Source organism: Eptatretus burgeri, chromosome 2, assembly GCF_056783735.1.
Source record: "Eptatretus burgeri isolate ZD-2024b chromosome 2, Ebu_testis_v1, whole genome shotgun sequence".
Lineage (NCBI taxonomy): Eukaryota > Metazoa > Chordata > Myxini > Myxiniformes > Myxinidae > Eptatretus > Eptatretus burgeri.
The window spans coordinates 122,284,581-122,406,514 of record NC_140962.1 but is presented as its reverse complement, the minus strand read 5'-3'; the positions used below and the strand labels follow the sequence as shown (position 1 = coordinate 122,406,514).

Genomic DNA, 121,934 nt, shown 5'->3' with positions numbered 1-121,934 from the left:
TATATATATATATATATATATATATATATATATATATATATATATATATATATATATATATATATATATATATATATATATATATATATATATATATATATATATATATATATATATATATATATATATATATATATATATATATATATATATATATATATATATATATATATATATATATATATATATATATATATATATATATATATATATATATATATATATATATATATATATATATATATATATATATATATATATATATATATATATATATATATATATATATATATATATATATATATATATATATATATATATATATATATATATATATATATATATATATATATATATATATATATATATATATATATATATATATATATATATATATATATGTATATATATATATATATATATATATATATATATATATATATATATATATATATATATATATATATATATATATATATATATATATATATATATATATATATATATATATATATATATATATATATATATATATATATATATATATATATATATATATATATATATATATATATATATATATATATATATATATATATATATATATATATATATATATATATATATATATATATATATATATATATATATATATATATATATATATATATATATATATATATATATATATATATATATATATATATATATATATATATATATATATATATATATATGTTTGTATATATATATATATATATATATATATATATATATATATATATATATATATATATATATATATATATATATATATATATATATATATATATATATATATATATATATATATATATATATATATATGTTTGTATATATATATATATATATATATATATATATATATATATATATATGTTTGTATATATATATATATATATATATATATATATATATATATATATATATATATATATATATATGTTTGTATATATATATATATATATATGTTTGTATATATATATATATATATATATATATGTTTGTATATATATATATATATATATATATATATTGTTGCGGATCCAGGATGGCGGGATTCTCGCCTGACTCTTGGCGCCACCCTCACCACCGCCGTCTCCGCGGTTTATAACGCCGGCCGGCTCGTCATAGGCCTCGGGTCACGCGTCTTCAATCGCGATACCAACGTAATCCTTGTACCTTACCAGTTGGGGAAATAGAACCCCGGTTACAGACTGGTTGTGTCAGATGCCGAGCGTTTTCTGCCAGCCTGTAACCATTTTGGTTTTATATGCCAATCGAATGGATCGTTCCTCGAAGCGACACGAATTAATCCATAGCGGCAACTTCATACAAACCAACCAGATTTATTGGGGAACATCGGGGAACACGACACAAGCAAAACATTCATGACAATGCTTTTATTAACAATCTTTAACCCGTTCTTAACTAGGGAACTACGGACTACAGGTTTTGAGGGGGTCCCGACCGAGATATGCCTTAGACAACACATGCAGACAAAGACAGACAGACAGACAGCATGCATGCAAGACAAGACAGTACTTGGTGATGTTTCATGGACGAGAGGACAGTGTCAAAACCACGAATGTCGCTCGCAACAGGCGGATGTCCACGGGTTCGAGGCCGAGCTCGAACGCGCCGCGTGGAAAAATGGAGGCGTCGTACTCTTGCCCCCTTCGCACCGCACGCGGTCTCCGCGCGCTCTGACCCCGCGTAAGCTCGACGATGGGCCTCAGCTGATTTCTCTCAAGGTCCAGCATACAAATCCAGGCCTTGCCTGTGCACCAGACAAGGCCCAAATCGAGGTGCCGGGCTCCGGCAAGCGGATCGGCAAATGTGTCGAGCCGTTGGTGTGAGCAGGGACCGTCAGAGACTCCGTAATTTCCTCTCTTGCCTTCCCGCCTCGAAGCTCGACTTTTCAACTCCGTCCTCTCAGTTTCTTTCTCTGTAGAATCACGTTTTCTTTCCTTTTCCACGCTCGCCTCTCAAAGCCGGCTGCCGTCTCTCTCATGGCAGAATCACCTCCTCATAAGAGTTGATCGCCGCTTTGAAGTGCAGGCCGCCTCTCTTTCGTTAGCTCGCTTCAAAACACGAGCACGCCTCGAGAGCGACTGTTTCCACACATTGAACCTTTTTACGAAGCCTTCGTTCGCTCGCTTTGAAGCCACCCTGAGCACACCTCGAAAAACCCGACTGTTTTCCACAAACTCAACCTTTTTATGAAGCCTTTGTTTCACTCTCGTTCGCTCCTTCGACACACGAGCACCCTCTCTCAGCGAAGCCGACAAACTCCTCCCCTTAGCTTCACTTCCTCTTTTTGGCCACACCCTCTCAGCCGACTTGGCGGGGCCTATCGTCCAGAGAGGGGAGGAAGAATAGGGAGCCCTTGGCACACCACCACTGTACAAACAATAAAACAGCCTCTTACACCTCCCGACACAGATGTAACATCCATTTTACCATACAACCTCGCTAAACATGCATTTAATGGGGGATCTGAGCTAATCCTATATTTAGTAGTCCAATAAGGGTCATTTTTGTAACACTACCCCACCTTTCTCCTGAGGCTCTCCCGAGCCTCCATCTGGGGCAGCCCACGGCAATGGCCCTGTCTAACCCACAACATGGGAAGCACTTAACTCGAAAAACCAGTGTCACAGTAAGATCGGCATGTCCCTATCCTAGTGTGTCGGGTCACCAATCTAACAAACAAATTGACACTCTATGCACACTACTTAACATTCTAATTATGGATTTGAATGGGAGGGCATTCAATTTTACTTTTAACACCACATTTGCATAGGAGCAGAACATTCAAAGGTTCAAAGTTCTTTCACGTGTTCGCTCCTTCATGCCCCCTCCTGGCAGTATTGTCCATTCACCCCTGAGGGTTTCCTCACTTCGCAGCCTTATTAGCCTCTCACCAGGTGAGTTCAATCGGCCCAGTGGCCTAATCTCACAAAGAGTTCTTCGGCCCACTGAGCCCATGAAATGGCATGAATCTTCGGCCGCAACGGCCCACAAAAGCACTTTGCTCTCAATGGCCCACAAAAATGCTTCAGCCCATATGACCTAGTCACAAGCAGCAGCAGGCAACAAGCCCTGCGTTGGACAGCAGGTGACACAGCAATGGTGGCAAGGTGATATCGATGGTAAGCAAATGCAGTTTGGAGGTGTTCTTGAGGACGCAAATGGGTGTGATGACCTCAGACCTGGTGAGATGGACTGTACCCTTAACCTTCCTTGCCTGACTGGTTTTGGTTAAGTTCTGTCTTTTTTTTTTTTCTTCCTTCCTCTTTTTTTTCTTTTACAGACAGGATGGTGTGTTTCTTACTCAACTGTTATCTTCGTCGATTTGTGCTCATGACATACTGGTGGCCTCTCTGGCACTCGGAGAGGGTGACCTAGCCTGGCCCTTGCTAACAAATTCTCCCATCAACACTACTCGTACCAGGTGTCACACATGAATGGTGCGGAGGAGAGTCCATCGAACCGAACAATTTAGTTTTAGTTCAAGACAATGCAACAAACGCTGCTATGGCTAGAATGATTCTCATGACCCATTTTTCCCGACCTGGCACACTGTTCCATTCTATTAAACCTGGGCAAGGCCCTTATTTGTCTTTTTCCATTTGGTGGTGCCAGGCATAACTCGCTGGCTGGGGAGTATGACGACTACTAGGTCTCTTTGCCTGCTTCCAATCGGGGGTGGAGGACACTCAGCGACCTCGGGGTTCACCTGAGCGTGCTTCTGGCGCTCCAAACGAAGGGGTGGCTCTCTCTAGCCCCCATACTGTGCCCTCATAGCACCTATACTCTGCTCTCCTGGCACTGAACCTACCGTGCTCTCCTGGCACTGAACCCTACGGTGCTCTCCTGGCACCTCTGACAGCCTTCACCTGCCAGGAACCCCTAAGCCCTGCTGCCCTGTTTCCCCACTCACCAACCTCCAATACCATGTCACACTCCCAGCCAGTATCCCCATACCTTGGCCTGCACCTACCCCTCACAGTCCACCTGCACAATGGAACAGCAGCCAGAATCCATGTCAAATCCTCTAAGTCCCCCTAACCTACACTAACTTGGTTAAGAGACTCCTACCGACAGGGTATGTTGTTTGCACTCACTCTCCTCATTCGCACAGCCGCACCATTCACCCAAACACTTTAGTCATTCATTCCACAGTGCCACACACCCAGCCCACAACACCATCCAACACCTTTCAACAACTTTCACTTTTATGTGAAAACAAAAACACACCAATCCCTCGGATCCCACTTGGTCATCAAATTTAACTGGTACACTTTTTCATCAAACCCCAATCAATTTGTCTCTCCGTCCGTCATCGGTTGGCCTCCTCCATACTGCCCTAATCGTTTATTTCCAACAATTTAAACCGGACATCAAAATCTCTTCACCAGCCCCATGGAACCTCTGCATGGTTCTATCCAGGCATTTCAGTCTTTCCTCAAGCAAGCCACTCTTTGTCATCCACTTGCTTCAGATGCGTTTAACGCTCTGCCTGTGATGTCTCCACCACTCTTTTTTTTCCCAATAATCACCCAAATCCACTCGTGCCACTCTTATGCCTTCTGTCATCTGTCAATTTGCAATCACTCTCGATATAATTTTCAATCAAAATTTCTTACATCCCAATATGGGCTGCTTCTTTGGCTCATTGGAAGGGGAGTGAGGGAACGAATCCCTCATTACCCATTACATGACCCCGCCGCCTTCCCGCCACGGCTGAAAGGGGTCACGTCTCAGTTGGGGTCGTGGTCCACCCCCTACTCTTCTCCAGGGTTCGTGGAAGTCAGGTAAACCCCAATCGGGGGAGCGGCCTCCCCCTCTTCTCCAGGGTTCACGGAAATCAGGTAAACCCCAATCGGGGGAGCTATTTCCTACATCACCACTCATTCCACGCTCAGGACTCCCACACAAAACAGGCTGCACACATTCCAAGGTTATGTGTTCACATTCCACACATTCAACCTTGCCTGCGTACTGACAAACTGCCTCACATTCCAGGGTTACATTCTCGACCGCCACGTGAGTACCCACACACGTTTCGGCCTTGGCAGCACACACCAGTGCTGTAGTCTGGAGTGTGGGCTCACAGCATTCATTCACAGGCACTCCACACACACATTCAGGGGTCACGCATACGTGCACCCCATCGGACAGAGTCTCTTCATTAACATAAAATTCAATTTCTACCTTAAGCTCATCGTCCGCACCAAGTATGCATGCGCCCACGTACCTGCTTCGTTCCAGAGTCACCTCGGTCCGGTCGCTTCTCTCCAGCAGGTTACTCATCATCGGTTCGCCACACTCCTCTGGGGTTGTCAGCTCCACATGCTGGACCTGCTCAAAATGTGTTTCATTCGTCAACAACCCCATATGCTCCCTCAATGTCTCCTTCACCAAGGTTTGCTCTAATTGTTGTTTCATCCGACGAGTGATGTCAATCAAGTCCCGCACCACTAACATTACTCCCTGTGATGTCACACATCCCATATTATTATGCTGTCCAACTTCCTGGCTCCGTTTTCTTTTCCATTTGAGTCGTTCTTCCTCTCCGAGCCTATTTAGTTGTTCGTTATCTTTCCGGAGTTTTACCATCTCCGCGTACTCCAACCTTGCTTTCTCCTTTAGTTGGTCAAGTTCAAATTCATGTTCTTTTTGATTCCTATCCCACCGTCTCTCTTGTTCTTCCTTCTCCAATCTCATCGTCTCTCTCAATTGGTTGATCTCCCTTTCCTGCTTAATTCCCTGTTCTTTCACCATCTTCGCGTACTCCAACCTTGCTCTCTCCTTTAGTTGGTCAATTTCAAATTCATGTTCTTTTTGTTTCCTATCCCACCGTCTCTCTAAGTCTTACTCACGTTGTTGTTCTTCATCTTCTTCTTGTGGACTTTTTTTGTTTCACAGCCTACAGTTTTCATCGAAATTTCCTGAAACTTGGCATATATATGTAAAAATTCCCTGTGCAGACAGTAACCATCTCCGATTTTTAAAATTCCTCCTAGAAAAAAAAAAGTTATGACGTCAAAATATCTCCGTTCATGGAAATCGCCTAAAAAATATCTCCGAAACTAGGCAAGCTTTTTGAATTCTGTTTGCGGGAATCGAACAGGGCATTAGCAGAGATGAATTACTGCACATATGATACATCACTATGACGTCACATCAATTTTTATGACGTCATTCCTATTTTTTGACGTTTTTTGTTTCACAACCCAGAGTTTTCATCGGATCTTCGTGAAACTTGCCATGTATATGCAGAAAGCCCACGCGCAGGCAGTAACCATCTCCGATTTTGGAAATTCTTCCCAGAAAAAAGTTGACGTCATAATATCGCCGCTAATGGAAATTGCCTATACCATTATCTCCGAAACTAGGCAAGCTGTTTGAATTTTGTTTGCGGGAATCAAGCCGGCCATTAGCACAGATAATTTATCGCAAACCTGATACATCACAATGACGTCATTTTCGTTTTTATGACGTCATCATTAAGAGGACGAGGATCTAGCTCATTTAAGTTTGTTATTTATACTTTTCATCCTCACTTTTCAAGATCTCCAAACATGCATACATACCTCCCCCCACCCACCCACTCCACAAACGCACAGTGGTAGGTGTATAGGTAAGCTTGGCAGGGGGCTCCTCCTTCTGACTCCTCATGTATTTATCTTTCTTTTCTTCGTACTCGGCAGCCACTGCGAACACAATAAATTAGTTTTGAGGAAGTCGTCACAAAAGGATCGAGTGAAACCATTATTTACACGGACACCGCCATGTTGTTAAGCGGTGCCGAGCGCTCCGTTCAGTTGAGGTGATCGCTTGAGCGCTTTTTCTCGGTTAAACATCGTCGCTCTGCACCAAGAGTTCACTCACCGAGGTTATGGTAGATCGCTCGCCAAGTAGAGAATTACATTCGACTTTCTTCAAGCTCGCAAGCAAGATGGGAACTGAAGCAAGTCGTGCAATGCAAAGTCAGGGCGTCTCTGGCACTGGTGTCCCAAGCGGCTTGGCATGACGTCACGACGATGCTCATGCCGCATTACTCTGTTGGATGAAAGTTGGTCCTGTCTTTAGAGCCCGCACGTCAGATACGGTGACGTTTAACAACGCACGGATCGTACAAATTACGCATTTACTATGTACGATCATATCACTGAATGTATTCACGGAATGCAGCGCTTCGCTCGTTTCACGGCTTAATAAACGGCGATACCGGTCAAATATGCCGGCTGAATAGCGGAATTGAGTGAATGCGTCAACGAGCGCAATGATCCGATATGCTCCGAATTCATGGTGTTTAATAATTATATTATTATTATTATTATTATTATTATTATTATTATTATTATTATTACAACGGAGTTCGGGATTCATGATGGTGAAGGTATTCCATTGGTCGCATCGAACGCCCCGGTTGTTGGCTCGAGCGAGCAGCCAATGGGAGGGCGACGCTCGGCCGGCAGCGCTATATGAGGCGCGCGCGGCGGAGAGAGGGCGCGTGCCGGCGCGTGCGAGAGAGAGGGGGCGTGGCTCCGCGCATCGACCTCGCGGGCCCCACGTGGCCGCTGATCACCAAGCTGGCTGCGGCTGTTGGCGTTAACGGCAGCGACGGTCGATCGCTCCCCCGTTCGGAGATTTATTTTCTCGGCTGTTTGATCCATCAAAGCCTGTCCACGATGATCGCCAAGAACGGGGAGGACGTGCTCGACGGGGCGAGGGCCGATGAACGCAAGAAAGGGCTGCACACGCTCGCCAACGTGTACGAGGATTACGTGAACAACGTGCTCCAGTTCCTAAAGACCAAGATTCGGAACCTGGAGAAAAAAAAGGTAACGGTGCAGTGGCCGCACAATTTTACCCTTGCACCACCGGGCACGGGAATCCTGGCCTGCTGCAGGGTAGCGGTCTCACTATAACGGCTTTAGTCTCGTGTGTGGCTCGATCCGCCCGACTACGTCAGACTGTTTAAGCAAATATGAAGCTCAGGACGAGTTGTCTGCAGCAGGGTGGGCGTGTCTCATCGTGAACCACGCCCACCCGTGTGTGTGTGTGTGTGTGTGTGTGTGTGTGTGTGTGTGTGTGTGTGTGTGTGTGTGTGTGTGTGTGTGTGTGTGTGTGTGTGTGTGTGTGTGTGTGTGTGTGTGTGTGTGTGTGTGTGTGTGTGTGTGTGTGTGTGTGTGTGTTTTATTAATCCGTTTGGTCCGTAAGTTCCGTTACGTCCTTGGTGGTTGTAGGAGGTGTGTGCATCGGGTTCACATGGTCATGGTGGTGCAATTGGTACATGACGGGTCAATTTGTCTCCATTTGTAAGGCTCCTTGTTAATGATTCATTTTGATTCCGGTTACGTTTGTGAATTGTTTAAGGCAAACATTTTAATTCCATCATTCACGTGAACGAGCCAAACCCGCGCTCCGCGCCGTTTCTCAAGTGAGAGTTCGTTAGGACGTCAATATAGCCATTATTCGCAATGTGATTTATCGAATTTCTTTATATACAATGTTTATTGTTACTTTTTTTTTTGTCAAATTCACCACCTGAGGTAGTCGGCATGTGCAGAAGAGGATTTTTACATTGCAGACGCTGTTTTATCAGAGTGGCATTACGTCTCTGAGCGGTGACGGTCTGTCGACAGACGTAATGACGTCATTACGCCCCAGCGGTAACGTCACGTCGCCGTGCAAACTATGTTAAAACGAGGACAAATGTGTCCACGAGCAGCGTCCTTAAGATTTTGTCGGCTAAATTTTTTTTTTTTTTTTTTAAACGACAACAACAACTTCCGATATTTCCTCACGTGCCTTGATTAAGCCAATAGCGAAACTCGTCATAATGTCTTTACGTATTTTCGATATATCGTGTATTTACGAAATTGCAATACGATAAATGGAATAATCTTTAAATAGTAACGTGAACTTTTTGAAACTTTAAAGAAAATGTCTGACTATATTTAAAAGTCCATGATAGACGCTCTCAAAAGGCACCGTCTATGTGAGGATGTGTACATGTGCTCAGTATTTTAAGGAAATCCGGATCTTGTATATACAAGAGCCGAGTCCTCGAGATTAAGGTTTTGTCTTCACAAGAAGAAGAAGAAGAACAACGCCGAGCTCTCTGAGCGGCGTTCACTACTCGAGACGCTGCTAAAAAATGGAAAATCGCCAAAAATTCCCAAATGTGTCCGTCTGGCGTGATCTCGAATAGTCGAGGTTGTACATTAGATCACACAGAACCCGCAGGTTAAAAATGGCGACAATCCGTCCGGCAGTTTTAGAGGCGATATGTCTTGGCGTATTAATATAATAACTAGCTGAAACCCTGTCAGACTGATTCCGTTCATTCAACCACCCTCACCAGCTCACCCACACTCGAGAGACATGGACTGGACAGGATGTGCTTGCCCCCACCTACTCATCCCCCCCCCCTGCCCCATTCATTTTGCTTGCCCCGCCTCTTCACTCCCGCCCCCGTGTCTTGATTCCCCGCCCCACTTTCCCCTGGGCCCCCACCCCTCGCACTCAACTCCACCTAATTCAACCCAGCCCCCGCCCCATTTCCCCCTGTCTCCCGCTTTCAATTTGCTTACCTTTCCCCCCCCCCGTCTCTTCATCCCCCGCCCCCGCCTCTTCACTCCTCGCCCCCATCTCAACGAAAAGTGTTTATTCTGCTTCAGATTTGAAGTTTGACTATTGCCACTCTGTGCGATGCACTCTTACAGGTACGAAGTTTCTTTCAGTCCAGGTCACAGTACCGAGAAAAACGTGACTCGACCGCTCGGATGAGCACAACATTGGTCCTTCAGTATTAATATATCAATAGATAGAAGACACAGTGGACGCCGCTTTATAAAATCCAGCCTCTGATTGTGACCAAAATGAGTTGGAACGGAATTTTACATGGAGAAATCCTCCGTTTAATAAATCCACCTGCTTGGCACGTGCGCGGTCTCAACCTAAGCTTGATGTAGTATGCGCTGCCGCAGAGTGAAAAAAAACAAAAACAACTGGTGACTGACTTCGAATCCCAATCGCCAAGAGAAGAAAGCGACGACGAACCCGAGCCGATGCCAACAGAGGCAGAGATGTGGACCGCACTTGCCAAATTGGACAGGGGACTGCAGCTCTCAGGTTTTGCCCTTCCCGATTTCTGCCACGTGACGGATTTAATAAAGGAACATTTACGCAAAACCTTCCCTCCCAAGCAAGCGACCTTGGAGAGATTCTTTTGAACAATCCCCTTGTCACCGTTTGATAAATCAATGTTTTGTAGCATAAAGCAGTGTTTAACGACATTTGCTTTTTATCTTATCTATCCAGTAGGTGGCTGAAAATAGGTTCTCCGCTTAATAAATCCAAACGGCGTGTTCCCATGGTGGATTTATAAAGCGGCGTCTACTGTACAATGTTTCTTGTAACATTTTTTTTTATTTATTTATTTTTTTTGTGTGTCAAATTCACATTCTGAGGTAGTCACAATGTGCAGAAAAGGATTTTACATTGCAGACACTATTTTCGAGGAGTGGAATTAGTAATTACACCTCTCTGCAGTAACGTTCTGACGACGGACGCAATGGCGTCAGCGAATAACCGATGTCATGACGTCCTGACGCCTCTCAGCGGTGACGTCACACGTCGCCGCGTAAACGAATGCAAAACGAAAGGTGTTTATTCTGCTTCAGAGTTGAAAGTTGACTATTGCCACTATGTACGATGCACTCTTGCAGGTACCATGTTTCTTTCAGTCCCGGTCACAGTACCGAGAAAAACGTGACGCGACCGCGAGGAGGAGCACTAAATTGGTCCTTCAGTATTAATATATAGATGGTTAGACTGTGCTGTACTTGTACTGTACATTGATTGTAGTAAATGACACTTGGCTGTGAAGCTCAAAATAATTGCACCAATTTATTTATTTATTTGTGACGTTCTGCAGATCAAGCTTTGTAACTGGTGATGTCATTGATGTGCTCTAACTTCAGTCAGGGTGTTTGTAGGGTTTTTTTTTTTTCGTCCTTTTGTGTTGTGTATAATGCATGTGCATCAATGTTTGGGAAGAGTTCAGGCATATGAGGGATGGCTGGAGGTCAAAATGAATGTTGTGTGTTTGTAATATTTGTAGAAGAGATTTATTGACTACTCTTTGCAGTATATAGGATTTAATACCCTTCATGATACTGTTTCATGAGCCTCGGACCTGTTGAAATGCAAAATAGACCAACCCAAACCATGTTTTTGGTTCTTTATTGAGCCCCAACCAATAAAGGTACAGTCTTGAGTCTTTTGTGGGCTTTTGTTGCTTCTATCGTAGAATGGCCTCTGTGTTGAGATTCTTTAAATAAAGAATGCTCCAGGCAGCTTGACCAACACAGGTTTTAATCACTTTTCACTTCTTCTTTTTTTTTTTTTTTTAATGCTCCAAGTGCGATGATAACTGTGCCACACTGCACCACACCAACCCCTGCCAGAGATGATGCAGTATATGGATGGAGTATAATTATGCATGAGGAAAGACGTGGGTGGAACGTACACATTTTACATTCAAACATGGTTTATAATCACACTCCTTGCCCTGTTAGCTCACCTGGAACGTAGTTCCGGCGAGCTTATGGGATGGTGCGTCGTCCATCCCCAAATATTTGCAACAACTACTCGTACAATTTCAATGAAACTTCACCACAACCTTCCTCACTCGTGATGTCCCAAAGTTTGTTCACACCGTTTAAAAATAAAAAATCGAGGTGCAAGGTTTTCAGGGGTTTGTCTCCTTCCCCCACCAAAAACAAGCAAACGTTTGTTTTCTTTTCTACCCACACCCCACACCCCACACCCCACACTTCTGATAAAACTTGACCACAACCTTCATCACCTGTCCATGATGTACCAAAGTTTGTTTACGCGATTTAAAAATCGGGTCTAAGGGGATTTCTGGGGGGGGGGTTGTCGGGAAGTTGCCCCCCCCCCAAAATAGGTATTTGCTATCACACCGCTTCATTGATACATTTTACTCATGCCATCGCATGTTGACTTCCTCCTCAGTATGAATTTACCAGGTAGGTGCCCAGTGGTATTGTCTCCATTTATTATTTTTAAACATAAACCACGACACGTGAATTGAGCAAAGGGTGAACATGAACTGCGGTAGCCACCTTGACTCGAAATGGTCATTTGTTGAACATTATCCAACATGACATGTACTGACTACATAGTACATCATATACAGTCACTAAATGAATGGACCAAGCTATGGCTAAAGTGTAGTGACGTGGTGGAAAATAACGTGAAAATATGAAATTCACAATCGATAGAACACAAATGATTCACTCTCCCCGTTGGTATAAGCAGTACCATCTCTTACCAGTCGCAGGTTCTTCTGAAGAGCTGACCTGATTGAAGGTACATGACTGTGGCAGGATTTCCTTGACGATAACACTATTGTTGTATGGTGAGCAGACTGATGGTCTTCCCTTTTCTAGAATGTGTACGATAGCCTCCGCTCGCTCTGGGCTATGGATGCCGTCCAGATGTACATCACCAATGATCACCCATCCAAGGTTCATGTGCATTCATCCAATGGTGGTCCATTCTGAGATTCTCTGACAAACAGTTGATGAGCATCTCCAATTAACAGCAAGATTGTCGCTTCTGTGTCAAGTTCGGGAAACATTTAAGCAATAGGACGTATATGTGAGTGGAGCCTTGCGACTTTTGGTATTGGAATCTCGGAGGAATTGCAAGGAATAGCATTACACTCGGTTTGCTCCGGGAGGGGCAAGTGGATAATTCCTGCAAAACATTTGACTACATTGCCAACACCTACCAATGGCTGCCGTTGTTCCACTGCACTGTTTGAGTTCATCGGGGACTAGATTGTTTGGCAAGTTTAAGTAGTCTGAGTTCGCTGTGGCCCAGACTGATTTGACTGGTCATCCAACTCTGCACAAGTTTTTAGGGTTACCAGTGATTAATACCTTTGCAAGACAGATTTTGGGACGAGACCTTCCTCTGGGTCTATGACAAATATCTGCACACCTGTTAATTACCGAGGGTCGCTCCTCACCATGCTTTTGAAGCCTATCCGATACTCTCTCAGGGTTGGAAGTTTCTGCTGGTCTCTCCAGGGTAGTCTAACTGGCATCAAGTGCTGATCAATGATTGGTGCTAGCACAATGAGAAAAACACAATTTTACTTGCCACTCCTTGGCTAAATGGTTAGTTGACAAAGAATATCTGATGCGTACTGTATTTTTCCATTGGTTAAGAAGGATGAGTCTGGATTGCAATGTTTTGGCTTTTCATGTTCTGCCATGTGCAGGAGGATGTTTGGTCCTGTGAATAGGGCAGAATTGTTGTGGATCTTTCATTTGACGATGAGTGTGCTGATGTTTCAGAAGGCAACTTGACTGCTGTGGTCGGTTTCTCGACGATCTGCGGCCGCAATTCACCTGTGACCTCGGTCTTGCTTGCTCTGACCCTTTGAGGAATGTCACGAGTGAAGGCAGACATTTTTGTTCTTTGAGTGGAGCTTTCACCTTGATAGCTGAAGAACATGATCCATCAGACTGAGGTCATTTTGAATCTTTGCATTGTGCTGAATGAAGGATGTGAGCATCAAAAATGTCGGCAAGGTGACATTGTGGGTTTCTTTTTACTTGAAGGTCTCCATCTTCCAACGGTCCACAAGGTGAGGTGGAAGCTTTGCTATGATTGGTTTGAATAACAAAAATGTATCCAAAAGTGCAAGTTCGGGAAGGCAACCATCGTTTTTGGCGGCCTCTGTGTCCTCAGTGTCGTTAAACTGCAAAATTATGCGGTCATGAGACTCGAGGCAAACGTTCCACCTTGTTCAGCAATAATTGTGTGACTGCTTCATCGCTGCTGAATCTTTCTTGAAGGCGATTTCAGACTTGCTCCAAACTGACCTCGGGGTTAGAAATGTAAACTCTGAGACTGTACGAGTGCTTTGGATTCTGAACCATAAACCATCTGTTGAACCATGAGGTCAAGCGGTGCTCCTTTCATTCTGTTCTGGAAGGCTGCACGCCATGTCTTTAACTTCTCAGGCTTGTAGTCAAATGCAGAAATCCTATTTGAAAACAAGTCTTGATGAGACAAATAGTTTAGTTGTGCATGGCAGGCATCATTGTTGGCATGCTTGATGGTTTGACGTCTCAACCCAATAGTGAATAAACACTGCTAATGTTTCTGGATGTGTTGTATGTCCTCGCAGCATGGGTGTACATTGGATTCGGTGAGAAACAACCCGATTGTCGGTTGTACTCCCACTGGGCCAGCGACATGAGGTCAGTCGGTATACACCGTGGGATACTGAGCAGACAGAACGAGCTTGTTGGACACATTTTATGTCTGAGTAGTTCTTGGATACTGATGCTGCAACATTGACAGCTGGTGAAAGGGGTCTACCTGAAACTACCCTGGTTTGAGTGATGTGACTGGATCAGCACGTCCCTGTTTCTGGTGGAATACCTTCAATATCGTTTTCAGATAGAATGGATGGCGGTGGAGACGTAATCCAGCTGCTGAAAGTAAAATTATCCTCAACACAGTGTCAGACATTGCCTCCAAATTGGCCTGAGCCATGGCAGCTTCCTCCTGCTTCAGCTGTTCGAGATGTATCTGTTCAGCATCTACAGCATTCAACCTGCATCCAAGTTTTATCCCATGGCAGCTCTGACAGAGGCCTCAGCTGCTTCCGCTCTGGCTTTCAACATGAGCAAAGACCTGGAAGAGTTGGATGAACCCCGGGAGCTAGCGATGGATTGAATGTGAAGCGAGCTTGACATGGCGGTGACACGAGTGTAAAGTCAGGTTTTTATCCCCCGCCGCATGTCGGAAGGGGGATATTGTTGTCGTCCTTCGGGCTGGCTGGTCGTAAACATTTATAGCTGTGAGTGTGATAACTCATAAACTGTTCGCCATATCGATTTGAAATTTGGGTCACACATGTTCCACCTGAAAAGGAAGAACCCTATTGATTTTGGGCGTGGCCGGATCCAAAATGGCCGACTGGTACAATGGTGGGGGATTCCCCATCTCTGATGGATATATTTACTATCCTGGAACGGCCTATGTGTCTAGATTCTTTGAAGAAAGAATGTTCCAGGAATCTTACAAACACAGGTTTTAATCACTTGTCACTTTATTTTAAAATCGGTAGTGACCTGGTTTGATCAAGACGTGCTGAGGGCGTGGTTTCCCCAGTAGTCAAAATCGCGTAGTTGATTGGGTAAATTGGTTATAGACAAATAGACCCTATGCTGCGCAGTTGAGATATTGGTGACAACGGTCGGTTTGATGACCCGCCAGCTCGCGGAGTTATCCGAGCGACAGCCTGCAATTCCGGGGGGTTTGGTGGGAGACGACGCAAGCTTTCCTCACCTCGTGGTCGTTCTCGCCACCGACCCCCGGCCCACAACAGTATAGTATGTTTGAATCTTATAAAATTGAAGATTGCTTTGTAGATCTCCACCAAATTTGCATATGTGCCTCAGGTACCCAGAGTTGTCCTTGGCACTAAATAAATCTTTGCAGTGGTGAAATAGTAAAAGTGGTTTAACCCCTGACACCTGTCGGAGAGGAGAATTATCGAGGGTTGTTTAACATGTGGTGTCGAGCAAATGATTTGCTGACACCATATTTCATCCCAGATTGAGTGGATATTGTCAAAGTAAGATAATGATTGTATATGAACAATGCCATGCATCTTGACAAAGGTTATTCAAATATGCTTGCTGTTATAAAGCTGCTTATTTGTCGCCAATGACGTTTCTAAATGTATAAAGGTGCTGACAAGTAACATGTATGTTAAACTGTTTTTTGTTTTTTTTTGACCCAGATCAAATCTTTGAGGTGGGTCAGCTTGTGTTGGTATAAATATTTAAATGGGTGTAAATGTGTCAAAAGTGCTGTTGTAAAATTAAGTGGCCAAATGATGTCTGCTCGTTGATTAGTGCATCACCTTTGTTTGTATACTGTTGCGGGCCGGGGGGGTCGGGTGAGAAGACCACTAGGTGGGGGAAGCTATGTCGATACCCACCAGACTCCCCGTAATTGTAGGCCGTCGCACACTGATAATTCCGTGAATCCGGCGGGTCGCTTAACCGACCGTGGACACCAATAACTCAACCGCGTGACCTCGGGTCCACTCGTCTGTGTTAACCGGGTTACCTAATTAACCTCCGCCATCAAAGATCGGAGGTTACTATTTTCACCCCTTTCTGTCTGTTTGTGAACAGTATTACGGAAAAACTCCTCGCCGGATTTTGACGAAACTTGGTGGGAGATTAGGAATGGTCCAAGGATCATGCCATTAGATTTTGGACTTGGTCCAAAATGCAATATGCCTGCTATGGTGGCCATTTTGAAAATATTTGAATTTTTTTTTTTTTGCATTTCTACATGTTGTGATTTCTAAGCCCCCCCCCCCACCCCAAAAAATTGTTAAAGATTTTTGCACATTTTTTTTTTTCAACAATTTCGGTTTTTTTTTTTTTTTTTTTTTTTTCATTTCTACATGTTATAAGTGATCTCCAACAAAAAACATGCCAAAATTATAATTGCGGCTGATTTTGGAACTTCAGGTGGATATACCCACCTAAAATCTATTTCTGTCTCAAGGAATCTAGTTATGACCAATTGAGTATGTCAAAGGGAAAGTTGCAAACTATAACTCTGAGCATTGTTGACGTCAAATTGAATGAATAGGATATCGGGTTCACTTGAGTGACCTAGCAGTATTGGCGGCGGAGGTTTTGCACTCTACAGAGTTCTCCCCCTCTAGTTAATCATGTTTAATTACCGGGGAAACGTTCTCTGTATGCCTTGTCTGAACCGGATCAGATCACTTTTTCCAGATCAGATGCAGCCGAGCGACACTGCCAAGGACGTACCGGCTAAAAGGAACGGATAAGTTGGGAATAAAGTCCTGGCTAAGCTCGGGTTCGGACCAGGCTGGATCAATGAAAGAAACCACAAAGACGAGCAGGGAACATTCCTTATAATTATTTAGTTCAAGCAGGCGAGGAAAGATGTTGCACAGTGAAGATTTATTGGGGTATGTTGTGCAGAGATAGAAAGAAGCGTGTGGTGCGACAAACGGGCAACTTACAAAAGGGGACACAGAGCAGACTAAATGCGGAAATAATAACAATAAAAATTACCCCCGTTTGTAACAGTCGTCTCTCTTTTGACCTTATCACATCGATAATTTTTCCAACTTTGAAGACACGTTACTCGGTAACCAGGACAAATTTAAAAAAAAAAAAACCAGCCCGACCAAATTTATATATTGTTCCATATCAGAATCCGAAGAAATTTTGAAGATCGGATCACAAACGGCGGAGGAGATAGATTTTGAAAATGGAAGATTTCGCAACTTTGGAGTGGCCTCGACCTTCGATCTTGTCAAAAGTCGTACCATAGTGCATCACTCATCGATCCCTACCGACATACCAAGTTTCATCAAGATCGGGTGAATTTTTTTGACCATATCACATCGATTTTTTTTTTTTTTTTTTTTTTTTTTTTTTTTTTTTTAACTTTGAAGATGCTCGATAACCAGGACAGATTTCAAAAAACCAGTCTGACCAAATTTAGATATTGTTCCATATCAGGATCTGAAGGAATTTCGAAGATCGTATCGTAAACGGCAGAGGATAGATTTTGAAAATGGCCGATTTCGCAACTTTGGAGTGACCTTGATGTTGACCTTGACCGTCAATCGGGTCAAAGGTCATACCGTTGTGCATCCTTCATCGACATCTACCCACATACCAAATATCAAGAAAATCGGTAGAAAAAAATGGACGTAGGGACAGAGACTGGTTTTATTAGGTCATCTCGTTAGAGATTACCTAACAATGTTAATCTTCCACAGTCTTACTCAGACAGGTGCCCACATGCTCGCACACACACAGGACCTGATGAAGAGGGAGTTTTGCAATGGGGGGAGGGGTTGAGGCTTTGATCACGGTACCCGTGTGCCTAATAGCGCAACGTGTCACCAATACGTTTCTGGGGGTGAGGAAGCTCCACGGTGCAGTACCCGACAGTGGGCGTGTTGCCTCTGCCCAAGCCGCTCGTGTGGAGACTGCTCGTGAAGGAGGATCTTGAATGGGGAAGGGGGTGGAGTCCAGAGGGCGAGGGTGGAGTAGTAGGCGGGTGGGGTCTGTGTGGGCGGAGACTAGGTGGAGTTGAGGAGCAGGAGGCGGGTCGACGAGGCGTGGGCGAAGACGAGAAGCAGGAAACTCAGACAGTCCAGAGCTTGCCCGGACCTTTATAGGGCCCGCAGCTCGGGGGGAGGGGCCATGCCGAATCCAAATGTCATCACCCGAATCGGGCGTTCCGATTGGCCCCAACCCCTCACCTGGCCAGCCACACTTTGTTTCCGGCAAGGCCATCCCAAACAGCGGCAATATTGCGCTCCGAACCCACGAGATGACATGAATCGCCCACACCGAAATTGGCACGTGAATCATCCTGAAAAACCCCCTGGGCGATGGGTCGAGGGTCCTGCATGCCTGTTTGGGCGTTTGATCAGCGTCAAACGCGCTCGTTCCGCACGTGCCAACATGGCCCACACTGTACATTCCCTGGCTCTCGCAGCCTCGCTGGCCGCAGAGATGATGACGTTCACCATCCATGGAGAATCCATCGCTGCCAGCGAGGACCGAAGGTACATCGCCATGGATAAATCCATGCACATTTCATGAGCGTGTCTGCTTTCGAGCACATTCCATACAGTGCGTGCAGTTCCGCCATTATGCACGTGGCCAGCGCTCGTGTTCACACGACTCTGCTAGCGTGTGCCCGGGCGAACACAAACATGCGTCGGGTATTGAGCTTAAAAAAACAGGACGAGCTGCTTCCACCCGCACTCGTATCCTGCCCAACATGGCGTGGAGTCTGCTTTATTAGCCTCTGTACGTGTTTCGTGCAGCATGGGTGTCGTGCTGGCCGTGTTTCCCGTGCCGTGAAAAACACCATTCGTGCAGCCTCTTAAGAGGTATTTATTTGCATGCCTTTCTAATGCAATCGGCAATTCTCCCCAGCCTATCGGAAGCTCGAGCCGACTGTCCAGCACCAACTAGAGCACGTCACTTGCCACACGCTGGGTTTCGGGCTCGAAACGAGAATCTCTGGGCAGCGGATCCCTCACCGCGGCGCCACACGCGCTTTCCTCCAAGGCGCATGTCGCTGATTTACCTCAGGAATAATCAAAAAAGAAGAAGAGTGGGGATGAATGAAGAATAAAAATGATTTAAGCAAACCAAGCTATTAGATAATCGAAACGCACTCCCTTGTCCCGCTAAACAAAAGGAAGGACTATCTCCACGTACAATAACGGAATAACTGTCTTGGGAGACATCTGTTGGACACCTATCCGAGAACCGCAACAATACATTGAGGCTGGTGGGGGGGAGCGAGAACATGGACTGGATCCGGACATAACAGAACAAAAGGAACAGCAGAGAGGGGAAAAACAAAAAAACAGAGCAGGGTTGAGAGACAAAATGATGGACAAATAAGGGATGTGGAGATGGATGGATGGATGGAAGATTATTTAAGATTGTGGTGAATTGCTGTCTTAAAGACTTGGAGGGAAGAATAAGCTTGAAGAGACTGTGGAGGTTTGTTCCACAGGCCTGAGAGATGAGACAAGGTAATGAAGATTGGGAGACCAGCAACTTTTCTTTGGTTACTGCTGAGGATATCATCTTTGAATTTTTTTTATTTTGTTAAATGGTTGTATTCAAGGTTGAGCTGAAACTACACATTGGTAAGCAGCATGGCTCTTAATGTGGCTCATTTCCTCTTCCTGTCCAGACTGGAGTTCAAGGTAGTGTTCTTGACCGTGCTTTTTCTGGTTTTTATCAATGATCTCTCACTCTGGAAAATCCTCTCTATCTTAGTTGATGACTTCACCCTCTAACGTTCCATCTCATCCCCCTCATCGGCAGGCAGTAGACCTGGATAAAATTTTTGGTCTCGCTATCTCCCACGATCTTTCCTGGGAAACCCACATATCCAAGCAAGCCTTCAAGGCCAGTTGCCGACTAAGCATCCTCTGTCGTGCAGTCCTTCCTTGGCACACCTGAGCTTCTAACCTCCTACAAAGCTTTCCTCTGCAGTCTGAAGGAGTACTGCTCCCCCTCCCCTCCCCTGGGTGGTGCTCCTGCCTTGCACTGAGCTCGACATCACTCTGGAAACCAAGGCTTATCGGATCATTTGTATCACCCGCGATGAAGCTGAATCCTTGGATCTCTCACCAGAGGCAGATTGGTGGTCTTTGTTTCCTACCATCTCCTCTCTGGCCTTGCCCCCCCCCCACTCTGTTTTTCATCTGTCCCCCTCCCTCCCCCCCCATATTTCCTCAGGGTGCTCAATGTCTGCCAAAAACCCTCTTATGGTGAAACTTCCAAAATCAAGAATTGATGTTCACCTCTATCTCATATCTTCCCCCATTAATCCACCCTAAACTCACCTCCCTCAAATTCCCTGGTTTTTTTTCTTCCTGAAAGTGCCTGCAGCAGTACCATCTTGTTTACCCTGTGTACCCTGCCCCATCCCTCTCCCTTACAAAGAAAATCAAGAATTGCTTTTCTTTGGAAAAAAAAAATAAGATCAAGAACAGCAATTCTTGATCTCCGACTCACTGGAAAAATCCTGTCGTATCGTATGTCATCCCTCAGACCGGCAAGCCGCAGCTTCTCTCTGCAGATCTGGATAAAATCACAAACTGTTCCAACACGCAGAACATATTTTTCAATCCTGACAAATCTCACACTCGCGATGCCTCTCCGAAGGGACCGTTTAGAACCCCCCCTCCCCCAATCTATTTTCTCAACAATCCTCTGGAAGAAGTCCTTTCATTCCAGCTTCTGGGTCTCACTATCTGCCATGATCTTTCCTTGGAAAGCCACGTATCCAGCCTGGCATCCAAAGCCAGTTGTTGACTGGGAATCCTCTGTCGTGCAAAGCCCTTCCTCGGCCAACCTGAGCTCCTAACCACATACAAAGCTTTCGCCTGCAACCTAATTGAGTACTACTCTCCCCTCTCGGCTGGTGCTCCTGCCTCTCACCTTTCTCGGCTTCACACTGTGGAAACCAAGGCATTTAGGATAATTGGTATCTCCCGCGGTGAAGCTGAGTCTTTTGGCCTTACTCACAGCAGGCAGGTCGGTGGTCTTTCTGTCTTCTACTGTCTTCTCTTGGGTCTCCCCCCCCCGCTCTGTCTGTGATTTGTCCCCACCATACACCATATTTCCGCAGGGCACTCAAGGTCCGCCAACAACCTCCTGGTAAAACTACCAAAATCAAAAATCGCTGCTCACCTTCACTCTTTCGTTCCTCTTTTTTTTTTTTCTTGCCTTTGGAATAAACTCCCACACTCACTCTGTTCAATCTCATTCTTCCCTCTAGTCCTTCAAAGCAGCTGTTCACCACACCTTTTTTTTTTCCCCCATCCAAAGCCTTGATCTTTTCTACTCTGTTAATCCACCCAAAACCCACCTCCTTCAAATTCCCTGCTTTCCTTCCAGAAAGTCCCTGACATGTCCATCTTGTATACCCCATGTACCCCACCCCATCCCTCTCCCTTCTACAGATCTCCTAATGTCTCTGTTCACCACTATTTTGTGCTTCCTTCTCTTACCCCCTCTTGTCTCCTGCCTTATTTTATGTTCTGTGTATTAGCTCTGACTATTCTCAATTTTGTTTAACTTTGCTTCAAGCTTTGTCCTCTCCGAATTCAGTTATTTAATGCTCTGTCTCGATCGTTTTTAAAACGTAAATAATGTCCCCAGAAATGAGGTTCCAGTTTCCTTCACGGCCAAATGCAGTTTTTCAACATGTCCTCAAAACCGAAAATTAAGTTTTTAATAATTGTCATGGTTTATCATTTTAATGAGTTTGTTTGCTGGGCTTGTCCTGGCAAGTGCTCTTTGTGGGCCTTGTTTGTTCATGTTTTGCTATTTCTTTTGGTTATGGAAATTTTGGTGGGAGGTTTATATCATTATCTCGTTTCCTGAAAATGGGCGTGGTGCACCCATTATGGGTGGAACCACACCCAAAAAAACGTGCTTTTAGGGGGTAGCCGATTTCAATTTGCATCTTCTCCTAGGGGGTTTGTCGAATCTGACGGGTTTCAGTATTTTGGTTAGCCCAATGGCACCTGCATTGCCCCACAGAGCTCTTATTTATTTTTATTTTTTTCCTTCATTTTCGTCCCAAGGTCAAGGTCACGAACTTAGAAAATTGCGAATTGTGTTTTTAGGGGGTAGCCAATTTCAATTTGCAGCTTCTCGGGGGTTTGTCGAATCTGGCAGGGTTTCGGTATTTGGTTAGCCCAATGGCACCTGCATAGCCCCACGGAGGTCTTTTTTTTCCCCATTTTCGTCACGAACTTAGAAAATTGCGATTTTGACAAAATGCATCTTCTCCGAGGGGTTTGTCGAATCTGGCAGGGTTTTGGTATTTGGTTTGCCCAATGGCACCGGCATAGCCCCACGGAGCTCGATTTTTATTTTTATTTATTTATTTTTTTTCTCCATTTTTGTCACAAGGTCATGAACTTAAAATTGACGTAAAAATCGGATGACCGCCCAAACTTTGAGAGCTAGGATTACAATATTTTTTTTTAATGCATAATCTTGAGGTCATTCCCCACCTAAAGTCTTGAAACCATTTTTCTCTATCTCGAACACCCTGCCCGTGGCGCCCCCTTCAAGTTTGTTTTTTACGCTGATTTCATTAAAGTATGAATAATCCGAGGAGTGTGAAATGCCATATAGCCTATATGACGTTGTAATGTTCCAGAGGAGGTTTTGCACCAAAGGTCATAATCCTTGACCTTTGACCTTTAAAGTTCGCAAAGGTCAAATTTTCAAAGTTGTGGGAATTGAACTGGGTTTTCGACCTTCTTCGATGAACCAACTCCATTAAGCTATAGCACGTATCCTGTTTCCTTATTTTAATGTTCAAAACATTGTTTTGTGACCTTTAAAGGTTATGCAAAGGTCAATATATATATATATATATATATATATATATATATATATATATATATATATATATATACATATATATATGTATATGTATATGTATATGTATATATATATATATATATATATATATATATATATATATATATATATATATATATATATATATATATATATATATATATATATATATATATACATATACATTTTTTTTAAGTTGTTGAACTAAACCGGGTTTTCAACATTTTGCAGCTAATAACCTGTTACTCGTACCACATCATGTTGATCATTTTTATAACTTGGTCAAACATTATCACATTGTCTCATCCTTGACTTCTGAAACAATCTACATAGTCAAATACCGCTCGTGAACCATCGTCCTCTTCAGACTTGTTGTTTTTTTTTTTTCTGTTTTTGTCCATTCCATTCCCTTACCTATTGCCCCACTTGCCAGTTTGTCCCCCTCCCCCTCCCCAGTTTTCTTCCCTCTTCTGTAAGCCTCATCTTTGAAGACCAAAAACTCCCCTTCAGTACTCCACTGGTTAGAATGGAATACTCCTCTCTGAAGACAAGTATTGGCAGACAAAAGTAGCATTTTATTTATTTATTTTTAACTGACATTACTCGTCTTGCATTTCTCTACCTTGTTACCTCCAGGTCACACCTATTCTGCCAGAATACCCTTCCTGGTTACACTCGCCAAGTCGCAATGCTCACCTCGGTTCTTTCGTACAAGTTTTTTTATTTTTTTTTTATTTTTCATGTAGAACAGTTTTGAGTCTGAACACTTTCCTTTATAGCATTTACAGTGTCACCCATATCCAGCTTGTGATTGCTCCCATGATCACTTGTGAGATTGCTACATCTGCTGAGGGACCATATTCCAAACTGTCTCCTGTACTCTCGCTTATAATCCCCTCGATTGGGTGCTGAAATGGAGAACAGCCGTACTCAAAAGATCTGGAACACTTATTTTTGTTTCAAGTTGTGACCTTTTGACATATTTGCACTGGAGTGCATTATTGTCTTGTAGCTTTGTTCCAAAGGGTTTATTTGAGAGTTATCACTGAACCTGGTCTTGCATCCTCTGCTCTCGCTTGGCTCCAACCGCCAGATGGTGTAGGGTGCACATGGTCTGCCAATAACCCTGTTCTTGTTAAACTCCTCAAAATCCAGGTTCACTGCTCACCTCCACTCATTTCCTCTTTTCTCTTACCTGTGGAACCAACTTGCCCAGTCTGTTGTCTCATTCTTCCCTCCAGGGCTTTGACAGAGCTGTTCACGACTGCAAGTCATCCCCACTGGTGGTGTAGGGGCCATTTAACGCATGAACTTTCATGAGCCCCCCCCCCCCCCCCCACACACACACAACCGATCACGGGCCACAATCTTTCCAGACTAAATCTCCGAGGGCCTCACTTTGTTAATGATTCTAATCTTGTAAGTGGACTGACAGGATGGCCAAGAAGTGCGCACACTCGCCTCTAAGCTGTCTCGTCTGGGTTTAATCCTGACCCAGCTACAAACTGTCATCCCGATGTTTCACAGGCAACATTGATCATCAATGTATGTCGTTCCTCGGATGGACATTAAACTGGTCCATAAACTGGCATTGGTGGACGTTAAATATCATATGGTGTCCTTCACAAAGAGTAGGTGAGCTATCGCTGGCACTTTGAACAAATTCCAAATTCCTGCCTGAACGTTTGTAATGTTTTGCATCAGCGGCACAGCCTTGCCCTCAGCCAATGATGCCAATGCACAGCTTTGTGCTGCATACAGAAGAACTTGAACGTAAAAAATAAGTTGCATGCTTCGAAGAAAATAAAAAGTCTTCTGATATTTAACCAGAAAAAAAAGCGATTACAAATTAGTTGACAGGGGGTGAAATTGGTGGAGGAGGCAGGTTAAGGGGAATAGAAGCTGTGTGTAATATTTACAAATGCATCAAAAATCATTAAAATGTGCATCATGTCCAATGCTAAAGAAACATTGATATTGTTTAGCAAATCCACACTACAATTCATTGTACGATCAAAAAAACAACGAACAACCCCTCATTGAGTCATTAATACATTGACTAACGCATGGTCGAATGTTAGATTTTGAAATTGAGATGCCATCATGCTAATAGAAAAATAATTTGAAATTTACCAATGATGGGCCCTACTTGGCCAATAAATCCCATTTTTGCATGTGCCATCCAAATGACTGACACCACTGGTCACCTCCCACACACCCCCCCATCCAAATTTGTGATCTTTTACCCCAAATGACCCCATTCCCAAGCACTTCCTTTTTCCAGGCTATTGTGACCCACTCCTGCATCCACCCTTGCCTCTTTACATTTGTTCGTTGATTTGCTTATTTTCTGTTTCATCCCTCCTTTCCCTTTCTTGCTGTTTCAGCTTGTATGCAGTTTGTTCACCTCAATGTCCTTTCTCCCCCTCTCCTTAATCTCCCACAATCTCTTCCTTCCACTCTGCTGTTGGTGTTTCCCCATTTCCATTGTGTTCCATTCTGTTCTGCTCTCGCTCTTCCATGAGCCTCCACCTGTATAAAGAGAACCTTTTAAATTGTGCAACTTGATTTTTTGACACCTCACTCTTGATCCGCTCCATTTGATCCGTGATCTGCACTGAGCACTTTATATTCCTCCCTCCATTCATGTTATCTCTCGCTATTGTTCCATCATAACTGTTCTATTGTGATCTGATCGTTGTATCGTGAAACATTAAGCCACATCATCATAATCATCCTCAACAGATATATTATGTCCCTTCTCCATTATCCTCGAGCATCTCGTTGTGAAAATGTTTTGGACTTGAGCATCTGATCTGATGGAATCTAATCAACCGTCCATCCTCTATCTTCGTGCTCATGCTGATTTATTGATTGGCCATCATGCCATTGTGGAATTGCAGAATGGGCTGATGCAACATAAAGGACAATTATTGTTCCCCCCCCCAACCCACCCTCTTCACAATGCTGTAAAATGGTATGCCAGACAGTTCCACACCCCCGGTAATTGTTCAACACTGAGACCTAACACAATCACCTTTGTTATGATTTTAAAAGTTTCCTTGAGGCAGGATGACGTGAGAAAATTCAATTTTGTGAATATTCACCTTTTGTAAAGCCACATGGATTGAAGTAGTCAGCAAGTTGATGTTTTTGATTTAATTTGGTGTTGGGGGGGGGGGGGATGATTGTGCATGATTTTATCGCTGCTGACACAACGGTATGGGGAAGCTTCCAGCCTGTTCGTTTCTATTTCTGAGGTTTCACTGAAACAAAAAAAATTTGGAATTGGTGTTGACATGAAAAGCTTTTTTTCACATACTGAAGGATGGGCTGTATGAGCGAAGCAACAACTAAAATCCTTCACACTCCACCCATCCCCTGCATTATATAATATTAACAGGAGCCACCCTGAACTGTGGTGGTGGGAAGGAGGAGGGGGAGAGGGAGAGAGATACCTGGCACTTGTCTGGCTGGGTGAGCTTTTCACGGCGGTGGTTTGGGGACATGTTTGACATGGAAAAGTTAAGTTATTGGCCTCGTGCTGGTTACCTTTTGCTTGCGGGCTGGTGGCAGCACTACCTGACCCAACATCTCAATATTCACTTCATGGTGGCCTTTGGCCTCAAAATTGATGTCCAGGCCAATGCATGGTAGCTTAACCTTGCCTGTATTAAGTAACTACACCCAAAATTTGGGACCCTCTGTGTGCTATGGTTTGGCTGTGAAAGAATAACAAACACTTGAAAATAGGTTTTTATAGATGTGCACAGGCCTGAATGGATCGATAAATTCAGGATTTAACTTTCGAAGCTGCATTCCTACAATGTCACATGGTGGAAAAGAGGATTTTATTTTTCTGGAGATGCTGGTATGGTCACTTGTAGAATAGCAACACAACCTGTATTCACATGAGTGCTTCCTCTGGCCACCAACGGAGCACAAATTGTGTTGTGACAACACAACATTGGGATAGTGTTAGAATTGAATCTTGTTGAATGGAGTCGAGCAAGAGTGCTTCAGAGCTTGGGGTTGTCAGTCAATACTTGAGGGTTTATGGGCTTTTGAGGTGCAGATCTACCATTTAAGATTGGCTTGGAAAGGCTGCCATTACCATTTCATTCTTCATTTTCAAACCAAGTTACTGGAAGGGTACTTGGTAGAGTGCTTACCTCCCCCACGTAATGCCTGATCCACGAGAATATATTGGGAATAATTCTCGTACCAAGATCCAGATTCGGATCTTCACCAACATCGAATCGATTCATCCTTGTCACACACCCAATATGTCCACAAAATTTCATCTGGATCAATCAATCAATTTTTTGAGATATCCTGCACACAAACAAACAAACAAGCCAGCATAAAAGGATGAAAACTTAACCACCTTCACCTTCAGTGGCGGAGGTAAAATTAGCATTTTGGACAATGGAATAGTCGATTTTGTCATGCAAGTGTCAGCGGCCAATTAAATGAATCGTTTTAACTAAAGGTTTACAATTTCATGCTAATTGCCATGGAAAGCAAAGCTAACGTTTTGAGCATGAATACAATTTGCCTTACGAGTAACTTCAATGTCTGAGGCCATTCAGTCCATCAAGCCTGTGAAATGGTTGCCAGCCTATAATTTGTCCATGCTCTCTCCTTTTATTTATTTATTTATTTATTTACTTCTGTTTTTAAAATGTTGTCCAGCAAGAAGCACCCTGTACCATTTTTAGTTTTTGCCATGATTGCTCAAGGCCCTGTCACACCTTGACGTTTTAGCCAGCGCATGTCGATGTATGAAAAATTTGGCGAATACGTTATGGGTAAGTTTTGTATACGTTAAGAGCACGCTGAAGGATGCTGGCATACGTCGTAGTACGCTGAGCTCGTCGACAAAATTTTCCGATGTGCTCGGCATATGACTCGCACGTTCCACATACGCTGGCCATAAGTTGTTGGCACGTTATACGATCGTTGACACGCGTTACTTGTAAGTTACTCATAAGTCGAAATATGTCGAGGTAATGTCTAGCGTACCTGAAACTTATTTCTAACCTATGAGTAACGTGCTTTGAATCTATGTGTAACGTATCTCCAACGCATTTTGACGTCTTCCGGACGACCACAGAACTTACTGAGCGTGTTTCTAACTTGCAGCTACCGTATAATGGCATATTGGTATATAAAAATGGGGTTCATAGGAGGAACCCATCAGTGTTCCAGACTCCATGTTGAGGATGTCCATGTCAGTAGTAGTAGTAGTAGGTGAGTGTGATGGGGAGGGTGTGGGTGATGATGGATCCTCCTTGCGTCCGTGTCCATGGCCAGGAGACTTCTTTGCAGCATTCTTTGAAATTTTCTTCGGCATGACTGTCACACTTCGATGTCTGGTGCGGTTATGATTTGAATCGTCGAGCGGCAGCCTTTTAATAGGCTACGCCACGTGATGGTCGGCGATACGCTGCCGCGCTCTGCATAAGTTCGACTATCGTTGGGCATAAGTTGTGAACGCTGACATGCTAAGCATTCGTTGCTATAAGTTATCGAAACATTCTGTGTACGTTACTAATACGTTATGCATACGTCCAACGCGTTATTGTACGGCCAAAACTGAAAAAAACATCAATAGTTTAGCTTATGCCAGCGTTTTACATACATTTTGATACGTTGCCATATGCTGGCTAAAACGTCAAGGTGTGACAGGGCCTTAAGGTCTGATTAGAAATTCTGACCTCCCAGACTGAGTGGAGGCCCAAACCATTAAGCCAAATAATCTGATTCTGGACTCCTTTCCAAGGAACTTAAATGCAAGGGGTTATCAACCCAACACAATAATTGTGAATGTATATATGTGTAATTTTTTTTTTTTCCCTGCTTTAAAGTCTTGTGTTGCTTTTGATCCCAAATTTCAATCCTTAAGATTTATGCAAAACTTGAAAATATGCATAAAATTAGAATATGTAATTGGATAATTAAAAATTGACATTTTATTGTTGATTCATTGATGTTGGCTTTGTGTTAATATTTTGTATCTACACCAAATTTGTCAATCGGATGTTCTATCTTTGATCTTGTGGGGAACCAAAAACAAGTTGCCTCCTTGCTTAAACGTACATTTAAAAAAAAAAAAAGCCTGAGTGATCCCAGACAGTATGGGGAGTACGTATGTGAATGTGCAGAAGGGGAAGTCTGAAGTAGTCGAGTAGGTTTTGCAGGCATTAGCTGAAATGGGCAATCATATTGCGTTTTGAACGAGAGCTGCACTCTGAGTGTGTATCTCCACCATGTGAACCAGTTTGTTTTTAATCCCACTTATTGGCTGGATCTGCTGACAACCAAAATAGATTGGGCTTGTTCTTTTCCTCGAACAAACTCATCCAGTGTTGTAATCCATCCACAACTTTTTCAAGTATCATGATACGTATTGTTTGGCCCCATTTCTCAAGAATCGCATGAAAAAATAAAAATTAATTTATTCTATTCTGATCTTCACCAAAATGGAATCGTTTCTTCCTTGTCATGCATCCCACCTGTTCAAATTCCGTCTGGATCCGTCCAACTTTTCTTTTTTGATATCCTGTTCAGATGGGTGAAAACTGTTGTCACCTCTTGTATGGGTGGGAGATTCAATGCTCTGAGGTTGGACTCTGAAAGCTCTTGACTCCATAATTTCCAAGTCTGAACAATGTCGTTTGCGTGAATTTACCAGGTTGTGGCTGAGCGCAACAAGTCCAGTTAATACCCATGAAATGTTGGAGGAAAAGCTGCACAAAGCAAAAATTGTTCTGTCTGGTGGGACCCATGGTGCAGTGTTTAAAAAAAAAAAAAAAAAAATTTAATGATTGGTTATATTGTGGGTGAGATTGCCTCAAATCATGTCAGCATTGCAACCCATGCTTGTAATTGCCATAACTGCAGCTATTAATGCATCCATGAAACATCCATGATCTGATTGGGGTGCTGGTGAAAGAAGTCTGACAAACTTTTGGTGGGACTCGTCGAAGCAGTGCAGCTTCAAAGATTCAAATTGGATCCTCATGAGCAGGACGTGAGGGAAGACAACATCTGGGTGTTTGATGTCCATGAATTTCCAGACGAAGATGCAAACCAGTTGGTCATCGACCTTGCTACTGATATTGGTGTTGAAATTGCAACACTTGACGCTGGGGGTTGTCGTCGGAATGCCATTTCTAATCGGCCTGGTCCTATCATCACTAGTTTTGTCTGCACAGATTGAAAATCCATTCTGGTATGAAAAGGAGAACTGAAAGCAAGTACACATGAACAATTACCTCACCTGCCTCAAAGCAAGTTGGTTCTTGTGCTGAGAAGAGGTCCTGACGTGAACAAAGTGTGGACATTGGAAGGACGGATTTATTGTTTGCATTCCGTCGGTGGAAACTGAGTTAAAAAGAGTTATTGATTGACCAGGTGACCTTCTCAGCATTGGATGCAAGAGTAAAGTCTGTTGCCAAGACCTTTACCTCTGCACAAGGCAGAGGCCTGATCTCTTTGATGTACCAAATGCTGCTTGAGTTCCTCGTGACAGTACTGACGTTTATAGCTTGCTTCCATAGTAAAAAGATGATTGATTTCTTCCGATCACTTGTTTTTCCAATATGTTTACACCCTTCAATTTTTGCAGGTGTCAGTGTGTGGTCTCGCTAATAATGCTAAGCATGGTGTCTTAGATGTCTATATATATATATATCAAAGATTTTTGTTTGTCTGAACCCAAAACAGGCATTTTAAGAGGGTTTATTTCTAAACTTCTGCCAAGTGTTTATGGAGAAGTTTCTCCTAATCATAAGTGAGGGTGATGCATGCTCTTTGTGTACTGGTAAAATGTATTCACTTTAACCATGTTTCATTAATTCTGGAAAGCTGCTCAGAAAATGTTTTATGTCTGAAGGTCAACAGAGTGGCTTTTGGCCTTGAATTAATTTAATTATTGGTGTTTTATATATTCCACCTGAGGGTTCTGTGTTTCATCGCAATATTTGTGATGTTATTGTAGAATAAATTATAAATTTACCCTTGATATTAATTGGTGCCTTCAATTAAATAATCGGTCTTTTAAACGACTTTTTTGATATTGAAGAGTCCGTTGCTATTATTCCTGGTATTGACGATGTTGAACGATTCAATAGGAAAAAATGTAGAACTGCTTGGGATCCTGAATGACAGATTTAATCTTGATACTGTGATCAACAATAGTGGTTATGAAACTTACAAAAAGTTTTGGTGAAAAATTACTCCTGTCATCCTAATGGCAAAAGTGTGGTTGATTACGTGGTTGGAGTCACTGTTGCCCATGTCCAGAATTGTAGATTTTCAAGTTGCTTGTCATGACCCATGTTTCTCTTATGTTCATAGCTCTGAAGAAGTAAGCATAAAAACTGTACTGGTAGTTCTATTTGTCCTTTGTCTCAGGCTGCTGCTGCTTTTTTAAAATTCATTTGTTTCATGATCATTTTGTGGGTCAGGTTAAATGTCTGCCTGAGTGTATGGATAATCTTTTTTTTGAATTTTTTTTTTCTTTTTTAATGCCAAAAATATTGTGTACTTATCAGTCGCTTTAAAATGTACAATATGAATTCATGAATCACTTGTGTGATGTTTATCCATATCCTGCAAAGCTGCTGGGTTTATTTCAGGATAAATCTACATCAAATACATGAACTAGTAAGCTGTACAAGCCCCAAAGGATGGGGAAATATTGATGGTTCAACTTAGATTGTCATGCAAAAGGTCTCTCTCAAAATAAAAAAAGTCAAAAAAAACTGTCACAGCAAAAACTGAATTTAAAAATTATACGAGACATTACAAAACTAGAACGACAACCTTCGTCACATTGCCTGTATAGTATATGCTGAGGTGTTGTCAATTGGAGAATCATCAAAATTTTGGGTTAATTTTTTCCAACCTAATTTTTTAGTGACTATGGACCATAAATTTATCAAAAATTCAGGTTGGCATTTTTTTTGGCTGCCATCTTGAAATTTGATATATATATATATAAAAACACATTGTTGCCCATATCTCGACCAATAATAGTTGGATTTTGATGTTCATTTCTAAATATGTATAATTACACACTGGCCACTTTGAACTACAACTACATTACCTTAATCATGATGTTGAGTCACCAATTTAAAAATTATATCACTTTTAGTCTGTAAGGGTTGAATTAGCAATTTTTCCTTGTATGAAGAAATTTAAAGTGTGAAAACAGTTATTCATCTGAATCAGTTTCTTGATCTGACATGCAGTCCGGTTGGGTATTCATACAGCTCTCTGGATTGGCTTCACACTTGCACAATTCTGTGCACTCTAAATTGTTTTTCTTGCAAGAACAACGAGCATTACACAACTTTTGCTGCAACCACACCTCACCAATTCTGTAACTGATTCAGGGGCTGGAGGCATTTTGGACAGAACTGGTTTCAGTTCACTGGTAGATTCTCGATACCATCCAAGCTTTGTTGGGTCAAGACGACAGGGCTTTGGAACAAGTACTTCCTGCCACACATGGCACTGTAGATGAGCTCGGCGAATGTGTTCCACCATGTTCTTCCATGTTATTCTTCACTGCGCAAGCTATCTGTGAAACGTGCTGAAGTGTGTGCTGGTATGACACTCCTGCACCAGCATGGGATACAGCATCAATAATCTTCTTACTCTGTGTGGCATGATAAAGCCTGGTGTTGGCTTAGTGGTTAGGGTGGCGGCTTGGGATCCCAGTGTCCTGAGTTCAAGCCCCGTTGGCTGCTGAATTAACACCAGGGGGTTGACTCAGCCTGTCATCCTTCCGAGGTCGGCGAAATGAGTACCAGTGTACTGGTCCCGGTGTATGCCCCGGTTAGAATAAGTGTACCATATCCCTGTGTGTCGTAAGAGGCGACCAGGGTTGGCGTCAGGAAGGGCATCCGGCCATAAAACATTGCCTCACAAAAAGCCAAACCCCTGCACAGCAGGGAAAAATGGCTGTAAAAACGGTCATTTTTTTTTTCTGTGTGGCATGATAGCAATACAGGGACATGCTCAGTGCCACTGCGAAACACAGAGGAATCTGATTTGGGTTTGTATGTAACCTGTCTGTTTGATCTGTAAGCTTGCATCATCTGCTGTGATATGTTACTGCATGAATGTCTGATACTTTCAGACCGTACATTTGCCTGGGCCATGCTCTGTCCTTGAATTATCCAACCCAACAATATACTTAACTCTTCAGGAACAATAGTTTCACCAACCAAGGAACCTTTAAATTTCAAGATATTATTCTGTTCTATCGTTCTTCGTATGATTTTTGCAGTCGTAAACATTGCTTGTACATCTTGTCTATCAGTTTTGTTTGCAGCATTATCTGCAGCAGCCTCATGGGTCTTAGTTGAGTGAATTAGTGATGGTTTAGTGCGGTCACATGGGCGTGTGAATTCCACATCATCGATATTCTTTTCAATAATTTCCTTCAGTGTAGCACGAGTCGTAGTTCTGTGTAAACCATACATCATCATCATCATATTGTCATAATCTTGTTGTACTTTATCAATGCCTATATATTCACCAGAGCTGAGTTTATCTGCAACGCAACTGTAAAACTCGATTTCTGCAGCCAAGAAATTTACAGAATCATCTGAATCCTCTTGGTCTTTTTCTGCAACTGGTTGCTTGACCAGGTTGTATTTTTTTCCACTGATTTGCCAGGCAGGTATTATGTATGATACATCAAATCTCGAAAGTGGGTCCTTTGAATTTATCAGTTCACTGTAGTTCACCTTCCACTCATCATTGTTGCATTTTTGCACAATCACTGCCATTTTTTTCACCAACATTTTGACTTTGACATCTGTGAAGAATATCTGTATTTTTACCCTGACAAAAGAAGCACTCGGCTCTATTGAACTTCCTTATTTGGGAACGTGTGCATCGTACTGGTGCAGAAGAAGATTGTCTAGGGCGACCTCTCTTTCGCTTTAGCTGGGTAGAGTCCTGTGTAGCGAGGGCTGTTTCATACCGCCTGCGAGATCTTCCAATGTCTGACGTTAGTAGTTTCTGCATAGCATGGAGCATGCCACTTCGCATGTTGGTGCTTTAGCTGTTCTGCAGTTATATTACCCAGACGGCTATGAATTCCAAGGAATTCCAGTTCACCTAAATCAGCCCTACGACGGACAGAATGCAGAAATTTTTCATATGATGAATATTTTGGGTGTTGTCTCAACAAATCACTGCTATGTTTTTGACATTTAATACACAGTTTATAGTTTGTATTGGTGCGTGGTCTTTTTGTAGGTGGCTCTCCCATCTTTCTTCAGGCTGTTGTAGCTATATTCTGAAAAAAGCAGAAAAATGTTTAATAAACATTAAACATGTGATAATAGGTATTTATGAGAAAATAGTCAAATTAGGTCATAACAGCTATGAAATATCAAAAAAGAACATCATAAAAATTTCATTATTTTGGCTGCCGCTATAAGCTAAAAAAATGCCATTATTGACAATTTCCTTAAGTTTTATATTTAGACCTTTATAAAGTATCACAAATGATTGCTTGCCCTCTAAAACATACATTTAGACACTAATATCATGTAAATACCTCAATCAGAGGTAAAGATATGGTCGGAAATGTGTTTTTACCCGAGCGAATTTCAAGATGGCGGCCAAAAAAAATGCCAACCAGAATTTTTGATAAATTTATGGTCCATAGTCACTAAAAAATTAGGTTGGCAAAAATTAACCCAAAATTTTCACGATATTACACAACAGCAAATACTAGTATGCCTCTGCCCACATTTATTACATCATTGTGCATACTTGTACAAAGTTGCTTTTAATCCCTGAACCTGGATTTAGAATATTAAATAATTCTCTTTGCCAGACCATGTGTCTAATCAGGTTGAAATTAAAAACTTATGCCACATGTCTACTAGATCATAAAAGAATCGGTTTAAGAGATTTATTTTATTATTATTTCTTGTAAAGAATTTTGTTCAAACCAATATGGCTGCCAGACAATTAGACCGGCAGCCCAGAGGGTTTTGATCATACGAATGAGGTACCAATATCTGAGTACTTGGGATTTTAGGGAGTAACCTGACGTATGCAGATATGGATTTCTGCCGGGCACCACCCGTTGCGTGTGGCCCCTGGGGACCCTCATAGTGGCCCTTAAAATGGGCGAGATCAAACATTGGAGGTACCAGTTAAAACCAGGTTTAAATGAAGTACATCCCCAGAGTGTAGAATGGCCCATGCAAGAAACTTTGTCTGCTGCATAAGGGTCTCCAGAAGCCCCTTAAGTTGGCCTTTTCGAAGAACTTGAGCTCGATCAAACATTGGCGGTACCACTTAAAACCAGGTTTAAATGAACAAGTGCACTCCACAGAGTATAGAATGCCCCATGCCAGACAAATTGTCCATTGCGTTGGCCCTACCAGACACCCCAAATGTTGGCCTTTCGGGAGACTATGTGGAGGTCAAACGTAAACGCCCTGAACTGTATTCTCGGTTGGTAAAAATAATGACAAAACCCCTACCTTTTTATTGTAATAAAAATCCACATGCAAAAGGTTAACCTTTATGTATTCTAGGGAGCCAGACGAGTACCACAAAAGCCTCGTAGTGTGGTGGGTTAGTCGGTTGACCCACAATCCAGAGGTCCGGGTTCAAATCCCAGCGGTGTCAATCGGGGTTTTTCGCTTTGTAACGCGAAAATAAGCAGAGGTGTGTCCTTGGGCAAGGGACTTTACTCCACACTGCCTCTCCCCACCCAGGGACAGTGAAAGTATCTCTGTAATGAATGCTCGGCAGCAGGGCTGTATGCTCCGTTGAGGGGCTGAGATGGTATTCGGAATGAACAGGTCCTGCCAGGGGTAATGATCATGATGTAAAGCGCGCTGAGACGTATGTGTAGTGCGCTATATAAGAAATCACATTATTATTATTATTACAAAAGGATTTCCTATGGTGGATCTACTTTAAGACAAAGTTAGAAGACTGGGTGAAAAGACAAGAAAATTGGAACTGCTGCATCTTCAGAGAAGCTCAAAAGGCACAGAACCAGGAATGGGAAATGGGCACTACCTCGCTACATGTTCTTGTACCTTCATGGCTTGAAGACAAATCAACGGACTCTTACCAGGACAGGAGACATCTGGTTATGGTACAATTGGACCATGGTTAGATTTCACATTCCGAGTCTGCATCTTTAACTTGAGACAAGGTTTTAAAACTCAACTCGAAGCTAAATAAGCTTTCATTTGAGCCAAAGTTCACGGACTATACCACCATGAAACACAGGATGCTCATATCTCTGTTTCACTCTCCGAGTCGTCACTCCAAGATAGTTTGGAACTTGAATCATCAGTGTCGTCAAACTCAGTGGCAAGATCTGGCTGGTCACTTTCAGGATCCATGGAACTCTCATCCCCCACTTCCTCTTCCTCAAAAAAATAATTTGGCACGGCAGGTCCCGAGAACCAGTCAGGGGCATAGTATCCATTCTTGTCTTTCTAACCGTACAGAGGATCCAAACCTTGTCCTGGATGTGCCGAGTCAGCATTGCCCCACACGATGCTAATGAAGTGCGCCCGTCGAGTCTTATGGTTAAGAGTCTTCGCGCAAGGTGGAAGAAGTGCGCAGTCAACCTTCTTGACATTGGTCATGGGGTTTTCCTGAAAATAAAAGATATGTTTTAATTAAAGTCAGCTGTGACTATTTGTGGAAAGTGTTAACTGGTAGGCAGACTTTATCCATTTAAGGCCTTTTTTGTATCTCATCAATCTATTGACAAAAAAGTTAACAAACATGGCTCCAGTTATAACTGATTCATTTTTCCAGTCATCTGACTCAGTTTTGCATATCTGGCCTCAATGACATCCTTCACGTCACCCTTCATACCATACAAGGAGCAAACAAACTCTTCCGCTTTCCTCTGGTTTGGTTCCTCTTCAGAAGCCAAACTGCTGAAGAACTGGATGAGTGTTCCTTCTGTGTCTTTCTCGAACTTCTAGTGGCTTCACTTTACCCTTTCTGTAGAATGCTGTGGTGAAGTCGCAACCGGTAAATGCGTGAAAACCTGGCATGGCTGCTGCTCGTCCATTCTGCTTCGCCTCCAAGACAGTGGCAATGCTGCTGACATCAATATGTCGACAGCCATTCCCCGACCCACAGTCCATGACAATCCGATTGTATGATGTATGACTTGTCAGGTGCCTTCCTAACATTCCAAGCAGAATCACCATAACATCTGTATCGGATGCTCTGATCACAGCATTTCCAGTGGCATTGGAGACATGGCATGCAAGGAGGGTGTCTGCCTCCTCGTGACTGCCCTGGAGATGGGCTGAATGTTCAACGTTCATCTTGGAATAGAGTTCACTGATGTTGAGACGAGCACGGTTACCTCCATGGGATACAATGAGCGTCTTCTTTCCTAGGATTTGCCCGTAATGACTTTCTTGCCATTCTTTGAGAAGAAACGTTGCTAACTGATCCTTGAAGATCTCATTTTGTAACAACTGGCAGTTCTGCTTGGGTGCTTGTTGGGGACCAGTAATGATGAATGGACAATCGTCGGCTCCACGTAATTTTCTCTCGTTCTCTTTCAGGGGCATTGGGCGATAAGTGTCAAACAATATCTGAACCTCGTTCCCAAGGTTGGCGCAAACATACCAGGAGGTTCCTGGCCAGGTTTCCGCACGATGTGATGTTACCAATGGCAGATCGGAAGGAGTGCATCAAGAGTCCACCGTTGATCAAGGTCACATCGATGGGCGGCAGTGGTCTTTCCATGAACCCATCCTGCAGTGCCTCCAGCTTCCTCAGCAGCTTGCTCTTGTCTGTCTTGAGCCCTGATCCATGTGAGTGTGATAGACAGCGGGTACTCTGTAATTGGGAAAGTCATGACATGTCCAAGATTGAAGGTTGTCCTCTCCGAAATGATTACCAATAAGCGAATGAAAACATCTCGAAGACTCTCAGCTGCCGGTTTTCTCTTCCCAGAGGGACGCTTCTTCGAGTTTTCGTGCGTGAAATTTGACACCTTTCTTCTTTGGATGGGCTTCATGAATCTTTCCTCATTCGTTGCACACTCCTCTTGGAACTTCTCACGAAGTTTCCGACCGGCAACAAGGCTCCGTGTCAAATACTCTTGAGTTTCCTGAGCTGCTGCTTTACCTGTAGCGATGTTCAAGAGGCATGCAGACATTGATGCTGGTGATGAGAAGGGATCACATGATTCAGTGACTGCATTGAACACTTTCAGTGGGTCACCGTGGCTTTTTGACTTGCAAATGACACAGACCTGATGAGATGCTTCACGACTAACATTGTTGCCATCACTGCCTGGGGTAGGCCTGTCTGTTACCAAAAACAGAATGAAAACATAAGGCCTGAGCAGAGCAAACATTTCTGATGTGAAGGATGTACGTGTAGGCTACAATATTTCAATGCCTTATAGGTCTATTACAACTTCGTCTGGGTTTGTGGGATCGATTAATTCATACAAGTGAACCAACTTGGTGGCATGCATCTTGGGACAAACCTGGAGTGGTACAACATCAAAATCATCATGATCCATTCTTGTCAGATCTGCACATGCCCTCTGAAAGAAATATAAACTAGAAAAAAAAAAACCATCAAGCATCTCAAGCGTTCCAGTAAGAGATAATAGTGGATGACCTGAATCTCATAGCATGCAGGCATAGCGAGTCTTCGCGCCAGCCATGGGACTATAGTCCGTTTCTAGTTCTGACTCGCAGGAGACTGCTTGCATTAGCAATGAAAATGGTCGATTCTGACAGGGTGGTGAATTGATCGAGGTGTAGGATTGGTCAGTTTGTATGGTGTCCACACCACACCTAACACCTCACCCCACCCCACACACACACCCCCCATCGTGTTCATGTGTAGATGTTAAAAGCGAAAGTAGTTTCATGTCCCGGCTGCTCGACGTGCATGCTCCCGCGAGCCTCACACAGGTAGATAAGCGTATGCGCGCTACATGCATGGATATGCCTGGTACGTGACTCGAAGCTGCTGGGGAGGGGGGGGTTAGGGCATGAGCTAAGAGGCCGCGGCCATCCGAAGCTACCAAAACAAGAAAAAATTGCAAAATATTTTGGAATTTTAGGCGCCTCATTCATTATTGGGGAGGGGGGTGGCAGGGCCTTATGTTTAAATTCTATACCTGGTGAAATACTTTTTCATTTAAACCTTATGTTTGATCTCGATCAAATTCTTTGAAAGGGCCAACTTCAGGGGCTTCTGTTGGCCCTGATGCAGTGGACAGTTTCTTGCATGGGCCATTCTCCACTCTGGGGGATGTACTTGTTCATTTAAACCTGGTTTTAACTGGTACCTCCAATGTTTGATGTAGCCCATTTTGAGGGTCCCCACGGGCCACACGCAGCGGGTGGTTCCCGGCAGAAATCCATATCTGCTTATGTCAGGTTACTCCCTGAAACCCCCTGTACTCAGATATTTGTACCTCGTTCGTATGATCAAAATCCTCTGGGCTGCCGTTCTAAATGTGACGTATTTGTTCGTGAACAGCCTGGTATTCCCAAGGCTTGAGAAACATGCAAGTGAAATTTTCCTTTGATCTTTTAAGCCATTCTGGAGAAGATTTTAAAACGTTTTTTTCTTCAAAAAAAAAATAAATCGTAGCTGCCAAACCATGTGACCTAAGACTTCATTGGTGGAGAGCTTTTTGTTCTTCATGGGTAGGTGATCATACCTATTTTTCACCACGGTCTGTTCAGCCGTTAGAGAAGATTTTTGAAGGTTTTATGTTAAAAACAATATGGCCTCCAAACCATGTGACCGATGACTTCTTTTTTTTTTTTTTCTTTTTCTTTTTTTATTATTATTATTATTATTATTATTATTATATTTTGCTAATTACAATTTAACCTCAGATGACCCTCAAATTTTCATACTGATTGGGTTAAGCTGAACCCAATCATTCCAATTATGCATAAAATGAATGAGCTATTAAATGTTGGTAATGTTGGTCGGCTTGTTAATGTGGTGAAGTTTATTGGTAACATCTTATCCAGGCTCTCATAACTTCATTTCTTTCCTGTCATCGAGGAATTTTGTATGCTGAGTTGTGCTTAAAAATACATTATATCTGGTCATCTGTATCCAGACGTCACTCGTTTTGTCGACTTGTATTTTTAAGTTTACTTTACTCTCATGCCCTGAAATGCGTCGAGTTGATAAAATTAATTCATTCCATCCACCTTCTGTGGCAGAGGTAATGAAGGCCTTGCACACTTGAAACTTGATTTGGGAGGATAAGAAAAATGAGTTGAAACTTGTATAAAGGCTGAAAAGTAATCATCATATTTAAGGTGCAATGAGCTTGCATCTTGAATGGCTGAAGGAGGAAGCAGGCTTGGGTCGGAGCTCGAATATTGTTCCATGGATAAAAGGGGCATCCATCCATTGGGACCATACTCTATGCAGAGTTGGTGCTGCTTAAGCAGTCTCCTTTGCTATCAGGCACAATCCTGGACAGGTCTCCACTCCGACACAGACGAATGAATGAATGGAAGCTGGTCATCGTGCGTATTTTTTATTTTTTTAAACCTTGAGTATTGAGCATCTGAGTCTGCAGAAGATATTTTCTTTTCAATTACAGATTAGCTTCAAAATTGTCATAGGTCATTGCTGATTATGAGGCCTGACAACTCTAAAAGTTTATTTTGACTAAAGTTTGAGAAATGTGATAAAATACATCCTGGGAGGATATTAACCTTGCCTGCATTGGAAGACGTGTTCCATGCAAACAGAGTCCTGATCTTCTGAAGATCATGAGACCAATTGGGTGGCTGCCTGTCTGGTTCAAGGATAAGAAACTAGACAGCACAGTGGAGTCCTTGGTGATTGAGGGTGTTTCTACAAAATGTCATCAATTTACATTCGTAATAGACTCTGCTTTGATTTTAAATGGGTGAAAGGTATGCCATAAGAAGCAGACCTTGAACTCTTCTAAGCACAAAAAGGAACATGTTACATATTACAACAATTATGGAGAGCATCATGTTGCTCATTTGATGTGGATTAAGTTTGCCAGGTAAAGAAATTGACTAATCAAAGGATGAAAGCTTGGCAAGCAGAGCAGGATGCCAAACTCTCAAACTCATGAGGAACCCAGAAATTATTAACCAACTCCTTGAGGTTCAGAGCTTCCATTGTTCACTAGTTGAGTTGAAGTAGTATGTCCTCTGGGGTTGTAGGTCCTTACTGAAAACCAAACTTGATTTGTGCCGCATGCATTGAAGATTGACGTTTGCCGGAAGTTTGCATTTTTGTTTCGCACAAGAATAACTTTATTTGTATGCAGCCTGTGGCTGGATGGCTGCATCATTTTCTTGGGGGTGTGGCTGTGCCATTGAGTCAATGCCCCCTGTTACCAGTGTGCTGGTACTTATTTTGCTGACCTTGGAAGGATGGCAGGCTGAGTCAAACCCACCTGGTGCTAATTCAATGGTATAAGGGGCTTGAACTCAAGATCCTAAGATCTTAAGCCAGCCACCCTGACTGTGAAGCCACCACCAGGCTTTAAGAATGATCTGGAGTTTAGAAAATGGATTGAAATCACATTGGCTATCATTCATGCAGATGGAACCAAGAAAAAGAGCAATCAGAGGTTGCAGACCCACACCAGGACTTGTTTTATGTGGTGTGTTGTGTAATTAATGAGCCATAATTTGAACTGGCAGTGATGACTTGCAAAGACATCCTGCTTTGATGCAACCCTGCTTTGATCGGACACGGACGCTGACCTATGACGTTTTTTTTTTTTTTTAATGATTCAGTTGAATTCAGAATGGGATTAAAATAAATTCAATTCAAATCAAATGGAAGACCAAATAGGTACAGTCCTGCATTGGAGTAATCACCAGGAACCTGGATAGGAATTGCATTTCAGATGTTACTCCTCTAACCCTCAAACCCATCCAGGTACAGCCAAGTGAGCCTTATTCAAAACAAAATGAAAAGCTGGTTTGGCACATGTGTCTCATGAGTTGTCCATTGTGAATTGCATCAGTCCTTGAGAGTGAGTGAATGGGAAGGAAATCTATTGGAGATGGATTCCATGGACTGCTATCTGAACAGGACAGTAAAAAGATATTTGGAGAACAGGTCTTTAAATCGAGAACTGGAAACATCCTCGATGCTTGCAAGAAAAATGTTTGGGCCCTTCTTTCGAAGAAAGGGGAGAGTGCATGCTCGACCAGCCAGCGAGATGAGCAGGCATGATGGGCCGAATGGTCTTGATGTCGGAAACTCGGTTTCAAATCCCACATTTTATGTGTTTTTTTTGTTTGTTTGTTTATCAATCATTTTAATTAATGTAAAAGTATCCATTTCTTCGTCCTGCTTGTGAATTGTGTTAAAGCTTCACGATGGTTCTTCAATTGATGTGAACAAAAAACGTATTTTGGGATATACGTTGAAGGTAGCCAGCAAGATGGAAACGGACCTGCCTACCTGCGCAAGCAGTTTATTCCGAACGTTTCCATAATGCATGATTGTCTCGCAATCCGTAAAAAAATTTAACTCTTCTGCCTCTATCGTTACGAAATTGAGCTTTTGAAGTAACCTAACTCTTAATGTCGTTTGTGCAGTATCTGCACTTTGTCCTCCTGTGGAGGTGCATCCAGCATCAACTCTGTGAGATGTGTAGTCTTTATTGCTGCTCTTGAAAGTAGTAGCTCCACACCCAGACGATGGCCATTTGTACTTGATTTTGCGTCCGCAGGAAGTCAGGTTGAACACAGCTATGTATCAAGCATCAGTAATCGATGTTGCTCGTGTAATAAGACCTTGATGGTAACAGCGTTCTCGCGTCACATGCGAATATTGAAACCGATGCTCGAGCATTTTCTGAAATGCTATCAAAGAATTGACTGGTTGTGTGATCCAATAAATTCAAAGCCACCTGGAATAATAAAAAGTTCTTGGACGACGGGAAAATCCCGTATTGCACGTTTATCCATAAATGAGGGTGTGCAGGTTTGTATGAATTGGGATGTGATCTAAGGACTCTAAAATGACCAGATTGAAGAATGCACACCATCTCGTAGAGCAGCTCGGATTGTGGTGTGATAAATGTTTTGCTTTCAACCAAATTGAGCTCATGATTATTATGCTGCTGCAACTACTATTTTAGCAGGACAGTTCAACATACTTTACCACTTGCATTTTCTCCACAAATTTGGTCACAGATATGGGTGATTGGGAGGTGGTGGTGAGGCGAGAGTTGAGATTGAGTATGGAAGAGTAAAGATAGTTTGGATCCAAACTCGTCAATTGCTCCTTAAATTGTGATTATTTTTGAGGGAGGGGAAGCTGCATTAATTTTACAAGCTTTTTTTTTTGTTGGATGGATCAAAGTATGAAGTTTGTGATTATTTAGCTGCTTTTTTATTATTTATTTATCTATTTTAAACGTGCGACATGTCGCAGGTCTACAAAGTCTTTGTGTTGCTGTTACTGCTGTTGGGGGTCGTTTTTTGAAATGCGCACCCATAACTGCCGGACCACACCCAGATCTCATGCTTGACTCCAACCACCATAGCACCCAGTCAAAAATGATATGGCTGCCATTTTGGTTTTCTGTTGGGCCGAACGCATTCGGCCTGTTGGCCTCTTATACACTCTCCAGGTTGGTTGCATCAGATTTCCATTGGCTTTGTTTGGGTCAACTGTTGCTCACAATTTTAATCAAGCCAGTATGTTTCTCCCTCCAAAATAAAAAAAAGTTACGTAATTTTTGAACAGCCCTGTATTGGGGATAAACGTCTGTGACCGTGTGACGAATCGACTCATTCTGATATAACTGGCAAATATATTTTTTATGAGTGCTTTAAATGTTTCCCAATCAACCCATTACCATATTTTTTAAGGCCAATTCACTTGTGCTCAATGGCATTGTCCCATACCTTGAATGACCACATACAGATTTTACGAACACACGCACACACACCTGTTTGGAATTGCTATGAATCTTAACCATCTAATCTTATTCATTCACATGGGAACATTCTGCAGACGCGTCACAGAGTTAATGAGACAGATTAGATGATGTAATCTGAGCTGTGCGTGTTGGTTTTTTTATATTTATTTATTTCTTTATTAGGGTACCCAGTCAAATGGACTAGGTAACCTATTGTTTTTCTTCTGTTTATTTCTTATTTATTATTCCCCCCCCCCCCGGCAATTTGCAGGTTCTTTCGCTTTAAAAATCATTTTCTCAGGAACGGTAAGTCTGATCGACACAATTTTCACCATTGTATGTATCTTTTTTGAGAGCATACTTAGTTTATAATTGTGACGTCCTCGGTCACGTGGTACGGACGCCATCTTGAAAACGATAAACTTTGGACCTCTATCTCTGAAACGGTGCAATGGAAAAATATTTCGCTTCATACATTGTAATGACCTCCCAATGGGAAAGAGGTGATTTTTCGTGATGTCATCAGTGAAGCGGTATCCCGGTGACAATTCGTCAAGTAGAATGCTGCATGGGAAAAATCTGAAATTTCTTGAGCATCGACCCAACAATTCACCGTAGAAAAAAAAAAGACGTCATAGGTGACTTGGTTCGGCAGCCATCTTGTTTTGAATTTTTTTTTTTTTTTTTTTAATCTTTCTCCAGAGTGGTTGGACAGTTTGAGGCGAAACTTTACACACATTCTCCATGACGTCCTTTTTCAAGTTTGTTAATTTCTTGATGGGTCACGTAGTTTGGTGGCCATCTTGAATTTACCCGAAAACATTCATCTTCTCCAGAATGGCTGGTCAGATCAAGGGGAAACTTCACATATGTATTGCTCACGAGTAGTGAATACAAGTTTGTTAATTTCTAATTGATAGGTCGCATGGTTTGGTAGCCATGTTGGATTCAAGAAAAATATGAAATGTTTTCTCTGGAATCACATAACCAATCAAAGCAAAAATTTACAATTATCACCTTCCATCATCTATCTATAATTCCAGCAATGTGTGTGTCTCTCTCCGCTGTTTCTCGACAAACACTGGTCCGATCTAATTGAAACTTGCTCTGTATATTGCTGGGGCCCTGTGGATGTGCCTTTTCAAGGTTTGATATTAATCGGACAAGTGCTTCCCAAGTTATGGCCATTTATTTACCAACCAATGAAAGGACACGCTGCTTAGGCTGGTGCGCGGCCGGCCGACTATGACGTCACATGCCGTGCCGGTTACGATGGGGATCGATGCCTTAGTTACCGTGGCGTAGGAGTGGCAATGGTCAATGGCAGCGAATGTCATGGCAAGCAAAGATAGGGAGGTTAACTTGATTTTGATTTTAATTAACTCTGTGTGTAAGTATCACAGCAGTTGTTACTTCAATACAAGCGATAATTGAGATATCTGGGCGTGTATCATTCCTGATAAGCGATAGGTGAGATATCTCTAAGTACATGTGTAGTTAGCCCAAACCCGTTGTTTAGAGGGAATAAATGTGATTCATTCGGGCTGCGACCCTTTGAGATGGCCGTTTTTCTGTTCTACCTTTATTTTGAACCAACCACGTCTCAACCGCCATCACACAACCACCAACCGCAACGCCGCTTCACAACAACGCCAACAGCCACGACCTTTACCTTCACAACTCGCTCCCGCAAACATCGAATCACCGCCATTCCAAACGTCGCCATGGCCATGGACCACCACTTTAAACCCTCCACCACCTTCGCCTCTCCTTCTGCAGCCATTTCCGCACCGCTTGTGGGTACCGAGCGTCAGGCTGTCCTGGCCTCGTGCGGGACGCGCGCCGAGCCGCGGGTGCAAAGTGCGGCCTTTCCGAGGAGAATTCGGATCAGGAATGATACACGCCCACTTCTGATCCGTCCAATCGGCAAGCGTGGGGCGTTTTGGCCCCGCCTCCAGGCGCGTCGGAGTAGAATCGGGATATGCAAATTCGAGGATCAGGGGAGACTGACGCCCCTTTTTCTCCGTTCAATGGGTGAGCGTGGCTCCACCCCCGAGCTCGTTCTGATCCAGAAATTTGCATATGGGTTCTCCTGCTGGACTATAAAGCGCCAAGCGCGGGGCGAATTTAGGGAGTTCGAGGCAGTCAGTTTTGAGAAGAGTCGGGTCTGGAGGAGAGTCCGTCTGTCGGGGAACTGCAGAGAGGGGAAGCCTGGAGCACGGTCGAGGTGATTTGCAGCAGTCTGCTGAGGAGAATTGCGGAGGGGACTGGATAGCTCGGGTCCGAGGCAAGGAAGATGGCGGTCGGCGACGAGCTAGCAGTGGAGTCGCTCGTCGCGGGACCCAAGCAGGCCAGCTATCCTCTTTCCCCAGAGCATCAACAATTCCCCCCTTTTTCCCCCCTGCGCTGAGAGTGCGAAAAGGGGGGCCACGTTCCCACCCCACTCCAAGCAGTGCCAACGAAACCCGTGGAGGAGCGCGGAGTCGGGGCACCGCCGCGCCGCCACATTTGCAGCTCATCACAAGACACGGGTAGGATCCACCCGGTCTCGCGGCCCACAGGCCCCGTCTGTCCCCTTGTCTTTCAGGGTGGCCCTTTTCTTTTACTTTTGAGTAAATGTGTTGTCGGCGCCGTCTGTAAAGTAAAACTGTGTAAGTGTTGCCGTGTGCACGCGTAGTCGGTAGTAGATCTGCATTGTTGTTTCTTTTGTTACATCTGCTTTTGGTGCATAATTGTTGTAATTGTATATGTGTGCCGCGGAATAAATGTGCATAATGTTGAACTGTTTTTCCCGTTTCGCTTCGTCTTTTCTTTAATTGAATCTCCATCTTGCTTCACGTAAAGGGTTAGTAGTGGGCTTAATACGCCCGATAATTAATCGGAACCGTCGAGGCCGACGATAACACCGCTCGGTTATCCCGCGAGTACAGAACGGGTCGCTTAAGTGGCCCGTGTCCGGAGTCGACCTGCGGCGAGGTGCGATCGCCCGGTCTACCCTCCGCGTGGGCACTGAGGTTGGTCGAGTTTGGCGAACAACCCTATCCCACGCGGGGGGGCCGATTGGCACGATCGTGGTGAGGCCGAAAGGCCCACCCGTGACTAGCTCCCGGCGTTGGTCCGAGAGGGTCACGACAGAATTGTCCGTCCGGTGGGCGACGTGCCGCGATTCGAGTAACGTGGCCGCTCGCACGCCGGCGGGCGCAAATTCGCAGCAATATTAATTGGACAAGTGGTTCCCAAGTTATGGCCATTTATTTACCAAACCAATGACAGGACATGTTGCTGCGTAGGCGTGGTCAATGGGGAAAGGGTGCCTTAGTTACCAATGACAGGACACGTTGCTTGGCGTTTTGCACCCACAGTATCTATCTTCTATAATTCCAGCAATCTCTGTTTGCCTTATTTCTTATGCGCATTTATCGATAAATGCAATGCTCCAATCCAGTCGTCGTTTACCAGAGCGAAGGGATGGCCTGTGTGGCTGTTTGAAAGTTTTTTTTTTTTTTTTTTTTTTTTTTTTTTTTTTTTTTGTACGTATGGCCACGTGAGAGCGAAGTAACGGCTTGTGTGGTTGTTGTTTCTGCCACGCGATTTGAAAGTGTTTTTAAACATTTAAAAAAAAAAAAATTTGCACGTACGGGCACGTGAGAGCGAAGGAACGGCCTGTGGTTTTCTGGCACATGGTTTGAAAGGTTTTTTGCACGTACGGGCACACACTCGTGTCTGCAAAAACATTAAAACTTATGACGTCAAAAGTCACATGGTTTGGTGGCCATCTTTGATAGAAAAACGCACCTTATCTGATTAGCACGAAACTTCACACACTTATTCCACTACAGGAATGGAGGCAGAATGTAAATTTGTCAAAGGTCACATGGTTCGTCGGCCATATTGGATTTAAAATTAATACATTTTAAAAATCTTCTCCAGAATGGCTGGACAGATTGAGGCAAAATTTCACACACTTTCCCCAAGACATCCTTTCACAAGTTTGTTAATTTCTAATTGATAGGTCACATGGTTTGGTGGCCATATTGAATTTACCCTCAAACGACTTCTCCAGAATGGCTGGTCAGATCAATACAAGGGGAAACTGCACACGAGTCGTGAATATAATTTTAATTTCTTATTGATAGGTCACATGGTTTGGCAGCCATGTTGGATTCAAGAATTGTATTAAATAATGTTTTTTCTCTGGAACCACATAACCTATCGAAGCGAAACTTGGTAACTGTCATCTACCCCCATGCCTGCATATACAGTAAAAATTATGACGTCACATGGTTTGGCGGCTATCTTGGATAGAAAAACACACCTTATCCTATTAACACGAAACTTCACACTTGTTCCACGATTGGAAGCAGAATATAAATTTGTCGTAGGTCACATGGTTCGTCAGCCATCTTGGATTGAAAATCAATAAATTTAAAAAAATCTTCTCCAGAATGGCTGGACAGATTGAGGCAACACTCCACACGTTTGACCGCCTTTCCATTACGAACAAAAAGTTATCTCTTTTTTCCCCCCCCCCCCCCTTTGATATATGACATTGTTTAGCAGCCATATTAAATTGAAGGGAAAATATTAATTAATGTTTACTCTGGAACTACTGCATCAATAAATGTGAAACTTCAGTTATGATGGAACAGTCATGTGGAAGGAAGGGTTGAAATTTCAACTCTATTGGGCCCACGGTTTGGCACTCATGTTGGATTGAAGAGGAAATATTAAGTAATATTTACTCTGGAACTGCTGTCAATATGTGAAACTTAAAAATTATCTTGGCGACATTTGAAACAGTTTTAAAATTTCAACCCTATCGGCCATGCGGTTTGGCAGCCATAATTATTTAATTATTTGAATTTGAGAATTTTTATATTTTCTTTTTCCAGAAGGCTCATTTTGCTGCACCTGCATGCGTTTGGTACAGGAATAGCAATTCAATTTATACCGACAATGTCCCCAGGAAAAAGGGCTGACTGCATATGTAATAAATAGTTGAACACTTTGTGCAACCCGGTTCGTAATTCGTCAGTCCCGCGTTGTATCGAAGCAAGGCTGCATTTGTATCACTATTAAATCATGTTTTCTCTGGAACCACTTATCCTTAGAAAGTCTCATGTTGTATCAAAGGCGGACTTCAGGGTACCCGGTCATCACTGCCAGCAGTTATAAACTGGCAGTTCCAGTTATTATTATTCTCAGGCCCAGCTTTCACCACACACATGGGACATGAGGGTTTAGGGACAGAGGTGGTGATAAATATATATTTTGTGTTGCAGGTTGTGACCAGTGTGGTCATTCTTGATAAACAAAGTTGCATTTGATGTCAGTTTCTTTAAGTTCTCATTAAACTTTACAATAGATACACGTGTGGTTTGCTTGGTGGTGGTTTCCATTAAACTATAGTCTGGTCAAGTTATTGAGGACAGTTTGAGGCCCAGCAATAATTTGTGGTCAGGTTTTTATGAAAGCAATTAATTTTTTTCCCCCTCCATTTGTTGTTGAAAGCGTTTTGTGTTTTGTTTGATAGTTTATTTTTATTTTTTGTTTTTAGAACGCTTGTCATTTTAACAATGCATCGACTCTTCACCATGGCATGGTAATGGAGGAAAGTTTGATGGAAATTTGTGGATTTATTAGGTTGCATTGGTTGAGTTGATTCTGAAAAAATTATGAATGCATTCGAAGTAGCAGGAATAATCTCGGCATTGTCCATTTCATGCAAGTTTATCTGCTGCAGGTCAAATTTGCCACTTATGAGAAGAAGGCTTTGACTGGAGAGCATCTGGATTCGGGTCAGCTCGTGAGTTGGATTTCAAGATGTTTTTTTTTTTCGTTAATATTGGTCGGTTTCCATTGCTCGTGTCATTTGAGTGTCTTGTTTTGGCAGAGCTGTTTAAACAATGCTCAGGAAATGCACAACAACCTGGCATTTGCTCAAGATTTGCAGAAGTCATTCATTTTGATGAACACCGAAGTGAGTGAATTTCCTGTTTCCTAATTTTCCTTGTGGGACCGAAATGAATTGAACAATTGTGTTTAGTTTCTCATCCAAGGTATGTTCCACAGTTCCAAAAGGCCCAGCGCAAAGTTTTACAGCATGATGCGATTCAGCGTAAAGAGTGTGACCATAAGCGTTTGAAACGTGTGATTGAGCTACAATACGTTTTGGAGCACTTGGGCCATAAGTACATCCGACAAGATTTTATGACTGGACGCAATGGAGCCGTTTTGCTTTCTGCTGAAGAGTTTACCTATATGGATGAGCTTTACCAGCTGGTGCACCCCTTCCGTGATTGGGGCATGAGGCAAGTGTCTTGTACTCCCGCTGTGCTGTTTCGATTGAGCTGTTTGTTCTGTCTGCTCCATGCCGAGCGAAGGTGTTTGTTGTTTTTCCTTCATGGGCTCCTTGTGCTTTATCCCATGTCTGCAGATTTGATGAACAAATTGAACGAGCTTCTTGTTTCCTTTATGAGTACTTGAGTAGATCTGAGAAGGCTGTTGCAGGAACCACATGTGAGTTTGATTGATATATTTTTTTTCATTCATTTAATTGATCAAATTGGAAGTCATTTGTGTTTACTGGAAAAACTTCTTTACTGTGTGTGTCTGTCTGTGCAAATACAATTGAACCTCCTCTATTCATCTACCAAATATTAGATGCTGGATTCAGACCAGTGTCCTGATCCCAATCCTGACAAACCAATGTTGCGGTTGACTGGGGGTGGATTCAAGGTCAAATCCTCCACCCGCGTGATCAATTTAGCAACAGATTGTTGAGAGACCGTCCGCCGGGAAAGCCGAATTGGTCTTGACTTTGGTTTTTGGTGTACAGATAACTCGAACAAGAATCTGTCCGGCTTGTCCCGTCGAAACAGGATGGAAGCCTGATCGGTGGCTTTGATCCAGCAGTCGTTTTCGATAATGTCAAAACCTATGCGGTCGTGCTCTTTAACTATGGTGAGATTAATAACCAAATGATGAACCACAAACTAACCAACACAAGTTAATTGGAAGAATCTGATTTAACAAGTGAAAAAAAGACACAATGTCAGAGCCCCGTTGTTTTGGTAATTTTGCTGGATGGAGTTGAAGGGCGAGCCATATTTATATACAACTAAAATGGCCGCCAGTCGGCCATCTTTGATCAGATCGCAAAATAAGGCGAGGGTCACGTGTCTGCCATCGTTTATTGTGCTTGTGCCACGTTTGAACAAAATCGGACCATGCATGTCTGACAAAGTTGGGGACACATTTAAGTAACAAAATGGCTGCCAGTCGGCCATCTTTGTTCTGATCTCAAACATATGACGTTCATATGTCGGCCAACATTTGTTATCTGTGTGCCAAGTTTAAACAACATCAGTAAATGGTTGGACGTGTTCCACACCGGTTTTTATTTTATTTTATTTTTTAACGATAATGGTCGCTAGTTGGCCATCTTGGATCTGATGTCAAAAAAAGATGTGCATATGTATGACATGTGTTGTCTTTCTGCAAAATATGAATAAAATCGATCCATACATGTCCGAAATATGGTTGGCGCATGCACGGACATGAAAATAGAGACCAAGTCCAGAAGCTCCCGTTTGGAACAAGTCCAATGGGGGCTAATGGAGGAGGGGAGCTTTGAGTAGAGAAAAACAAGTATCAACAATTAGAAAATTGATGTACAGTACTATATGATAACTATCAAATGCAGATAGTTGTGATTCCCCACACCCATGATAATCCGTTTGGCTTAACCATGTACCCCATCATCCATCCACTCGACAAACATCATGGCACACAGGGAAGTTGACAAATGGATGATAGGCAAACCCAAAGGTGGAACCTGCCATTGTGTCTGGAGGCAGTTTGGTTCCTGTCCTGGCAGGAGGTACTGCTCATTCTTCATGTCGATCAGGAAGGAACCAGGAACGCAGATTGTTTGGCGAGGTATGTCTTGGTGGCCTTCTCCACAAACTTAGTGCATCCGAAAGCACCGAGCTGCACAGAGAACTCCTCCCTTAAGACTCCAGGGAGTAATTTGATCTGTCTCCATGGCATTCTCCAGCTGCTTGCTTTCTGCCGATCCCGATAGCGCTTTTATCTGTCCACAATAAGTGCTTTTTCTCAGTCTCCGATCTCTTAAGTACTCAATAACTGCTCCAGTGCATGCTGAACAATCAACAGTCTTTGCACTTGCCTCAACGGCTTTTTCCACCGAATGCGCAGATGCTACTTGTAAAGTATAGCAGCCTCGAGACAATGTACAACTTTGAAGGAACATTTAACGGAGGATTGAAGGGTCCCACCAACACCTTCCCTCAGCATGGAGCAGATGAACACAAACTTCTCAATTGAAACAGCACAGTGGGGATACAAGACACTTTCCTCATGTCTCAGTAATGGGGTGGGATTGACACACACACTGAAAATGAAGGAGGTTGTTTTCACCCCTCTGTCTTTGTGCAGGATATCTAAAAATGTTGTCGACAGATTCGGTTGAAACTTTGTGGACACGTTGGGTGTGTGACTAGGAACAATTGATTCAGTGTTGATGAAGATCTGGATCCGAGAATTTGTGTGATTCTTCACCATTGAGAGACGAGACTAAACGAATGTATTGCACCATCCATCCATTGGGACCATACTTTGTGCAGTGTTGGTGCTGCCGAAGCAGTCTCTGGCTATTGGACACAATCCTGGACAGGTCTCCACTCCGACACAGTATACCAGCAAGCTGGCACTCATTTTGCTGACCTTGGAAGGATGACAGGCAGAGTCAACCCCACCTGGTATTAATTCAACAGCCAAGGGGAATTTGAACCTAAGATCCAAAGCCCACCCACCCTAACCATTAAACCAACATCAGGCATATATAGCACAATATCTCAAAGTTGTGGACGGATTTGGATGAAGCTTGGTGGATAACGGGTGTGTGACTAGGACCAATTGGTTTGATTTTGGTAAAGATCTGGATCTGCATATGACAATTATTTAATATTAATATTTTTAAAGTGATTCTTCACAATTGAGAGAAGGAGATTGGGACCATACTCTGTGCATCGCGTTGGTGCTGCGTTAGCAGTCTTCTTGGCTATTGGGCACAGTCCTGGACGGGTCGCCACTCTGACACAGTATACTAGCATGCTGGCACTCATTTTGCCGACCTCGGAAGGATGACAGGCCGACAATTGAGAGATTTGGCCCAAAACGATATATTGCGAATCTGGAAACCATGAGCACACAACATTCAGGTCCTACAGATTAGTTACATCGGTAAGTATGTGTTTTATAGATCGCTTCCCTTCCCTTGTCTAATGGGTAAATAAATGTAAATGCGCTGTGAGTTACTTTGATAGGGTTTTTATTTTATTTATACACCTTCCCCTCGCTCTGACCGGCGCCATTGTCCTTCTTGCGTTCAACCACGAACGTGGGCGGGAATTCGCTCGAGACTCCGCCCAGAATGCGAGGGGTGGGCCTCCTTGGTTAATCAGGGACTTCACCACCTCAGATAGGGACTCTGCCCAGAATGCGAGGGGTGCGCCTCCTTGGCCAATCAGGGACTTCACCACTTCAGATCGGGACTCCGCCCAGAATGAGAGGGGTTTGCTGCTCGGCCAATCAGGGACCCCACGACCTGAGAACAGGGAGGGTGGAGACGTTCCCCCCCCCACCCGAAACAGGGTGAATAAGTACACGGGCACTCATCTTGATGAGGTACATCACATCTCGTCTTGAAGGGGGGACTTCTTGTGGTGGTCGTCTTGCTGGGCTCGTCGTCTTGGTCTTCTCTCGCCTTGGTCCTCGTCCTCCTCCTCCTCCGCGGATCGAGCCGCTTGAAGACCGCACGAGGCGGACAGGTCCAAGATAGACCCTGGTCTTCAGCTCAACTGTCCTCCGAGCTGAAGGCATAAATAAAGGCTTTAGCCACCACTTCTTTGGGTGTGTGTGTGTCCATGGGCCTGTCCGTTAAGTAGTAAACTGTTTCAGTGTTTTAGCTTGTATATATGTGCATTATTAGTATTCGGTTTAGTTCTGCCTCTTGCGTGCTCCCTTTCATTTCCCCGTTGTAATAAACACCATTTGTTCATTGTATCTGCTCGTTCATGTCCATTCCTTCATTGGCTGAGCATGCTGCGTGTTGGGAATTAGCTGGCCATTGCCGTTGTAACGGCACAATCGGACCGACGGTTCTTGGCGACTAAACCGCTTGGAATCACACATGGAACGAGTGTGCTGAGCGACTCGTTTCATACGAGTTCCGTCGAGGGTGAAATTCCCCACGTGGATACTTGGGTATATAGAAATTTGGCTATTCACCCTATTCCACGCGGGTGACCTGTTGGCGATCTTCAGTCCAGTCAGGACCCGTCGGCTCCAGACTTCTCCGGAGTGACGACCTAAATTCCGGGTGATCGGTCGAGCGATGCTGCAGCTCCATCTCGCGGTCGTGCTCGCGGCTGATGTCCGGCCCTGCAACAATATAGCATATGTCAAAAATGTATTGGGTTCAATATGTTCTCGTGGATCAGGCATTACATGGTGGAGGTATGCACTCTACCGAGTGCCTTCTAGTTTCTATCTGATGCATTTGCTCCTCCTTCTCTTGGTTCTGCCAAGACGGTGTCATTCAATACCGTTTTGTCATCATTCTTTGATTTGTCGTCTTTGTTAAAAGCCATGCTTCACTTGTCGGTGTTGGAAGAGAACACTGATTGTAAAGCCGACTTTTCACACGAGGGAATTTTGTGGGTCATCCATGCCGACCAGTGATTCCCTGGTTATCTTGTCCAGCTGCTTCCAGGTGAGCACCAAGGGGTATTGCCCCTTTGTTTATCTAATTGTTTGACATTCCAAACTGTTCTTACTCGTATTCTTCGAGCTTCATTGCATCAAAAGGATTGTTTCCACCAATCGTGTGTGTGTGTGTGTGTGTGTGTGTGTGTGTGTGTGTGTGTGTGTGTGTGTGTGTGTGTGTGTGTGTGTGTGTGTGTGTGTGTGTGTGTGTGTGTGTGTGTGTGTGTGTGTGTGTGTGTGTGTGTGTGTGTGTGTGTGTGTGTGTGTGTGTGTGTGCGCGTGTGCGCGTGTGCGCGTGTGTGCGTGTGTGCGTGTGTGCGTGTGCGCGTGTGCGCGTGTGCGCGTGTGCGTGTGTGCGTGTGTGCGTGTGTGCGTGTGTGCGTGTGTGCGTGTGTGCGTGTGTGCGTGTGTGCGTGTGCGTACATTGTGAGCCAACTCTGTTTATGAATTTTGAGGTTTCTTAAACTTGATTGGCTGTTTTTGGTTGTAGCTTCAGGAAGAGTTTGCCTGACTTTGTTTATTATCTTACCAAAACGAAGTTTTTGCAAGATATGTTAGTCAGCTTGTATGTTTTTTTTTGTTTTTTTTTGTTTGTTTGTTTGTCTGTAATCACGTATAAATCACTCTGCAGAGCACAGTTATCATTGGAAATTTTTGTAACTTCACATATCAGAGGCCTATAGAGGTCCCTTTCAGTGCATAAAATTTTGAAGGTCAACGTCACTTTGTCGCAAATCAGGGGAGTCGACGAAACCCTTATTTTTTGAGTAATTTTGATCGGATCGTCTTCAAACTTTATGGTAATATAGTTCATGGTCTGGCGCTCAGCTGATTAATTTTTGGTGGCGATTGCCCTTGACCTTCATGGTTAGCGCCTAAGGTCAAACATATTTGACCCCAAGGTCAAATTTTGAAATCTTGGATACCATATCGAGTAATACCTCAGATGAAAGCGCTTGATAAGTGCTTTCCAGATCTGTTAAGCTTGAGACATTATGACATCATTTGGTGACGTTATGAGGCAAAAGCATATTTTTCATGGTTACTCTGTAGAACGATTCTCATCGGAATCTCTCGTAGGCAGATATTCATCACGGAGTAGCGCCTGGTGGATAGCAGCTCTGTTCACCTCAGTGTGACCTTAAAGAAGTCACACGTGGTCACCTTTTGGCAAGATACGGGTCACCCTGCGGGTGACATTGGTTTATTTATTTATTTTTAATGAATTTAATATTTATTCTGCAACTCGCAAATACCACTCATCGCTTTGCTAATGGGGAAACTAGGAGGGAGGGGGAGGGAGAAAGAGGGGTGGGGTAAGGAAAGACCGTGAGAGGTAAGATGAAGGGGGGAAATGTGTGGTCGAGCGTTAATTACGTTTGATAGTTTCATCAAAATGATTGTTTCGAATAGCAGTGAAGATTGAAACAAAATGTCTGAAATCTATTTTCGACCGGTCAAACCATAAATACCACTCAAATGTGTTGAGAGAGAGAGAGGTGTATTATGATGGGGGTGGGGGAGGTGAGAGAGGGAGAGCTGGGGGTAGGGGTGGGGGTGTTGGCAGAGAAGATGTTATGCTTGTGCACACACACCACACCTTGGCCGATATCAGCAGGTTGGAGTCGGTGTGATCACCGACTACAGTATGTACTGTATACAACCCAGAAACCTTGAGTAGGTTTCACCCTTATTTTGGGAGAATTTCAACAAATTGTAAAAACATTGCATTATAGATGTTTCAGGGAGATGTGCATAAACATTAATTTTTATATCCAGTTGCAAATTGTCATGTGATGAGTGGGGAAAAAATAATAATAATAAAAAAATATTGGCTTTCATTTAGAAATCACATTGATACAGCAAACTGCTTGGAAATTGGGTGTTGTGTTATTTTTTTATTATTATTATTATTAATTATTTTTATGTCAAACTTAAAAGGTTTTGAATTTTTTTTCTCTCTCTCTCTGTGGCTCTGGCATTCTAATATTTTGCAGATAAGAAATTGCATCAGGTAGTTCAAAAAGTGATTGACAGTGGGTACTTTGAGACCTTGCCATACTACAGCAGCTCTGATGATGAAGATGAAGTACAAAACTGCAAAATGGTGCAGCTGGGAAAACCTCTGCAGAACCATTCCCATACTTCACTCGACATTCCAACATCAAAGTCTGCAGGTTGGTTACTCGAGATGTATTTCTCTATTTTTAACTGCTTTTGGTACAAACAAGGCATGCTGACCATGTTTCATTAAGACAGCATGTAGTATGTCATAGATGTATCTTGTGTCTGAATCGATGGAGATGTAAAATGAAAGGGAAAAATAATAATAATAACAATAAAATGGACCTTTTATAACACTACGGAAGCTGTTGCTGTCATGGTGACTGTGATTGCTTTGTGTTCTTCAGTGTGTGTATATGTGTATGTATACATATATACAACACATCTACATATTGTGCTTCCCAAGTTCCTAAAGGGTTCTTATCATAGAAAAAAAAAAATATTTATGTTGAAGGCTGCAGGCACGGACTAAATAGTCCTCATCCAGGCCAAGCCTTAAATAAAAACTGCATAGAGAAGCAAGAAAAGAGAATAAAGTGAGGAGGGAAAATGATTGAGTAAGAAAAATGTATGATGAAAGGTATATGATGTTTGTTTGCAGGAAAGACAGATTAAAGCTAGCCTGGTAGCTTTCGTTTGAGACTAAGTAAGACCAGCAATCCTGACACAGAGTGCAAGATGGTTCCGGGCACCACTTTATCGCTCCTAAGTCAGAACGGTTGTACCACCCTAGGCGGTTGCTGTCTCCAATCTACTACTTACAATTACCGTTGGAACTGCTGCATGAAGCTTCCATTCTCTTCCTCAATTGTGGAAACAGCGGCTTTTAAAATGGGCATCCTTGTGACTGCAGGGATGAAATTTTGTTCAAGTAAATCCATTGTTTGCTTTCTCACCGAGTAAATCTATTTGTGGTCCAACGGTACCAGTTATAATTATCAACCAAAAAAATTAATCTGAGATCACCTTTGTTTTCCCAGATTAATAGCGTATCGTTATTTCATTATTTTGGCATGGAAATAGAAAAATAATCCCTATGTGTAATTATTTCCTGCCATGGTTTCCAGTCAACTTGAATTAATGGGGACAAAGTACAAACGAAGCATGAAATTTTGCATCTTCCCAATCAAGATGACAAAGGACTAAAAAGCTATGGTAGCAAAACGGCTGTACCCATGTGTGCAATGAAGGTCCAAGAGAACATCTCCTGCAGCATTGTTTACATTTTTACATGTTGTTTAACAGCTTTTGCCTCTGTCTCAGTTCTTCAACCTTTTATGTGTAAAAATGAAAATTTGTCTTCAGTATGGCCAATTCCTATGTTGTGAAGCCACTTTATTGTCAGCTTTCTTCTCTGGATATTTATCTGGCTAAAGCTTTTACTCCATTTTCCTTGCCTATTGAATTGAGACTGACGTGTATTCTGTTGGTACTGTGACTTCATGATGACAATCTCATCCCTTCATTACCCAATGGTGGAAACTGTGTATATGGATTCGTGATCTTAATTGTTCAATATTCCTTAAAGTACAACATTGAAAGTGAAATTTCTGGGAAAATGAGGTTGTTGTTTTTTTTCTGCTCATAGACTTCAAAGATCTGGGTTAAATTTTGTTTTGAAACTCAGTCCTGCTTCTTCAGTCCCAGAAAGAGTAGCTTTTGAAACGGATGTCTCTGATATTAAACAGACCAAAAAAATTGGTTGAAAGTAAATGTATCAGCTTTCCAACCAAGGAAATCGATTATTAGCTTTCTCACGGTACCATGTTTTAACCTACAATATAATAGTTCGGTGGCTTAGCAAAATGAAGGGGGCACTGGATAAAAGCACCAAATTTTGTGGGGCACTTCCCAAGCTCGTACTAATTAACTTTTTGCTCGGAGCCATCGAATTTGAGCTCTTGGAGGCCATCAGGTGACTTTTAAATTTTTAGATTATTATGCATGAAGGCAGAAATGCAATAATTCTTAAATTTTTGTCGTTTTTTTTTTTTTTTTTTTTTTTTGTGATGTGAAAGTTGATCTGATAAAAAAATCATGTGCAACTTACAAAAGTGTATATTTTACATACTTCTACAGCTTTACTGGTTGCCAAGGTGTGTTTGTTTGATGCTACTGCTAAGTCTTGTATGCAACATGCCAGCATAAAAATACAAAACGATACTTAATATTTCACACAATGTCAACATTCATCCATTTTTTTTTTTCTTTCACAATTGCAACTGCACAGCTCAGAACATCTCCAGTGAGCCTTCTTGCATGCACATATTCCACCGCAGTCACTTGTGCTCTTGCCAGCCACACACACTCCTTACAAGCTTTGGAGGCCATTGGTATCGTCATCTGTGTGCAGTAGGAAGCAAAGACCCCATGTCCTTGTCCAGTGTCCAGCTCCATCCCTCAAGACGGTGCGTTGGCCCACTTCACAGGTGATCCAGATTGCTGCCTGATCGGCAGCATGCTTTGTGTTCCAACAGAGCATCGTGAGATGGAGGAATGTTTTCCATAGTTTTTTTTTTTTTTTGGCAGAACATCTTCGTTCCTCACGGTATTCAGGTGGCCTGTTTTGTTGCACAGGACGGCTACATATTGTTCCAATACCTGAAAGTGTTTTTCATCAACATCCATTTGAGTGTATGGATTCTTTCATTGAGGTAAATGCCTCCACAGCTTCAGGATATTACTTCAAAGCCTCCCATGCTGACTTTTTGCCATTTCTGTAAAAAGCTGACTATCACAGCCTGCGAAACTGGAGAATGTATAAAGCCATGGATTTGTCTTCTCCCAGAGCCTGAGATGAAATTGATGTGAAGTTCCTCCTTGTGCCAAAAGCCATCCATCCATCCATCTGTCTGCTGCTGGCATATGGTATGCAGGTGATGGAACTTCCCAATCAAGATAAGTGCATCAGTTAGCCGATCCACTGCGAACCAAACATGTGGCAGAACCATTCTTTGAGGCATCCTGAAAATGGAGGATCATTCTCGTGTCTGCTTCTTCATGATCACTGGAGGCCATTAATTTTTTGGACATGATGACATACTTTGCCTCCCCACGTATACGAGGGCAGCTTCATTGAATGTACTTCACTGGGGAACAGAGCGGAACATCCATGGACATTACTGGAATTTGGCCAGGGTTGAGGAATTCTGTGGCTTGCTGCTGCACATCCATACCATTTCCAGAGTCTGAGAGATCACTGATGAAAACCAGAGAAACAGGGCAGCTGTTGCCTTCTCATAAAAGTGGCATGAGTTGTGGGTCATCCAAGAGGGTCATCTTGCAGGGATGCATGGTTGGCTGACCATGTGATGTTCCCTCTTTTTTTTTTTTTTTTTTTTTTTTTTTTTTTTTTTCTTCCTCCAAGTTCAAACATTCTTGATAAGTTCAAGTGCCTCCTGCAACCAATGCTTTTCCTCCATTGTCATCACATTGCCAGGCTTTGGCCCAGCTACTGTGGCTTGCTTTTGGGCAACAACTGTACCTGTGATAAAGCTGTCGGGCAACGAATTACTTTCTGCTGCGTTTTCAGAAGGCAGTGTTGCATCCTGGCAGCACCCCATGTTTGTTTTGGTGGTTGACTGAAACAAGCTAATGCCTGCAGCATGGAAGGAACCTTTGACTGTCATGCTTGAAACATTATGGTCCAGGTTGTCCTCTGCACCCATGTAAAGAGACTAATTTAGCTGAGAATGGCTCGCACCACCTTCTTTCTTCGTATGCTGATGGCAGTCGCTAACTGATTCTCAAGCTGCAAGATTCAATCACAGCTGACACTGAGACCCAAGTCAGCGTTTTGTGATCAGTTTCTTTGACCTTATCTGTGCATGAACATTTAGTTCAATATACAGAGGTAGTGGTGGTTCATGGTCCAAAGTGTTGAGATTTGGCAGGAGTGGGTGCTTTCTTTTTTATTTTTTTATTTTTTATTTTTTTTCTTGAAGTTGAGTATGGCTTTGGAAATGGTAAGGTATTTTTGGGAGTCTGTTGAATCTTGGTGCTTTGGATCTCCATTCAGCAGCATAGACACGAGCATCTTCAGGGGAGCAGGCATGCAATTGTTGACATTCAGAAGGAAACTAAGCCTCAAAGTGGAACCAATCTGAAGTATATTTTCATGAACCATTTTGACAGCCTTTGCAAGAACCACAGCATCTCCCTTGGTCACATTTCAAGGCTTGCTTTCATTTTCAAGGCTGAACATTTGCAGAATTTTTTTCTTCCTTTCTTTCTTGAATACAATGTCGAGGCTCATGAGAGCTAATGTACAACAAGGGGAGCAGGAGATAAGAGGGATAGGAGAGGGAAGGACAAAACAGTGGGGAACAGAGAAATTAGTTCTGTGGAAGGGATGGGATGGGGTACACAGGTTAAACGAGATGAACACGACAGGGACTTTCAGGTCCTTGCAAGATGGGGACTTTCAGGAAGGAGAGCAGGGAATTTGAAGGAGGTGGGTTTGGGGTGGATTAACAGGGGTAGAAAAGGTTGTGGTTTTGAATGGGGGAAAATAAGAGATGGTGGTGAACAGCTGTTTTTGAATGCCTTGAGGGAAGAGTGGGATTGAAGAGAGTGTGGGAGTTTGTTCCAGAGGTGGGGGGAAAAGAGGAATGAAAGGGTGAAGGTAAGTCGTGATTCTTGATTTTGGTACTTTCACCAAAATGGGGTTTCTGGCAGAATGGACACCCTGCGGAAATATCGGTGGGGGGAGGGGGGGTACATATAGCAAACAGTGCAGGGGTGTCCAGACCGGAGAGGACACTAGAAGACAAAGACCACCAACCTGCCTGCAGTGAGACCCAAAGACTCTGCTTCATTGCGGAAGATACCATTGATCCTAAATGCCTTTGTTTTCACAGCATGAAACCGAGAAAGGTGAGAGCAGTACTCCATCAGGCTGCGGATGAAAGCTGTTTGTGGTCAGGAGCTCAGGTGGGCCGAGGAAGGACTTTGCATGATGGAGGATTCCAGTCGGCAACTGGCTTTGGAGGCCAGCTTGGAAATGTGGCTTTCCCAGGAAATATGGCATATAGTGAGGCTCAGAAGCTTGAATGAAAGGACTTCTTCAAGAGGATTGTTTAGAAAGTAGATGGGGGTTTTCCAGCTGATGGTCTGTTTGGAGAGACAGTGAGTGACATTTGTCAGGATTGAAAGACATGTTCCATGTGTTGGACCAGCTTGTGTTTTTTTTTTTTATCCAGATCTGCAGAGTGAAGAGGCTGCTGCTTGCTGATCTGAGGGATGATGGATGGTACGGCAGAGGGTGCGGTCATCAGCAAAGATGGGGGATTTTCCAGAGTCGGAGAGATCATTGATGAAAACCAGAGAAAGAACAGGGCTCGAACACTGCCTTGTGGAACTCCAGCCTGGACAGGAAGAGGGGATGAGCACTTCACGATTGGAGAAGGCTGATTGGTCTGTAGCCACACGTTGGCTGTGACAGGAGAGGAAGTCTGCAAGCCATGAGTGGGGATTGTCTCTGATACCATAGGAAGAGTTTGGTGAGCAGGGCAGGGTGCCAGACCATATCAAAAGCACTCTATGTCTAGGGATTGGGGCTGATTTCATGTCTGGCATTGAGGATCTCCATCCATTGTTGGGAAAGCAGAAGCAGCATATCCAGGATCGTGATCTGGTCTGAAACCAAATTGATGATCGGAAATCAAGCCATTGGAGGAGAGGAAGGATTTAATGTCTGAAACGATGATGGATTTCATAACCTTGCTGATTATTGGGGGAAGGCTGATTGGTCTAGTTGCAGGGATCTTGTTGCACCTTTTTCATGCAGAGCAGTAATGTTTGCCGATGGCAGATGACCATGAGCAAGTGAGGGTGAATAGAACAGAGAGAGGGTGAGGAAGAGCACCAGAGCAGGTTGGTAGGACATATGGGTGATGCCGTCTGGTTTGGTTGCAGAAATAGTCGAGGTTTGACAGCAAGCTCTTCCCCTTGTCAGCAGCAAAGGACATAGTTGAGATACGGCTGGGTATGACTGGGTAAGGTAGGTACAGAAAGCGATGGGTTTGGGACACAAGACACGAACCACATTCTTTCCATAACATTGCTCTTGGGCTTGAAGGAAGTATTCAAGGACCTCTTCCTTGAAGTGCTCCTTTTAATTTCCTTCCTTGTACCAAGGTGCTAGTTGGGGGTTTTTTTTGTTTGTTTGTTTGTTTGTTTGTTTGTTTGTTTTCCCTGTTGGTTGTGGACAACTGCTCAGGGTTCGTACTGCAGTTTTGATTTGGCAGTGTTAAAGTGGTTCCTGGCATCATCTTGCACTCTCCGTGTCAGGAGTGCTTGTCTTACTGTCTCATGCAAGCTTCAGCTACCGGGCTATCTTTATTCTTTCTCGCAAACATTCATCTTGCGCGCGCCCCCCTTCCTCACATTTCCTCAAAATCTGATCAAGTCGAAAACGTTAATGGCCTCTAGTTCCTGGCATTATGGGGTGTGAAGAATCTTCAGTGACCTGCCTGTCTCTGCTGCCAATGAGGGGTGGGGGTGACCCAGGCAGAAGTAGTATCGGTCCCTCCCAAGACCCTTGACTTTTTGAATCGATGTGACTTTCAAGTCATTTCACCAACATTTGTGGTCTTTCTTCAAATCTTTCCTCTGTTGAACATCTAGCAAGTACCTCTCTTAATATCTTGCTTCTTTCAGACGCAATTGTCACATGATGTTCTTGTTGATTCCTATAACATTTTGAACTATAACCTTCACTCTTCATTCAGCTTCAAAGGAGGATTCTTTGTCTATTCCAACATCAACATGCCTGTTGGATGCCTTGTAAACCTTGAATCTCCAAACTGATATCATTTGGCTTGAGATTTGTCTCGTGACCCTCACGATTTACTCTGCCCATTGAGGGTGGACGCAGGTTGTTTACACATTTTTGTGAAGAAAATGTTTCAAAAAGTTGTGGGCAGGTTGGCTCTAATGAGGAAGAATAGGTTTGATTTTGTTGAATATCCGAATCTGGATCTGAATATTTTTTTATGTTGATTCTTCACAATTGAGTTGTTGGGCTAAAACGCTATGTAGAGCACGATATCTCCAAAAAGATATGTTCGGGTTCAGGTGACAATAACAGGCCAATTTAAATTTTAATTCAGGTCCCACTCCAGATCTGACCTCTCAGTGGATACAAAGCAAACTAATCAGCTTGGTGGAGGTATGTGCTCTCCTGAGTGTCCTTCTCGTTTTCTTTCACTTACTGCTCTCCTAACTCCACAAACTTTATGACTTTCTGTAACTCGCTTCATTCCTACCATGAGGCCATGACATCCTCACACCCTCAAGCAGAATTTCTCTATCTCGGAGACTTCAATGTACACCACTGAGTGGTTGAAATCTTCCCAAACAGATTTTGGAGATGAAGCTCTTCCATTTTCCATTCTCAATGATTTGGAACAAATTATCCATCACATCCCATATTCCAGATCATCATGATCAGTCCTCCAATACTTTGGATTTGTTCTTCACCTCCAATCCATTGTTTTTGCAGCTACAAAATTTCACCTCCAATTGGTCCTTCTGACCATAATCTTGAAAACATCACTTTACTTGTGATGACTGCTTTTTCTCCAACTGTTCTGACTAAATGCCAGTACTTGATTGATGTTTCAATAGTGCTGACTGGACTGGTTTACAAAACTTTTTTTTTTCTGACTTTCCCTGGGTAGACTACTGCCTCTCAGGTGATTCCTTTTTCTGCTGAATGGAGAGCTGATGTTATTGTTTCAGGAATGGAGGCTTGTATTACCTTCTTTCAGGTCCATCTCTCCTACAAATTCTCGGTTCAATAATTCCTGCTCTGCAGCCATTTGTGCAAGGGATGTGGCATATTGAACATGGAAAAAAAAATCCTCTTTCTTCCTCCAACTCTCATTCAGCTTTGCCATCTGCCAGACATCACTGCAAACATGTTCGTGAGATGAAGTATTCGTTTATCCAAAAGAAATTACAACCTCATCTTCTTGCACTAATCAATCTTTCTGGTCCTGAGCTAAAAGTGTCTCCAACAACTTCTGCCGCTCTACTTTTTCTCCGCTTTTTTTTTATTCTGATACCATCGCTGTCTCTCCGACTGATAAAGCAACTTTTTGATTTCTTTTCTCCTCCATTTCCACATTGGATGACGCCAACATTTCCACTCCCCCTGATCCCATACCAATCCCATCCCTCTCCCTGCAATCTCTTTTCATGCAGCCAAAAACTACCCCTCTTCCGCTGGACACAAGCAAGGCGTACGGACAAGATGGCATTCCTCCCCGTGTCTTGAAGGAGTGTGCTTCAGAACTTGCACCGGTGCTTGTTCGTCTGTTTGAATTTTGTTTAAAACCCAAACTTTTCCTCTTTCCTGGAAACGTCTTGGGTATGGCCGATTTCAAAGAAGGGTGACCTTTCAAACTTTCAACTACTGTCCAATTGCTCTGACTTCCACTATTTCCAAAGTCTGTCTTCTCAATTCCAATTTCCTCAAGCATCTTCAATCTGTCTTCTATCTGACAATCGATATGGCTTTCGCAAGGCAAGACCTTCCGGTGATGTCCTTTCTTCTATCATTAATGCCTGGGATTCTTCTCTGAGAGACTTTGGGGAATATTTTGTTGTAGGCCTTGATATCTCAAAATCCTTTGACAGTGTCAGGTCAGGTTCGATCTGTGACCTGCTCCAGGTACCATGTAAACCTGTACTAACCTGTTCCATGGTCGGGTTGTCGGCGACGAAACCGTCTCCCCCACCAGGTTTTCTGGTGAGGAGGGTGTTTGGATATGGACACCCAGCAGGATTAAAAACAAAACCTGTCAAAGGGCGGAGGAGCTCCTTGTGAGCCAACGGCCATCCATATCTAGTGCCCAACTGTGTCTGCGGACGTCCTCCTGCAGTTGGGTCACTTCTTATTAGGAGGTTGGTGGCAGGATTTGCACTCCGGCCACTGTAAAACCCTTCATTCCGCAAAACGCAAAAAAAAAAATCTGAAAACCCACTCCGTGGGAGTACCTCCTGTGCAGCTTCCCTTCGCAGGGCAGCTCACCGGATGACGGGATTGGGGCAAAGCCTTCGGGACCCCCAATCTTTGATAGGAGGGAACCACGGGGTAACATCCCTGGGTCAGATTGCGGGAGTGTCGGAGTGTTGCTGAGGTGTCGTCCACCAGACGGCGGTCTCCTTGGGTTAACCTGAGGCGGTCCCTTCGGGTGGGTGCCTGGAATGTCCTATCCCTAAGAGAGGATGATCACCTGTCTCTTATCATCTGAGCTCAAGCGTTTGGACATCGGGATTGCAGCTCTCTCTGAGGTTCGGAGACCGGATTGCGGCGAGATAATGGTGGGTGGTTACACCTACTATTGGTCTGGTCGCTCTGATGGTTACCATAACCAAGGAGTTGCTGTAGCTGTGTCCAATAAGCTGACCCCAATGATAATAGAGGTAACACCGGTCAATGAGCGTATTATGAGATTAAGGATTCGCCACTCCTTCGGTGTCATTTCCCTGGTCTCTGTTTATGCTCCGACTGAGGCGAGTGATCTCACCGTGAAGGATGCATTCTACGCCACACTCGAGTCTGTGGTTGATCAGTGCCCCAGACGAGATACACTTCTAGTCTTGGGGGATTTCAATGCATCGACTGGAACTGATAGGGACGGTTATGAGGTGTGTGTTGGTCCCCATGGGTCAGGAACTATGAACCAGAACAGCACTAAGTTCCTTGACTTTGCAAGAAGTCATGGACTTAGGGTGGCTGGTTCATGGTTTCAGCGCCCACAAGCTCATCGCTGCACTTGGTATTCCAACGCTGGCGGTGTGGCAAAGGAGATTGACCATGTCCTCATTGACGGTTGTTGGAGGATTATCCAGAACTGCAGGGTCTACCGGAGTGCTCAGTTCCTCAATACTGACCACAGGCTTGTTGTAGCAACTCTAAAGCTGCACCTTAAATCCTGGAGAATGGTACCATCCCAGCCTAGGCTGGATGTTGCCAAGCTCAGGGATGAGAGAGTAGCTGAGGAGTTTGCGAACAGGCTGAGTGGACACTTGGGGGGTCTGGGTGCTTTGGGGGGTCCTGAAGAGTTGTGGAGCGCCTTCAAGACCACTGTCCTTGATGTTGCCGGTGGATGCCTTGGAGCTCACCGCAGGGCAAAGAAGAATTTTGTCTCGAGGGACACTGGATACCATTGACCAGTCGCAGGGCCAGGCTGAATGGCAGAGCTGAGCTGTTCAGGGAGCTGAGGCGTAAAACTGTACGTGGACAAGGAGTCCTGTGTGCGAGGAATCTGTGAGGGGGGTAGAGCATCACCTGTGGACAGGTGATTTTCGTCCCGCTTACAGGGGAATTCGCGCATTACGTTCATCCAAGCCCATCCTTCGGAGCACTGCAGTTCGAGCAGAGGGTGGTAGGCTCTTGACAGAGGAGTCTGAAGTGAAGGCCCGCTGGGCCGGTTACTTTGAGCAGTTGTACCAGGCTGATCCCCCAGCTGTCGAGTTGGACGTCAAGGGTGTTACAATCCCTGTTGCTGACCCTCGAATCAACTGTGGTCCACCTTCACTTGTGGAAACAGAGGCTGCGGTGAACCAGTTGAAACGGGGCAAAGCTCCAGGGATCTGTGGCATCCATGCCGAACTTCTCAAGGCTGGTGGAAATGCTGCACTCGTGTCGTTGCATGCAGTTTTGTGCTCTGCCTGGAACACAGGCATCATCCCAACTGACTGGGAGAGAGACCTTGTTCTCCCTCTCTGGAAAGGGAAGGGTGATCGCCAAGACTGCAACAACTACCGAGGGGTGACGCTGCTCTCAGTGCCGGGCAAGGTCTTTGCTCGGATAATTATTGATAGGGTTTGCCACCATCTGCTTGAGCACCAGCGTCCAGAGCAGTCAGGCTTTACACCAAATAGGTCAATGATTGACCGTATCCTTGCTCTTCGTGTCCTCACCGAACGCAGACGAGAGTTTCGGCAGGGGCTGCTTGCAGCTTATGTTGATCTCTGTAAAGCGTTCGATTCAGTGAATCGGGATGTCCTCTGGAGGATTCTTGGTCTTCGTGGGGTGCCACCAAAACTGATCGATCTGATGTCTGAACTCTACTCTGGTACTGAGAGTGCTGTGAAGTGTGGTGGTACCATCTCTGACTTATTTCCAGTTGTTACTGGAGTTTGTCAGGGATGTGTACTTGCCCCCACACTTTCCAGCACTTGTATGGACTGGATTCTAGGGAGGATGTCGGAGAGATCAAGTTGCGGTGCATCGTTTGGGAATGTCAAGATCTCGGACCTTGATTTTGCAGATGATGCAGTCATCTTTGCGGAGACTTTAGACATCCTCTTGGGGGCCCTCGAGGTGCTGAATGAGGAGTCGGAGCCGTTGGGATTACGGGTGTCTTGGGTCAAAACTAAGATCCAGGCTTTCGGTGACATCTTGGATGCTGCTGTCCTGTCTGTGTCTGTTTGTGGTGAGGATGTTGAGGTCGTGGAGAGATTCACTTACCTTGGCAGTGATATTCATGTCTCTGATGGCTGCGAGTCAGAGGTCAATAGACGTCTGGGTCGGGCCTGGGGAATCATGGATTCACTGGATCATGGGGTGTGGCGCTGCCGGTACCTGTGCGGGAGGGCGAAAGTCCGAGTCTTCAGGTCCTTGGTACTTCCAGTCTTGCTCTATGGGTGCGAGACTTCGACTTTGACCAAGGATCTGAGACGGAGACTTAATTCCTTTGGTACCAGGTCTCTTCGGAGAATCCTTGGCTATCGCTGATCGGATTTTGTGTCCAACGAGTGGTTGCTGAGAGAGACTCGGATGAGATTTGTTACCTGCATAGTCCGTGAGCGTCAATTGCGGCTGTATGGACATGTGGCTCGTTTTCCTGACGCTGATCCTGCTCACCAGATTCTCTCAGCGTGGGAGTCTCATGAGTGGAGGAGGCCAGTGGGCCGACCACGTGCCTCATGGTTGCAACAGGTTGACCATCTCAAGGAGATGGGGATGGGCCTGGCATCTGCCTCGGGGATGGCCAGACGGAGGCCCCTGGAGTACCGGCGGAAAGTGGACGCAGCGACGCGCTGTTCTGGCACATGCTCCCATACCTGACCTGACCTTTGACAGTGTTTGGCATCGGGGTTTGATATCCAAGATTCTCTTTCGGCTTTCCTCCTTCACTCTGCTCTCTCATATCAAGCTTTCTCTGACTATTCTGCCTCTGTAATTGTTGATGGTTCATCTCCCTTCTTCTTTAGCAATGGTAGTGTTCCTCAGGGTTGTCCTGTCTCCAACACTTCTTTTTCACAATGACACTTCTACAAATTAAATGCACTTGTATGCTGATGACTCAACATTACATTCCTCCATGTTTTTCACATCTGCTCCATATTCCCTCACCCTGTCTACGTCTCGTTTCATCACGGCCACCTCGTTAAATTCGGATTTGGACAAGATCTCCCAGTGTGGCAAATATAATCAAGTTAAGTTTAATGCTTCAAAAACTCAATGTCTTCCCATCTCACACTCACTCACTCACTCACTCACTCACTCACTCACTCACTCACTCACTCACTCACTCACTCACTCACTCACTCACTCACTCACTCACTCACTCACTCACTCACTCACTCACTCACTCACTCACTCACTCACTCACTCACTCACTCACTCACTCACTCACTCACTCACCTCTCCAATCTCATCTGAAAGCTCTACAATGACACCATGTGGTATGATAAACTGACGAGGTGTTACCCTAACATCAAATTTATACTGGAATCCACACATTACTCAAATAGCTAAATCTGCCTCAAAGAAACTAGTTTTGTTCAGATGTCGAAGATTCTCCTCTTCTGAATAGTTGATTCAACGATAAAAATGATTGATTCGTCCTTGTATCGAGTACTACTCTCACATCTGGGGAGGGCCCAGCTCCACATACTTACTGGAGGGAATTGAATCCCAAGTCATCTGACAAATCAACTTTTCTAATCCTACCTCAAAATTCTACCCACTTGAATTCTGCTGCAAAGTTGGCTCTTTCTCTCCTATAGATTTCTTCAGTTTCTGCTCCCGCGAACTTGCTGCTCGTGTACCTCTGCCATTAGTGACGCCGCAAAATATTCGACAAGCTACTCCATTGCATGATTATCATGTGGCCATTGGCAACTTGAGGGTGGGTCGTTATGTTTTTATTTTTTTTTTATTTTTTTTTTATTTTTTTTGTTTTGTTTTTAAATCTGGCCTCGATGAGGACTCGTAGTCCATAACTCTAACTTTCAACATAAAAAGGGGCGGGGGGTTGGACTTCAGATGTCATAAAGCTGATGCAGCTCAGGTTCAGGTTTGTCTCCAAATCCTGGTGCATATAAGGGTCACCTCAGTAGTCCTGTGGTGGCCTGCTGCCCATATCACATGCTGGGCATTTTGTCATCAGTCAAAACCTTAAACATACCAAAATACATTTTCTTCATAGACTTTATTCCAGTCATTTCTGAAGGAAAATGTGACTTAAGGGAAAGAATAAGATGCTAAAAATACTAATTTTAGTTCCTTGGAAAAAAAAAAAAGTGAACAAATTCTTATGTTTTATATATATATTTTTTCAATTGAAACATTGCTCACAACGTTGTAACTACATGCACAAATTTATTGGGTTCTGAATCAAAATGTAGCATTTTTGAAGGGCAGTAACTCATGAGAACTCCAAATTGGATGTTGTCCATGTGAGTCATTGGCCTTGGTTGTTGCAATTTTATTTTGCAACTCCATGCCATATCTGGGTGTGCTCTGGCTTTCAAAAGGAATTGGCCACTGTGGCTAATCCAGGTTTAGAATGATTAGCCACAGTAGAAAGGAAATAGCCACATTTTATTCAAAAGTTTATTTTTTTTTTTTTTTTTTTTTTTTTTTTTTTTAGCAACATGAAATAAGTTAATTTTAAGGCAGATGTGTGAGTTGGATTGTTCAGATTGGTTTGACGTGTGATTGGTTGAATGAACAACGGTCAGGGGAGGTGGTTTTTGTGTGTGTGTGTGTGTGTGTGTGTGTGTGTGTGTGTGTGTGTGTGTGTGTGTGTGTGTGTGTGTGTGTGTGTGTGTGTGTGTGTGTGTGTGTGTGTGTGTGTGTGTGTGTGTGTGTGTGTGTGTGTGTGTGTGTGTATGTGTGTGTGTGTGTGTGTGTGTGTGTGTGTGTGTGTGTGTGTGTGTGTTATGGTTGTTGTGCCTTTAGTAGGTGGTAATGGGGGTGGTTGTGGACCAGGATTGGACCAACCTCATGCCAGTCAAACTCACTCATCCAACCAATCTCACCCAACAACTTCACTCATCCAACCAATCTCGCACATCAAACTCACTCGTACAACCAATCTCACCCAACAACTTCACTCATCCAACCAATCTCGCACATCAAACTCACTCGTACAACCAATCTCATCCAACCAACCAAAGTCACCCATCAAACTCTCTCATCCAAACAAACTCGTACTACTACTGATTGTGTCAACTCACCTGGCAACCACTGACCCAACGAAGCATGTAGCGCCGAATCATTCCGGGGGGGGGGGGGGGATTTTTCAAAAAAATAAAAATTTGAGACGAGAGTCATGGGAATCATGCATAATTTCGGTCTTTTTTTTTTTTAACTCGAAACTAGTTTAAAACTACTAAAGTTAGTATATATAAGCTTGTACGAAATCACTCGTGATTCCCGTAATCAAAACATACAAAATGGTGGCCGTCTCGACGAAGGTTGAATTCTGTGCTAAAATCGCCCAAAATTCGTCAAACTGGTAAATAAAAAAAAACCCACTAAAACATGGATTGGCCACAGTGGCTAATGGGTGGTTTAAAATATTAGCCACAGGTAAGGGGGATTTGCCCTGTGGCGAGCGGCAGCACACACCCAACATATAAACATCTAGGTCTGGGCCCAGTGGGCCAACATGTAACAATGTGATGTCGCTTTTTTTTTTTTCTCCCCCCCTCCCCCTCGTAGGCCTCGCGTTCCTATTGTTGACCAAAACACCATTTTCAGAATTAATGGAGCATGCATTGAACAAAAATCGCATTTTGGCCTGTAAAAACCATGCATTGTTTTCATGGATCTTTGGAAAAATTATGAGCATTTCACATAAATGTCACTGGGGGAGATGATTTTATCCGCTGTGTTGTCATTTTGTTAAAATCAGGCCTAAGGCCACCTGAATTGAAGGATCCCTTCAGAATGAAGCACAACCCATGCACGTATGTTGATTGTTTTTTTTTGTTTGTGTTTTCAGAATCGTTGGTTATGTTGAATTCTCATTCAAGCATTGTACTTGCAAAAGAGGTATGCCTTTATTGTATTGATTGCATATTGCTTTGACAATTTGGTAAGATTTGTTTTTTGCTCCAACTGCAGCAATTGTTGAATTCTCCTTTGTGTCGTATGAATGGATTCTTCACTGCACTTGTAATGGATTAAAATGGTTTGTTTTGGTTGCACAAGCTTGTAAGAAGCCATTTGTACTTGATGCAAGGAGTTTGAGAGCAGCGGTTAGAAAGGGTAGGTCAGGTATGGGAGCATGCACCGGAGCAGTGTCACCCCAAATGCTTGGGGAACATTGTGTGAAGTTTCCCCTCTGTCCAGTCATTCTGGAGAATTTTATTTTATAGGTTTTTAGGGTAAATCTAATGGCTGCCAAACCATGTGTGAACATTTTGTTCCTCATGGATAGGCAGTCATACATGTAAAGTTTTGCTTTGATTTGCTCAGCCACTTCAGAGATGATTTTTGAAGGTTTTTTGTTTTGTTTTTTTTCAAAAAAAAAACTTTTAGAGCTGCTGAATCACATGACCAGTGTCATCAAATTTCTTTTTTTTTCTGTGGACCATTTTATCCCAAGACCGTCAAACATTTTCGTACTGATCAAGTGCAGCGTTCTACATATGCAATTGTCATAACGAAGGCACCTTTGACTTCATAAAAAATCTCATTCCCCATGTGGAGTACTTGCTGTGTGCCAAGTTTTAACTTTTTTCTTTGCTGTGCTTTCAGAGATTGAGGTCCAAAGTAATTTATTTATTTATTTATTTATTTTCTCCATTTTTCCAGCATGGCTGCAACACTGACCAGTGGTGTCATAATTATCATTAAAACCTTCTACATGAGTAGTCACACCTATGGTGAAAATTTCATTTCAATCAGAGAAAAACACGAATTCTGTGCAGATACAGACAGACAGACCAAATGCAATAGGCTAGGGTAACAGACCCTCTCCTTCGCTCAGGGTAAATATAACTTGTCTTGTTTTTACTGATCTCAAAACTTAACCCCTTCCCCCCCTACCCCACACCCCCAGTTTGTCAATCGGAATTATGTGACTGCAGTTGAATCTCAGAAGCCAAATGAGGAGCAGAAATTGCAAGTGACACCTTTTGAGGTGTGTTTGTCTCTGTTCGAGCTGAAGTCGTATTCCGGGAGAAACGTCAAAAATACGATTTGCAGTTGGTGTGGATTTCGAAAATAGTTTTAGAAACATTCGTTTTATTTGAAAATAGAAACCTTGTCTTCGGGCTAAATGAGCTAGGCAAATGCACTGCTCGTATCAATTGGTGGGACAAATTTTGCAGATTGAATATGGCAAATGGTTGATTTCTCTATTGGTTGTACCAATCGGTCATTTTGGATGAAAATTGATTCGACATTCAATTCTGATAAGTCTTTGGGGGTCTTTGGGTATATTGGGTTTGAATGTAATTGATACACCTACTTGCGTTCTCGACGGATAAGTAGACAAATGCAATCCCCTCTCTGGCAAGGGTAATAATCTGCGTTCTTGCACACCTTGAGAGAGGTGACCATGGGAAAAGTGAAATTACTTTGTTTTTGTGAGTGCATTGTGAAATTGCATAAATTCCATTAATACCACAATGTCATGCACTAGTGTTCAAAAGGTACAATTTTGTCATAAACATGCACCATTTGCTTTGTTTTGGCTTGATGCTGTTTGTTCTCCTTTGGTGATCCTCATGTTCCATTGATTCAGTTGCAAATTCCACGATTTGTCCTTGTAGTGCATGTTGAGGTATTTTGATGTCTGCTATTGTCCTTGCCATGCATGTGTTACATGTGTAAAGCTCATTCCTCTGTTAGGAAATAAGGTAGGTTTGACTTTTAACATTTGTTTTCATTGTGTACTTGAGGCCATGATGCTACCAGTGTCTCAGTCCTTTAATGTGGAAGGAGGAGGGGGTGGATCCCTAGATAGTGTTGGGACTTTAGTATGGACTGTGTGATCGAGTCGTTTTGATGTATGCCTATCGGGGAAAGTGTTGGAGGTAAATTGTATTGTAAAGCATGTGCTGAGGTGTTGACTAGTGAAACCTTTGATGCAGAATAGGGTAAAATTATGTAAAACCACCTGTCACAGGCAAGGTCAGGTGGAGGATTTGTGGCCACACAAGGAACAATGAAAGCATGATGCGTTGGACATGGAATGGCCATCATGGGGCCAGCAGACTAAACGATGGTGCAAAGTAAACTCTGGAGCCCTGGATGAGGGCAGAACCATTTTTTTTCCTCCTGAAAGGCCGCCCCATGGGGGCAGCATGACCCGGAGGGCAGCACCACCTATTGGGAGTGAGTGGCCAAAGGTGTGACCAGCTATGTGTTCGGAGCATAGTCCCAGAGTTAATGGCTGTGGCTGCACATGTGCACAACATTGGACCTTAGATTTTGTGAGAAAATCATCTCTTGCACTCTTGGGTGGCTCGGCTTCAAAGGTCCATTGGCGTGATGTGGACACCATTTTTTTTAAGCCCCTCTCTTTTGGTTCCTCGGCTGTTTTGCGAATATCCAAAGTTGTTGACGAATTGTATACACCTGAAAAGGGAAAAAAAAAACTATAAAATAAACGAGGAGAGCGACATTAAAAATACACTGCCCCATGCCAAATAAATAAGTAGTAAATCCTCCAGTGCGTAACACTGCCGGCATGCCTTCGGTGCCCAGCGATGCCACCATGCAGCCCATGGACGGGTCATTCCACCTCAAATCACCCAGAAATAAAAAAAAAATTGTAATCCGACCCTCTCAGATTTGTCTAATTTTTTGCATGTATGTTACTTATGAGTCTATGTTCACATACAAAATTTTAGCTAAATCGGACTTGGGGTTGACGAGATATGACCTTGAGAACTTTTGACCTTTTCGACTAATGTCGCGTTTCCACCAAAATTCAAATCCTCATATCTCAGCAACCCCTTGCCCTATCTCGATTATGTTGGTGTTGTTGGAAAGGTAATTGTCCATAGAATGCAAATCCAGCATCGGTTTGTCGATTTAGTTAAGTTAGGGGTTGATGATTTTTTGACCTCGACCTTGAAGACCTCGTGACCTTGACCTGGCCTTGTAGCGGGGCAACTTAGCATAACAATTGTGCATTTTGTGAGGAAAGCACCAAATTTGGCACACGAGTAGCCTATCATATTATGAACAGATTTGGATATTGGGCCATCTCAAAATTTTTGATGACAGTGGAAAATGGCTGCCACAGCCATCAGCGGCCGAATTTGATGGCCCAATATCCAATTCTGTTCATAATATGATAGGCTACTAGTGTGCCAAATTTGGTGCTTTCCTCACAAAATGCACAATTGTTATGCTATATTTAGCTAAGTTGCTCCACTATTATAATGTATTAAATCTAAAGATTTCGTAAGTATATTGATGACTTCGTCGTGTGCGCGTGCGCGTGCGTTTTTGTTTGCACGATAACTCAAGAACGGAAGAAGCTACCAATGTCAAAATGCACCACGTGATTCAGGAGGGTGATGGCTAGCGCTGCTTAGATTTTGGTCAAAATCGGTCAAAGGTCAAGTTCACAGTGAGGTCAAACATAATTCCGTAAATTCATGTGGAGAAATGGAGTATTTTTGCTTCGGTCGACGTTACGAGTTTGTTTTAACTTCGATTTTAATTTTGTCTTCGGTTTTTGCGATCGCTTTGGACGCTTAAAACTCGGTTGTCAAAATTCTGGTAAAAATTGGATGTTTTGGAGACGTTTTAACATTGTATAAAAAAATATTTCACTCGCCGCGTCACGGTTCGTCATGTGGTTTCGCGCGTTCGAGCAGACGCATCGTTGAGTAACGTAAATATTTTGCGTGTGCGCGCTGAAGGTGTTTTCAATGAAGATGGTGTTTAAAAGTCATTTTTTTATCCCAATAAAGGTTATCGTCGCATGCCTGACTCGCTAAGCCGTCGGATTATGCAAAGATTGTTGGTGGGTGGCCGAATATTACGGTTTTGTGACTTTTATAAAATATGATACAATTGCGTTGAGTAATGGAGATTTTTGCTTCGGTCGACGTTACGAGTTTGTTTTAACTCTGATCGCAATTCTGTTTTCACTTTTGGTAGCGGTTAAGTATGCTTTATACTCTGTTGTCGAAATTCTGGTAAAATCGGATGTTTATGAGATTTATGTCGGGTGTCGTATCTGAGGCTTAACTGAAGATTATGCTAATGAGGGGGATTGTAACGCACGGCAATACGCGCTCGTTTTAAAGTCAATTTCAATCCTGTCTTCAATTTTAGTAACTGTTAAGTATGCTTAACACTCGGTTGTCGAAATTCTGGTAAAATCGGATGTTTTATGAGAGGTTTGGTACAGAATCATCGTAGAAACTTGTGGTTTGCGTCGCTACCTTCTCTCGAGACAGCTTTTATTAGACAAGGTCAGAGGTCAAGTTGAAGATTTCTAAGTACCAGTCTCTGACTGCTTGTTTTTTTTTTTGTTTTTTTTTTATTTTTCTCCTCTTGCATTGCTTTACTGTGATCACTGATAGAATCAACTAAAGTTTTTCAACAAGAAAAGATGAGTGTGGATTGTAAGCCATAAAATACAGAAACTTTGGAGATGTAGAGGTCTGGGTAACAAAGCTCAGTTTGGGGTATTTTGGAACACCGGAGTCTTGCTGTATAGAGCAGGGACTTCTTTTGATGCAACGCTTTATGCAAATGCTTAGAACTGTTGAAAAAACAAAATGCTGGACATCAGGACATCATACGAGTGGCTGAAAGGAAAGAGGCAGGTATGTCCCAATCGTGCGCCTGCTGCGATAAACATGCATCACTATATTGGACCTTCATTCTGCGATGCATTTCACTGGGATTCACACCCTCACTCCCCAAGAAACGGACAACAGAACATTGCTCCTCCCTAGGGCATGCTTCTAAGGGGGTGCATCTTGGAACTGCTCAACTGACGTGCACTCGATGTGGCCAGATCTTAAAACGGGCAAAACATGACTTTTATCCATCGATATAACACGTCGTCTACAATTACACACATTACATTCTCGAATTTATATCGCCATTTCAGGTTGCTTATTGATTGATTGATATCTACACAACCAGTGGGCATCAAACTGAGGTGCAAACTATACAACCCGTGCCCAGCAAATTATCTCCATCGAGCACACAACCCAGTGGGTGCACTGTCGATTTTGTTACCACCAGCTTAGTTTGCCTTCTCGGTGGAGAATGAAAGTTCTTGCGATTGCCTTGCCCACATCATTTTCACACTATCAAGGTCGTCTTGAATCGGACATTTGGAAGCACAATGGGATGAACTGGTGAAGGACAGAAAGGACTGACTCGCAGCTCTTGAGTCAGTCATTTTTCACATGACTTGTATGGTAGTAATTGAAGGCTCTGCTGATTGTGTTGGGAAGATATATATATATATATATATATATATATATATATATATATATATATATATATATATATATATATATATATATAGTTACGGATTCGCGCCCGCCGGCGTGCTGACGGCCACGTAACTCGAATCGCGGCACGTCGCCCACCGGACGGACAATCCAGTCGTGACCCTCTCGGACTAACGCCGGGAACCAGTCACGGGTGGACCTTTCGGTCTCACCGCGATCGAGCCAATCAGCCCCCGCGTGGGATAGGGTTGCTCGCCAAATTCGACCTACCTAAGTACCCACACGGAGGGTAGACCGGGCGATCACACCTCGCCGCAGGTCGACTTCGGACACGGGCCACTTAAGCGACCCGTTCCGTACTATCGGGATAACCGAGCGGTGTTATCGTCGGCCTCGACGGTTCGATTAATTATCGAGCGTATTCAGCCCACTACCAACCCTTTACGTGAAGCAAGATGAGGATTCAATGAAAAATGACGAAGCGAAGCGGGAAACAGTTCAACACAAAGCACATTTATTCGCGATGAACGGAAAGCACACATATTCAATTCCACCAAAAGCACATAGAAAAGGAAAAGAAACACAATGCAATTTTACACAAAAAGCAAATGCGACAATGCAGATCTAATACCGATTACGCGAGCACACGGCAACACTTATGCAATTTTACTTCACAGACGGCGCCGACAACACATACCCAAAACCAAGGAAAAGAACACCCTCAAAGATGAGGCGGGCCTGAGGCCGAGACCGGGTCGGGCCTACCCGTCTGGTGATGAGACGCGGAGCGGCGATGGTGCCTCGCGGACAGTGTCTGGTAGGGGGTGGGAAAAGGGGCCCCCTTGGTCGCACTATCTCAGCGCGGGGGGAAACAGGAGGGGGTTGCTGATGCTCGGGGTATAGAGGATTCCTACTCTGCCTCGAGTCCCGCGACGAGCGTCTCCACCTCGGCCAGGTCGCGCCGTCAGCCTCCCTGGGGTGCAGCTCCCTGCACGACGCGAGCACCCCCTCGTCTGCCCTCGCCGCCTCTCCACAGCTCCGTCCCCTCCGCTCCGACTCCAACGCACACGACGACGACCAGCTCCTTCTTGCTCCTTCTTCCCAACTCCACCGCCCGCGAAGTCTTAACTCTTTTGTCCCCTTGACTGACGAACGCGGTCGCTTATATCAGCCCCGTGGCTTCGCTCTCTCATCTTTGACCCCCTCCCTTCGACCTTTCACCTCGCTCCCCATTGGCCCGAGAAAAAGTGGGCGTGAATGCTTTTTGATCCATAAATTTGCATATATCGATCGCCCTCCAACGCCCTGGAGGCGTGGCCAAATCGCCCCTCGCTCACCGATTGGACGGAACAAAAGTGGGCGTGTCGTTTTTGATCCGTTTTTGAAGTGGAAAATCCGTGGTTTTGTACACGCTGTTCGGCGCGCGCCCTGCACGAGTCCAACACCGGTACCCACAAGCGGCGCAAGAACGGTGGCGATGCGACGGTTGCGAGGTGTGACGTGAAGCGGCGCCGCGGTGGGTGGTTGATGTTGTGGTGGGTGGTGGTAACAATGGCGGTTGGTCCAAAATAAAGATAGTAAAAGAAAAACGGCTATCCTGAAGAGTCGCAGCACGCATGAATAACATTTATTCCCTCTAGACAACGGGTTTGGGCCTAACTACACATATACTTACCGAGATATCTCACCTAAGGGACCTGAATGGTGGTTTGCGAATTTGGTAACCACAACACTACCCCCTCCCCTTTTTACAGACTCGTCCCGAGTCGTCAAATTTTCGTGTGCCATCATGTGTAGTTTTCCCCTAGTACATTTTACCTACGGATCCCTGAGTGCGACATTCATGGTATTCGTGTCCCCAAAATAAATAACCTGAGGGCTGCGTAACTACCTAAACAAACTCACTCACACGGACGACTTAAATAAAATTGCCGGCGCTAGGACATACATGCCGGGGGCGCACTCATATGTACAGTACATCTTAACCTTAACTTACAAATTTTACACTAAACCATGGCCCAGGATCATTGAACTCTGCAAAAAGAAAGCAGTTAGCAGTTAGCAGGGAGCCAGGCTGCTCGCATGCAGTCTCTGGCTCAAAACAATGCAGGTGACAGGGAACGTGGCTGGCTGCTCACTCGCAGTCCAAGGCCTTCCTTTTTGAACTGAACGCAGTGAACCACAACGGTGCATGGGCTGCACAAACGCAGTCTCCGTGCCAGCTCAAGTGGCACACGCAATGAACACAACGAATGGATGGATGGATGAATGGATGGACGCAAACACGTTGCACGGGCCGCCACTGCAGGCCCGTGTTGTAGCTGCCAACGGGGCAGTTCTCGCAGCTTGCAAACTGTTGCCTTGACCCTGGCGCACATGGCAATGAACAGGGGGGGGGGGGCAAAGCAAAAATTGAACGGGGCTGGTGAACAGGGGCAGTGGGCATGGCATGGCAAACACAGCCCGCAGAAGAAGACCGCTGCAGGCAAACACAGCCGGCAGACGAACTGGCCGGCACAGGCCTTGAAGGAACACAGCCAGCAGATGACGTGGCCGGCACAGGCCTTGAAGTAACCAGCCAGCCGGCAGATGAAGTGGGCCGGCACAGGCCTTGCAGCAAAACAACAGCTTGCGATGACGTGGGCCAGCCTTTGCCTTGCAGCAACGCAGCCAGCAGATGAAGCTGGCCAGTCTTTGCCGTTCAGTGGAGGTTGGTGGAGGGAGTGCGGTGGTGCTGGCCACTTGGAAGGCGGGCTCGGACCTACCTACCTGTCTCCCTCCCACCTATCGCCTTTGCCTGTCACTGTACATACCCACTCCCTTAATTTGTCAAACCCCAATTTAGCCCCAACTTATTTTTTTGTTTTTATTTTTACTACCCCACTATAAATCGTCCCCTAACCCCCTTTATCGTCCTTGTTCGGCTAACCTATCCTGTCACCTAGCCTACTCCCAACCCCTACGTTCCCTTCCCGGAGGGGAATAAGGGAGAGCTAACGTCCTGTGTCGAGGCCCAACTCAAGCCTCAGGATGGCCTCCCCAGAGTTCGGCGATCTATAACCAAAGTGGGTCCAGCGGCCCACAACGACAGCGAGGGGATGGATGGTGCGGAGGGGTACATCTCCTAATCTACCCTAACCATTTAACTGTTAAACTACCCCGGGGCTTTCAACAAGCGCCTCTCGCTTAAACTATTGGTTCTAACAACCCATATTCCCGTCGCCTGTGTTGGTGTCCTCACAATTTCGGGCCTCGCCCCCCAATTTTCTCTCCGTGCCCTCACACGGTCTCCTGGCTGGGACATGTGGCTCCCTTTGGCAGGCACGACCCTCTGCCGATTCTCCCGCTATGGCACCCCCGGGCACTACACTGCCTCCGAGCCTACCAGCTCCCTAACACCGGGGAGTGCCCCCCATGGCACCTCCCCTGAAACGCACACGTGGCAGGCCGGCCTCCCGGGCCCCTTTCCGAGGGTCACCCGTGCCCACAACACTGCCCACGCGGCTAATGGTGCCCCGGGCCCCCGCACCAAGCAGGCGCACCCGTGCCCACTACTCTATCCCGGCCCCCCATGGGCCCATGGCCTACCGCGGCCGACTAGCCTGGTGCCCGGGGTACCCACTCAGCGATACTCACCTTTCGCAGCCACGCTCCCAAGCCCGTCAACAGGGCTCCTGCACCCCTCCAAACGGGTTTCGAGCCTACATTCACACCAACAACAAAACAACCTCCATTTTTCAATTTGGCTAACTCACTCTACACTGACCCCCGGGGTCCCTTGGGCGGGAGTCACTCCTCCCCCCAATCACTCATCGCACCATGCATTCCCCATTCACTCCATACACACAGACCCGCTGGCCTCACTCACTCAACATGTACTCACCTCACAACTCTCCAACTCTTCAACACACACACCGCTGAACTCTGCTATCCTCCTAACTACCTCCCCTAACTAACTCGTGCTCCCACGTCGTCCCTTATACTACAGCACGTTCCTTTTAACACTACGTAGCTAAGCTACGTCCCCTCTACACATCCACAAGTCTGTCACTGTCTTCTAAATCATAAAATCATTTTATTTCCCATTTTCCCATCCTAAATCTGGCTACAATCCCTCTAACTAATCCATTCCACGGACTGCATGAGGACTTACCCCTGCCCCATGAAGTCTGTCTAACTAAGCTAACCCTTCCCCCTAACTAGTTTCCATCCTGTGCCCAGGTCAAGGGGGTCTTCCACCCCTTGCCCAGGAATCCTGTGCACCCGAAAGTGAGGCTTGTTTTTTTTTTTTTTTTTTTTTTTTTTTTACATGCGCAGCACCAGCGCGGCAACTCAGAGCTCGCGCACTTTGCACCTGCCCGTGACGTCATGCAGCTGCACGTGTTCCTCGTCCCTCCTTGGACGGTACCATCCGGCAGAGATACCCCTCCTGCCGGATTCCAACCCCACGTGCAGCCATGGCGTCACCGTGCGCATAAAAAAAACACAAGCCCCACGTCTCGAGGGGTTCCCCACGCGAACACATGTGCTTTGCCCGTTGGAGCTTAACACACACGATCGCGTGGAGAACCCGTCCGGTCCAAATCCGAAATCCTGCCTAAACTTTGTCCGTCCGCGGGATCGGCAAATCCACCGCGTGCGTTTCCGGACCGGGACTTCACTCTCGCAAGCGAGCACGTGGTGGTCTCGTGCGTTGCACAGCACGAACCTCGTGCTCACTGCTGGGTGAACCCGGCACGGTCCCCGAAACAACTACAGCCGCTACCCGGCTTTCGTTCCTCTGTCGCCGTCGTCGCCTCCATTCCACCCACACACACACCTGCGTGTTACGACGCTCACAGTCCACACCATCAAACTCACCCCGGGAGACGCGGCTGCGTGCTCCCGCATGCCAACCGACATCTCCCTCACATACCGCTCTCTCACACACACTGTCTCCCTTGCACTCGGCCGTTCACTCACGCGTGCCTCACTACTCACACAAACCATACTACTCACACACGCGGGGGCACTCAACCGCTGTGCCTCATCCACACACCGTGCCTCACTCATACTGGCCGTTTCACTCACACACACGGCCTCACTCACACGGTGCCTCATCCACACACGGCGTGCTGGGAAGCACGTACCCTGGCACCATCACCACCACACCACTCACACACGGGGTCGCTTCCACACACGGGGACGCACTCACACCCTGCACCACACACACAGGGACAACCACACTGGGGATTCGTGTCCCCACAAGGGTCTCCGGGGCCTCTATACCCCCCAAGCTCTCCGTGCACCCGTCCACAGCACTCCTCCCCTCAACCTCGCAAAGCACGACCGAACTCACCTGGTCGTGACTCGCCTCAAGGGGGCATACTCCCTCCCCTCATTCCTGGAGGAGGCCATCCAGGTGCTCGCACTGGGTCCCTACACGCTCCGCGAGCTCAACCTCACTATCCTCCACTACCTCCGTGTGTGTGTGTGCGTCACTTACCCCGTCTTCATCGTGTTGTCTCTCCTCTATTTTTTCTGTCTCCCGTGTCTCTATACATTTATAAGTTTCTGTCGTCGTCACCTCGTGTCTCGTCTCACACGTTTTGGTCTCCCCATTTAATTTTTCCCTTCTGGTCACCGTCGATTCTTCTGTCACGACCCTCGCCCAACACGCCCCCCGAATTATTTTTTTACCCGCCTCCACCGCGGGCCTGTCAGCCATTGCACCCCCTTCCAGCTCGTTTGCTTCCACACGTGGAGTCGCCATTCCTCTCTCCCTGGTCACGGCCTTCATGCCCGCCTGCAGGCATCGGCCCATGTTCTGCGTCTCACCCCGCAGCTTTGTCGTTTCTTCCTTCATTTGCTGTGTACTCGCATCGATCTTTTCGTTCATGCTTTTCATTTTGTTTATAATTTCATTTGCATCCATTTTCGCTGTCATTTCCGCCAGCATGGTGCATAGCTGGGCTATGTCGGATGCACTCAGCTGAGCCGTTTCGGCAAGGGTTGGGGAAGGGTTTTGGTGGAGAGGGGGGGGAGGTGTCATACACCGCGGCCGCTGCCGTACCCATTTCGGGCTCTGGGTTCAGTTGGACGAGTTCATGTTCCTGCACGGGCATTCCATCCTGGACCATGGATTCTACATTACTACACATATACATTTCTAATACCCCCGGCTCCCGCTCGCATTGAGACGCCATCTTGCTTCTCTTCATGGGTTAATTTGAATCGCTCGTAATTTGGAGGGAATCGGGGGTCGCTTCTCTCACCCCTGGACTGATTCCCGTGAATTTAGCTGGAGACAGGAGAGCCCGTTTTCCTGTTCTCCGATACCAGTGCCGCGAGGAGGGTGATGGATTTGTATCGCACGACCTGACACCAGTGTTACGGATTCGCGCCCGCCGGCGTGCTGACGGCCACGTAACTCGAATCGCGGCACGTCGCCCACCGGATGGACAATCCAGTCGTGACCCTCTCGGACTAACGCCGGGAACCAGTCACGGGTGGACCTTTCGGTCTCACCGCGATCGAGCCAATCAGCCCCCGCGTGGGATAGGGTTGCTCGCCAAATTCGACCTACCTAAGTACCCACACGGAGGGTAGACCGGGCGATCGCACCTCGCCGCAGGTCGACTTCGGACACGGGCCACTTAAGCGACCCGTTCCGTACTATCGGGATAACCGAGCGGTGTTATCGTCGGCCTCGACGGTTCGATTAATTATCGGGCGTATTCAGCCCACTACCAACCCTTTACGTGAAGCAAGATGAGGATTCAATGAAAGAAATGACGAAGCGAAGCGGGAAACAGTTCAACACAAAGCACATTTATTCGCGATGAACAGAAAGCACACATATTCAATTCCACCAAAAGCACATAGAAAAGGAAAAGAAACACAATGCAATTTTACACAAAAAGCAAATGCGACAATGCAGATCTAATACCGATTACGCGAGCACACGGCAACACTTATGCAATTTTACTTCACAGACGGCGCCGACAACACATACCCAAAACCAAGGAAAAGAACACCCTCAAAGATGAGGCGGGCCTGAGGCCGAGACCGGGTCGGGCCTACCCGTCTGGTGATGAGACGCGGAGCGGCGATGGTGCCTCAACTCCGCGGGCCTCGCGGACAGTGTCTGGTAGGGGGTGGGAAAAGGGGCCCCCTTGGTCGCACTATCTCAGCGCGGGGGGAAACAGGAGGGGGTTGCTGATGCTCGAATAGAGGATTCCTACTCTGCCTCGAGTCCCGCGACGAGCGTCTCCACCTCGGCCAGGTCGCGCCGTCGGCCTCCCTGGGGTGCAGCTCCCTGCACGATGCGAGCACCCCCTCGTCTGCCCTCGCCGCCTCTCCACAGCTCCGTCCCCTCCGCTCCGACTCCAACGCACACGACGACGACCAGCTCCTTCTTGCTCCTTCTTCCCAACTCCACCGCCCGCGAAGTCTTTACTCTTTTGTCCCCTTGACTGACGAACGCGGTCGCTTATATCAGCCCCGTGGCTTCGCTCTCTCATCTTTGACCCCCTCCCTACGACCTTTCACCTCGCTCGCCATTGGCCCGAGAAAAAGTGGGCGTAATGCTTTTTGATCCATAAATTTGCATATATTGATCGCCCTCCAACGCCCTGGAGGTGGGGCCAAATCGCCCCTCGCTCACCGATTGGACGGAACAAAAGTGGGCGTGTGTCGTTTTTGAAGTGGAAAATCCGTGGTTTTGTACACGCTGTTCGGCGCGCGCCCTGCACGAGTCCAACACCGGTACCCACAAGCGGCGCAAGAACGGTGGCGATGCGACGGTTGCGAGGTGTGACGTGAAGCGGCGCCGCGGTGGGTGGTTGATGTTGTGGTGGGTGGTGGTAACAATGGCGGTTGGTCCAAAATAAAGATAGTAAAAGAAAAACGGCTATCCTGAAGAGTCTCAGCACGCATGAATAACATTTATTCCCTCTAGACAACGGGTTTGGGCCTAACTACACATATACTTACCGAGATATCTCACCTAAGGGACCTGAATGGTGGTTTGCGAATTTGGTAACCACAACAAAATATATATATATATATATATATATATATATATATATATATATATATATATATATATATATATATATATATATATATATATGTAGCATAGAATCCATGTGTATGAAAGCCTGATGTGCATTTGTCAAAGCTGAGCGACAGCCGCACACCACACACCACACTTATTGTCGATACAGGAAGCCAGACATGCGTTACTCTGTGCAATTTGGTGAGGCTGTGAGAAGGGACGGAGGAAGTGAGCTTTCAGAATTTACTGCAACGCCACTGCGAGGATGTGAGCTGGGTCTTTCCCAGGATACTCCCTCTTATGCTCAGAGATGTGATTAATGACAGAAGGAGGGGGTGTGTGGGAAATGAGCTGAATTTGTTGGTACTGCATGGAGGTGTGGTATGTTTGTGGGGAGGAAGTCTTTATTCTTTCTGGTGTTCCTTGATATTGAGTTTTTTTTTTTTGTTTTTTAATCCCCTGAAGTTGTACTCTTGTGTGCAATCCTTCTCTTTGCCTTTTCTTGTGCTATTGCATTTGACTGTGCACACACCCTTCACTCATTTTCTGCCACTATCCTTGAAAATTTAGAATAGTTTCCTTGTTTTGCATGAAGTTGAATGTGACATTTTACACTGTCTTTATTAAAATTTCTCCTTCTAGAAGCACTTGCCCAAAGATCAAAAGTGGCATGAATTGCAGGTAAGCTTTCTGGCCAATTTGGCATTTCTAAGTTGCATTACTATGACATTTGACTGGCTTTTCCACTTGTGTCGATTTACTTGATGAGCTGTATGGGCACAGGGATTGATAAGATTTTGGTTTCAAGTGCTTCATGAGCACTGCTGTCAAAGTTTACTGAATTGTACAATTTGATGCTTGCAAAGGTGTGGTTGGTGGGTTGTTTATTTTCAAAAGGTGCTTTTGTGGACGTCCGTATTTGTTGCAGTGAAAAACTAAGCTATTTGCCTTTGGTCTTGTTGAAGATTTGCCTTTTCCTGCAGGTAAGCATTGCTTCAACACAACAGGAAGTTGTATCCCAACAGTCATTGCATCAACCTCAGAGCCAGACTTCGATGTCAGACGTGAGATGTTTAACTCGACAGGACTCTGCTCATCAGAAATTGCAAAACCTGATAAAGCAGATACAAGGCACCTACAGCTTCTTGCAGGTTTCTACTACTTTCCTTCACTATACTTGAAATGCCAGTGCTGGTTGAAGTGAAGTGGGGTGGGGGGGGGGGTGGGTTGCAAAATTAATGTCCTATTTGCATTGGGTGGGTTCTGCATAATTGAGTACACATGAGCTGCAAGTCCCCATCCATGTTGGTTGTGTTGCTATTGTTTTATTCGCTATTCAATAGTTCGAAGTCATTGCATGGCTTTATGCTGTGGTCAACTATTATGTGATTGCTACATCTGACAAAGCATTCAAATGAGCTTTTACCAAGGGGTGATGTAATTGGTGGCTGCAAAGATCGTTTGTAAGAAGAAAACATTTGTCGTATTGATGCTCTTAGGTTTTGAGAAAATGTATGATATTTCGGAGTGGGTCGGAATATTGTAACGTGTGATTCTGCAAGTCTTTGTGGCTTTGTTAATATTATGCATTGTGTAGGACTCTGTGCTTGATGAAGAGGGACCCACCAAAGAAAAATCGCCTTCCTTCTCTGCCCCAAGAAGCACAAATGGTAATTGTCAGGTTGCAATTTTACAAACTGTACTTTAACTTTTGCCTTCAAGTCAATTGCCCATCTCTGTACGATCACATTTGGATTCTAATTATGAATTGTTTGTTCCTTCCCATTCCAAGTGTCTTCTGTGCCTTGACATATTTTGCTTACAACTGTTGACATTTTAATTTGTGATTCTATCCTGTCTACTGCTTTTTGGGTGGGTACCCTGTGGTCCCATTTTATCGTAGACGCGACTTAAATGTTTTTTAACCCTTTGACAGAAGACAAATTGTCACACCGTGTGCATGTTTATTAGCATTGTTATTTCCATCACCAAAGGTCTATGAAGGTTGTTTTCACGTCCGTCTGTCTGTGAGCAGGATATCTCGTTGTTATGGATTCTGATGAAACTGTGGACAGGTTGGTTGTGTGACCAGGACAAATTTCGATTTTGGTGAAGATCTGAATCTGGATTTGGGTCCATGTATTTTATATATATCTATATATATATTTTTTTTTTTAAGTGATTATTCACCATTGAGAGATGGGGGAAAAAAAAAGTTGCAGTGCTGGCCGACCCAAACTGTGGTGATGGGCGGTTGACACCGCCAGCCCCCAGATGGCTGAGCTGTTACTTATTAATCTGAGGCAGACACGTTGATCCTTGAAGATTGAGCACATGTGATAAAGGGCATGGGGTGCAATGACGACAGGGCAGAGGAGCACAGCCCGGGGGTTTATACTCGTACACCACTCCAAATACACGGATTCAGATTCTTAAAAGGAACATATTTACTGAAAATAAATGAGTATTTACAAAGGAAAATTCAAAAGGTAATGATAAAGAACTAAATAAATCCTAAAGTTGAGGTGCCTCTCCACACGAACTTAAATGCAGACAAAAAAGGAAAACAAAATATCGAGAAAACCCTTCCTTTCATCTATTCTTGTACTTGGCTTAGAACCTAGATTCTGGGACCTGAAATCTATGTGCATACGCGTGCAAAATGGTGCTTCTCTTGTAGCAGGACAAACGTGCCAGGCAATCTGCGAGCGGCACTCCACACCAAAGCTCAGACCCAATGCAACGGCTTAGTGCGCTTGTAGTCCTCACTAACCCAACCAAGAGCCAAAGTCCGGTGTCTTGCTTCACCACGAGAGCCAAATCGCCTCAACACGAATACAAGGGTCGTGTCATCGTCCTTGGCGTATGATCACCCTCTGCTCTCACCTCTCCAACCCCCTTCCTCTGATCACGGCTCTTCCAAAATGCACAAGCCAACCTTCCTCTTCGATTACGGCTCTCTAAAAATGTGCCAACCTGACCTTCCTCCCAATCACACCATATCCTCTGCTTCCAGAGTATGGCCTGCTCGCACGAAACCTGGGAAGACGGGGCTTTTGCCTGCTTGGCTATCTTCTGAGGTCATGCCCATCAACCATCCCTTGGGAGCGTGACTTCACCTGTTGTCACCCTTTGAATATGGGGCTTTCTGCCTGCTCGGCACATTTGCTTTAGGGATGTGGTCCCCACCTTTATTGGGGATCTTGAAATATAAAAAGAGGGAAAAATCACGGGGGTGATTACATACTGGGAAAGCTTATTCTTAAACCCTCGCTCATTAACACGACACCACCCCCTCATGTGGTGACACGTAATACTTAAGCTCACAGGTTCCCTATTTAATGGCATCGAGATACCTCCTACATACCCACGGACCAAGCAACACAATGCTATATTCCCAAATTAAATTCTTCCATCTACCCCCCACAACCGTAACAATAACAATATTTTGAAAAGTTGTGGACGTGTTATGACAAAACCTGCTTGATTTGGTTGTGACGAGAACACGCAACTTCGAGTTTGGTTCAGGTCTGGATCCAGATCCAGCCTATCGGTAAAATACAAAATGTAAACTGTTCAGCCCGGTGGAGGTATGCGCTCTTCCAAGTGCCGTTTTAGTTAACCTCCGCCATCGAAGATCGGAGGTTACTGTTTTCACCCCTTTCTGTTTGTTTGTGAACAGTATTACGGAAAAACTCCTCGACGGATTTCGACGAAACTTGGTGGGGGATTAGGTATGGTCCAAGGATCATGCCATTAGATTTTAGACTTGGTCCGAAGTCCAATATGGCCGCTATGGCGGCCATTTTGAAAAAAAATTGAATTTTTTTTTTTTTGCATTTCTACATGTTTTAAGTGATTTCCAACCCCCCCCCCCAAAAAAAATTGTTAGAGAAAAAATTTTTTGCAACTTTTTTTTTCAACAAAATTTCGATTTTTATTATTTTTTTTTTTTTTGCATTTCCACATGTTATAAGTGATTTCCAACAAAAAACATGCCAAAATTATAATTGCAGCTGATTTTGGAACTTCAGGTGGTTATAACCACGTTAAATCAATTTCTGTCTCAAGGAATCTAGTTATGACGAATTAATTGAGTATGTAAAAGGGAAAGTTGCAAACTATAACTCTGTGAGCACTGTTGACGTCAAATTGAATGAATAGGATATCAGGTTCACTTGAGTGACCTAGCAGTATTGGCGGCGGAGGTTTTGCACTCGACCGAGTGCTCCCCCTCTAGTTTTTAATAGTTTAATTAAATTGATGAAAACAATTTTTAATGTAATGGCCAAAAGTTATTTTCAACCACACGGTACTCGTCTGTTGAAGGAAAATATTGGCATACACATGATGTATAGTTTGCAGTTCATGCTGAATCGTATTTGCTCTCCACCAAGCTTGTGTTTGAGACCATTAAATCCGAATAATTTCTGTTTGCTGGACAGTTGCAGCATTTTAAAATTTAAATGTTTGGAATGTTTTTCAAAGCAAGTGTTTTTATTCCAATGTTTGCATGTATGCTGATGTCCATTATTGCACTGACGTGCACTTCCTTGCAGGAATGCAAAATGTACGGAGGACAACTTTGCAGCCTGTGCCGGTACAGTATTTGTGCCCCCTATGAAACATCAATTCTATGTCGATTTGTCAAAACCAAATGATCTTTCCACTTTTATAACATCAGGTCGCCTGTCTATATGGGGTGCTGATATTGATAACACCTCTGATTATACAAAAGGGCTTTACGTCAATCGGGCTTGTCTGATTTGTTTTTTGAGACGTGGCACAGTATTGATCAATCATGGATTGTACAGAAGCCTTGGAGGTATGCCCAATTTAAATGAGTTGTGGTTTTTGGCTTCTCCCTTTTACATTGTGGTTGAAAGCTTTCTTATGAATAATTTGTCATTGAAACTTTGTTGTTACCCTTGTCTAAGGAGAGGGAATTGCGTTTGTCCGCACAATTTTCGTGTTTCTCTTCAATCGCTTGTCGGATTGAGATGAATTTTTCACCATTGGTGCGACTAATCATGTAGAATGTTTTAATGATGATAATGATGCCATACGTCACATGGTGTGGCAGCCATGTTGGAAAAATGGAAAAGCTTTGGACCTCTATCTCTGAAACCGCACAAAGGAAAAAATTTAAACTTCGCACACGACAAGTACTCATCGGGAATGTGATTTTTTATAATTTTTTTAATCTTTTTTTTTTTTTGATGTCATTGGTGCCATTGTTGTGACGTCATTGCAAATGTAGGACGCTACATCTGATCAGTAAACATTTGAGGGTCATTTCGGGATAAAATGGTCCACAGAAAAAAAAAATTGTCATCGGTCACGTGATTTGGCAGCCATATTGTTAAAAAAAATAATAATTTTTTAAAAACCTCCCAAAAAATCCCTTAAATGCTTGAAGTGCCTGAACAGATCGAGGCGAAACTTTACATGTATGACCGTCTATCCATGAGGAACAAAAGGTTCACACACATATAGTCATAGGTCACATGGTTTGGCAGCCATATTGGATTTACCTTAAAACCTAAAAAAAAAATCTTCTCCAGAATGGCTGAACAGATCAAGGGGAAACTTCACACAAATGTTCCTCCAGCCTTGGGTGTACAAGTTTAAGGAATAATCGATTGGTCACATGGTTTGACAGCCATATTGGATTGAAGAAAAATATTAAATGTTCTCTGGAACTGCTTAATCGATCGATGTGAAATGTTACATTTATGATCTGGTGGTGATGGGAATACATGTTTTAAATTTCAACTTGATCGGATGCATGGTCTGGCAACCAGAATTATTTGATTTATTTGATATGAACTCTTTATTTGTTTATTTATTTTTTTATTTTAAATGATGCTCACTTGGCTGTGTGTGGATGGGTTTGAGGGTAGAGTAGCAGCTATTTGGTCTTCCATTTGATTTGAATTGAGTTTTAATCCCATTCTAAATTCAATTGAATGATTAACAAGTGGTGCCAGGCACAACAAATCCCACCCATTTAAGCCATAAAGTTATTTTTGGGATCAAATTTAAATTTGATACATCCTTAACCTGAATGTTGATTTTCAGGAATAGAATAATGAATATTTTAGTCTTAGTTTGAAGTCAATTGAACCATTTTGACAAAGTTATAAACAAAAAAGTTGTTGACCTTTGACCTAATTGGACCCAAAAGTTAATGGGGTCGTCCAAGGTTCATTACCCACCTGTGGATACAATTTGACAGTGTTTGAGGTGGCCGTTTTCCCGTAAAGTTGTATTTTCATAACCATGTTTTAGTTTCAATGGAAAATTTGTACTTTTGACTGATGGCCATGACCCCCAAAACTCCGGACCCTACCGATCTTCACAAATATGCATTTTTCATTATAGGAATGGGTAGGATTATAAGTGACAAATAGAATAAGGTTCACTATACGCTTAGTTTGAAGTAAATCAGATCATTTTTGACGAAGTTATGAGCGAAAAACGATTTTGAGCTTTTCGTGACCTTGACCTTTTATCCAATTGGACCCAAAAGTTAATGGGGTCGTCCAAGGTTCATTGCCCACCTGTGGATTAAATTTGATAGTGTTTGCTTAAACCGTTTTGCCGTAAAGTGACAGACAGACAGACAGACAGACAGACAAACAGACAAACAAACCGGACGATTACAATATCCCGCTCCCTCCCTCCGGGAGGGGGCGGGATAATAATAATAAAAACTCGTGGGTTCGGGTCATGTATCCGATCAAATTGGGGTTGCATCAAAGTAGGATGTCTTGCTACCAGGTCATCACTGCCAGCAATTATAAAGTGGCAGTTCTAATTCTCAGTAATTACCTAATGCAGTAATACAAAATAAGTCATGGTGAGGGTCTGCAATCTCTGCTCTTTTTCTCGTTTTGTTTTGTGACTACCTTTGTTCCAAATTGGTGATTGCTGACCTAATTATGTTTGTGCGTGTTCATGTGTAATTGCATTTTCCATACGCTCGTTACCTTTCTTTGTCGCGCTTGTCCTTTTGTGTGAGGTGGCCTGAAAGTTGTGTTGCCCCTCCCCTGTAAAGCATTTGTTGTTGAACTCTTATTGTGCAGTACTTACAATAATTAGTCATTGTATCTGCATGCACTCCATCATTCTCCTGATTCAGTGTTGCTGCGTACGATGACGGGAAGGGAGAGGTGTGAAATTTGTGAAAGAACAGAACACATTCTCCTTCGCTTTTTTTTTTTGCTTTTTTTTTTTTTTTTTTTCATCCCCATGCTTAAAATTTAAGGTTTTCGTTTCAAATCTTTCTTTGAAAAATTAAAACTATGCAGATGGCTCAATGAAGTACTGCTCTGGTATGAGCTAGTGCCGTAGTATCACATCTGTCTCTCCTGGATTCTGTGTAATCTGAAGTGCTCAACATTGTTTGAATCTCTTGCAATGAGGCCGAAGCACAGGGTCTGTTGCTCTCACATTGCAGACAAGTTGGTAGTCTATTTACCTTCCTCCCCAACCGACTATTCTCCAACATTGCTGCCTCTGCTCTGTTTTCTTACCCCCCCCCAACTTTTTCCAGACCCCCCCCCCCATCAATAAATCCGATTTTCCAGTAAATCCCTCCTGGTTAAACTTCGGAAATGCGGGCTGACTGCACCTCGAGTCTTCTATTTCTCACATCTCCTGTCTGGAACCAATGGCTAAAGGCTGTTCTGTCTCACTCTAGCCTCTGGGGATTCAAGCAAGCAGTGCACCACTTCCTTTTGGCGTCCGCAAGTTTGACCTGCGGTCTTTATTACCCCAATTAATCTTCATTAACCCAATCAGTTTCCTCCATTCCTCCCTTATTTTCTGTTTGTTCATTCCCTTGATGTTTATCCCACTACCATTTCTACCTTCTTCCTTTGTATGCAGTACAAGGTTGCAGGTAGCATCATTGGCTGAGGGGGGCAGCTGTGCCACTGATGCGCAATGCCCCTATTACTCGTCCACTGGTACTCATTTTGCCGACCTCCGAAGGATGACAGGCTGAGTCAGCCCCACCTGGTGTTAATTTAATGGCCGACAGCAGCTCGAATGCAGGACCTTAAGATCCCAAGCCAGCCACCCGAACCACAAAGCCAACACCAGGCTTGGTTCTAACTTGCTCTTCCAGGAACTTCTCCTGAAAAAAAAGGACATTCTGTATTTGATGAAAGCTTTATGCAAACTTTTTCTCATGCCACGCTTAACTGTAGAACATTGTGTGTGGCAGGAAGAATGTCAGGACACGTCTTCTTCGTCATCGTCAACGTTATCTTCAAGTCCAACACTACAGCTTTCTGTTTCTGCAGTTGAACTTTATGGTAAAGCATCTCCCAAGTTGGTGGATGTATCGGAAATGTCCGCCACTGCTACTGCTACCGCTTGCCATTCTTCACAGACTGTGAGTGAAACGTCTCTTGTGTTCTTATGAGAATTAAGATATTTTGAAGTTCACAAAGAATGTTGTAAAATTATATTCCTGGAATATTGCTCTTTGTTGAATACTTTCATATTTGTTGTATTTCCTTGAACCTTTTGTCATTCCTAATATTTTTTTTTGTATGCAACATCGAGGCTCATCTAAGAGGTAGCATACTGAACGTATAATAAAGGGAGCAGGAGACGGGTGGGAGAGGTAAGCACAATAACAGTGGGGAACAGACGAGGTCTGTGTAAGGGAGAGGGATGGGGTGGGGTACACAGGGTAAGCAATATGGGTTGACACTCCAGGGACTTTCAGGAAGGAAAGCAGGGAATTTGAAGGTGGTGGGTTTGGGGTGGATTAATCGACTAGACCAGAGTTTCTCAACCTTTTTACCCTTGTGGAACCCTTGAAATAGTTTTCATGTCTCAGGGAACCCCTGCATAAAAATTATTATATACCATTATTAATATCTTGCTCTTTTAGATTTTTATCGTAGTTCACGTGGTAAATATATATATATTTTTCCGATACATCATTTTTGAAAGTGTTTGTCAACCCCGAGTCCGTTTGAAAATTTAAAAAACGCACCTCATGTAACTTGATAAACAAAACTTAAACAAATAAAGGTAAACAGAAGAACTAACCTTGAGAGAGAGACTTCGCACGAGGAAGCACAGAGAAGATAGGTGGACACCGTGCATGTGTCCCATACTTGAGTCAGTCACTCAATGATACACACATCCACCGCCTACAGGACGTCCACGAACCAGTGAGGGCGGTTTCACACTGGCACCATATAGACATCGTTAAATACATTCCCTATGGTTATAATTGTAAATAATATGAGGTTGAAGCCTCTATAATAATAACCAAGGAGTTTCCAACAATATGCTGTACGTGTATAGTAAAATTACGAATATTAAATCATACAAAAAAGACTCAAAAATACATTAGCCTATTTATTACTGTTTCTCGCAGAACCCTAGGGTTCCGGGGAACCCCGGTTGAGAAACACTGGACTAGACAGATAATCAGGAATTCGAACCCCCATAGGCATTTTTAGGTAAAAGTTGGTAACTTGACTTTTTAACCTAATTGATATGTGCTGAATCCAAAAAAATGTTACCAGGCTGAAATTTATGTTTGTGCAAAAAATGAAAAACATAATGTCCGCTGTTTTGTTCGGGTAACATTTTGGATTTCTTTTATATCTCAAGTCATACCATTTTTTTTCTTACCATGTAAGGGAGCACAATGTAGTTTTGAAGTAGTTCAGAATACATAGTGGTCATCTACTACCTGACCATCTATATTTAATCACTTGATCTTTAAAAAAAATCTGAAAGAATATTCAATGTTCTGGTAACTTTCCAATTATACAGTGTTGATGTTGACTTTTTTTTCATTCTATTTCTTTTACCTACACATGATATTTTATTTCATGTTTCAGAACAAAGATGGACCCACTGATTAACTTGAAGAGACCATCCCGTGTGTCACACAACCTGTGTATTGTCTGTCAAAAAGACAATAAGGATGAGCTTAGGGATTCCAGTGATCAAGGTTTGAAACACAGAGAACTAGTCACCTCCACCAGGAGAAAACTTAGAGACTACAAATACCACGATGCAATCGATCGAATAGAGAATGCTTTCACATCAGGATTTACAAGTTCACTAGTATGGCACAGAAACTGTTATGCACAATATACCGACAAGGGCAAAATCGAGAGACTGCAGAATGAGTTCCAAAGACAAGGATGCTCAACAGAAGCAAGTACTTCTGCGGATACTGGTAAACGTTCCATGCCAGGTCGCAAATCTGTCACGCCGATGGACTGGAATCGGTATCTGTTCTGTCAAACGTCTTCACAGAAACAGAGGATCATTTCTGTAATGACGTTTAAGAAGAGCCAGGAGATTCTGCAGGCTGCAGGATTTGATCGAAACCTGTCTGTTCGTCTTGCAGGCGTGAGCGATCTCATAGCGGCTGAAGGCAAATATCACTTGGCTTGTTACAGTGGTTTCTCAGTCAGTAGCTAAAGCTAAAAAAGGCAGCAAAGACATTGATATTTCCATGGCATGGCTGTGCAATGAGTTGCAACATTTCGCTGACAAAGGATGTGTTTTAGAACTATCTACAGTTTGGGATCATTACTGCATATTAGCTGATGTCACCATCCCCCAATCATATGTAAGTCGTCGATCTTCCTTCAAGGAAAGTCTTATTGCCCGTACAGGAGATGTGTTCGACTTCATCGTTTTGCCAGATCGAACAGTGACAAATGACGGATGTCTACTTTTCCCTTCCAAGTACAAGCATGTACCTTTATCAGAAATGCCTGTTGCGGAATCGGATGATGACTTGTTGAAAATACCTGTATTCAAACCCGAGAGTGATATTTTCATGTCATTGGTGCATGTGGCATTGGAACTCCATGGAGATATCTTGGTGCACCCAGGACATACAGGTTTTGATATCGGTGACGAGAAGGATGCAGATTGTGTTCCTGACTCACTGTATATGTTCCTGAGACTGCTGTATGAAGGTCCTTCGGCACTGGACAGCGAACCAGACAGCACCGATGTTATTCCAGTAAGAATCAAGGTGCTCGGTGTTGGTCAAGATACGGTGTTCGGTGTCAGTGGCGGAAAGAAGTGGACACCAAAACATATTGGACTCGGCAGCACGCTGCATCAGGCAACTAAATCAAAGAAACTTCTTCAACTTTTCCACAGTGCTGGACACACCAATAGTTATGAATCAGTTTTGAAGTTAGACACATCTCTTGCCGAAAGTACACTCTTAAGTACACTCAGACTGGTGCTGTCATTCCGCCTAACTTGCTGAGAGATAGGTTTGTACATTTCACAGCAGATAATATTGATATAAACGATGCAACACTGGATGGGAAGAAAACCTTTCATGTGACGCAAGCTGCAGCATGGCAGAGAGGGCCGGCTCCTGACTTGCTGTTAAGCAATCTCAAGCCATCCAATTAAACCAAGCTTGATGTCCCCACAGCTATGGATGAGTTGATTCCTGTCAGCATCATTGAAGGACATGCAGATGTTACATTCCAAGAAGCTGTACAGAAAGATTGGTAAACTGTCACCGAGGGTAAAAGTGATGCCGCTATCAGAGCACGAGCAACTGATATGATCTTTGTCATTGAAAGGCAGGACAAAGCTACCAAACCTGGTTGGAGCGTGTTCAATCAAGCCAACAACTCTGATGTTCATGAAGTGACCACCACAGGTTACATGCCAATAATACAAGCACCTGCCCATGAACTGGACACACTCAATACTGTTCAGAGATTTATTCATGTATCTTCATCACTTGGACAGAAACATGTTGTGTTGACCGTAGACCAGGCACTGTATTGTAAACTGATGGAATTAAAATGGGCGACTCCACAATACAAGTACATCCTTGTCCCATGATCGGGAGGGTTGCATACCTCGAACTTTCTAAAAGTTATAGGACAACATATGCAGGCTTCCGGTTTGTCAGAGGTCTGGGTTGAGAGTGGCATTCTGGGTCCTGTATCAACAGAAAAGGTTCTGGAAGGCAAGTCTTACACCAAGGGGATGCGTGCACACAAACTCTCATTTCAAGATATGTGGCAGATCCTCCTCCCACAATTACTTGATCACCTTAAGGAATCTGACAGAGATCTGGGGAATGAAATAAGGACCAAGCATGGCGAAGCACTCTTCACTCTTTTGGCAACAGGCAGATTTTGTGACGCAATGGCTGAATTCATCCCTCGTAGAGCCACAGACAGTGAATTTCACATACTGGTGGAACGATATAGAGATGGTAGTTGTACTGCTGATGTACACTCGTGCTCGACGTGATGGCCTTTGGAATCTTCATCTGTACTCCTTCCAGTGTATGCTTCCATTCTTCATGTGCTATGACCACACAAATTATGCACGGTGGGGTCCCGTCTATCTTGCTGAAATGCATAAACTCCCGGGTGAGGTGTTGGAGGAATTTCAGCAAAGAAACTTTGTCATGAAAGGTTCAGCTCAGAAGTTTAATCAGGTGAGCCCCGACATGAGCCAAGAGTGGATGAATGCTGTTGGTAAAAAGGGTGGTGGCATTGTGGGAATAACCAAAACCTCATGTGCTCTGAGTTGTTGGGTGTTGTCGTACAACTTGAGGGCCCACATTGCTATGAATACCAGGAGTATGTTCAACCTTGGCTTTGACGATCAACTCATCCACAGTGAATCTACCAACTCCAGAAACCAACGTGACAATGCTGATGAGGCTGCAGTTCTGGCAGTGTTACAGAGATTCCATCTCTTTTCTCTTGACTCATCACCAACAGTTCTCCAAAGCTTAGCAAACGAGGACCTGGCTACAGATGATATCCAACAATCTCTGCTCAACACGAAATCACATGGCACTGATCTTCTCTTATCTTTCGTTGAAAAGAGACTTGTTAGGACGAGGAACGTTCCAGGACCTAAATTGCGAGACACACTGCCAAAAAACAAACCCTTGACATTTGCCAAGTTGTATGAGATTGACAAGGCTTCAAGGGACAAAACAAAGACACTTAAGGTGGACAGAAATATCCTTCAGCGTTTGGTAACAGCGTACGAGGCAAGGAGAAATGTGAATCTTCCCAACATCTTGCAACATGAACTCATGCCCGTGCCTTTATCTTTGGCTCAACTGGATGGATCTCTGATGTCAGGAGAAAAAGCTGTCCTACAGAAGATATTGATTACTGGTGTATTATGTCCAGCAACCTTGGAACAGGAAGGACACTCTTGTCTAATCATTGATGGCAACGCTCTCATTCATGCCATTGGAAAGCCACATGGAGTTAGTACCTTTGGAGAACTATCAGACGTGTTTGTTGAGGCCGTGTTTCAAACTGGACGACACTACTCCAGAACCGACATAGTTTTCTACAGATACTTTCATTCATCCATCAAAACAGGTACTGGAGAGAGACTGTCCAAAGATACAAGACCAGTTCGTAGGATCATTGAAGGGAGAGAGGTTCCACTGCTGAACAGCTGGTCGAGCTTCATAGCTCTACCAGCCAACAAGACCAATTTGATAATATTTCTATCCACTCAGTTGTAAGAGCAAATGCCTTCTGACAAGACCATTGTTGTTGCCGGTGGTTTCACAAGAGATGATTATGTTCAGAGCACGAGCCTGGAAATGGATGTTGATCTCAAGGCCTGCCACGAAGAGGCCGACACCAGAATGATTGTTCATGCAATAGTGTCAAGCCGATTGTATCGTGGTGTCAGCCCGTGATACTGATGTCCTCGTTCTGTTGCTGGCTCATTATGAGAAGATTAACTGTCATTCTCTGTAGATGAAATCTGGCACCGCAAGAAAGCAACAATTCATCCCCGTACACACGATTCACCAAAACTTGAGCAAAGGTATGGTGGATGCACTCATCCCCTTCCATGCACTAACCGGATGTGATTGTACGTCATTCTTCGCAGGACATAGCAAGAAATCAGGATGGAGAATATTTGAAAACTGGCACGGGCTTCTGAATGGTATGAATCATCCTACACTTACATTGGAAGGAGAGAAGACCGCGGTGAATTTCGTGTGCAGAATATATGGATTATCAGATGTAGAGAGTACCAACAGTGCCAGAGTCATTCTGTTCAAGAAGGGTCGTCCAGCTGAAGCTCTCCCACCGACAAACTATGCCCTGCACTACCACATACTACGAGCTCACTATCAATCCTTGGTTTGGAATCGAGCTCATGTTCTGAAGCTGGTTTTACCTGCTCCTGATGATTGTGGATGGCAAACAGAAGATGGCCGGCTAAGGCCGAAGCTCATGAGTCTGACTCCAGTACCAGTAGCATGCATTGAGGTGATATCCTGTGGATGCAAGACAGGATGCAGAACAAGCAGATGCAAATGTAGAAAAGCAACCTTGACCTGTATGGGTGCATGCAGTTGCACTGATGGACTGGAACAGTGCATGAACAATGCCTGAAAATCACATCTGAAAATGAACAATATGTTGCTGAATAAATTTCATCCAATCATTGTATTCCTTGAATTTCTTCTTCTTCTTCTTCTTCTTCCTCTTCCTCTTCCTCTTCCTCTTCCTCTTCCTCTTCCTCTTCCTCTTCCTCTTCCTCTTCCTCTTCCTCTTCCTCTTCCTCTTCCTCTTCCTCTTCCTCTTCCTCTTCCTCTTCCTCTTCCTCTTCCTCTTCCTCTTCCTCTTCCTCTTCCTCTTCCTCTTCCTCTTCCTCTTCCTCTTCCTCTTCCTCTTCCTCTTCCTCTTCCTCTTCCTCTTCCTCTTCCTCTTCCTCTTCCTCTTCCTCTTCCTCTTCCTCTTCCTCTTCCTCTTCCTCTTCCTCTTCCTCTTCCTCTTCCTCTTCCTCTTCCTCTTCCTCTTCCTCTTCCTCCCGTTCGGGGTCGCCACAGCGGATCATCCGTATGATCCGCATAGTGATTTGGCACATGTTTTTACGCCGGATGCCCTTCCTGACGCAACCCTGGTCGCCTCTTATGACACAGGGATATGGTACACCTATTTTAACCAGGGCATACACCGGCCCAGTATACTGGTACTCATTTTGCCAACCTCGGAAGGATGACAGGCTGAGTCAACCCCCTGGTGTATTAATTCAGTGGCCCAACGGGGCTTGAACTCAGGACCTTTTGGATCCCAAGCCGCTGCCCTAACCACTGCGCCAACACCAGGCTCATTGTATTCCTTGAATATATAACTTTAGAAATATATACCGTACATCGGTTTCTTTGCCCGGGAAGTCAACATACAAAAAAAACCATACTCTTAGGTTCAAGAAAATTTTTTTTTTTTTTATAGTGATCAAATATGGGTGGAGAGGCATAGGATGATTACCAGATATTCATAACTACTTCGATACGATTTTGCATTTACATGCATAGCAACGAACAATGATATGACATCAGATATCTCAGAAATCCAAATCACGATCCGATCGAAATAGCCTCCATCTTGATTCGCATTTTTCATGCTGGTAACGTATTTCTTCGGACTCCTCATACCTCAAATACGTTATAAACTCATGCTACCAACTTTTACCTCAAAATGCCGATAGGAGTCTTAAAAAGAGACTTTTTAGATTTTTCCGTCTCGTCTATAACGGGGGTTGAAAATATTATGGCTTTGGATGGGGGAAGTTAAGAGGTGGTGGTGAACAGCTGTTTTGAATACCTGGAGGGAAGAATGGGATCGAAGGGAGTGTGGGAGTTTCATTCCTCTTTTTTTTTTTTTTTTTTTTTTTTTCCTGCTTCTGGAACAGTGCCAAAATCAAGAATCACTGCTCACCTTCAGTTTCACCAGAAGGAGGTTGCTGGCAGACCTTAAGTGCCCTGCAAAAATAGGGGGGGGGCAGATAGCACAGGGAAGGGGGGTGGGGGAGGCCAGAAAGGAGACTGTAGACAAAGACCACCGATCTGCCTGCAGAGAGTGTGAGACCCAAAGACTCAGCCTCACCATGGGAGATATCAATGATCCTAAATGCCTTGGTTCCCACAGTGTGAAGCCGAGAAAGGTTTGAGGCGGGAGCACCAGCCCAGAGGGGAGAGCAGTACTCCATCAGACTGTGGACGAAAGCTTTGTAAATAGTTAGAAGCTCAGGTGTGCCAAGGAAGGACTTTGCACAATGTAGGGTGCCTCGTCGGTGACTGGCTTTGGAGGCCCGTTTGTAAATGTGGCTTTCCTGGAGAGATCATAGCAGATCGTGAGACCCACAAGCTTGAATGAAAGGACTTCTTCAAGAGGATTGTTGAGAAAGGACCATCTGGAAACCCAACCCCCCCCCCCCCAATGTATTTTCAAAGAGACATGGTGAGAGTGATAGATTTGTCAGGATTTAAAAAGACGTTTTCTAAGTGTTGGACCCAGCTTGTGATTTTATCCAGATCTGCAGACTGAAGAGGCTGCCACCTACCGATCTGAGGGATGACTGCTGATGATTGCACCCTCTGCCATACCATCTAAGGATTTTCCAGAGTCAGATCATTGATGAAAACCAGAAAAAGCATTGGGCCTTGAACTCCAGCATGGACAGGAAGAGTCTGAGAATTCCATTAAGGGCCACAAGTTCACTGCGACAGGAGAGGGTCTGCGAGCCATGAGTGGAGATTGCCTTGGACACTGGGAAGAGTTTTCTGAGCAGGGCGTGGATGCCAGACCATATCGATAGTACGTGATATGTCTCGGGAAATGGCTCTGATCTGAAGTGAAGGCCCCAGATGTTGAAGCCCCCACTGAAGAAAGGGGGAGGGTAGGACGAGGGAGGAGAGGTGGAAGTAGGGAGAGTTGTTGACTGTGTGTCGGAGATTGCAGAAGAGCTAGGAGAGAGGGTCGGATGGGGAGGACAAAGGGCTCAGTGGTGAATGGATGAGCCGCAGTGCGGAATAATGAGAGGGCAAAGGGACGTCGGAGATTGGAAATGGGGGAATGAGTTGTAAGAGAGAGGATAGCAGAAGGAGGCAGTTTTGTGGATGTGGGGGTTGGGGGGGGCAGAGAATTGAGGGAGTAGGGTCAGGGGGAGTTTGGAGGGGTAAGATAAAAATTTGCTCTGAAGAGGGAGGAGATGGCTGATTTGAGAGGGAAGGGTGAGTGGGGAAGATGAGAGCAGGAATGGCGTTAAGGGAGAGATGGGGAGAGGAGAAAGATGAGATTGGGTCGAGGTATCATAAAGGTTGGAGTGTGCAGGTGGGGAAACAATATTTGGGGTTGTAGGGGGGGTGTTATTTTTATTCTTTTATTCATTTATTACATTTTAAGACATGAAACAGAGGGTATACTTCGGGGGGAATTGAGGGATGGTGAGGGGAAAAAAAATTATCCGGATATCTGCCTTTATATTTTCCTCTAGATTTTGAGCTTTCTCCCTTTGGAGTATGAAGACACGCCACAATCTAATTTCTCTGCTGCTTCTACTACGACGACTACTGCTACTGCTACTGCAACTGCTACCAATACTGCACAAGTATCTACCTCATCACTTTTCTCCCATTCTTTGAGATTGGGTGGTGTTGACCAAAGCTTCAGTAGTGCAGACCAAGTGGGTGGTGAGTTAGCTTCGTTATTTGTACACATGTACAGATTGGAGTAGGTTTTGCTTTTTATTCTGTCTTTCTGCAGTGATCCTGAGGCTCATGAAAGAGCTTGATGTATTACATTGGAATGACAGACATGAGTAGATGATCAAGATAACATGGAATTTTTAAAGTTGAAATCCCAGCCTTGTGAGCTTTGTACTTGGATGGTAATACGAAACAGGTCAGTCCTCTTTTGATGGTTGAGCAAACGACTCATCCCTCGTTGAATTGGGCAATAATCTGTGCACTGCTAACTTAGACATTAATCATTTGCTGTGAATGTGACTGTACATATTTCCTGACCCTTTTGTGTGTTTCTGGTCCACAGCCACAGGTAAGGTGGATCAACCTTCAAACTGGATGGCACAACATACGGTGTCCCAGTTGATTCCAGCAGCTGTTGCTGTTCAGCCTGCCAATGTGGTTCCAACGCAAGGCTTCCATTTTACCCGAGGAGTGAGGGGCCGTGGTCCCAGGTTTCCGGTTGAAAGCTATCGACCTGCAAATATATATCGCAGTATGTTGGGTTTACGATGAGTCCTTGTTTAAGTTTGTGGACTTGTATGGATTTTAACATTTTGATTTTCCTTTTTTTTTTTTCTTTTTTTCTTTTTTTTTTCTTTTTATAGCAGCTATTGAGAACTACCATCCATTCTACCAGCCAGTGCAGAATGCGATCTACATGCAGCCAGGCATCCCCATCCATGACATGTCTGGCATGACACTGCAGAGGGTAAATATCACCCTATTTTGTTCCAATGCAGAAGTTCTCATGCTTCCAGATAATCCAAAATATAATGTGGAAAAATTTTACCAATTTGGCTTTTGCTTGTTTTGAATAATCTTTGCAATGTATCTATTCAAATCAAAGGTTGACCAGATTCTCTCCAGATTTGTAATTTCACTTATTTTGTTTAACTTGAAAAGAAATCTTCCAAATAAAAGTTGGTGTTGCTTTTGCTTCCTCTGCTGGAGGTATAAATGTACCATGGGGTTGGAGAATGGGCAGGTATGGTGCAGAGCATATTGGGTTCAAAACCTGATTGTAATAGTCAGATTTGGGTCAGTGGGAGAGTAAACAGAGGCTAGTTAAGAAACTAACTTGGCAAGCTAAAATATATTGAGGGATAGCAAGACCATCGATACCACAGGGAGACTGGTTCGTGATGAAAGTAAGATGGCAGGCTTAGAAAAATACCATTCCTTTCACACTGCAAAGGTGCATTGGGCTGCCAAGGCAGTTTCATTAGCAAGGAGTACAGTCCCAGATGGGTCACCTCTCCAACACAGGTTACCCTGAATGGGTATTACCCCAGTACACTGGTACTCACTTCACCGACCTTGGAAGGATGACAGGCTGAGTAAACCCCACCGGGTGTTAATTCAAGGGTCGACTAGGCTTTTTTCTCGGACTCTTAGTTCCCAAGCCAGCCACCTTAACTGCGAAGCAAACACCAGGCTTTATGGAAGGCTTATTCAAGTTATTTTGCTTCAACATTTATAAAATTTGAAAATAGTCAGGTGTGTTACCGGGAGGTGAGGAATGGGTTTTGGAGGAGTTTTTGGTCAGTGCCAGTAACGAAACCATTGAAAGCAAAGACAAGATAAAGCTCCAGGGCAGAACAATATGCATCCATGAGTATTGAGTTAGGTGGTGGAATACAGTGTTGGCTGATATACCATGGGGAGAACAAGTATTTGATACACTGCTGACTTTGCAGGTTTTTCCCACTTACAAAGCACGTAGAGGTCTGTAATTTTTATCATAGGTACACTTCAACTGTGAAAGACGGAATCTAAAACAAAAATCCTGAAAATCACATTGTATGATTTTTAAATAATTAATTTGCATTTTATTGCATGAAATAAGTATTTCATCACCGACCAACCAGTAAGAATTCCGGCTCTCACAGACCTATTAGTTTTGTCTTTAAGAAGTCCTCCCATTCTCCACTCATTACCTGTATTAACTGCACCTGTTTGAACTCATTATCTGCAGAAAAGACAGCTGTCTACACTCAATCAATCAGACTCCAACCTCTCCACAATGGGCAAGACCAGAGAGCTGCCTAAGGACATCAGGGACAAAATTGTAGACTTTCACAAGGCTGGGATGGGCTACAGGACAATTGGCAAGCAGCTTGGTGAGAAGGCAACAACTGTTGGCGCAATTATTAGAAAATGGAAGAAGTTCAAGATAACAGTCAATCTCCCTCGGTCTGGGGCTCCATGCAAGATCTCACCTCGTGGAGCCTCAATGATCATGAGAAAGGTGAGGGATCAGCCCAGAACTACACGGCAGGACCTGGTCAATGACCTGAAGAGATCTGGGACCACAGTATCAAAGAAAACCAAAAGTAACACACTACGCCGTCATGGATTAAAATCCTGCAGCGCACGCAAGGTCCCTCTGCTCAAGCCAGCGCATGTCCAGGCCCATCTGAAGTTTGCCAATGACCATCTGGATGATCCAGAGGAGGAATGGGAGAAGGTCATGTGGTCTGATGAGACCAAAATAGAGCTTTTTTGTTTAAACTCCACTCACCGTGTTTGGAGGAGGAAGAAGAAGAATGAGTACAACCCCAAGAACACCATCCCAACCGTGAAGCATGGAGGTGGAAACATCATTCTTTGGGGATGCTTTTCTGCAAAGGGGACAGGACGACTGCACCGTATTGAGGGAGGATGGATGGGGCCATGTATCGTGAGATCTTGGCCAACAACCTCCTTCCCTCAACAAGAGCATTGAAGATGGGGCGTGGCTGGGTCTTCCAGCATGACAACGACCCGAAACACAGCCAGGGCAACTAAGGAGTGGCTCCGAAAAGCATCTCAAGGTCCTGGAGTGGCCCTGCCAGTCTCCAGACCTGAAACCAATAGAAAATCTTTGGAGGGAGCTGAAAGTCTGTGTTGCCCAGCGACAGCCCCGAAACCTGAAGGATCTGGAGAAGATCTGTATGGAGGAGTGGGTCAAAATCCCTGCTGCAGTCTGCAAACCTGGTTAAGAACTACAGGAAACGTCTGATCTCTGTAATTGCAAACAAAGGTTTCTGTACCAAATATTAAGTTCTGTTTTTCTGATGTATCAAATACTTATTTCATGCAATAAAATGCAAATTAATTATTTAAAAATCATACAATGTGATTTTCAGGATTTTTGTTTTAGATTCCGTCTTTCACAGTTGAAGTGTACCTATGATAAAAATTACAGACCTCTACGTGCTTTGTAAGTGGGAAAATCGGCAGTGTATCAAATTCTTGTTCTCCCCACTGTATTTAACAGTTGGAGTCAGGACAGATACCGGAGGATTGGAGAATTTCAGACGTAACACTGTTGAGGAAGAATCCAGAGGAATTGGGGACCCACAGAGCTGTTTAACTTCATTTGTAGGGAAGATGTCAACATTGGGGATTGAATGTGGAACCATTTAAAAATTCAAACGAATTAAAGGGAGGTCATGTTTTACTAACTTGAGTTTTGTGAACCAGTTTCTGAATGGTTGGATGAGGAAAGTTCACTGTCGTATATCTAGACTTTCAGAAGACATTTGCTACGTTACCCCACAGGAGTTTGGAAGCTTCAGTGAGGGGCTTGAGTGGCTGGTCATGTAACTGGATTGGAAACTGACTTCTGGTAGGAAGCAAAGTGGCTGTGAATGAGCAAGGGTAATCAGTAGTGGGGCACTGCAGGGATGAGTTGAGGAACCATTGTTTGGCTTTTTTTTGTTTGTTTTTTTTTTTTCTTAAAAAAAATATTTTTTCTTTTTTAATAATTTACATCAACCATTTGGATGGTTCGGTGACCAAGCTGGGTCCTCTGATGTGGAGGGTGTATGGACATGGTGGACAGCCAGCAGGATTAAATTCAAGACCTGCAAAAGGTGGAGGAGTTCCTTCTGAGCCAATTGCCTTCCATATCTGGTGCGAACTGTCTGTGGATGTTGTCCTGCTGTTGGTTACCTTTCTTGGGAGGTTGGTAGCAGGATTTGCACTGGCTACCACAAAACACACTGCAGTGTGTCGGAGTGGTGCTGAGGTGTCGTCCACCAGACGGTGGTCTCCTCGGGTTGACCTGAGGCGGTCCCTTTGGGTGGGTGCCTAGAATGTCCTATCCCGAAGAGATGGGGATGGGTCAGTTATCTACCCAGGGGATGGCAAGACTGAAGCCCTTGGAGTACCGGTGGAAAGTGGACGCAGTGACCTCGCTGTGGCGCATGCTCCCAATGTCTGCATTTATTTATTTGGCTGGTGGAGAGTCGAGTCCATGTGTAATATAAACAAAGCATTGCAGAGAAATCTGACAATATGGTAGGATGCAGGTGAGATGACACTAAGTGTTGATGTGTCAGGTGGATTCTGCTAAATGAAGGATTGTGTAGCAGTTATAAAACTACCTGTGAACCCTCGAACGTTGGATTTACAAACATTGAATTTCTGTTCGCCCCATGGTGGCTGGTTTGTTTGAGTATGTTGACAATGGTATTTTGTGGACATCGTCTATGGTCTGTAAAAAAGTAAGAGGGACAAAAAAAAAAAAAGATGAAACCTATTGATCTCCAGATTCTGTAAAGAACCTTTGGGAAACCTCGAGCCCAGATGAACTATCAACCATTGTTGTGGCACTAGCTTCAGGAAAGTAACCAGAGGTATTGTAGTTGTGTGGGCCACCATCCATCCATGCATGACAATGGCAGTAAAACTGGCCTGGAATTTTACACCCACTGATGGATCGGTCTCTCAGTGCATTGCCATTGGGTTCAGGATCTTGTGCTATCAGGCGGCTGTGACGTGCAACACCTTTTTAACCTGTATACTTCATGGTAGTTCGGCATATTGGCAGTTGTATCAAGGTTGTATCAAGGAAGAGAAAATATTTCGAAGACAGACAGCTGAAGAGGTAGAGGGCGCTCATCCCCTTTGGTTTTGACCAACCTCTCACCATGAGCCTACCTTCCTTGTGCCAATGATTCATCTGTTTAAGTTCTTGTCCAGATTTCCAGCTGAACGTCAACTGAACTTTTGCTTCTGGTCGAATCCAGCGAGAACACAATTGGGCTCTGGAGTCCGTGCATGTTTGGCGATGTCGCGCCGTTGTCACCGAATCTTGCATCATTTTGTTCTCCCAACTCAAGCTCACAAACATGCACAGAAAAGCATTCTGTGCTGAAATTTTAATTTTGTAACTATTGAACAAATGTTCATTTTTCATGCGTGAAGTGCATGTCCCTTTGAGGAAAAAGAAAGAATGCACAAATTGATATGGGTAACCTTTGACCACTCCAGTATAATCACCATTCTCATGAACACCTGCAGGTGTGGAAACCAGCATGGTTCATGACGTGTTCACACACTTGATACACTGAGCGATTTAAATAACTGGCTATAAATATACCATGTTCTTCCGTTGGCGAAGTGATAAGGATGTGAGAACACAGATACACACACAGCACCTTGGTTGCATTTTGTTTGCAGGTATCTTGTATACATTTGTTGGTTGAGGGGTCAGGTTGGTGTGGTTGAGGGTGGGATTTGAGAATTTTTGTTTTGTTTTTCACCAAGTGAACCGTACGAGATTCCCATTGCACAGGATGTTTATAATCTGCCTAAAGTTGGCAGTATTGAAGGAACATAAGGTTAGTTTACTGATGTCATCGGATTTGCATTCTCCGTTAAGTTAGTCATGCAGACAAATTCCGTTTTTGTGCTTCTTTGTAGGAAAATTTTTTATTTCTAAGGATTTCAGATATGGGTTTTTTTTTTTACCAACATGCATAGTTTGTAATTTACAACCGGCTCACTTGTAATCTGTGTGCCGCCTTTTCCTCTTTTTGTCAAAGGAGAGGCAAGTCCTTCTTTTTTTTTTTCCTTTTCTCTTTTTTCGTCTTTTTGGCAACACGTGCCAGTTCACAGTGACTTTTAATACCTCCCAGGGGTACCTGGGATTGGTATCAAAATTCCATCCATGAAAAGGTATTGCCACTTCAAGTCTGTGTCAACTTGTATTTTCTTTATCTCTACCGTTATAGCATGGGACTCATCACCTTCCTCCGGCAATGTCCACAGCACAGTGGCTCTACCTTTTATTGACCGATGTAAGTTTCCCTCAAGTGGTGACCCTCTCGGTTTGAACAGTGAAGCACAACTTTTGACTGAACCAGGTCAAAGATTTTGTGTTTTTTTTTTTTTTAGCTGTTTTGGAGAGTTGGCCACTTTGTGCGCACGTCGGTAAACAACTCTCGACTCACCTTGCCTTAATTTCCTCTTGTGCTACAATTGAAACTGCTCAATTTTTTGAAGTTCCAAAATTCTTTAAAGAGTATGCTGTGTGTTCTAACATGTGGGTTCTAACACCAGCTTTCATCGCTCTCCGAGTGATGTGATGACTTGACTTGACTTTTTTCTCATCACATTTCGAGCATTCCTAAAGGTTGTTTGTTGTACTTTTTCGAGCTTTCAGCATTAGAGTTGCTCATTTGGCCAAGCACTCATCTTCCCAAGGGCTGCCCAAGTGCCTTGGAATATTTTGCACTAGATCTGTAGTTGCTGATTTCAATCGAAATTCTAGTTCTCCAATTCCCATCTCACTCGATTCTAGTGAACATCTTTTGGCGTCCAATACCGTCGGATATTCACCCTTGTATGGTGTCATGAAAGATGACCATTTCTCCCTTTTCTTTCCAACCTTATGGCATTTTCCATGACAGGAAAAAGTACAGGTTCGCTTTGTCACGAAGTCCTGGTTTGATTTGGAATGCAATTTCTTCGAAAGAATTTCCACAAGTGTTTGGGGGCAGTAATTACTATGATTATTATTTTTAATTTTGTTTAATGTGTCCTTGAGTGAGGGGAGATTGAGATTTTTTTTTGGCTTATTCCAGTATGTGTACTTGGTATTGGTTGACTTGGGTTGGTGAATAGTGGCATAGGCTGTGGAGGAGGAAAAAGTTGCCTTTTCCTGTTTCCTGTTCCCCGTCTCTTGATGAGAATGGCTGTTTCGAGGTACTAAACAGCCCATAGGTGGAGAACTGGATGAACAAATTTTATTGCTATGAATGTATGAATCTGATATTAACTTGTGGCGCTGCAATGCCATTTGGATTAAAAAAAAAAAAAGTGGGGGATTCATTTTTGATGTGGTTGTTCAGTCATTGAGGTGGATATCTGAAAATGTGGTTGCAGTTGATTGCGCTGTTATGGGAAGACGGCTCTCATTTGTAGCAGGCTTTCTGTGCTGCTCGTTCTGATTGGTGTTAACCAGAAACTTTAGAATTGGCAGCTGTTGTACAGATAATGTGGATTGTCAAAGGAAAGGATGATGGGATATGAATTTGGGGTGGGGGTGTGGTGGTGAGAAATTCTGGATGTGACTGCTTTTATCGAAATCCTTTGTAATTCACAAATCAAAGAAATCCTGGAAAGAGAACAGGAGGAATTTTTAAAAGTTTAATTTTTTTTTTTTTTTTTTTGTGAGACTGGACTGTGATGCTCAAAGATGTTTGAGACATTCGACCTTTCTGCATAAAAGTAGCGAAGCTTCCATCCCCTGCCTCACGCAGACTGCTCAAAACGTGGTGGAATGTCTCAGCTCTGTCTGCCTCCAAATGACTTGCACCCAATCTGTCCCAATCTTATCTCCACATAGTACCCACAATGTACTGGGCATTGTCTTCACCCGAGAAGGTAGAGACTTCACTCCAGCTCGACCCTGCTTCGCTTTGTTAATGGGCCCAGGTGGCATCAGTACCCATGTTCTTAAACCTACTCTGCTGCTGTTATTCATTTGTTCTCTTCAGTCTGACCTTGCCTTTTGCCATCTCACATCTGCCTGAAAGTCAGCAAACATTTTGTCCCTCAACCTTGCTCTTTGTGTTCCCCCCCCCCCCAGCCCTTTTCTGCCATACCTTTTGGTTTTATGTCCATTCTGTTATAGTTCCTCCACACACTTCGACCGCACATTAAAAAAAAACAAAAAACACCCCAATTCACAGGTACAGAGCAAAAATGGATCCCATGAATTACAGGCCATGAGCTTGCTTCCAATTGCAAGTAAAGTTCTGGATTATAATCATTGCTGCTGATGTAATCTCTCTTTAAACAGCCTGATCTGCAATTGTCAGTTTGGATTTTGGTCACTCAACTCTGTGCATGCTGCTCCTATTCACTGGACAACAAAGATTTTGCTACTGGGTAGGAAACATTTGTTCGAGACTAAATCGAGTATGCTGATTCTGAATGTGAAGTCAGAATTTTCTTGGCATGTCAGGATTTTGAGTTGCGCATATGGTCTAACTACAGTGGCTTGCCTTGGTTGGTTATTTTTGAGTGATCATAAATTATTATTTTTTGTGTGTTTTTGGTTTCAATTGTCACAATACAACTGTTGTAGAATATTATTTATCAAAAGAGCTTGAGAATGCACTTTAAATTATTTAAAATTGATGAAAACTGACAAAGCGATGAATTAAGTAAAAAAATTTACACGTGACATTACAATTTTTACTAACCTGAGCCCTTAACTTTCTAAAGGCATTGGATCACGACGGTAACGGCTTCCAATATCTCAGAGAGAAGTTTGGCGCAGAAAAAAAACTGACTCTAAACTCAAAGCAGTCAATTTTCGTTGGGTCCCAGATCTGAGAACTGAACTGATCCAGAGTTCAAAAATAAACTGAACCCACTTGAGTTTGCAGCATGGGAAACACTTGTGTTCGTTGTGCAGAACTTTCTTGGGAACCACAGAGCTGAACAGTATGCGGAATTGGCGTACAACATGCTAAAGGCTTATCGGTGAATGGGGCTGCAGGATGTCTCTTAAAATGCACTTCTTGCATTCTTATCTTAATTTCTTCCCACCTAATCTGGGTGAGATAAACGATGAGCATGGCGAAAGGTTCCACCAAGACATTTCAGTCATGGAAACTAGGTATCAAGACCGGTTCAACCCAAACATGATGGGTGATCACTGCGAGTTCCTACAACAGGTAACAAATTCTACACACAAGCACAAGAGCAAGTGTCACAAACTTCTGATCACTTCTGAACACGTCTGAATAGTGCCTACAATGACTACATTGAAAGGAAGAGTGCAAGCTTGAAGTGTTGTTTCTGAATCGCTCACAATGGGGCAGATTTCCCAATCAAGTTTACACCATTCCTAACATTACCATGTTTTATTAACTTATTTTTCTGCAACTTTTTTCCATTCTTGGTTTGTATACTACACATACCCACGGAGATCAATCATTGTCTAAATATGATGTGAAAGTAATTACGAAGCACTGATATTAGATGTACATTGTGGCAATCTGCAATTATAAAGTATCTCTTACAGCATGCTGGGTATCATTAATACATATACATATTTTGAAAACCTGACGTGACAAAATTCTGACTCCAGATTTGAAATCAGCAGCCCAGATTTCGCCAACAAACCTGCATTTTCCCTTGGTAGTTGATTTATTTATTTATTTTTTTGTTTGTTTGTTTGTTGCCCAGTGTATCAACAGTTGGAAGCTTTAAATCTCAAACAAGAAAACAGGACCAGCTCCCTTGACACCTCTGGCATTGGACTGCTTGCTAACTGTGGAATAAAAGGCCATGTGTTCATGAATGGCTGTTTGACTTCCTCCATTTATGCAGTCAACATGTTGATATCAAGGTTGCTCTCTGCTCTTTCTCCCTCTGCGCTCTGCTCTGCACTCAAGGCTGGAGTACCCCCAACAATGTTTGTGCCTCGTTTTGGTCCTCGTCTATAAACTCTGGTGCTCTTTTATAATTTTTGTTTTCTTTGCAAATAGAGCCCATGTTGGGATGTGACATCATTTGGTACCCCCATCCCACTGACAGTCATATGCAGCAGCTGCATTGCACTCTACTGATGTGGAATTGATTGGATGCTGGTCTGATAAATGGAACATGTCTAACAATTCTGGAAAGTATTTATTTATTTATTTATTTATTTATTTATTTTAAATCCTGTTGCTCCAAAAGGATCACCAAACAAACCCACCCACTTCCATGGTCTGCTACTGAAAGAGGTTGTCTTTTGAATGTCTCGCCCTCACCATTAGCCATGACATCTCATGGGCCAACAACCGCAATCCTGGCATTCTATATCGATCAACGTCTTGGAAAATCGGAACAAATCTGTCAACAAGGCTTTTGGCTATGGCTCAATGGAGTACTGCTCTCCACTCTGGGCTGGTGGCATCCCATCATCACATCCTTCTGCATTCTGTGGAATGTGAAGTTTGCAAAATCTTGCACAATTAGGCCAAACACAAGGTCTCTTGGTAACATCCAAGGTTGCTTTAAAAAAAAACAAAAAAAAACTTTTTAAAATTTAACTCTCTCCTCTGCAATCTGTCTTCTCAAACTTTCCAGCAACTCCAGGGTGTTCAAGCACCCCCCCCCTTCCTGGTTAAACTCCAAAAATGCAAACTTGTGACATGCTGCAACCTTTTCTTTTCCACTTTTTATTTCCCATTTGTGAAAGTACTTTAAAGTTCAAATCTGCTCATCCCTACAAAGCTTTGAGTACACTTTGCACTTCCATTCCATGCCATCCCCCATCCCTTCTCCCACTCCCCAACAACCTCCCCCTGCTTTTTTTTCTTTTTTTTTTTCCCTAACCTAACCCATCCTTACAGGCTACTGTTGCCTCTTTCTCATGCCTCTCACCTCGCACACCCCACACACAACCCTCACACCACACCAACAGCTGGGCCGAGGGAGAAAAATAAAAAGATATGGACAACAAGGGATGAGGGGTAGGTTGGTGGGGGGGAGAGAATGCAGGAGGTGGATGAGGTTAGAGAGTGGAGCGGTTTAACGGGTATAAAATATCATTGTTTTGGATGGGGGTGGTAGTGATCTGAGATGGTGGTGAACAGCTGTCTTGAAGATCTGGGGGGATGGGAATGAGATTGAAGAGAAATGTGTAAGTAGGTTCCACAGGTGGGGGGGGTGTGGGGAAGTGGAGGTGAGCAAAAACGGAGGGAGCAAGACCAGAAATGACCCTGAAGAAGGCAGACCACCAACTGATCTGCGATGGTAAAGTGATCGGCCCGCAGACTTGGCTTCATTGTTGGTGGAAAGGGAAGGCTAATGGGGTTAACAAAAAATAATAATTTGCACATTTAAAATGTGACGAATCATCCATTGCCAAGTTAGCAGGAAGATCAAGTTCAGCATTGACCATTTTCGACTGCAAGTAGATTTTTGAATTTAACCCTTTGATCCCTGAGCTCCTTGGACTTTCGGCTCCCCCACCCTGGCCTCCCTGGAGAAAAATCCAGCCGCTCGGGTATATGGAAGCTTGAATGGCGGCCGGTAAAACGGCCGCCAGGATTCAAAGGGTAAAGCCAGAAATGTAGTTTGCATGAGCATTTTTTTTTGATGTGAAAAAATATCATGCATCTCAAACCATTTTGACGTGTACAATAGTTCTCAGCATTTTGCTTAAATCTGTACAAGTTATCAGATGACGTAATGATCTGAAACGATAATCTTCTGTTCAATTGATAATTTGACATCAGAAAAGTTAAAATTTCTTTCTTTCTTTCTTTTTTGAGGGGGGGTAAGGGGGACGGTTTGGGTTCTCAATTGTGAGCAATCTCTTGTTTTTGTTTTCTTCTTTTTTGCAGCCCGAGAACTTTCATCAGCAGAACTACATCAGGAATGCTTACTTGGGAATGCGTAGTGGAGTGAGAGGTCAGTTTCTTCAGTTTTTGCTGTCGTGTATTTGGAAAGTTTGAAAGTACGCTTGCAGAAAACATAAATTTTGGAAGGCAGAAGTATCGGCAATTTTCATGGCTTTGATTTTTAACTTTAAAATTTTCTTCTTCTTCTTCGTTAGGTTGGAGTGACTCGTCACAGCAGGCCAGTCCAGAGCGAGACGAGACGTTCAACAGCGCCGACTCTGGACAAGGGGACTCTCGAAGCATCACACCAGTCGACCTGTCAACGGCAATGGGAGGGCAAGGTGGCCCTGCAATACTTCCCGTGGGAATATGCCAGATGCCTCAGCAAGTACGTGTTGCGTTTTCTGCTTCGCGCACGTACAACTTTTTTCCTGGGATCCTTGATCAACCAATCTCCTTTGATACGCTCACCACCGTTCTTGGAGAATGTTTCGACGTGATGAGCGGTCGTTTTCACTGTCCCATTAATGGCACATACATCTTCTTCTTCCACATCCTCAAACTTGCCGTCAATGTCCCCTTGTATGTGAATCTAATGAAAAACAACGAAATTCTGGTTTCTGCTTATGCCAACGACGGTGCACCGGACCACGAGACCGCGAGCAACCATGTTCTGATTCATCTCTTGCAAGGGGATCAAGTGTGGCTCCGTCTCCACCGTGGCACCATCTATGGCAGCAGCTGGAAGTACTCTACCTTCTCAGGTTACCTAATCTACTTGGACTGACTCGGCCATACACTGCCTTATTATTGGTGTGAACTCTCATTTTGAGTATTGGATGTGCGTAGAGCTATTGGTTTTGTTGTTGTCATTCGAGTCTCTTGTGTTGTAAACATTTACTTTTCTTGTAAAAATTGCAAGCCATCTTGCTTTTTTTGGGCCTTTTCGCACTTCTCATTTCACGAGCCCAAATATTTGTGCTTTAAAATGTTTTGTTTGCCTTCAAAAGCGTTTCAAATTTGCACTTGAAAGCCTTCATTTTGTTTTTGCTGACTTCATCCCATGCATTGTGTTGTCCAGTGGACTCCATTTAACCTTGAACCTGATGCAGGTGTTTTGCATTATTTGCACTACAATTTGCCTTGCAAATCCGACTGGTGCCTAATTGTGCAGCTGGAAAAAAAATATATATTAAAACTATTGAAGCATTTCTGGAATATCTCATTTTCGCCTGTGGTTTTAAACTGGGGAATTGAAATGTTCATTTGATCGTGCATCTTATTGTGGTGTTCTTCCCAACGGCAGGTCCAGTATTGCCGAAGCAGTTTATTGGCAAGGATTATACTTGGTGGTTTGCTTATTGCCTGCCCAGGTGGTATATCGACAACCTTTACGTTGAAGCTGTGAACCATGCAAGTTTGTCAAATTGCTACCTATAGGCTATTAACCAGATGGGTTGGCCGTTGTAGTTCCAGACTTGTGTGCCCTGTAACAAGCTACGGTCGAGATAGTCTTGAAATGAAAGGTGTGGTTCAAGGTGGTGTTTTGCATTATTTTCAAGTTTCATGTTCGTCCATGCAATAAGTTTTGAAACCCGTCATGTGCTTCAAGCTATATTCGTGAGCATTTTACTGCTTGGGTATATAGGATGGAGGGGGGGCTGACAGAGGGTAGAATGAAGTCTCACTGTCCCCTTAGCACAAGTGAGAGTGGGATGGAGGAGATGCACACAAGGGACACACTTAAGGTGCCATCAGATTTTTTGAAGGATGTTTGGTTTGGCTCTAAGGATTTAAGGGTTTCCCACCAGTTTTTTTGATTCGCCTAAGGATGGGACACCGTTTCAAGACTTGGATCGAATTGGGTTTGGCATCCAATCGAGTTGGCCTTGCATGATGAGAAAGCTGCTTGATTTCCATTGTTTCACCACAACATTCGGTGTGCCAGAGCCTGGAGGATGGATATGATGGATGCAGATTAGGTAATAAATATGTGCATGAGAGAAGAGGCTTTTATGAAAACCTTCCTCGATTGCTTTGATATCTTAAAGTGATTGAAGACTCATCTTTTTTGCAAGAGGGCAGATCAGTCCTTCCCAGTTGGCCTGAGTAAATGATTAGACGAACACAGGAATGTCTATTAAAACAGCCAGAGATATTTGGACTTGAATCGGCATAGTACATAGTCTCTAGCTAAGTGGGGAGGAGCAGGAGAGATTTGATAAACTTTTGACTTCACAGTCCAGACTCGGGCACACCGTGAGCATAGATCCTGTTTGGGGAAGTTTTAAAAGTAAAGTCTGATTTGCTAAATCAAAGAAGGCCATGGCTGGTTCTTGCGGTGTCAACTCACAACCAACTGATAAGATTGGCTGTCAATATTACTGCACGTGAACAATGGAGTTGATTGGTGGCAAATCCTTGGTCTATGTCAGCTGAAAGAGTAAGTGGAGAAGTGTCTTTGACTCGTACTTGTGTTGTAACTCTGCACCATTTTCTGTTTGATAATGGATCCTGACACTTTTCTGATTGCAAGCATGTTTTATACGAACTCACATGCTTAACATGTAATTTAATAGGCATTGGTTCCCTTGGGTAACTTCCTGGCAGATGCAGTGGGTTTCCTTTTGTGTATGTTTTGAACCGATTGAAGTTGCATCTGCCACCAAAGGTGGATGGAGGTTGTTTTCACCCATTTGTCTGACAGTGAGCAGGATGTCAGTTATGGATGGATTTCAACAAAACTTTGTGGACAGGTGCTGGATGTGACGACAAATTGATTGGATTTTGTTGAAGATCCTGATTCAGGAAGGATAATTTTTTTTTTAATTCCCAAGTGATTCTTCACCATTGAGATGGGACAAAAAACGATATACAGTTGAGCACGATATTTCAAAACGTGGACGGGTTACGACAAAACTTGAATTATTTGGGTCGTTGAGAACAAGCTGATTAGATTTTGATTAAGGTCTGAATGCAGATTTGGCCTATCGGTGAGATACAAAGTGTAAGACTGGTGGAGGTGCACTACCATTTGCTTGTTCTTTCAGGTTTTCATTTTCATTGGTTTTAAAAAGCAAGTTCGAATTGCGAACATACCCCATGGGAGTTTATTCGTACAACTCTCAGGTGAGCGATAGCACTGATGGCAGATAGTTTTGATATTTGGTAAGATTTTCATCGCATCAGAACACCTCACCAGAGTGAGGCCAGTTTCATATCATTTGCGACAATTTTGCGTTGGGCATCACAGTGTATTTAATTTTATTTTTAAAAATAATTTGATTATCTACCCGGGAGGCGACGATGGTGTGCGGGCATTATTGAACAATGCCATGATAGGTACAATTGAGTTGGTGGAAGCTTTTGAGGAAACCCCACCGTAAAAACCTGTCTCTTCCGTCAAAATTGATCAAATCGGATTTTTTATATGTTGTACTTTTGGACATTACGCACAGCTTCTAGGAAATGAAATTGCGAGAAAAAAATCGAGAAAAAAAATAGTTCAAGTGGGCGTGGCTCCGCCCACAAGGGGTGTGGGACGCCCCTCATACAAAAAGACACAACTCGACCATGATATCTAGCTTGTGTCCAAGTTTCATCAAGATCGCATCAAACGTCACGGAGCTATGCTCTGGAGAGAGTCACAAACAGACAGACAGACACATAGACATAACGAAAATAGTGCTCACTGCTGGCGCCCGCAAACCAAAAATGGGCTGAAAGGGCCGTTTCTCAGCCCAAAGGGCCGGAATCACACTTTGGGCTCAGTTATTACTTGGGGAATGGTCTCTAGAATATACCCGTTAAGTTTGGTTCATTTCTGTTCACTAACCGAGAAATAACAATTTTAAGAAAATGGGCTGCAATCGCCCTTTGGGCTTAGTCAATGCCTGCGCATATGTGTAGGATATACCTGTCAATTTCCATCGAATTCTGTTCACGAATAATGGAGAAATAGACGTTCAAATGAACTGTACACAAGAAAAGAGAGAACATGAGCGGCGCTTCGACCCCGTGGGGTCTTCCACCCCACGGGGTTTAAAAAAAAAAATAAGCTTTCTCTGCACAATCTTTGAAGTGCTAAGTAAGCTATGTTCCATTGAAACTCAAAAGGTGGCACGTTTGTAAATGACAATAGCCATGCCGTTGGGAATAGTTATTAAATAGTGGGGCGAGATGACTGCTTGGCAAAGATGATGTGATTGCAATGTCTGATACCATGACAGTTGCTGAAAAATGTTTATATTAGTTTTTAGCTCGCCTGTTCGAAGAACAGAGAGCTCTAGTGATACCTCTGGCGTGAGTGTGAAAATGTTAAAGTTTTTGGTGAAAGTTATTTCCTTTCTAATGTTTTTTTATCTACCACTTTTTTTACTGATTACAATATACATATATTGCTTTAAAATTATTTGGATCAGACTTCACTGCAATGCTTTATAAAAAATATTATTAGACTAGTCTTTTAAAAACGATAAATGTATAAACAGGCGAGCATTGGGTGGCTTTGACACCAACTCTCTAGTTAACCTTGCACTGTGCACCACCCCCAAATCGTAATGAGGTTAAAATTTGCAAAGTTGTGGAATTTGGTGTCAAACCTGCAAGTGAGGGAATTGTTCTTGTAGAAAGCCCACAAGACATCTCTACGTAGTCCATTATCTTGATTGCAAGAACCCATTCACATGGTGGATTAAATTCACTGCTGTGTATAAAGATGCTCTATGGTTCATTCGGTGCTTCAAGTAATGGTTTGTTCTTGAGTAATGTTTGGACTTCTGCACATTTGGTATAATTGTAGGTTGAAAGCTGAAAATTCTGAATCTTAACTAGTGCATTTGAGTCGTGTTGCATTTCCAATGCCATAAAACTAACCATCTGTTTTCTGGTTTGGCACTAGAACTTTGTGTGTGGTGAACAGAGGTATGGAGTGACGAGGTCTTGTATCATTTGGATCAAGTGTCACTGTCTATAGAAAGTGTACACTCCATTTCAAAATTTGCCTTGTCGCCTGGAATTTAATTAAATTACATCAAAACGCTTTTCCACCATTATTTACACATTTTAACCCACAAACTCCAAGTGAAAACTTCCACAAATTTCAGAAAATTAAAAATACAGAGTGACTTTTGGTTGGATAAATGTCCACTCCCTTTATCATAACGATTGGTTGTTTACAATCACCTTCAAAATCACACCAAGTTAGTGTCCACCTGTGTTAAACTGCAGTGATTCTGATTATTTCAGAATAAAATTGCCTCTTTAGGTTTCCTCTGCTGGGTTGTGCATGTCACAACAAAGCCTTCAAGCATTACCATAAAGAAGCTTTCAAAATAATTCTGGGATAAAGTTGTGGAGAGATCAAGGGATGAGTTTAAAAAAATTTCAAAAGCCTTGAATGTCTTTGAACAGTCAAGACAATTATGATGGGCAAGGTGTAGGGTATCACCAAGACCATGCCTCAACCAGGTCCTTTCAAACTGGGTGACCAAGCAAAGAGGAGACTGCCATAAAGGCATGTAGCTCTTTCAAAGTTGCTTTTTTTTTTTTCTCGGGTGGCCTCTGATCAAAGACTGGTCACTGTGCATTTGACAGGATGACAAGAAGGAAGCCATGACTCAGCCCACCTTGAGACCTGTTTGAGGTATGCAAAAAAACCTGGACATTCTGAAGCCATGTGGCACAAACATTTGTGGTCATAAAGTCAAGATGGAACTTTTTGGCCTCAATGCAAAACGTTATGTTTGGTGCAAACCCAACACAGCACATCAGCCAAAGAAAACCATCCCTACTGTGAAGCATTGTGGTGGCAGCACCATGTTAAGCAGATGTTTCTCATCAGCAGGGACTGGGGCATTTTTCAGGATTGAAGGGAAAAATGGATGGAGCAAAATACAAAAAAAATCTGAAAAGAAAACCTGCTGCCCTCTGCAAAAACAGCTGAAATTGGGATAGAAGTTCAGCTTGCAACGTGACAATGACTCAACACACAGCCAAAGCTGCACGAGTGGTTCAGGAACAAAAATATAAATGTCCTTGAGTATCCAAGTCAGAGCCCTGTGATCTACAGTAAATCCAATTGAAAATCTGGGGCATGACTTGAAGATTGCTGTCAACGCTTCCCACACAACTTAATTTGAACAGTTTTGTGCAGAAGAATGGGCAAATATTGCCCAATCAAGGTGTGCTAAGTTGGTGGAGACCTATCCCTATCCCACAGATTCACAGCTGTTATTGCTGTCAAAGGTGCTTTCACCAAGTTATTAACTTGGGTGGACACTTATCCAACCAAGATATTCTAGTTTTCTATTTTTAATTAATTAGTTTGTCGAATTTGTTTTTCATTTGGAAGTTGGGGGTTACGATGTGTAAATACAGGTGGAAAAAGTCTTTCATGCAATTTATTTCCAGGCTACAAGGCACCAAAAGGTGAAATTTTTTAAAGGGGGTGTAGACTTTATATTCGGCACTGTTATTTCTGAACACCCACGCAGGTGGATGAATGTTGGAAGCCGTCGCATTGCTGTAAACATTTATGCACCTGATCCTCTTAATATGAATCTGAATTTTGGATATCGGTGTCGTTACAACTTTTACAGAACAGTAAAAACGCATTAAAGCAAAGTAGGTTCAAGAGAATTTTTTTTTGTATTTATTCATTCAATTCCATGAATGTAACAAATACATTATTACATCCAATCGTGTGAGCAATGTAAATTTGCATTGCTCACACACTTGGCTGTAACATTAACAGCAACTTTGAGTAACTGTGTCGAAGAGGTTCAGTCACTCAAACTCTTAGATCTCAGTCTCAGCCATGATCTCTCTTGAGCAAGCCGCATTTCAAAATTGGCCTCCAAAGACAGACACAGATAGGGCATCCTCAGTTGTGAACACACCTTGACACACCTGAGCTTTTGGCAAGGCTTTCTTCTGCAGCTTGATGGAGTACTGCTCTCCTCTCTACGCTGGCTACCCGACCTCACATCTTGCTCAGCTTGACACTGGAAACCCAAGCTTTCAAGATCGCTGGAATCTCTCACGTTGAAGTTGAGTCGATGGACCTATCACATCGCCATCACTGACAGGATAAGGGAAT

General features: G+C 43.7%; 1 protein-coding gene across 6 annotated transcripts; it reads left to right on the top strand.

Moving 5' to 3' along the window:
• Positions 1-7,542: 7,542 nt before the first annotated feature.
• On the top strand, positions 7,543-116,044 carry CAPRIN2 (caprin family member 2). 6 transcript variants are annotated; one of them, XM_085871042.1, is made up of 18 exons: positions 7,543-7,895; positions 49,808-49,870; positions 49,958-50,044; positions 50,137-50,375; positions 50,501-50,583; positions 56,853-57,032; positions 72,174-72,223; positions 73,236-73,316; positions 86,294-86,332; positions 86,635-86,802; positions 87,249-87,321; positions 90,211-90,251; positions 93,885-94,055; positions 102,968-103,163; positions 103,522-103,710; positions 103,826-103,926; positions 114,839-114,905; positions 115,051-116,044. In XM_085871042.1, exons 1-18 carry the CDS (start codon positions 7,743-7,745, stop codon positions 115,620-115,622), a joined length of 2,553 nt encoding a protein of 850 aa, XP_085727168.1. In that variant the 5' UTR covers positions 7,543-7,742; the 3' UTR covers positions 115,623-116,044. The 6 variants fall into 6 exon arrangements, with proteins under 6 accessions (XP_085727168.1, XP_085727171.1, XP_085727167.1 ...); XM_085871045.1 differs by having other exon boundaries at positions 7,545-7,895; positions 86,737-86,802; positions 103,823-103,926; XM_085871041.1 differs by having other exon boundaries at positions 7,545-7,895; positions 103,823-103,926.
• Positions 116,045-121,934: the final 5,890 nt, after the last annotated feature.

Coding starts and splice junctions, on each gene's coding strand:
- CAPRIN2 (XM_085871041.1), top strand. CDS start 7,743: ATGATCGCCAAGAACGGGGAGGACGTGCTCGACGGGGCGAGGGCCGAT. Junction 50,045..50,136: donor TCATTTTGATGAACACCGAA/GTGAGTGAATTT, acceptor TATGTTCCACAG/TTCCAAAAGGCCCAGCGCAA. Junction 90,252..93,884: donor CAACTTTGCAGCCTGTGCCG/GTACAGTATTTG, acceptor TGTGTGTGGCAG/GAAGAATGTCAGGACACGTC.